Source organism: Anopheles moucheti, chromosome X (genome assembly GCF_943734755.1).
Source record: "Anopheles moucheti chromosome X, idAnoMoucSN_F20_07, whole genome shotgun sequence".
Classification (NCBI taxonomy): domain Eukaryota; kingdom Metazoa; phylum Arthropoda; class Insecta; order Diptera; family Culicidae; genus Anopheles; species Anopheles moucheti.
The window spans coordinates 12686289-12828914 of record NC_069142.1 but is presented as its reverse complement, the minus strand read 5'-3'; the positions used below and the strand labels follow the sequence as shown (position 1 = coordinate 12828914).

At 45.6% G+C, this 142626-nt stretch overlaps 11 protein-coding genes across 12 annotated transcripts; 4 read left to right on the top strand and 7 right to left on the bottom strand.

Moving 5' to 3' along the window:
• Positions 1-40056: 40056 nt before the first annotated feature.
• On the top strand, positions 40057-61283 carry LOC128307158 (carbonic anhydrase-related protein 10). The gene is given in 7 exon segments (XM_053044895.1): positions 40057-40291; positions 53622-53672; positions 59820-59956; positions 60020-60232; positions 60321-60638; positions 60707-60890; positions 61261-61283. Coding segments are annotated over 7 exon segments (1161 nt in total).
• Positions 61284-72309: 11026 nt separating this feature from the next.
• Positions 72310-74973, bottom strand: LOC128307285 (uncharacterized). Of its 2 annotated transcripts, none has more exons than XR_008287616.1 (2): positions 73082-74163; positions 72310-72549 (listed from the first exon to the last, which is right to left on the bottom strand). XR_008287616.1 is itself a non-coding variant. In XM_053045048.1 (2 exons), the coding sequence occupies exon 1, from the start codon at positions 74762-74764 to the stop codon at positions 74261-74263; it is 504 nt and encodes a 167-aa protein (XP_052901008.1). In that variant the 5' UTR covers positions 74765-74973; the 3' UTR covers positions 72310-72549; positions 74209-74260. The 2 variants fall into 2 exon arrangements, 1 of the variants encoding a protein (XP_052901008.1); XM_053045048.1 differs by lacking the exon at positions 73082-74163 and adding an exon at positions 74209-74973.
• A 690-nt stretch (positions 74974-75663) lies between these two features.
• LOC128307286 (uncharacterized) lies at positions 75664-76493 on the bottom strand. The gene is made up of 2 exons (XM_053045049.1): positions 76401-76493; positions 75664-76318 (listed from the first exon to the last, which is right to left on the bottom strand). Exon 2 carries the CDS (start codon positions 76106-76108, stop codon positions 75755-75757), a length of 354 nt encoding a protein of 117 aa, XP_052901009.1. The 5' UTR covers positions 76109-76318; positions 76401-76493; the 3' UTR covers positions 75664-75754.
• Positions 76494-76671: 178 nt separating this feature from the next.
• On the bottom strand, positions 76672-80267 carry LOC128307283 (uncharacterized). The gene is made up of 2 exons (XM_053045046.1): positions 80103-80267; positions 76672-80041 (listed from the first exon to the last, which is right to left on the bottom strand). The coding sequence occupies exon 2, from the start codon at positions 78601-78603 to the stop codon at positions 77824-77826; it is 780 nt and encodes a 259-aa protein (XP_052901006.1). The 5' UTR covers positions 78604-80041; positions 80103-80267; the 3' UTR covers positions 76672-77823.
• Positions 80268-82439: 2172 nt separating this feature from the next.
• LOC128307289 (cecropin-A-like) lies at positions 82440-82888 on the bottom strand. Its single transcript, XM_053045051.1, is given in 2 exon segments — positions 82440-82644; positions 82712-82888. Coding segments are annotated over 2 exon segments (255 nt in total). The 3' UTR covers positions 82440-82566.
• Positions 82889-83855: 967 nt separating this feature from the next.
• Positions 83856-84531, top strand: LOC128307288 (cecropin-B). Its single transcript, XM_053045050.1, has 2 exons — positions 83856-84076; positions 84154-84531. The coding sequence occupies exons 1-2, from the start codon at positions 83870-83872 to the stop codon at positions 84229-84231; spliced, it is 285 nt and encodes a 94-aa protein (XP_052901010.1). The 5' UTR covers positions 83856-83869; the 3' UTR covers positions 84232-84531.
• Positions 84532-85060: 529 nt separating this feature from the next.
• Positions 85061-86842, bottom strand: LOC128307284 (uncharacterized). Its single transcript, XM_053045047.1, has 4 exons — positions 86146-86842; positions 85896-86054; positions 85683-85829; positions 85061-85602 (listed from the first exon to the last, which is right to left on the bottom strand). Exons 1-4 carry the CDS (start codon positions 86275-86277, stop codon positions 85468-85470), a joined length of 573 nt encoding a protein of 190 aa, XP_052901007.1. The 5' UTR covers positions 86278-86842; the 3' UTR covers positions 85061-85467.
• A 12412-nt stretch (positions 86843-99254) lies between these two features.
• Positions 99255-101584, top strand: LOC128307327 (uncharacterized). Its single transcript, XM_053045107.1, has 3 exons — positions 99255-99392; positions 101042-101407; positions 101477-101584. Exons 1-3 carry the CDS (start codon positions 99255-99257, stop codon positions 101582-101584), a joined length of 612 nt encoding a protein of 203 aa, XP_052901067.1.
• A 231-nt stretch (positions 101585-101815) lies between these two features.
• On the bottom strand, positions 101816-102308 carry LOC128306638 (uncharacterized). The gene is made up of 2 exons (XM_053044204.1): positions 101973-102308; positions 101816-101911 (listed from the first exon to the last, which is right to left on the bottom strand). Exons 1-2 carry the CDS (start codon positions 102306-102308, stop codon positions 101816-101818), a joined length of 432 nt encoding a protein of 143 aa, XP_052900164.1.
• Positions 102309-104384: 2076 nt separating this feature from the next.
• LOC128307171 (uncharacterized) lies at positions 104385-114153 on the bottom strand. The gene is made up of 4 exons (XM_053044910.1): positions 113989-114153; positions 109598-109696; positions 104679-104867; positions 104385-104585 (listed from the first exon to the last, which is right to left on the bottom strand). Exons 1-4 carry the CDS (start codon positions 114151-114153, stop codon positions 104385-104387), a joined length of 654 nt encoding a protein of 217 aa, XP_052900870.1.
• A 12413-nt stretch (positions 114154-126566) lies between these two features.
• On the top strand, positions 126567-129945 carry LOC128306636 (uncharacterized). Its single transcript, XM_053044201.1, has 6 exons — positions 126567-126965; positions 127412-127948; positions 128021-128086; positions 128187-128261; positions 128345-128404; positions 129637-129945. The coding sequence occupies exons 1-6, from the start codon at positions 126567-126569 to the stop codon at positions 129943-129945; spliced, it is 1446 nt and encodes a 481-aa protein (XP_052900161.1).
• The last annotated feature ends 12681 nt before the right edge of the window (positions 129946-142626 follow it).

Sequence of the window (142626 nt, the reverse complement as noted above, 5' to 3'; positions counted from 1 at the left end):
GCCTACAAGTAGCAGTTGTTGCGCGTGTTTGTTTGTTTGCATAACGAGTATGATTTCCTGCTCTCCTCACCCCCATCCCCCTCCTCCAACACTCTCTCAACCACCGTGAAACACAAATGGAACTAATTGATATAGATGCTGATATAATAATTGTAGAAGTTTTTCCGTCGAATTAATTCACGCCACCCGGTGTGGTGCCATTCAACCCTTAGCCCAGTACATTGTTATGATGAGGATTTACCTGTGCCGCGCGGGGTGGTAGTTGGTCGGTAACGGTGCCCGCGGGGGGAAGGAGGGAGGGGGGGGATTGGAAAATGAACAAATAAGTTAAACAGTCAACCGTTCCCGGTCCGCACCCTTTCTGCCTGAAACCTGAAACAGCGGCGTGACACATTCGACGGATAATTTATGATTGTTCCATAAATTGCAAATTAATCTTCTCGAACATCAATAAGCCGCGCTCGCATCCGTATTTGCTCGGCGACCGCGCTCTAAATGCATTCACAGCTGGTTGTGTGTGTGTGTGTGTGTGTTTTTTTTATTTTGTTTGTGTTTACGCTCGATTTGTGGATGAGGAGAAGAAGATGATTGAGACCGGGACGCCTGTTTGCAGTGCATTCCCGAGGTTATTGTCGGGGTTTTCCACCCCCGCCCCCTCAATTCGATTCGGCTCACTGGGGGTCATTTTTCCGGTTGCTAATTCAACCGCGTATGATGCCTGTCGGTCGGTGAACGGTGTCCTGAGGTGACAGAGCAACGAAGTGTGGTTGTTTATTCATTGCTTTTTTGTAGTTTCCCGTCCCACCATTGTGTCCGATCGCATTCGCACTGTTTGAAACGTTCGGTTGCAATGGATATGCAATGATGTCTATGTGTGCTATACATGCTGCCACTGACAGCTCTGAACGCTAGCCGAACGATAAAGATATCACTTGTAAGCGTGTGTATTTTGGGGAGCAGTGGTAGCCGAATTATGCTGTGCGTGTTTTGGTAATTCACGAGGGAAAGAAATCACGTAGCGGAAGTCGTTCCTTTGTGAGACTTGGTGGCAGTGCCGCCTAAATAGAGACTAAATAAACTATAAATATAAAGTAATTAACTAAATTCACACATTACAATTAAAAAGCTTTTATCTTAAGGCGTCATCCGTCAAAAAACTCCTAATAAAATAAAATTTAAATCAGTTAAAGTAAAGTTGAGTAGAGTCTTGGGTGCGCAACGCCTGAAGGTATGCATGTCACGTTTATATATCTCTGTATAGAAAAATAGGAATTAGAAAAGTTTTTAAAGGATCGCAAACTCTGAAAACTTCGATCATTTGTATGCTGGATGTTAAATTAGCTGGTAAAATACTGATGACTTATATTCCATACATCTTGGCGTAAAAATAAAACATTGCCATTACATGAATGCCTGCAGTAATTGGTATACCTGTCATTGAATTTGCTTAAATATTGCAAAGCTACTTTTGATTGCTGTAATAATCTAAGTTACACAATGATTCTGTTAAATAATCGCCTTTTGTCTAAGTAAATGTTTTTAAAATGAGCTTTTTTTTGCTATTTTCAAAATTTAAAACACTTGTTAAAAAATAATATTTTACGTTTTTAAACACTCATTAACCACAAATTGCGTTCGAATTGTGCGAGTTTCACCTGCTTATACATGAAACTTTATATACCATTTTTCCATTATTTTTTACGCCACACCACTACACTAATGACAGAGAAAACTTGACTACAACACAGCAGGTATGTCACGAAAGCACAAGTTTTTCCAATGCGCAACAGTAGAATATAGTGTAGTTGTCAGCCCCGTCGTCCCGTGTACGGAAGAGCGGATAAAGCGAAATGCTTCCATTCGCTCCCCAACTCCTCACCCACTTGGCGAGGGTGGAAAGAAAATGGACGATTGGAGAGGTGTTGTGTATTATTTTAAACAAATTTGATACACATTATTGCACATCGCTCAACTTCGGAGCGATAAATTTGTTTTGCCAGCAAATATAAATACAAGCTGCGGGTTGCGGGTTTCGCTTCCAGCTGTCGAATGGTCGAATGTTGCTGGGTTTCGTTGGCGTTTTTTTTTCGTTTGGTTGTTGTTATTGCATACGATTTTTCGTTGACCACTTGCACCGTACGCTCATTGTACGGGTAGGTAGCGTAACCAAAACGGGGTAGTGTTTGTTGTTGTTTTGTGTTCGTTTTTTTTTTCGTTCTCTCTCGCTCAATACTCCCGCTCCAAAACTGACCCCTGCGTTGTGGCTGGCGGGCCAATCCGGATGTCGATATCCGGATGTGACAAGCGAATAACGAGCACCGGCGTAAAGATTGATAGCCTTTCCTCTCCCACGGGACCGACAAACATTCGGTCGGAAAAGAGGGGGTCGGAAAAAAAAACTGTATTGCCAGCCCTGAATAGGCCGGTGTACATGATGGGGGTAAGTTTTTTTGTTGTCATTTTTGAAGGGATTTTTTGTTGCGACTTGTTGTTTTCGTTACTGTTCGCTGTTGGAAGGGAGAGATGCTCGATGTTTGCCGTGCAGCACGGCTGGAGTTTAAACAATATAAAAGAAATAACCCTTTTCATCGAGCTTTCTTTGCTGTTTCGGGTTGCAGTTTTTTCGTTGTTCTGTTAGGACAGTGATGAACCCATGGATAACTGAATTTATTTAAACGATAGTGGTCACGGACCCGCTGCCAGATTGAATTAAAACTGGTCCTTACATAAGATCATTGCAATAAACTATAAAAAGCAACGCTAATTGCATACTTTTAGGCGTTTAACTATTTTTTTATTTGAAATGCCTGATTGAATGAGCAAATTGATTAAGGTAATACAGAAGATATGAGAGATGTTGTTGTTTGAAGTTTAAGGAGCTTCTGTGTAATGATAAATTCATATTAGATTTATTTGCATCAGTGAAACAATATTTTTGGCGCTAAAGAAATTCCTCACAACGGGTCAAAAATGCCTCAGCCTCAAAATGTTCGCACATAAAAACGCAAGCCGATCTGAACCGTAACCAGTAAATGTCTGTTGTATAACGTTATCTTTAAATAGATTTGCCTGTTTTTTTTTATTATTTTGTTCTACTCAATTAATTGCGTCCATCGGACTGATTGAGCCTTCTGCACAAATTCTTCTGTGTCCCAGCGCGGTTCGCTTCCCAACCGTCCATCCAGGCGCAGATTGATGGATGGATGACTAAATCTGTACTCTTTTAGTTATCCGCCCGACCCATCCCTCATCCAGGCAAGCAAACCGAAGCGGGGGGATATTTGATGTGAAACCCGGGCTACGCAGCCCATTCGATGTCGGCAGAAATACAGCATATTTTAAAAATGAACCTCGCTTACGTTTTGCGGAAATAAAAAGCCCGGATACAAAAAAAAAAAAAAAGACACAATACACCCAAAATAGTCACTTCCCACCGTTGGGATGGTGGAAACTACATGTTTATTGGATCACAACATCGTCCATCATGGTCAACATGGTGGAAGTTCCGAGCTTGGGGATGTTTTTTTTTATTTATTTGGTCGGTTTTGTTTCGGAATCATGGGGGATGTGTTTTTTTTTCGTCTCCGTGCTGATCCCACTTGGAATTGGGAATCGATTGGGCGATACTCAATTTTCTGACTGATGGTCCGGCGAACGACTTGTTTCGTAGTTTTTTCGTTCGTTTGGTTGGTTTTTCCCGGCTCTGGCGGTACTGACGCTTGCTCAATGAGTGGTCCTTTTACCAGTAGTGGAGGAATGGTCACCGGATCTTTTTTTGTTTGTTGCTTGTTGAAGGTAAGAGTCCGATCCGCATCATCAACGGACGGAAGAAGCGACTGAGCACACCGTGTAGATGAAGTCTTTATTGAAATCCTCAGCTTTTTTCAGCCTGGAGTTTGCGTGTGAGTGTATTCCACTTCGGTTCGAAATGAACATTTCAGTTTGAATCGTTCTTCATGACGGTATCCATCTAGACGGTGACGAATCGTTTGAAGAGTAGACGTCAAATTGTAACCTTTGTTTTTCCGAAATCGACTATTACGGTTGGGGGTGCTTCCAGCGAAGTGTGAACCCGCACGCGCGTGTACCTTATTCCAGTCGAGGTATTTTCACTGCAGACTCATTTACAACAGTTCAAAAACCAATTGCACACCACGGTAGCGGAACCCACATGGCTACTTTACGCTGCACCTGTATGCAGCGCGCCCTGGACAAACGGTCCGGCCATCGTTGTCCAGCTGAAGACGCATCTCGTTTCACCGGCTGCCAGTGTTTACCGCTTTATCGAGCGAACCATGATGACGGCGATGTCACACTGTCGTCAATCAAACATACACACACACACGCACGTACGTGTATTGCTTCGGTCAAAATAGTTGCAACTGCAAACCGTTGCTGGAGGGCCTACGGATATTCGAGTGGCGTACACCAACTGCACCAACGGCCAAACGAACCGGGCTGTCCGTGTTGTCGTTAGGTGCTTTTATCATTTGCATCCGGGTGTAATTTCTCCATACCCCTTTCAAGCCTCCCACACCCCACCTCAACATAACCGAAATGCCCGAAAATGTGGAACGATCTCGTAAAACAGAGATGTCCCCAAACATTGGAGGCAACAGAAAAGCAGGCAAAGAAAAATACACCCTTGGCAAGCAGCGTTAGCCGGCGGGTGCGTTCGGTGCGGTCGTACGGTTGGGCTAAATGGTGCAACATCATCGTAAATATAACGCACTGCTCTGTACGGGTCGGTGCCACCTCCTCCTCCCCCCCCCCCCTTCTCGGGAAAGGGAAGAGGGGTTAGCAGCGCGGTAAGCGTCGCTTTGAGAGCGATTCGACATTTCGGTTTCACTCGAAATGTCTTCATTTTCATGGACAGCTATCGGTGTTTAACGATGGTGCGTCTGTGGTGGATGTGGACTCCATGCCACCACCAAACAAACCCCCCCCCCACCCCCCTACACGGCACATGACAAAACGATACGAGGGCCAACAAAATAAAATATTGCATAAAAAGAAAACATGAGCTAATGAAAAAAAATTCCACCATGCAACCTGTCAAACTGACAGACCTTTAACTTTTCACATACACACACACACCGTCTGTGCTGTGATAGTGGAATCCCAGTGGACAAACCTGCTTAACTGGCACATGTAAATATTCCGCAAACAATACTATTTTGACGGGCAGATTGCATACCTTTAGGCGCTTATATTTTCTCATTTATCAGATTTTGGCACGAATTGAGAGGTCTGCTAATGGTATTGAAGTTTAAGTAGAAAAAAGACTTAAAAGTAATGTCTAGTTAGCCAATTTCGAGCATGTACATGGTGTGTCACTGTGTGTTGTTCCCTGGGGCTTGGAGATTCCAAGAGCCACATCGGTGACGACACGGCGCAGCGTTCACTATCGCGATCCTACCCATCTCCTGAGTTCCATTGTGGGGAAAGAGCATGTCGTGGCTGTAGTCCTATTGCAATGAACAACAAAAAAAGGGTAGCTGCTCTAGGTAGGTGCTCAGTCAGGGCAGCACCGTGAAGGGGGCTGCGGGTGGCTGATGATGTTTCCCCCGGCATACGTGTGCATGCCTAAGTATGTGGATAGGGATCATAATATAGTACGTGCTTGTACCTGGACAAAATTTTGGAATATGTGCGGCATCCCCCCCCCCCCCAACACCGCACCGGCTCGCTGTTCGCTGTGTTCGATGTGTTTCATTTGTAGCATTTCTTGCACTGCCGTGTGTTGCGAGTGTGTGACCATCGCACATCCCACTTGCACATCCATTCTCCATGCAAAGCAAACTCGAAGCACCCGCAATTCGCTCGAAGTGCAAATTGAAAGCGTAAAAACATGCATCCCGCCGCGAAACGATCCCGATGTCCGGTGTGTGCGCTTGGTGCTCGCACGCTCGATGCGAAGGTGCGCATTATTTGCATTCCAGACATAGCTCATGCAATATATAATCCCGAAAACCCCACGCCCACGTTTTGCCCCGTTCCCACCCTCCGTAACCGGGTCGGTGCAGCGAAAGGTGCGACTGATCGAAGGCCAGTTTTTCCGGGGCAGGGATAAAGCAGTTAAAAACTAGCATAACCCCGAACCTCACAGTTCAACGATCGAACTAAATTCATCGCATACGCACTTAATGCCGTATATATATATCTCGCCCGCGTATCCGACCGACCTTTCGCAACATGCAGCACATGCAAAAGTCATTCCAGCACACCGACACAAACTCATCTCCATTTCACCTTCCACACTCCCACCCACTCAAGTATCGCATTAGAACATTTGCTCCAATCGATTCTTGCCGATCGAATGCGAAGTACGCACAAGAAAATGATTGTTTGCGTTGAGTTCGGCTAGCCATCACCCGGTGTGGAGCGAACGGCGGATGGGGGGGGGGGGGGGGGGAGGTAGAGGAGAGAGGTCATGAAGAGTGTGGGTGTGCATGTGTAGTTCAAAACCATTGAATGGGCCCGGGTGCAGTAAGGGTGCAATCGAGTGGAGGGTGGTTGGGGGATGGGGAGTGCGGGGTGCTTCTGAGTAAGGGTGGGGAGGGGAGAAGGGGAGGGGTAGTGATGGAAAAAGTCAGGGTGGTGTTGGTGTTCCGGTAAAACAGCATCCGTTTCATTGACCATTTGTCAATTTCGCTCCTGATAAACTCTAATTTGCTACATTAAATGAAAATTGACGCGTCATTTTGATTAGTCCCTCGGGCGTTAATAATTTATTTACCGTTAGACGGGCTAGATGCTCGGTACGCCTTTTTTGAGTGGTTTGCTTCGGACTAGCGGAGGAGCAGGGCGAGAAAAAGAGAGGGCGAAAAGGGGATGGGTGCGAAAGGGAACAAATAGGAAATATACGCATCTACACCACTAGAAGCAGGACGAATGGAAGCCCACGTGGGGGTTGAAGGGTTTGTGTCCGTGTCCGATTGTTCGTTTCGCTATGTTTTGGAATATAATCTGTACTGACCGGGGGTGGTACACCGTGCACGAAAACGACCCTTTTTTTGACAGGTGTCTACGCTGTGGAGACGAAACAAGCTTAGAATATAATTATAAGAAGCGATGTTTTGTTGCTCAAATTAACTAACTTTAGGCGTTTTTTTAAAGAATCAGGCGGATATTGCATAGTTGTAGGCGAATTGTGGCTTATAGGCTTCTAAAAAGCTTGATAGTCTTTTACTGGGGTAGATCATACATTCCACTAGTTTTTCTATATGAGTTTTGACGTTTGGTGGCTCAACCGCTGTCGGTTTCCCTTACGAATTCGCAAGCCAAAATAGCCTTGGAAAATAGGGTTAGGAGGCTTTCATTATGAGAGTTTTTGGAAGTAGATCAACAAATGTGCAATGAGTTAGGATAATATTCCATTTTTTTTATCTTTTCCTTTATTTGTGCGAATGAGCAAGGACATTTCCCTTTAATGTGGTTTGTTTATTTTCCTTTAAATGCAATGTTTCACGTTTGCAGTATCTGGTTCGTTTGTCGGTTTGACGTTAGCCAAACCAACTAATTATCTAGCTGTATTTTTTATTAACATTATTTATATTTTGCATCTTCCTGATGACATAAGGTATGATTTATGTCATTTTGTACCTGAAAATGCATTATCTTTTACAAATCTTTTTAGAATGATACAACCCTGGCGGTTTGGTTTATTTGACAGTTGCCATCTAAAAGCTTAAGCGTTCCAACTTTAAAGTATGATCTACCCCTCTAACAGGTTTGCTAAAAGGGAGTTAGATCTGTTGCGATAAACATATTCCACCCTGTAAATTAGTATCGTTTTGACACTTGTGCACGCCTGTATCGTATTTGAGTAGTTTTGCCGCATTGCCTACATTTAGGCGCGATCGCAGGGTGATGTGAAATTTGGACTATTGTATTGTGTTATTTTTTTATCGGCAACAACTAAAAAAAGAAGCAAAAAAGAAAACATCCCCACCAACAAACAAGCGGGGTACATTATTTAGGGTGGGAGTTTGTGACGTGGAGGTGGATTAGAAATTAGGCTACAAATTAGCAGCAACTGCCAGTCGAGTTTTGCCTAATGGCGTGGGAGGAATTGGTTCCGAAAGGGGTGGAAAAGTAAGGTGGTGCATGTTTTCCCGTTTAGCAAAGTCACATCCTTTAGTCACACAAACATAGATTTCAAAAACAATCAATTGCGACGGGGGAGGGAAAGTAGAAGGATGGGTGAAAAAGGGGCAGGGTAGGAATGTTATTCGAGCTAGGGTTAAAATACGCCAGCGGGTTGATAGGACTGAAAGGGCGGTCACGCTAACTAATAGTATCTAGTGCGTTCAATCGGTACAACCGGCAGCTAGAGCCTGCTACGTGCTACCACGGTCTCTCAAAATCGACGTGCCGCCACCCCCGACCGCCACCAAAGTGGCCGCACGACATTTGCAGATAAGACTCGTTTGATGTCTGACGTGTGGTACGCACATTTTCCGATCATGTTCGGTGTTGTGTTTTGTGCCATTTTGCAGTTTTCCGAAAGGAGAGGGGTTGGGGGGCGCGGGGGGGTGGGGGGGGGGGTGGGAAGGCAAAAGCAGCTGGCTATCCATCTTATCCGGGCATAGTCTGCTAGTAGTTGGGTTGCGTGCTGTTTGACATATCTCCGTACGGAACCCACTAACGCTCACGTGTGGTGCGGGAGAGAGAGAGAGAGAGAGAGAGAAAGGGCCAAGTTTGTCCTTGCCCTTAAGCGGTACGCTCAACCTCTTTCGGTTCACCCACGAAAACTTCACGCGTCCGGGCGATTGGTTCACCCACACTCAATCAAGGCTAATTTGGGAAGGTGTTGGGCTCTAACCGAGGCACCACGTTACCGGTTGGCGCGTGCCTCGTGTGTGCTGCCGGCGTGGAGTGCAGATGTTGCCGGGTGAGAAGGGTTTGTAGAGTTTATAATTACATTATAAGCAATGTACAGCGATTAAATGCCATCATGTCGACAGAGCGAGATTGGAGATCCCGTACCCGGACACACGAGGTTGTACAAACAGGGCATGCGGTAAGCGAAATGGTGAAGAAGCATGGGCTGAAGAATGTCAAGAAAACCGGACCAGAAGGAAGGCTGGAACCCTGAAAGGACGCCAATTATTATCAGCATCCTGGGTGCCAGTGACAAAAGTCACTGATAGTATCAAATTAGAATTATGTACACGCTATGCCGGAGCGTGAGAGACAATGCGACACGGCTACAATGCCATCTGGATGGTGGATACTGTCGGTAGGCAATGAAACATGCTGTCTCCAGCTCACACACGTGCTGGAGCGGTGTTGGCGACGGGACCCAAAAACACAACTTGAACTCGGTAATGTTCGGTGGTTTTGTCACGTTAGTGCTAAAACCGGGTTTTCAAGGTAACGCTCAGACGTCAGACGTCGTTGTGCCTATTGAGGCTGAAGCGAAAGATAAGTGAGGCGTTGGGCCGGAGGGCAACCTAGCAGCCAAATGTACACAATGTTTTTTGCTAAGAGGGCTGCCCCTAGAAATGGGGCGAACCATTAGAAACAGGTGACGATATTTGCAAACATAACAGGCAGGAAAATTTACTAGTACCTTTTGCTAAGTGACTGCCTGGCAGGTACGAACGTCTTGAAGTTCCCTTGCGAAAGAGGGTTTCGATGGCGGTGGTGGTTAGCGGGAAGATGTTAGCAGCGAAACGTTTTGCCGGGCGTAAAGATAGACTGAAGACTGAAGCGGACCTTAATGAAGGTTAGCGTGGAATTACAGACTAATTAGCGACCCGGCTGCGTTACCACATAATCGGACGTTGGTTGTTTGCCGAGGCGGAAGAGACGACTTGGTAGCGTAACCCAGGCGACCGAAACTTGCTAAGAATGTAAAACAAGCTCTTAATAAGGTACTTTTGTTTGGCAATTGCATAACTTTAGGCGCAAACGTTCTTTATTATTATTCTGCTTACGTTGTAGGATTGTTCTCTTGGAAAGAAAATATGTTAAAGCTCCCTAAAAGAATGCAATCAGCACTACAAGTTAGGTTACATTGATGGTTTGTCCGTCTGTACTGCTGGGTCGCGACCATTGCATCCAACAAGTACAGTCATACCGACAGACCTACCTCCGCAGACGCTCACCACCGATTAACGTGACTGTTACACGGAGGTTCAATTGTGCCACACCTTGAAAAGCCGGAAGGCAACATAAACTTAAAGCGCTGGCGCTTAAAGCCTTTTGCGGGCAAATGGATTGCATTGGCCCAGCTCGGGGCAAACACGCTGAAGAATGAATTCCGTGTTCGCACGGCTTTTGCACTTGAAGGTCAGCAGATACTTCGCAATCGGTACGGTGCATCATCGCATTCCTGGATCAAGCTCGTTTGCAGAAAAAAAATACGGACCAGGGCCCCGGGAGTGGACTGCACACCGTGCTTGAAGTGGCCATTTTCTGGCCAGCTGAGTCCGGCAGATGGAGGACCATCGACCACCGGGGCAGTGGAGTTGCATTTTCTCGATTTTCCCCGTTTCTCGTTTGTTTTGGCTCGAAAATCATTGAAGGTACGAACGATCGGAAACCGAATCCGTGCCGGGATAGGCAGCCACTGGCCGCTATCGACAGCATGGAATCAGCCGGTTTAAGGAATGCTCTACTTGTCGGTATTTGTTTTTCAACAGGATGCACGCTTCACGAAATTCGTTGCATCGCCGGTTCGTTACACGTACACGGCGAGTGTGCTGGACGAGCTGGAATGTGGATTGGAAGTTTTGCTGCTGTTCACTCACATTGAAAGCGGTTTGGAAATGTTTCCGTAGTGAGTGAGTGTGAGGGGAAAGGAGGATAAAGGTGAACCCGAGGTGATGGTAGTGGAGGATAAAAATAGTAAGTTGGAGACTGATGAAACTATGGGTCTTACCACGTTTGTGTTCCTATTGTTTTTCTTCTTGCTATTTGGAGAGGGTTCGATAGGTGGCGCAAGATTCTATTTTGAGCGGATATTTTCCTCATAAAACCATGACATAGCAGGGTTTGACAGATAAACTTCACCGCGCCAAAAGGTATGCAATGTTGATTTTTTTGAAGAAAAATTCTATAAGTAAGCAGTAGATTATTTTAAATGGGTTTTCCATATTATCAGGATAAGCAGGGTTTGACATGCCCAGCTTAAAGTGTCTATAAAAACAACAAACAACAACAGGGTTTGACATAACATTTTCATTGCGCCGGAAGGTATGCAATGTTGATTTTTTTCAAGAAAAATCCTACCCATGAGCAGTAGACTACTTTTAAATAAATTTTCCATATTGTCATGAAAAGCTGGGTTAGACATGCCCAGCTCATGGCCTCTATAAAAACAGGGTTTGACATTACATTTTCACATTGCGCCGAAAGGTATGCAATGTGGATTTCATTTCAAAGTGAAATCTTGTCTAAAAGTCTGAAAGGACACTAAGAAACAGTCGTTATGTAATAAAGTTAACCATTTTTAAAAATCTATTTTCATCCCTCGACCAGCTGTCAGGTGGATATGCGCCTGCTCGATCTCCAATTTGTGGGACACTTTGTCGAGTGGTGTTACGAAAAGAGCATGCCTGGGTCACGGCCAAGTAAAGTAAGTAGCACAATTTACACAATTGTTGCGATGAATCAGGACACAGGAATAGCTATGGTGTTTCGAGCGGCGACGTCGTTGTTGTTTGCTGAGCTTCGCGTAAGAAAGTAGCTATCGCCTTTTATTTTCCCGTGCCATTTAAATTGTGAAACGTACAACCACTTTACGCTGCACAACAGGATTTACGGCAGGTGTTACGGTACGATTCGTGTGCCTTTTGTTTAACACGTGGGGGAAATAGCTAAACGAAAGCGCGAAAAAGAAAAGCCTTAGCCTGTACGCTTTAAATTTACCCAGTACGTTGATACACGCTCACGCTCCGCCTTGGTTGGGCACGACAGCACATCGCATTCAGCGCTGTAACGAAGCGATTTATTTTGAAAAACAGTATATGCCTCCCAGCGGAATAGAGGCGCGATCGGCGACAAAATACTGGTGCCGACTTTCTTCGCTACTATCTCCGTGCTGGAAACAGTCTGCCCGGCTCAGCGTTTAACTGAAGGCGTAGTCGCGGTAAGAAGATTTGTACGGAGATTCACAATTTTCGTTTCGTTGCTGTTGCGCCTAGACAGGTATGCAATACGGTTGCTGCATGCAGGCGCCTTCGGTGCGGAAAACGGAAAAGCGTGTTTTCATGTTACCGGCGGAGAGGCTTACGGCGAAACGATTCTGTTTCACGTTCCGTGTAGCCTATTTAATGGATGCTTTCCGTGGAGCATGGTACGATTGGGAGAAATCTACACGTGTGAGAAGTAGTATTTTAATGCTAAGCATATCTGCACGCGGACAGCTGTTGAAGGATTCGCTGCTGCTGGGAGATGATGCGCTTAATTATTGATGAGACGCTTTCCGCCACGCTGCCCTCGAAACGTCCGAGCCGGCGCAAGGTGTTAACTAAGTGAAAAGCAGCATAATCTTATTTTGACTTCTAATTACAACCATTCACTGGCGGAGTTAAAGATGCGATACACGATCGAAACCGAGTGCTGTAGCGTTTTGGTATGTGTGTGTGTGTGCTGATGCAAACAGCATCCAGCACAGCGGGTGTTTGGTGGAAATGAAGCATGAATCTTTCGGTGAGAGGATGTAATATTTCACGCAGCTCGTACGCATCAGTCTCGCTTCGCACACCCCGGGTTGGGCGGGAACCGGCGGGTGACCGGCGTACCGTCACATTGGTGCGGCAGGCGGCACCAAACCAAATAAGAGCTGAGCATCGAGGAAAACAAATTTCCAACCATAAAGATCACCCGGATTTTATTCAATTCGGGACAGCGGGCCTGAGAATGTTTCGGGAGCTCTTAATCTTCGTCTCCGCCTGGTCGGAACCGGGCGGAAACCAGACAGGGCAAACGTGATGCCACACCGGTTGGGGATTGTGTGCGGGGGAGGGGGGAGGGAGTGGGTGGGAAGCAAAAGTTTACCCAATCCCCACCCATGCTTTCTGCGGCCCCTAACGTACACAACCGAATGTCTTTCGGCCGGAGGGAGGTGGCAAAAGCAGCGCGGCGATGAAACCACTGGAAGATTTTTCTTCAAGATGGGCGCAATCGGTGTACGTGGTGTGACACACACACACACACAGGGGAAAGGGATCGCTTTGTTGCGGTTAAGCCGCAAAGGAATCAAACTATCATCCGGCATACGGTGGAAAAACCGGAATCAACGAGAACCCGGCCGGAAACGAGGGAGACGGAAAAGCAAAACAAATCATCGGAGAGCACCCACACAAGCGCAAGTGTGTTGTTTCGTGTTAGAAGATGAGTAAATAAATAAATAAAAATAACCCACGCAGGATAAGATACCACGTGCTTGGCGAAAGGGGGGGTTGAGGTGTGTGATGAGAACCTTGCTTAGCTCACACACAGCCGAACACAACCGATTCTAGCGCCTTTAAGCAAGCAAATCACAACCTCGATCTTGCACTTCAATTGGTTTGGGGATTGTGAAATTTTCTGAAATAACAATGAAACCCTACGATCATTTAGTTTCGGTGTGTCGGTGATATAATGTTTACGCAAGTCTTTTGTACAAGGCGCAGAAAGCAGGACGAAAATTGTCTTTCGGTTTTTATATAATAATGGGAATAAAAGACGCTTAAATGTGGGTATAGCTAATTAATTGCAATTTTTTGGTGATTTAACATGTTTTACGTGTATAATTTACAAAGATTAGCTTTGAAAAATTATTACTCGTTGGTTAATAAGATGATGTAGTAATATTGCATACTTTCAGGCGAATCTGTAATTCTTGAAAATTTTCGCCTGAAAGTATGCAATTTCGAAAAAAAATCGCTTGTTATCAATTTATATCTTAAATAAATCATTGTGACTCTTGAGATTCTTGAACACGAACTTAAAACAATCTTTTATTTTAGGTGATTGCATTCTTTGTGAAGGCTTTGTAATTTTTTAATAAATTTTTCAAGAAATTTAACATATTATTATTACTTTCTGCATTTTTTCGGTCAGCAAAATTCTACAACCTACTCTAGAAAAGGGGTTTCTTGATGCATGTGAGAGAAACCCCCTGCATCATTGGTGGATGTTAGTCTCTTACTATGTTACATAGCTAAAAAAAAACACATGTCGAAAGTCTGCTTGACGTAACATGAAACCAACTGTTGTATTCATATTCATTACGTACAGCTAGTAATCATCGTTTGATTGAAGAATGTCCCTGCAAAAACTCTCACACCCACAAACTGCTGGTTTTCCGCTTCCTGCCGTCCTTGCTGCCGAAGAATGTTGCCCGAACCTCGGCGCTCGGCTGTATCTCGACCATCTGTGCGCTGCGAAGAAGCAAACAAGTACAAAGAACAAAAAACAACAACGCGCTCCTGCCCGGGCGCCGAGCTCCACCGTGCTGCCGGTGCCGAATAAGCATTTAAATTTTATGTCACGTCTTGTTTGGAGTGTCGGATTTGAGCGAACGGTGCTACCGATTTTATTTTGATTCTTCCATCCCACGCAGCAGCAACGGGCGGGAAACAGCTTGCACGTCACTGTGGAGTTTTGGCTTTCTAGTTGGAATTTTAAAATCGGTACAAACAATCGGTTGCTGTTGTTGGTCGCTGCGTCAGCGCTTCCGTGCCGAAGCCTGTCCGGGAAGATTTTCCCACCCAGGGTGGTGAGGGGGATGGAGAGTGTTCGATTGTGACGGTGCGGTGTGCCGAATGCTCTCGATCGCCCTCAAGCCGGCACTCGGTGATTTGAGTAGCTCGCAATAGGACAATGAAGCAGAGACGGGAAACTCATCTCGAACGGTTCGGTAGCACTTGACGCGGATGGCGCTTTGATGGAGCCCGGAAACCGGAACCCCGGCTAAAGATAGCCAACTTGAAGATTGTATCGCTTGTGTGGGCGGGGACGTGGTTGGCGGTGACCGGAACCGGGACTCGAGTGGTCTAGCGGGCCTACACGTCACCTCAAGCGGGTACGTGACGCGCGTCGGAAAGTGTGTTTATAACCGAAAAGAAAAGGAGAGATAGCAAAAAAAAAAGAAAAAATAAACTGAATTGGGAAAATTTTTTTATCTCGCGACTAGGTCGTTGGACCTGCTGGAGTAGTTGCCGATCAGGGTGACACCATTTCGACGATCCGTGCCGTGCGGTATCTTTGACCTTCGGTACTGGATGTCTCATGCCGCTCCGGGCGATTCCGAGCTCCGACACTATCGGGCAATGGAGGGAAATTACGTCGTACATATAGATGATATCCTTCGCGATATTCCACTCCACCCGGTCGACGTTCGCCCTATGTGATAATCGCCCGCGGGGTATGATTGACTGATTCGTACATTGCTGGCGCAGCGCGTCGAAGGCTGAAAGGTGAATATTTTTATCAAGCAGGTCCTTGTCGCTATCTGTTTTTTTTTCTCCAATACCTACTAGAACCGTCGACTCGTGGTTTTTTGCTAAATGTAAAATGAAATTCCAATTCTGACGAAGACAAACACTGGTTTGCTGGCAGCAAAAACCATGAGTCAATGGGCGGCAGTGTGAGAGCAAAATTACCTTTTTATAAAGCAATGCAATTCTCGTCATTCGGGGGTGCAGCAAAATGGCGGCTGTGGTTTAACTGGTGCAGGGCAAGAAATATGCGAGACAAAACAGCAAAAAAAAAATCGAGAAAGCAAAAAAAAAAAAACAGAAACCATGAACAAACCGTTTGCTGAACGGTTCAAATTACCATATTGATGGAAAAAATATCAGCTTGGTGATGAGGTCTTTTTCTTTCGTTGCTTTTTCTATTGTTTTTTTTCCTTCTTCTTCTGTTTTTGTTTGTTTGTGTGCCAATTGCACGTACATCTTTGCTGGATGGGAGGGAGGGAGAGTGAGGGGGGAGTGGGAAGCATAGATGAGGTGGGTTTTGGTTGTTTGATTTCTTGCACCCCAAATGCACAGCCACCGATCGGTATCTGCGCACCGCAAGAAAATGGAGTTGTTCGGTTGTCGGAGAGCAACAGCAATCAAACCGAGACAATCACCGTGATGGAAGACGCTTTGTCGGAATGGCCGTAACTAATATGATCTGCACCGGCAGCAGGAATTGAATGATGACAATCAATCTAATTTTTTCTCTTCTCTCCTTTCCTGTTCTTAACAGCATCTCGCTCGAAACTTCTCGCGTGCTTCGGGAGGTGCTTGGGGACGCCACAGCAAAAGAGTCCATTATTAGGCTACGGTTTTTTTTCGAGGGTGTGTGTAATCATCCGAGCAAGCTTTCAAGTTTTCCCCACGTCCAATCAGCCTGGCGGTCCAACAATAGTCGACAAAGTCGATATAACTTTAGCGCTTACTTAAGCACACAGATGTGGTTTGTGTGACCCGGGGGTCCTGCCCAGGTAAATGGGGCAAACTATTATTTGTGCCGGGCTTGTAGTTCGCAGGCGTTACGGTACAGGTTAAAAGTTTTTGGTGTGTTTGGCCTTGTTTTGTCATTTGTCTTGTGGAAATTCTTCGTGGATTACACCCGTACGGCCGTACAATAATTGGAACCGTTTGTTTAGTCGGGGATTGTCCGCATTCCGGAGTTTTGGGGGATGATTTTTGTTTTTTTTTAGGAGGACAAAGAACATACTATTGACCTCTGCAGAAGTCACCACACACAGTCTGTACCGGACCGCAGGAGCTCCACTCTTTGTTTGTTGTTGGCTACAAAATGGATCGCGTTTGTCTCCCGGATGGAGTACTTCACGCCCTCATAGATGGCACCGTTTAACCTTATTGCTAGTCTTTTCTACCCCTAATCGAACACCCACCCCTTACTCTATCTCACTCTTACACATATAGGAAGATACAGAGAGAAAGAGAGAGAAAAATCGGCCAAAGGAAATGAAGATAACGAAGTTGACGAACAATTCCCTCCATCGCGGACCTTTATTTTATTTTTTTTTCTTGTTAGTTAGCTAAAATCGCGAGACGAGTGACACCCAAAAAAAAAAACCACCCCCTCCGATACATACGAATCGTACAAATACACAACGCAAAATAAAATAGTAAAAGTTTTTCCACCCCGTCTCTCACGCGCGCCCGGGGGGGGGACCGTATGGTTTGATGACCGACAATTATCCTGCTGCCCGGCCGGAACCGCTGTTCCAGCACGGCTACCCCCCCCCTCCTCCGTGAATGGGATCGTTTGCTGGCTGACCGAGTTGTGGCGTTGGGGAGCAAAACCGGCACCGGGGAGCGCGTAGATGCGATTTAATCTACGCGAAATGGTTTCACTTCGAAAATAGAGAAAGTTTTGTCTGGACGACTGGTGGCCACCAACCATTAGGACATACGGTGTGAATGTGTGTGTGGGTGTGTGGGAACGTGACTTTGTCGTACCGGGAATCATCACGCGGGGTCATCCGGCCGGTCATCATCATCCGGTGTGGCGGCCAATCCAATCAAAATTTTAGCGCGCTTGCCACGTAACGGAGCAAAGTGCTGAATTCCGCTTTGGCAGAATGCAACACCAAGCGCCCAAAACATGTTGACCGAGGTGTTCAGTTCAGTTTCAAGACTCGATTAGCTTGGTTGGGAAGAAAGGAACGGTTTTCTGTCAAAAAGAAGCGTTACTACCGTGCCAAACGTAAAGAGCTTTTTAAAAACGATGCAATGTGATAACGTTGCATACATTTAGGCGCATCCGCTTTTGCAGCACGATCACGATCACAAGCCGTTCGGCAGGCGTCGCATCTTCGCTCTACGTATGCAATGATCCTTTCTTCGTAACGCACCTCTCGGAAGCATTAGTTCCCTGTCAATATAATCAAAACCCTACCGGACGAATCTCCGTCGCTGCTGCCAGTAGCCGACCGGTAAATTCAACCGAAAGAACGCCTTCTTCGGTAGACGGTAGACGAAAAAATGGAGACTGATTTGGGACCTCAGGGAGCGAACCTTTTTGTGGCGCTTTTTTGGCCGTCCCATTACGGTCCGGAGATGCTGTCGGTGGCCAGCCGACGGACCGGGTGTTGTTGTTGTTGTTGTTGTTGCCTGTTGTCACTTTCGGGGCGGTATCTCGCGGGCGTGTGAGGGTGGCCGAACATCGTGCTGTAGTTGTTGCGAGTACGGCCGAACGCTCGTCCACATCCCCGCATGCCAATTCCCCCTGATGGGTGCATTAGGTCCGGGCATTAGGCTCGGGATTCGCTGCCCGAACAGCGCACCGTGCACGAAGTTCGTACGGCGCCGACTCGCCGAGTACGAAACAGCTGAATTTACCGAAAGGCCCGAACGGCAGCCGATGATGGGGCACGAACGACCATGCACGAAGCACTCGTGGTAGCGTTCGCTGCCGGTTGGTTCCGTACCGTACCGCACGATGGCGGCAAACACACGGTCCAACCTGGAGTCAGTTGTTGTTTGACTTCTGTTGTGGCCTCATGCAGCCCCGGTAAAGGAAAGCTGAAGTCACACCGTTTTGCTATCGGCCGTGGGAAAACGTTCATCGTGCATGTGCAATCAACGCCGTGCTGCTGGGTAGATCCCGCGTGTGATGTGGAGCGATTGATCGCGATCACTATCGTTAGGCGCGTGTATCGAACGATTTGCTGCGAGGAACTCGATCAAGACTGATCTTAACAGCGGAACGCACACTGCTGATCGTGACGCTTCGGGCGGTGTTTGTGCCGTATCGTTTGGGACGAAAAAAAATGGCTGTTATTGCATTCCCCCGAGCAGACAAGCTACTTCCATCGCAAGCTTGGAAGATATCAGCGTGATCTCCATACACCGAAGGTCAATTACGATTCATCATGGTATTCCCAAAGTTCCAACAAATGGTTCTCGCACGAAAAATTCGACTTGTGTACTATGTGTCGGTGTGAATACTGTCCAGTGCACTTATGAAACAGTCTGCCTCTAGACATATCCGAAAGCAGGACGTCTACATCAATCAAACAGTCTAGCCGCAGTTGATTGCAGAGACGATCTTTTGCACGAACCATGCATTTACGTCGAAGAAGGTAGGCAACAGAAGATGAGATCAAACATACTCGCTGTGCATATAAAGTGATTTTAAATAATGATCGGTGGTTATTATTAGTGAAACAAACAGTGATTCGTGGATTTTTTTTTCGTGTCAACCTTTAATCGTTTTTGTGCTTTCTGTTAATGTTAAGAGTTAATGGTATGAAGCGATGGTTTAATTATAAAATTTATTGTCTACAATATTTTAAAAACTTTAAACGAGCTTGATGCTGTCATGCATTGCACACTGAGTAATTGGTTCAATTTAAATAAACACACGGCAGGCGCTGACGCATGATAAATTTCTCTCTTTAACCTTACGAGTTGATCACCACACCAGGTGTTAGCAACCTGTCACTGCCTGGTTGACTGTGACTGATTTCTGTTACTGCTTACACTGTGTGTGAATAAATGTTTTGCATAAATTATATCAATTAAGATACTTTGCAGTGGAAACATTTTTATAAAAAATATTTTTTGCGATCCAAGTTGACTTACTGATCGAATTTGCATTGCATAACAAATTGTAAAAAAGATGCTATTTACTGATATTTACCTGATATTTACTTTTTAAGGGGTTAAAACGCGTGATAAATATGTATAAAATCCTTTTTATACAAAATTGAAGAATAAAAATTATTATAGTTTTGTTTGAAATATGTTGTTAAACAAAGTTATTGTGCAGTGATCATAAGCTCAATCCAAAAGTCTTGGAGTGCAAATTTGTGTCAATAATGTGTTTAATCATATCACTGTGTATAAGAACAAATTGCACTGAACAATGATTAAAAATTTGTTCTTTATAGTTTTTAATCATCTTTGTCCAAAGATGTGTGATATTATGTGACACATATTAAAAGTTGCTGAAAATTAATATAAATCATTGAGTTCTCCTGGCTTTGAAATAGATCTTATGTATACTACACTTACTTGTGAATGTAATACTCTAAACAACTAGATAGCTTCAATTCAATACCTTGTACTTATTAAAATAAGAATCTATTTTTGATAAGCAGTACAGGAACAAACTACATTTTTTATTGCTTTGTGAATATAATTCACACAGCTATATTTATTTATGGTTGATTGTTATTATACTCATGCCATATAATTTAACAATTTTGTTGTATTAACGCATACTGAAACGATGCAATTAACTTATAGAACAATTTATTTCCCAAATTCCTCAATTTCTTCTTTATATTTGTGGTGTGGTGTGTGGTGTGAATAGTCAGTGATGAGTAAACTACTGGGCGTCCCCATTTTCAAAAAAATATTTTTTTGTAATCAGTTAGTTATTTAGAGAGAGTTCTTGAAGAGTTAAATTAGCTTTCAAAATTGTGAAACATGATGCAATTTGGATTGATCTGTATTTTGCATCCAATAGATAACTTTCAGAGAATGGCTATAGATTCTATATTGATTTTGTTTTTGTAAATTAGACTCCATTTTTGTTTATGTAATCTATAGGAATTTACGAAATCATGATGATGATGTATGATGTTCAGTACCTATCATATGAAATCGCTATGATGTTTAAAAGGCATATTTTGATGCAATAAATAATTAAATAACTTTGATACCGCATGATTTTAATGTTCTGCTATATTCATGCATGTCCCAAAGTCCATAGAACATCTTGGTTTTAAAAGTATACATTTTTTATACTTGTGGTAATATATTCTTTGAAGTTAAAATACTTCCCTTTATGATACTCGGTGTTTACTCTTTTAATCGTGATAAGATAGTCCGGAAGGAGTAAAACACTGGGCGCCTCCATAACATTAACCCCATCAAAATATTAGCTCAACCGCAAACATAAAATGTGTGGTTTAGAAAAGAGAAGGCCTGAATGTGGAACGATAACATTCAAAAAGTATATTGCTGCCTTCTGGAATAAAATTTAAACAAACTTTTACTTCAAAGATAAATATTCTAAACATTAAAAAACATACCATCTGCCATCAAAGGGAATAATCAACTCAATCAAAGTATCTTAACATTTCATACTAATTAAAGTGATCCTTTTTAATTCGCCGCAAATAAATTCCCGGCCATACTAACTGCACCGGTCCGTGCCTTAAAATGGATCGCTTTACTTCCTTTAATCCCGCTAGCAAAAACTATTGCCAGTGCAATATTGCGAAAGGTAGCAAATGTTGGGAGAAAAACGATAGTTTTCCCCTAAAAAACCCGCAACACCACAGTTATGTAATTATGTGGTGTGAGTGTGCGGCTGTATGTCTTATTTCGCCTGAGATCGGATTGTGCTGCAGCGGGAAAAGGGAAAAAGCAAGAAACCTGTCCAAATCTCATCCTACGGAAAGAGACAGCGAGTGAGAGTAGTGAGAAGTACCAAAAAAAAAACTAACACCAACAACGCAAAAATACACAAAACCTTTTGCTCCACCGAAAACAGGCGAAAGAATGTGCATTCATTGGTAGCAGGTATATATATATGTATACATATATATGAAAGCATAAATTCCTCGTCCAGCACTCATGGCAAATGGTGCACGCGGGTGCATCATTTCGAGCGATTCTGTTCACTCGGGTGGTTTTTCCTTGGTACTCCTCAACCTCCCCTTTCACCATTTTACCGCTCCACGCTCTCTGCTCTGGTAGTAGATCGCGTTGATAAAGGGCAAGGGTGGCTATGTTTGCAAAGGAATCCCACATAATCGATCCCGATCCCCTTTAACCACTAACCCACTCTTGCCTCCCCTCTCATATCCCATCCCCTCCATCCCTCCCTAGCTCCCTCGTCAACCACATTTGTTGCTGCTTTTCCTACCTTGCGGGTAAGAAAATTTCGTACGTCTAAAATCGGTTACCCACCCCGGACGCTTTGCAACCGGTCAAGTGCACCCGGGGTTTAAAAGTGTTTTTCCGCAGACCATTGGTTTCCAATTCCCAAACTGGGCAGGTTTTTCCTATGCCATGCCCGCTTACCGAAACGAATTAAACCACACGAAACGGTGGAAGCAAGCGCGCGCACGGTGTGTGTGTGTTAAGGGTGAAGCTAGTGAAAAACATTCGGTGGTGCATCGGGCCACCACCCGGAAGTTGTGTTAAAGTTCGTGATTGTGCAAATATGAAAGAAGGGTTTTTTGTTCCCTCACTCCCATAACCTTCACCTATCCACCCACCACGCTGGATGGCGGCACCGGTGGTCCGGTGCCTTCCAGCGGTGTTTTGGCTATTCCGTAGTGACCGAAGACGGAAATTAAAGGATATGTTGGGGTGCAGTTGATTCTTTTTATGGTTAACGTTTATCCTGCAAAGCGCATTATGTTGATCAGGTTCGTACTTCCTTTTCTACAGAGCGTCTGTGTAATGGAATGGGTTTAGTTCGTTAGGTTTGATGTGTATTTTACGCATCAGCTCTGGAATTAGGAGATGCGTTCAATTAAACGATGCGCTGAATATATCTTAGTATTATATCATATGTTTTACGATAGCTGTGAGGAGATAATGCTTATATTTATGATAATAATTAACGAACCAATTAGGAAACTAGCAATTAGTATTAATACGGGATGACTTTAACACTAAAGAACCACGGGCGAATCATTTTGATTGTCATGCATAATTTAATTATCTTTAATTTTTGAGATAATTTTATTGGACTGTTATTAATTTCTATTGTTTATAATGTATTTCTAAAATAGGAAGTCGAAACAAAACAATAAATTAAAATAAAGAGCGTAGCTTTTCAAAAATGTTTATAACAACTACTGATACAAATTGAAACGCTAAATAGTTCTTATTTAAATTAAATTTAAATTTAATTTAATCATAATTAATGTTTAATTAATTGTATCGTACAATTAATTCAATACATTGGAAATTTAATTATACGTTTGCATCAATGTATAAGATATTTATTATTTATAATTAAGAACATCTTGTAGCTATATCGAAAAAATTATAATTATTTTTCTGTTGCTTTAATGATGTTCAGTCCCAACCAAGCAACAACCAGTTAGTATATAGTTTGAATAAGTTTAGGCATAATTAGGATAAAACATTTAAGTGCTAGGATTTGTAAAGGAAATTGATAACTTTTATACATTAACGCGTTTTTAAATATAAGAAATTCATATATAAATGACAATTTTATCAAGTGATGCATTTTTACTGAAAAGAGTTGATCTGATCGTTCTTTTAATACATGCCTAAGTTAGCTTCATATTTAGCTGATTTCCTGCTAAAAACCTCAATGTGTTAAGCAGAATTTTATCGTCCGTTCATTAGTGATAAGCGCAATTCTTTAACGATATTTATCGGTCAATTTTGAGTGACAATGATGGACGGAAAAGCGTTACAGTATGAGCGGATAAAAAAAGCATCCCCCCGGCTGTGATAGTCTGGTTAAACTTCTAATCAGCAGAGCATGCTCATCTTATGCGCGATGTCATTATGATTCTCGATATTTATTATTCTCGTACTCCCCCCTCCCCCATATTAGCGAACGCTTCACCGAGTCACCGTGTGACATATTTAGGTTACACATGAACGGAAGAGAGACAGATAGATATCCAGCCAAACTGTCACTTTCAAAAGACAAGTCTGTGACAGACCTGCAATTTAAATGAATTCCTTTACTGCTTTGGAAACGGCGAACCCATCAACCCCCGTAATCGATTTATGGAACAAATGTTTGCCCGGTTTAAAGAATATATCTTGGAACGAAGCGTCTCCGGTCGGCGGAAAAGAAGACTTCCATGCCATCAGTTTGACTGCAACACACTGCAGGCTGGAATGAAGCTGGGGGTTTCCTTTTTTTTATTTTTGTTAGTTCTTTCCACTGTGTGTTTTGTTTGCAATAATATTTTTGATGCCAGTGAACGGTTTCGAGCGGATCAACAAACATCACTCCACGGTGCACAGCACGGTTGTGTCGCGAACGGCGTGAGCGTATAACGACGAATAATCATAAATACATTCGTTATTTGCATTGCATTAGAGATTCACCATTTTCAGGCGATCTCGTCCCAGCGCTTTTTTTTTTGGGTTGTTGTTGCGCAATTTGCACCAAGCGCCTTGGCATTTTATCGCACTGCAGCAAGGGAGGAATTGTAGCTTGGTGGTTCGATTTTTCGATTAAACTATCGTTTGGTTCGGTTGCAGTGCCCGGGTGCGATTTGATGGATACTTTGACGGATCAATACGGAACTTCCCTCCACCCCCGGATTCGGATCGGATCGCGTTTACACAACATTTGCTAGCTTCGCTAAAGAAAAGCGAATGGATATGCAATACTGAGGCATCCTGCTGGGCCCTGGCAGGAGTCGAGTAAGAAAAAAACGTAAATCCTTTTGAGACATCCATTTTCCGTGCTAAAGCGGACAAACAGAAAACGAAACACAAACGAAAAACAGAAGCAGCTCTGGTTAAGTCGAAAGCTAATGAAGCAACAATGATAATTTAACTAACATGTTGAACTGTTTCATCTTCCACCGAGCAGCTCGCCGACCAAAAGCAGGGCACCGATTTTCCACGTGGAAACTCCGGGTTCCATTCTAGCGCTGGCACACAGCTCAGCGAACTGTAATTGAACGTGGTGGAAAAATACCGAAGCTACCGAAGACCGGGAGCAGGAACAGGTGTGCATCTGCTTGTCCCTATTTATGTTACTACATCCACCGGAACCCGTCCTCGGCCACCCGTCACGCCCGTGTCATCGTCTGCGTTTAAACGCGGATGATGAGAAAGATTTTTCTCATTTTCATATTATTATAGAACAAATAATAAATTTCATTCCATTTCTCTTTCGCCGGTCGGGTTCTTCGGTGCGGCAGGCCGAATGGTGTGAAGACGGCTGGAAGAGTTGTCTCCTTCATCCATTTTGTTTCCAACCCCCTGGTCCCTACCGGACCAGGTGTATCATCCCGAGCACAAGGAATGGAAAAGCGAACAACGAAAAAAACAAAAAAACCAAATTAAAACAAAAACAGTTTTTCCGCTGTGGCGTTGGTTAGATTTTCCCGGCTTTTTCACATTTCCTTCCACACGTTGCCATCCTCGTTTTACTGTTTGATGGGACAGCCAGCATCCAATAGGGAAAACTAACATACACTCACAAAACACAAGAACCGGAAGTTTAGCACAGAACGTCCGGTTCGTTTGTTTGTTTATGTTTGAGAGAACCCATTTCACACAAACAAATAATAAAAAAAAACCTCCACTGAAAGTCGCCTGTCTGTCTGGTTTGCTTCGTCTAGCCTATCCGGCAGATGTGATTGTATCGTCCATTGTGTGTTCGACTCGTTGTTCACGTTTGTATATTTAGTTTGTTGGTTTTCAGTCCCCGCTTTTGGTTTTGGGGCATACATTTACAGTAACCAAATATACGTGCGGTTCTCATTACTTGAAACGATGAGTTTTTGGGTCCGGAACTCATTTAAGTTGGTCATTTCGATTAGGTTGTGAATGGTGTAGCTCTTATGGCATAATTCAGCAGACAGGTTGATGGTTCAGGCTGATTAGCTTGAAGCGCCTGTTAGGCTGCAATACGCATATCATAATGGAAAATCTCAAGAAATATACGTTATGCTATTTAATCTTTGGTGTGTATCGCATCAAATTGCTTCTAAAACGATTTGCTATCATGTTAAACAGCTCTTCATGTAGTTCACAACATCATCTAAAAACTTGTAACGTAATAACATTTGTTGAGATTCTGTGTCGTGCTAAATTAACCTGAATGTGTTCAGCACAATATTGTGGTGGAATATTGTGTTTAGTTGTTCTGATTTTCCTATTTTTAATACCCTTGCTCTACGATCTTAGCATAAAAGCCATGTCTGCAGGATTTTTGTTCCAGTCTACTACGAAATGTCGAACATTGTCGTCCAACTTGAACCGAATCATATCGTAATCATTGGAACTCACCATCAAATGTATTGTAATGCCATTTCTACTTGTTGGTCCATTTGACGGTGAAAACGAAACAAAGATCATAAAAATAAATTTGTTCTTAGAATATTTTGCGCAAATCGGGCGAGAAATTTGGGCAAATCCAAGAAAAACGGTCAAAAACCTCAAGGATAACCATGGTTAGCGAATTTTTCTAACTTTATTATTGTGAGAAATCCGTTTCTTTGACGAGTAAATAACAGAAAGCGTTGTAGAAATGAGAAATACGTGCAAATGGAAGAAAATGTAAAGTGTAATGTATATTTTTGGAAATGCGCCTAAAGTTATGCAATATTGAATCAATTAAGCATCATTAAGCAATTATTTGTCGCTCGCGAAATCTGACATCAAAATCGACTCAAAGTCAATTAAATGTCAAACAATACAATGTGAACAAATTGATAGCTAATTATTTATTCCTTTCACCATTGATTTTTTTTCTTGGTGAGAAATTTACATTAACATCACTATTACCACATAACGCGCTGTAGAGAAGTATGTTCGTAACGAGAAAGGGCAACCATGCATAATAGAAAAAAAAACATTAACATTCTGTCAAACGTGGCACAAATGTACAATGTGATGAAACGCATAGCAGCGTACGATCAAACTGTTACAAAAAAAACAAGACACTCACGCTTCCATTGCGAACAGCAAAGTCCATCATTCTACGGTTGCTGTTTTTGCTCGTCTGGGGGGTTTTTGTACGTTCCGGTTCACCCATCTCCTACCCGGGAGCAGCTCTGATCGGTCGGTCTTAAGCAAACTGCTATCATTTACGTTCTCCTGCACACAGCTAGTTAGTCAACGCCGGTGCACCTTACCGATTTCCTTGGGTCGGGGTGGTTTTTTTTTCTCATCTCCTCCACCGGCACAAGCACACCGTGCAGCAGGATGCTGTTTTGAACATCGGCAACAACCCGCAAGGGATGTTTGCTCACCCGGAATAAACGGGTCATGCGAGGCGGCAACACACTCCAAAACACACACACACACAAAACCCACCTCCGAAACCCGATGAACGGTAGCATTTTGAGCCGAAGAAGAAGAAAAAAACAAACGAGCATCTGCTCGGTTTGCTGGCAGGTGGGAAAGAATGTGTGCGGGTGAGAAAATAAACTCGAGCGCAAAACTTTCAATTCATTAGCCGCGCTTGGTGTGTTTCCTGCCGTCGCAGTTAGGGCAGGGGAGGGGTGGAAGAAAATGCCTACCGAACGGGGCGGCAATCTGTTTCGGATGCGAGAAGAAAGCGCATCGCAGGCGTTGAGTGAACCACTGCACGGTTAAATATCCATTCAACAAATTATTTCCCTTTATGTTTTGGCACCGCACCCCCGAAACCGCACCCCCGGGGTCGGTGAAGTTTGTATTTGTGTTGGTGCGATCGCATGACAGATTTGTTTTTTGGGACAGGATGTTTGTGTGGGGCACTGTACGGGCCCATTCAATGTCACTATCAGGCGAGCGTTTTTTAGACGTTGGGCGACGAGTGCAAGCAAATAAAAGCCTCCCAGCGAGGGTGGCGCGCGTAAAACACCCTTAAGCCGGCAATGAATGTGACTACGCGACACTTATTTTCTGCCACATTTTCCCAACCCCCTTCCACCCTAAATGAACCCTATCATCAATATTGGTCGTATCCCCTCCCGCTGTGACCACTCCCGAACCAAGCGGAATAGGGAAAAATTCAAATTTTCCCAAAAGTGTCTCCACAAGGCACTGGACTGCATTCCCTGCGAGATGGTTCGAAAGTCAGCGCACCCAAGCAACCCCCCCCCCAAAAAGGTAGCACGGTGTTCTCAGCTAATCCGCTTAACTTTTACCACCCGGGCTACGTTTCGCATACGTATCAGCGCGCCGGGCAGGAAATCCGGTTGCGTTTAGAGTTTCGTCGCAATTTAAGTAAAACGAAAAGCATATAACAAAAAAAAAGCAACAGCAACTCGTAGCAATTTTAAAACTATCGTCAGCATCCACCATACCAGAACCACCCGAGAACGGTTGTGCCCGAAGCGAGCCCAACTGTGACACGGCTGGCGAAACGTTAATTTCCAAGTCGAAGTATCCTCGGTCCACGGTTGCAGGGCTAAAGTTTTGGGGGACCCGGCCCCGGGAACACACCGGCAACACTGTTGCCGTATTGTTTGTGTTTGCTGCTTGGTGCCACCTTTCAACCGAAAAAACAAAACAACAAAAACCCGGGAGGTTTTCGGTGGGGGTCATCCGGAAAAGCAATCACAGGCACGTGAAGTCGACAATCGTGAAGCGAAACCGGAAGCAACTATCGTTCGCGATACTCACACAAATGTCAATTTCTCACCGCACCTGCCCGTCATCCTGCAATATGGCCCAAGTAACAGTTTTCGTGGGGGTTTTTTTTTGTTAGCTGTTAGCCGACTGCCGATTAGGCGCGTGAGAAGGTGTACAGCGGAATAGAAATGTCCTGAGCAGCGAGAGATGTGCAAGAACTAGTTGAAGCAAAAGGGGAACGGAGAAGCAAAAACGGAAAGTTTGACGTTTGAAGTTTAATTCAATCATCGGTATGTTGTACGGCAGGAAGCTCATTTGACGCTACACGGTACGCCAGCAAGGCGCCACTACTAAATGTCACACCAACAGTACGTCGCAAACATCTGTCGTAAGTGGATGCCGATTTTCGAGTGTTTCGATTAGCTCCGGCAACATCGAAATATCGGTGCGATTCCAGTTGGTCTAGCGCCATCCATAGTTTTCGGCACGGGGTGTGACAGCTGCAGTCGACATGGCCGTAAAGGTGTTTTTAGTTCGGGAAGATGATGGAGCCATTTTGTTGGTGCCGATCTGAATATACCGTTCTTGGTTAATAAGAGTTCAAATATTGCGGAGCTGCCAGTACAAGAAGGCGTGTTGACGTGCATGTGGGAAGCGATATGAATAAGAATGTCCCTGGAGAAGTATTCCAGATGTGAAGTCTTGTGCTCGTGAAAAGAAACTGTTTGAAGTTGGATAAGATTTATATCAAACTTCCATGTTGAGACTCTTTGATACATCTGTCAACCGTAGAAGGTGTTGAAGTGAATATTGAGAAGTTCCTGATTAATTAGACGAACTTGGCAGAATGGCAATTAAAAGATATTCTAAGAATGTCCAGACCCAACTGAATGTTCTAATTTTACATGTCTAAACAGTTACTTCTAGCTACAACAAATCAAGACACTCGGTTGTAAAAAAACTGCCATCTTGAGACTCTTTGATAAATCTGTTAACCGTAGAAGGTGTTGAGGTTAATATTGAGAAGTTCTTGATTAATTAGACGATGTTGGCAGAATGGCAATTACAAGATATTCTTAGGATGTCCAGAGGCAACTGAATACTCCAATTTTATGTCTAGACAATTACCTCTAGCTAAAATAGATCCAGACACTCGTCTGTAAAATAAGACGGCAAAGAGATACATTCTACAATAAAACCTGTGATCTTAGACATCAACTTATGTTTTTTAATTATACATCTTTACTTATTCTTCTGCAATAAACTACTCCCAAAGTAGAATCAAAATGCTACCTGAAGGATGCCTGATCAGAGTTAAAGCTCGTCCATCCAAGTGCGCTATTCCAAACAACTCCACCAAAGAGATTGATTTATATATCTTTATTCATTCACCAATGTCCACTTAACCCGCACAGTACGACCTGCTCACGCTCATCTCCCGGACATGGGATAATGCGGATCGGTGTTGTCTTCGGCGTACCGATCCGAGCACTTCGATTTCCATTCGAAAGCCCCGAATTATTATTGCACTTGGACCTTTTCCTTTTCCGAAAATCGATTGCGAGGTCTTTGGCATTTTGGAATGGAGAAGGGTGAAATCCCGGGGGGGGGGGGGGGAGGGGGGGACATACGCGGGAACACGCATGCAGTTCGATGCAGTTTAGATGGTAAGCGGATTAGGTGAGCTAGAAATGCGTCTCATCGAAGCGGCACCGGGCAGTCGACGTGCGGGGAATGACATCAGCATCAAGGGTACTACCTGGACCGGAATAGGGATTTTAAGGGAAGGTTTTTTTCCCCCGCCATTTTCGCCACTATTCCCCTCCCTTCCGCATGCAGGTTAGCATGATGAAGAACTCCCTGCGTATTTCTAAAGACCAACCGAGGGCTAACGCTGGGGCTGATGTTATGGAAATTTTTTCCCTATCTGCTGTGCTCTTTCACTCTCATTCTCTCTCCGGGAATTTAAATCCGGTCTGCGTGGAACCATTTAGAGGGGAACGGGTGCATCAGCTTGTAGTAGTCAGCTTAGCAGCAGAGGAAGCCGTGAGCATCGTGCCGAGCGCACACGGGATGCGGAAGAGCAACACAGTGGGGACATGTAAAATTGATGCAGTTTCGACGTTCTCGGGGTTTGAGTTTTTTTTGGCCAACAAAACCCCTTCGCATTTCCCAAATCCGGTGAAGTGCCGCGCGTACGTTCGTGTATGTTGGATGTGGGTTGTTGCCAGCGGTAACCAGCAGCAGTTGCGTCAGAACGCACCGAAGTACGTTGAGCTGCAGTAGTACATCATTTTGGACAGCTCAGGAGAGACGGAGAGCTATGTGGAAAAAGTAGTGAAGTCGCTCAGAATCCAATTCCGGTACTTACTTTAGCGTTCTATCGCTGGGCAAAATGTACAATGTACTGCCACTAGGTATGTTTCCACTGGAGGAGACGGCGTCTAGTGTTTATGTGCGTAACAAATAAAATCGTTTTGGTTGAAATTCTTTGTTACGTTTAGCTAAAGACTTTAAATAGTCTTAAGAGCATATCTTACCCATCTGTACATTGCAGTAACGCATCTTAAACTACCTGCATCAGTATGCCACAAACTGTCAATCGAACGAAGGGTACGTAGGGCCGTAAGAAGTGAGCAGAGATAATTGGCTGGATCGAGTGGTGATTGGCTTACGGCGTATGATATCAATCATTGTGAATATTCCATCCCGCTGTTGTCGATGGTGATACGTAGGATCTCACCCTGAAATTCTCCGTACCCGCGTGACCCCAGTCGGTACAAACCGTTGGCATCATCATTGTCATCATTATACGGCCATAATGTCACGTCTACGGGCTACTCTTTGGGGTTGAAGTGGTTGGGTGTTGTGAAATACCGTACGGACGCGAGTTCTCAGAAAATTTCACCCACCGTAACGATAGTGCTCCACTATCCAATCCCGTATCGGGTGCACCGGGTGGTTTTACATAAAATGCACATAAACATCCTGGCGCGCGAGGGGCGCGCGGTACGATGACGCTGACGCCGTCACGCTGGCGGTCCCACATCCCCGGGTGTCCGAAATAAGACCGCGAAACGGTTTTTGTGTTCTGCATTTCCGGTTGCTGTGTTGCTGGCCGAGGTAAAATGTAAATCGTGTGCTTCTCGCCGTGCTCGGTTATTTCCCCGGAGCCGATGCACATGCCTAGATAGTGCGGACCACTATTAAAAGCACTAATAGCCGGTGTAGCGTTTGACGGCTGGCAGGACCGGTACGTGTGTTTTTTTCTTTCACTCGTACCTTCAGCCTCAAGTACCTGCGCACGCCAGGCACGTCAGATCAGGCACATCCACTTCACCGCGTGTCGGCGAAATGCGTGCTAAGGTGAAGTGTTTGATACATCGGCATCAATATCCGGCACACCGACGCTAAAGGCGCCACAACAAGTTAAGGAACGCCCGGACCGTGTTTGTTACCGTTCGGTACCCGAAAGAAAGCATATCGATAGCAAACTAATCAGCGATGGAAAACAACCCTTCGTCCACCACCGACACAGGCACAAAGCAATACTATTTCATTTGTAATTGAACTCGAGATAATCATATTAAATTATCTTTCCGAGAGTCACTCCCTTACGATTGCAACTGGTGCACTTTGTCGGTTCGGTCGGTCGGTGCAAAACTTCATCGTTCAACTTTTCCGGCTCTCCCACCCACACACACACACGCTTTTCGACTTCGATTCCTGCTGGCTCTTTTTGCCCCGGTGTGGGTGTGTGTATGTATGTTGGCTTTCGATTCCGGTAAGCAAACACACAGTCCGTCCGTCTGTTCGTTTGGAGGGTTTTTTTTTTGGGCTGGCCTGATATGTCCGGGCACGTTGCTAAGCTTGCTAAAATATTTAAGCAACCGTATCAGCACAAACCGGCAGCACGATGGTGTGTGTGTGTGTTTGTGTTGGTGAGAGGGAAACAGTGAGTGTTGCGCATCTCGCTCATCCTCGCGAGTGAACTAATTGTTGGATGCTGAACTTTAAAATGAGAGATTTAGAGAGAGAATAGGAGAGAATGAGAAGCAAGCAAGTGAATGTTATAATTGTCATTCACGCGGTACACAACTGTCAAATGAAGCTGACAGAAGTTTGTTAGTGGCTGGGAGTAGCTTTTTTTTTGCTGCATAATCAGTTAATAAAAGTGCTTGCCAGATATTAAGCATATCGTTCCAATAGGTAACTTTTTTTTGCCTGCTGCCGTACACCATTTTGATACTGCACTTTGTAAGCAATGCTAGCACAACCAGTGCACATTGAGCTTTTGCGTGGTTAAAATTCAACAGAAAACAAAAGTCTGTTGAAATTAGTGAAAGTGATTTTTTTATCGTTTCTTCAAATCAACTCTCTTTGGATAGAGGTGCGAAAAGTACTGGGCGTCCCCATTAGGAATATATTTTGAAAAAGCATTTTTCATAACTGTTGTACATGTATGATTTAACCAAACCAGGTGAATAATCTGAATAGAACAGATAGGATATGTTTATTATTAATATTTGTACTAAGGAAATTCTTCTTTCGATTTACTTAATAGACTTGATTTCTGGAGGAGGTCCTAATATTTGGGAGATCTAAAATTATAAAAATCCTGGTACATGTCTAACCCTGTTTTATTTTATTCTGTTAGGAGTATATTTTGGTACTGGACCTGATGAAACGAATGAGAGTAACAGAGAAGTAATCAAGACATCCCCATTCGACAACCAATTCCATTACATGCAGGTACAGGCAGTCCCCAAGATACGCTTTTAAAGCGGACCGCCTTAACCCGGGGAAATTCCGCCTAGTTCGAATTTCTATGTAAGTCCATTCCTTATGCATTTTTGTTTATGCTTCAAAGTCACAGAGTCGACATCCTTCTCTGAACTTAATTAATTCAGCGAATCAGATGATTTTTAGAAAGAATATATTAAAATAAGATAAAAACAAATATTTTATACGACACAGAACAGTATTTTCGACCATTTTTCACCTTTCTGCTTAGATTTTGTGCTATAAACTAACTCAGCTGTCAAATTTCGAAAAATTGCTCATCTCCGAATCCGCGTATAAGAGGAACCGCGAATCTCGGGTACTGTCTGTACATGGTAGAAGGTACGTTTTCTAATAAATAAGGTATCGATTCTTTACATAATTTTCAATACTTTTACCTTCACTAAATTAAATGTGGCAAAACATAAAAAATCGTGGTATTTGAGTCAGTTGTTTACAACTGGTTTTAATAAGAAATTGTTTTACAATTCGATTAATCAAGGATAAAACGGCAAAAACATTAAAACCTTCATAAATAAACCAGAACACCTTATATTACTAATACAAAAAGATTGAAATCGTCCTAAAGTGTCAGTTCATTGACTGCCCCCTGGTGGTGTAGGACTGAACTAAGCATAAAAGTATTTTTTAATCTCCATTCATGATTATTATTCATAAAAAGTGTAAATATTCCAAAAACTAATTATGTCCCGAAATTCCTTTCCAACTGCCCACCGTGCAGTTTGGAAAACATACAAGTAACATGTCACCGAAAACGATAGAATATCCGGTCCCGTTCCGATGCTGATTGACGACAAAGAAGAAAAAAAACCCTCCAATAAACAACTATCTCAGCTAGCAGCTGATGTCGCGGGATGGAACAAACTGGTGGAGAACACCATGCGCATGCAACGGTGTTTACGGTCGATGTCCTTGGGTTTGGTACCGCGTTTAGTGCCGCGCTTAAAAAAGCCTGCAACGATGAACCGACTGGTTGCCGGTGAGCAAAACACCCGCCTATGAAATCATACGGCAGCTGAAAACCATGCCGCGCAGGTACCAGCGTGCGCGCGATGTCCCGGCGGAGTTCTTGAACAGGAAATCAATTATCCACGATATTGATCCGGAACCGGATCCGGGTAGTCAGATCCGGTGCAATAATCCCGCAGACGTAATGATGGCTGTTGGCTACTCCGAAGGGGGGGGGGGGGGGGGGGGGGGGGGAGGAGGTGAGAATGAACCGAGGGCAAGGGCTAAGATTATTTGGTTAGTTTACTATGCTGGTAGTATGCAGAGGAAACAATCGCGCTCGAGGATATCTTATCGGAACGGTTCGAGATGGGGCGGGGAAAAACCGCATCAGCCAGACAGATAGATGGACGAAATGTTTGCAACTTACGCTGATGGTTTTTTTTCTCGCTCGCGCGCTCTCTCTTCCCGCTCCAGCCAGGTGGTCTTAAAAGTTGTGGCACACGGCGGTAAAATGGCTGTCAGTTAGTTTGACACTGTCAAAAACCGCCGGTGACAGCTAGCGGGAACTTTGGAGAAAGATGTCTATCGTCGATATCTTGCCGAGACGCTGTGTTACCGCGCCTCACTGGTGTTAGGTTGCGGTTCCCCGTTCCCGTTTCGGAAAACAATTAGGGACGCTGCTGCACTACCCACACCTTGATGGTTTACATCCTTCGCCAAATGTTCGCCAAATGTACGATCGTTTTGTGTATCGTCTGATTAACCTCAAACGTTATCGAGCGTTAGCGAGATGCGTCGACTCGTGTTTTTCCTTAACACAGCCACACACACACACACACAGCCATTACCTGTGCAGCGCAGAACGTGAAAACAAGTGTGTCCGTTAGCAAGAACCCGTTCCCCATGCCGGTCGTGCGATATGCAGACGCAGACGAGTTTTTCATTTCCTTTCGCCTCGATCGAAGATTGATTTGGGACATGGACAGCAGCAAGATTTATGCAAGGCGTTAACGGTCGTCCACTGGTGCCACCGGCCCCAATAACCAGGCCGGAGAGTTTCCGCCACTCGAAGGCATGCGAAAGGTTGCACCGGGCCACCCTGCAAGTACAATGAACTTCGAACTTGCACGACTTGCGTCAGTGTTGGGCTCTAGTTTTATTTCCGGACCACCCCGACAACTCCCACCTCCCTGGGTACAGCGTCGTACGTCAAAATGTCGACTGTTGGGTCTGGCCTGGTCGGCCTGTCAGCCTGTTTCTGTTGTCGTACGTCGAGCCGGGCTGCCGGCGATGAGATGCAGTGCCCGGACCCGGAACGTATGGATTTCATATTCTAATCGACACTTAATCTGATTTGGAGCAGTGCGAGCGTAACGAACCGGAAACGAGCTAGCTTCTCGCTGGGGGACTGACAGCGTACGAGACCCACACACACACACACAGAGAGAGAGAGAGAGACGAAACATGGGCGATACTCTGCTGCAGCGCTGGGGAGACATTGCCGGGGTGGGCACGGGTCAGTTTCAGCCCATCTTCCCAAAACCGGGCCGGAGCATCCTTACCTTAGACATACCACCCTTGGGGGTATTAAGCCCGTTTTGCACTGTGACCGTGGTAGCTGACTCAATTATATGCTCGATATGCTGGGCGGATTTTATTCATCAACGTTTCGTGCTGGCACAAAACTTAAGGAGGACCGTTGCTGTTTATGATCGTAACCTTACCGATCGCTTGGAATAAAAAAAGGGATTCAAACGTGAGATTCGACAGTTTGCAGACAGAAGATTGATTATCTGATGGGGGAAAAAACACTTCTTACTTCACTACCACTCTGTTGGGGTGGGAATGGTCAGCAAAGTGGTTGTTGGGCTATGGAAAAAAGTAAATCCAAACCCTTACAAAAAGCTCACAATTCCACTCCGAATGCCGTGTGAACTGCTGCTCCGGCACCGATGTGGTGGCCACACGTCGTCGGCCCACTGGTCGTTGATGCTGACGAGTGCAGTTTGTCCATTACGTCGTTACGATTTTGCTTCCTCCGCTTTTTGAACATCGTAAGGGCGCCACTGCGGCCTCTGTTTGCATGCCGCATGTTGATTCTTTTTCGGCACTAAATGGATTTACATTTGAATTGTTTACAATCCTCTCCTTCTTTGCGGAGTTATAATTGGATTGATTGAAGCACAAACTTTGACCGGTGGCAACATTGTCGGTCCTACCACGTCCGTGTGCTTCACTCAGTGCCGTTGATGAATGGTGGAAGAAAAAAAAAAGCAAAGGAAGAAATTCCCGAAAAAAAAATCCTAAAATAGTTTATTATGCATAGCGAAACTCAAGTCACATCCAGGGGGTGTTCATCTTGAGGAAAATAGCTGACTATATTTTCACTCGCCTATGGAGATGCAATATTTTAGCCGAATCTCTTCTGCTCCCAGTTTTTTTGCGGCCTGCAGGAAGGAAGCTGCACACCCCGCGCATCGTGTGGATGCACTCTTTACGCGTGCTCATCAATCATAAAGGTCACGGCTGACTGGAGTGTTGTAAGCTGATGCAGATGTGGGCGGGTTATGTGGGGAATCCTCGTTTTTTTTTTTTGTTAGCTCCACTGCTCAGCTGGCACATCCGGCCAGCGTGGTTGCACATTGAAGTTGACGAAATTTAGCCTTCAAGGTAGCGGCACGGCCGTTTGGCTTTCGTTCGTTAGAAGCGCTACAAACTGCCGGTGGTGCTTTCATCGCGACGATGCGGTACCATTTTTCATGTGGAAACGGTACGCTGAGCAGGTTGAGCTGTGCAACACTGTCTGGAGGATGCGATTGTTTTTTTTTGCTTGTGTGGCTGCTCCCCTTGTGTAGGTTAGAGTGATGGATTATATTTTGTTAAATTTACAGCACATTTTCACAATTTTACTGTCAAATTTTACGTTGACACACATATTGAGCGAGATTATACGTCCAGTTTTAGTCACATGCGCTGCGTAGTGAGGTCGTTTAACACTTATTCTAGTATTCTCTTTTTTATGTTTATAAAACGAAAACAATATCAACTTGCTTTTGATAATCTTTTGAATTTGCCTTAAAATGTTCATAAAAAAACGATATGCTCATGATTTTTCATGTGATTTACAAAGGATAGTTATAAAGAAAACCTCACAGGATCATAATAAATAACCAGATAAATATATTGTAATGAATTACATTAAGTGATGTTTGTAAACTTAAACTGATTTTCTTCAAATTATGGTTCCGCAAAAAAATGAAACCAAATGTATGACATAATGCTATGTCCTTTAAAAATCGCTTCGGAATGATACAACCTGACACCTGGGTTGACAGATACAGACAGAGGGCTCAAGCTTTCTAAAGTAAAATATTATTTACAGCAGTAACAATTATAAATTACATTTTTGAAAGCATAATTAGTTTAAACTATACTCCATTTAAGCTTAAAATTCTTAAATGTAATAAAAAAAAACACTGGTTTAAGCTTAATACACTTAAATAAAATTTTCGTTAAAAAACGCCTAACATTATGCAATGGTTATAACATGTAATGTTTTTGCGGGATTTTGCGAGTAATTTGCCCATTAAGCATCGGCTGAAACCTGAATGCACTGCTGGAATTGAATTAACAACAGAAAACGCCTGAAAGTATGCAATGGTGGCAACATTTTATTTCTTTTATGAGCGCTTTCGCATACGAATTAGGTGGACAATGATATAAAATATACTAACAGCAATGATTTATTACGTACCATAATGCAACAAGCCTTGCTGGTTCGTTTTTCCGTTTGTAATGTTCCTTCAGTCGTATGTCTGATGTAAGTGAACCGCACGGCCATTTTCATATTCTACCTATTTGTCCGTAATTTCTCAACCAAACTATGAGCTCAAATATCACTTCTGCTTCGTGACGAGTACCGGTATCACGCGCCCCCGGCGAAAGGGTAGAAATCTGTGCCGAATTATAGTGGCGTAAACGATCCTGTCTCGAGCGCCGTGTCGTGCTTTGGATTTTCCAAGCTTCCAACGGCAGCAAAACAAAATGAAAAAGTTTACAGTTTTCACCGGAGGTGCGCTATCCATGCCATCCGTAAATATGGGGGAAGGCATAGAAAAATACACCGGCAAAGGCGGAAAAGGGAGAAAAAAATGCTCGTTCTAAGCAGCGCCCGGGTTGCCAGGGTAGATAAAATACCGGTCCGGAGCGGTTTTCCCAAACCGGTAAACCAGCAAGATGCACCGAAATGCAGTTTGGGTGTGTGTGCAGTCCCCAGTCCCGAACGGAGCGTGCCCGGTGTGCAAGTGTGCAGGATAATTTATGTTTATTAAATTTTTCCAACTAATCTTTGAGCGCGGTGTGGCGCGCGCGCGCGCGCTCTCTCTCCGGCAACCGCAGCGAAGAAGTGGCAATCGTATTGCAATTTAATGCAGCATTCACATACACGTGCGTGGGAAAGCGGATGGTGGAAGGTGTGCACCGTCTTCGGTGCAGTAAGGAAGACAACCAACACAGCGACCCGAGTGGAGAAGAATGATTTGCTTTGAAATTTATCGACCGAACGCGAGTAGTTCGGTCGGGAGTTTTACTCTTTATTTTGGCAGAAAGGAAAAGCCATCGGCAAGGACGGCTTCCTGCATCGCAATTAGCCGCGAATAAATATGTATTAATTGATCAGCACCGTTGGGTAAAGTTGAGTTTCTGGCGGAAAAGGTTGGTTTTTCAGCCACTCAAACGATGCTTTTGTGCATGGGAGTGTAGCAGATGAGACATTCGATAGCGATCTTCCCAGTGAGGGGGAGGTTAGATAAATTTTTCCGCCCGTTTTGCAGCAAGCATTTCACTTTGCAAGCAGAAGCTGATCCGCTTCCTCCAGGTTTTTTGCACTAACGTTTTCCATCAATGCATTTTCACCTGCAATAAATAGCGCGCTCTTTAGGGAATACACCTCCAAAACAATACACCGCTGTTGATTCGCAAAACTTCGGGCCAAGGATGTACCGCTGTGTTGCCTTACAGTGAAGGTGTATCAAGCACACACGGCGGCACAAAGGGTGCATATATTTTCCCCGGTACGGTTCCTTCGGTACGGTTCCGGAGCCCAATCGAACGAACCGTTATTTATCGACACCGGGGTCCTGGCACGGGTCAGCATTCCGTGCCGGATAGTAATTATTTTCGCTCGCTTCGTCGTTGGCGCAAGGGCGCATAGAAATGATCGATTAGATAAGGTCGGCTTCCCGAACTAGCAGCACACATGTGGAATAATTCGTTCGAATATATTGAATTCCTGCCGTGGTATCTTGCCCTTAAGGTGCCGCAATCGGGAGTGCAATCGAAAGGAAGGATACGCAAAAGGGGTGGGGGGGGGGGGGGTGTATGAGGGAAGGAAAACTGGTAGTGGGTGTTGAAAGCTTCAATTTGCGTTCTTTTTTTTGCTGGTGGTTTTGTTCGTGCTAATTGATAATACACAAGCCCCAAAGCCACGCCCACAGGCTACACAAAATCTAGTACCGGACAAGCAGTTGCATAATAGGTTAGCAAACGTTAGTCAGTCAATTTTCTGACAGCTAAAGTGTTTTCATATTTATATATTTAAAAAAAAAACGCAACTAAATCAAATAAAAGTTTCAAAATATTGTAAAATATGCCATCAAGAGAATTATGCTTATAAATTGCATACTTTTAGGGGTATTAAAATACGCCTGCAGTTATGCAATTATAAATAAATGAGATAAGTAAATATAACAATATACACATATTTTACTGTTTTTTTACTATTAAGTACTACTATATATTAAGTAAAATTTTGTTTTACGCTTATGAATACTTTTTTTTTCAATTTTTTACTCAATTTTCTCTCCCGTTTTTTTTTACATTTCAAAAAGCGCCCGCATCGCATGCACCGGGAAGGGGGTCGTGTGAGGTTCTGGTTGTGCCGGTTGCATGCTTAGCAGCGAGAGGTGGTGCCGATCAATCAAACCCTGAACAACGATCAACACCATAGGCGTCAGCGTCGGAACGCGATCACCGACCAGTACCGGCAGTGGAGACCTTCAGAGGGTTTTTGGTGCAGTTTTGCATGCGCTCGTATGCCACTCGGACGCACGGTGTGTGCCAGTGTGTTGTGTGTGTTTGTGCGCTGAACGGTTCACGCGAACATTCGGACGTGCAGTTCGTTCCCCATTCGCCCGGCGCCGCTCTATCCGGCGGCTAAACCAGCCAGCATCCCGCAGCACCGGAGGAAAAGCCAGAAATTATGGGACTGCTGATTAACGTGAAAGCGCTCACCTTGCTGCTGCTGCTCCAGATACCCGGTAAGTGGTTTTGTTTCGCTTCGTGTATTTCTTTTTTGTTGGTCCTCACTCCATCCAGACACCTTGAAAAGGATATTCGCAGCTGGTGGAAGGTTACAATTTTCGCACGCTTCGCATCACTCCAAAACTGCCACCATGTTGAGTTCTACGCCGTCCCACACATTTACGAGTGCTTCTGACGGTTGGACAAAAGTGGCAAGAAGAGTGGGTCTGTGCGTGTGTGTGTGTGTGTGTGTATTTTTGGGAAGGCTTCAACATTTATGTGCAGGCTGTGTGCGTTAAAAATATGCTTACATCTTAACGTGCCGGAGCGCATCAAATACCCGGGGCCGTAAAAATGCGATAAAGGAACGTTCGCTTTTCCTTATTGCTTGATCGCTTCCCGCCTTCACATGGGCTGTGTAGGTCTTCATCATGCACACACATCATCGCGGGAACGGTCTTTCGCAACCATTTACTAATTTCGATTAAAATAAAGCAACAACGTTGCACCAGCATCAGCACGGTTAGTGCGGTGCTTTTTGTGGCATTTTGCTGGTACGATGTACGGGAGGAACCCTATTTGGTCGATATTTGCCTGCATACGGTGGGTAAGCTGTTTTAAAGAGTGTGGCAAGATAACTTTAATCAGTGTGATGCATTCTGGGGCCAGTTTTTATTGCACAACTATTAATCAGCCCCAGGATATGCAATCCGCGCAGCGAAGCGCCTAAATTCACGCAACCGGAACGGCAAAATGACCTTTCCAATTTCACGTTCGTTTCTTTTAACGAGTGAAGTCATTCAGGCAAGGATTGTTGTCTTGGATCTGATTCTTAGAACGTGCCCTCAGTCTACTGTGTTGGTATAGCTGTCGGACAAGCGATTGATGGACGCATAAAACGGGGAAGTAAGATATAAATTTAGAAGCAGCCCACCCGTGTCGAGCCGGAAGGGGGCAGTTACTTTTATTTGCCTTTCCTCACTATTATTTCACGACTGGACTGCTTAAAAACACATGCACAATTGAGCACTTACGAGCGACCGAATGGGTGACGGGTGCGATGAAAGATTGGCCCTAAGGGCCAGATGGAAGATGGCGGGAAGGAGGGTTAAATTAGTCTTTTCCTCCCATTAGCACGCCGTACCGGTACCGACCACTGGCCGGTGTTTGACGTTCGTTCGGTTCGTTCCTGCTTGCTCGTGCAGGGTGTGGGTCGGATGCCAGAATTGGTTAATTGCACGGCAGGCACCGTACGGATGCTGCTTACCACCGTCCAAAAAAGAAAAACCCCTCCACACACCGCATGGAATACGTGACACACTATCTTTCGCCTCCTCATTTTCCCGTCGCACCAACGCTGCATGTTTTTACAGCACGCCATCACATAAAAATAAACAACTCATCATCCTTGCCCGGGAGACGGAGCAGCGTACCAACACCTTTACAAAACGGGGTAGAACGCTTACGGGCTGGTAAACCTAATAAAGCGCCCAACGCTCATAGTTTATGTCACCAAAGGAAATCCTTTTACGGACTTTATTTCGTCCCTTCCGGTGCTTTCGTTCTTTCGGCTGCCACCGAACAGCAGCGTAATGTCCGTGGCCCCCCCATTTTTCCACTCTGAGTGGCTCAGTGAAAGATTTCATAAACACCTGAAGCACACATACAGCCGCACCAAGTCCGGCAGGTGTTTTACATGGCGCTTCACCGTACACAACAACTCATCATATGCACATAGCCATGCGAGAGGAGCAAAAACCAAAAAAAAACACCCACCCCCCTAAAAACGTACAACAAGAAACAAACAAAACTCGAGCGAACGTACACGGCGAAGCAATGGAAACTAAAAGAACAGAAAGCGTGTGATGATCCTACTCCACCTATGCGACACATGTAGATTTTTTTTTCCTTCCTTTTTGCAATCTTTTCCAACTCAACTCGAAAAGAGTGTCGTCGGTGAATGAAATATAAAAAAAAACTGTTGTCCTGTTTCCTTCCTTTCCTTTCCGATTTTCCACCACCACAAAGCAAAAAAAAATCCCTTACCTGGGAAAATCGTTTGGGATCCAGTCGCCTGTCTGGAAGGTGTACTTCGGGTGGAGTTGTACATCCCCTCCATGCACCGTCCCACACCGTCACGACATTGCAATTGCATCACACGATTATGCAAATCGGTCACTGATGTTGCTCAACCGAATGTTCTCTCACCGCCACCATTTTACGGTGAACTATGATAAACTTTGGCTAGTGAACGTATGCATGCCGGCGAGAGAGGGACGGTGAGTGTGGGTGGATCAGATGGGGGCGAGAAAAAAATCCTTCCTAGAAGTAGCTAGTACGGTAGGTTTCCGTTGTCTTCAATCAACACACTGTCGTTTTATCGCGTTACAATGTATTTTGTTTGTAGATCAGGACTTTAGTCTATGAACGAACATGTTGCGTTGATTTTCCACTTATGCTGTCATGGCGTTTGTTTATTTTCTGCCTGTGACATGGTCGATGGGGTTTATATATAATTCGTTTATTCTGCGTTGTAAATTTCACAATTAACATTTAGTTGCATGTGTATGAAAGAGACTTTCAAATTATTAGTGATTATTAATTATTAGTCAAATTATCACTTAAATTATCACTGAAGTTACCTGAAGCTCCAGACCTTCATTATTCACTGGTTGTTCATGAGTCTCCGTAATTTAAATTTTGAGACGCAAACAATACAAGATTGATAAGAAACATCATAAGCGCTTGTTGTCTTCGACTGAATAGACTAACTCAGATTGTCCATTGAACTCCATTGTGCTTCTCTAGTTTCAATGCAACGATCGTTTGGTATATTGCGCCTAAATTTATGCAATATCCTGTCATAAGTAAAAAATGCAACGATCGTTTAGTATATTGCGCCTAAATGTATGCAATATGCTGTCATTAGTAAAACAGATATTATACATTATTATACCCCACTAAAGAGGGGATAGTCGCATTATTAAAACTTTGAAAATAACGTAAATTGCTCTCAACCTTTTGCAATGCCACGCAACCATTCGTTAATCACCGACCAGCATAGAAACATTGCTGTCCTGCTGATGATTATTGAGCCTCTTACACTTAATTAAATTACAATAAAACAATTAGATCGCACTACATTAGCACACACAAACGTCACCGGTGCCGTCATGCCTTTATAATCGCTGTTAACACTAAGTACACCTCTAACCTTGGAGGTGGGTTGAGAGAAGAAGAAAAAATTATCCAAGCAGCAAACTCCATTTCAGGCAGGCTACCAAAACACAAACACCCACCACCCATCGTACCCGTGATCTTCCTTTACAGTGCAATTTTCTCGCTTACCCGTCGGAATACATTAAGGCCCCATAGCGTACTGTCTTCCGGTGCGCTTCTTTCTACTGCTGCCGCTTCTCGCCTGCCCTGTGAGGTCAAGTGGCAAGCGTTGTTTCGGAGTTTTACCCGGAAAATCCCGCTTGGCCGTCTAATTACAGTCATTTGATACAGGTTTGCTGCATGAACCGTTCGTTGCTGTTGCAGGATGGCGAGGGTAGATCTTCCTTATTCCCGGTGTTGCGTTCCAGTCCGGCTGGATAAGAGGGGGGGTTTTTTGTTGCTGTTGTTGTTTTGCCTTACCGGTGTATAATCGGGTAAGAAAATGTGCGGTTCTCTCGCTCAACCCGCTGGGAGTCGTTAGAGCACCGCCGGTGTGCCGGTGGCGCTTGTCAGCATGTCCGGGGTGGTTGTTTTTTTCTTGCCGTTGTTGGGGCAGTGGTTTGTTGTAATTCCCTCCAGCTGCTTGGCGCTGTTGGTGATATTAGTTGGTCTAGCGAGCGTTGGAAATGGATGCAATAAGCGCATTTGGAGAGTCGAAGAGTCCAAGGAACGGTCCAAGAGTTTTTGGACCTTTGGGGATGTCGTGTACGGTATACAGGGCGGGTTCATCTTATCCCAGGTGGATCGGTGGCGTTTGCGTTTGAGAAGCATCCTTAATGGTACACGGTACATCCTCACGTGGTTTACGGCAAACTTGTTTGCCCCGACACACTCCCATTTCCCTGGGTACGATGTGAACATGTGAAGAAATCAGCCCCCGCTTGCCTCATTACGCTTTGAGTAAATGTTATTTTAATTTTCCACTGATATACTTGTGGCGGTTTCTTTACCCAAAAGCAACAGACTCTCCTTTCGCTTTGTTGCTCCGTTTATGGCACCTTTTTTTGAACGTTTTGGATTGCTATGCCGTGAACAAGGCAGCAAGTTTACTGCATGGGCGGTGAATGATCGTATGTGGGTTGGAATTTTTACACAATCTACAAACATCCCTCGTTGGCCAAAACATACTCTCGGTAATGCGACATAATTCCCTTCAAAATGGATAACGCGCGCGGAGAAGAAAACAAACCGGCGACCGGCACTCCTTTGTTTTCCCAAGCGACTAGCCACGGTAACGAATCAACCACTAGGCACGATAAGATGGAAGCAAGGGCGAAGCAAGATGACCGTAAAATGAATGGTGTACCATCGAAATACCACGTGTAGAGAATTTTGTTGGCCCACCCCCATCCCGGTGGATGTTAAATTTTATTTCACCCACTCAAACTGCTTACCATCTATTGCAAATACTTTTTCTTTTTGCTTTCGCACCGCAACAACCGAAACCCAGCGGACGAGCCCCTGGTGCGATCGACCGAAAAATAAGGAACGCCACACCTCTAACGGGGAAGAATTTATGCTGACCGGAAGCGACGTCGTTCGCGAGCTGCACCCCTTTTTATCGATGGGTTTTGATGGGTTTGGATACGGTTTGGAACGTTTCGAACGCGCTTTGTCATGGGTGGGCATGCTAGCAGCGGGTAGTGTTCGACTACCGTTGCGCAAAAACACTAGTTGGGTAAGGGATGGTACACAGCTATGCGAAAAAATAATTTGGGGGTCTAGTGACATCAAGCACTCACATAGGAAAGGTGGTTAAGTTGGAAGATACTGATGATGTTTTCTAATTTGTTTTGACATCATAAATAGGATAGGATCAGGGGTTGTGCTGAATGAATCGATTGAGTCAAGCTCTTACAAGGATAATATAAATATAAATATATAAAATTATTGTAAAAAATATATAAAGTTTTGTAAAACTTAGTAGCAAAGTAAAGTGTTGTGTTCTTTTATTTAAAATTTTCACAGAAGTATTTACAACATCGCAATAATAATCAGTTCGCTTATTAAAACCGATATGCATAACCATTGCATACCTTCAGGCGCATTCGAATGAAGATAATTTCATTCGGGGGTTTTCCGACCTCATTCTCAGCGGTTGTTTCCCTCTGCAGTGTTGACGGTGGTTGAAACCGTCGTTGAGTTCGCGGTTCAGCTGATCGGGTCGGCACTATCGAGGCAGATAACTATGACTATCTCTACCCCAACCGCTTTCCCAGCGCGTTGCCATTAATTGCGTCGCGCTAATGGGAAAATCATTAAATCTTTCACACCCAGTTCGCAGTGTGCTTCACGCTGTGTTTCTCTGGTGCAGTGCTGAGGCTAATTGGCTTCCTGTTTCTTTCCACCGTTTGCCGCCCTGTGGCTGCTGCCGTCCTGTGCCTGGTGCTTCCGTTCCAGCCCAATGTGTCTTTTGGTTAATTTTTATAGCCACTAGCGGCCACAAGGAAGGCATAAGAAAATGGCACGAAAGCACGAGGCTGAGGTGGCATATGAGTAATTAGATAACTAGCCCGATAACATACCGATCGATCGGGTCGACGCTACCACTGCGTGTTGAGAGTAGAAAAATATAGCGAAAGTTTACGTTAGTTGGGCACCCATCGCATTATGGCATTTAAACGCTTCCAAATTTACTTTGAGTCGTTGCACAGTTTACATCGATTTAAAGGCTTCGAAGGGTAGTTGAAAAAGTGTGCAATATTTTACCCCAAACCAACCGATCCCGTTCAGCCCAGTTCGTCATCTTATCTTGTCGTTTTTTTGGGGGACAAAATCACCCCACACCAAGCGTTTCGAAGGTGTGCTAGCACCAGACGCTTGGCTGGCCGACTTGCTGGAAGTCGCTATCAGATGTTTGTTGGCCGCCTCGAGCCACTTTCCACAGTGGCGCTTCCCGTCTTTTTAGCTACTAGAAAAAAACAAGGAAAAAGAAATGGCTGCAACCGGACCCAGGGACCAGCAAACCGGAAGAGCGTACTTTGCATAAACGCCAGGTGTTGAACGAAAGTGTTATTTTTCGCTTCGTTCATCCTCGCGACCCCAAAATCCGGCTGCTCGACGCAAAGGAAAGTTCGTGCCCACCATTGTTTAGCTGCCGTTGGGATTATGGACACACTCGCCCTGTTTTCGCATTGGGTTTGGGGCAGCGTTCAGCAAACCACACTGCTGCGCCTTCAATTTACTCCGGCTCAAATAGCGCTGCTTCGAACGGAGACGAGTTTGTAGCGTCCCCTGGTGCGGAAGACGCCTAGACCAAACCCTAAGGTGGTTCTCCATCCACCAAACAGTAAGATCTTTGGAATTTCATAGCGCCGTCGACGGCAAAGGGTTAAGTTTAGCGTGGTTTGCTGCTGACTAACTGCACACGAACGGTAGATACGATCCTTGGTGGCAAAAATTTCACTTAACGTACCCTGGTTCCCGCGACTATATCTGCTGAAGTGACGAATTAGTGTGCTCAAAATGCTTTAAACTACTTTTCACAATTGAAGGTTATACCGAGAAACCGAGCTGGTGACGGTAAAAGTGTAACTAATAACACCGGTTCTTGCCTGGTCGTTTGGCGACGTCCAGAAGCATAACTGATCCCGAAAGCAGCACGGGCACGGAAACAGGAAGGAAACGGTAGCCGCAGGGCGAACCGGACACTAGTTCCTGTCGCTTCCTTGGCAAGGCGGGCTGGACCAGTGCGAAATGCACACGCGGACGAGGAGTACGGGGCAGCGCATCGAAGGCGGTGACCGTCTGGAGATTTATAGCGGAGCAGAGGGCCGTGTCAGCGTCTAGTACCTGAGACCGAACCGTTGGAATGAGCATGAAAATATGGGTTTAGATCGATACGGGTAAATGTAACGAGCATGGAGAGAACTTTTCTACATTTTAATACTAGAGTCATTTTTCACCATCCGTATAACTACATGTCTATTTTAATATCACGAAAGAGACTATGATTAATAGAAGTTCGTAATACCCTTATGCGATAAAGATTGAGTAGGATTTCATCTTCGCCACCATTTTGCATTGAAAGCACAACCCTTGAAACTGGCAACGGGGACATATCACCCGTGTTAAGCGATAAAGGTACATCGCATTGCATACCTTTAGGCGCTTACAATAAAACTCATTAAACGTGTTCTTGACTGGCTTTACTGGCAGAAATCAATGGGTCGTGTAAATTCTGTAACATTTTCACATGTAATTCAGCACAATCCTCAACCGCCTTACCGTAACAAAGCGAATGGACGAAAAAAAAAAACAAGTAAATTAAACCCGCCCTGATTACTCGTGAGATGTGTAATTTCTGACTGTCGTGCGTCCGAGTGTAACATTCCGGGGCATTGTTACAGTGACAGGCGTATGCTGTCACCGCCTCCTGTCACCGTACAGCAATCAATGTAAATAGACTTCTAGCTCTACTTATCGATTTTCGATCCCACCGACTATGACAGCCGAACAGTACATCAAAGCCACTGCGATGGACAGGTTGATACACAGACACCGAGCGCTGTGAAGTTTACGTTTGTTTATTGTTTGTCAAAGGGGAGTGGCTTAGGCCCATCCCATGCTACAAGGTTTTGAAATCGATTACAGTGTGTGTTTTTTCCCTTCGATTCTATGTGTTTTTTTTTTGGGTTTCTTGTTGTTTCGTTCTTTTCTTTCTAAATATTTTCTAAAGTCTCTTCCCACAAGGGAGCGTCTTTAGTGGATGTTTTACGACCAAACGCATCCTTCGTTTCAGCCCCCGTAACGCCTTAAACGGTTATCAGGGGTTACTTGAGCAGCGGTAGATGTTGACTTCCTCCATACTGATGCAGTATTCTGAGCACGACGCTTTCGAAGGGGATTTCTTTTCCCAACCACCACCCCACCATTCAGCGGCGTTCCACTGCTTGCCGCACTGGGATGGAAACAGTTTAAGTGATTTTGAAAACAGAAAGCAAAAGTACACACGTGTCTTGTTGTAGGGATTTTCGGGATTTTGTTGTTTTTTTTGTTTTTCTTTCGTATCGGACGCAGAAATGTTGAAATTGGAGCCTAAATGTAGGCTAAATCGATTGACTTCCAAATAAATGTTTTTATTTTATTCCTTTTCTGGGTAGAATGATAATTATGGGCACTCCAGCCATTGAAGTTGAGCTGCTGTTGGGGATCGCATGTGTTTTTTTAACGTTACCAGCACTAAAAACAAATCAAGCGTGAAATGTTACGCCCGAAAGTTATGCACTACGCATCACACCAGCTTTATCTCACACTAGCTGCTGTGGCCGAAAAGATACACAATCCTGAGCGCGTAAATGTGCCTCTTTTGGCAAAGAAACAATAGCCCGGCGTATAGCCGGGCGGGAAACATTTCAATGCATTTGTTCACGATCGGCAATCATTAAACACTAACGAACAAATCCGGTCGCAGTATTTTGGTAAGCATGTGCATATTTGTGCGTTCAATTTACGCCTCGATTCATTCCGCATACGTGATGGGATTAAATTGACGTTTCGTTCTTTTGTATCTTCTCCTTCCCGGTGGGGGAGGGTTCCGCTCTATGCAAATAAACCAGGAAAAAAACACGATTGATTCCACAGGGAAGTGGTGTGACCAAGTAAAAACCACCGCGTTAGAGGACAGTGGCCGTGCCGGTAGCTTCACCCGTCACAACATCGCTTCCTCCATAATTGTGCTCATTATCATAATTTTGAGCAACCCCCGAATATTGTGGGGTGTGGACGGTGAGTGGAAAAGCGTTAAAAATCACAGCTTTAATTTGCTTCTTTCAATCACGAATGCGCTCACGATCAGCAACGGTACGCAATCGGTACGTGCCGGCCGCGGGCAACAGGGGACAGTTTTAACGTTTATGAACTTCCTGTGCCTGACTGCGTGATTTTATATGTTTTATTCCCTTTCTTTTTTGTTTGCTCCTCCCCGTTCTCCACGGTTTTTTTTGGAATTGGACCGAAGAACCGAACGACATCCGCTTCGCGAACGGTTTACCGGCTTTCCATCGGGCGGAAAGAATGATTGTTCGCGGCTCGAGATGAATCGAACAAGGGAAAACATCACGTCACACGTTGTTTGACATGGAAATTGGTGCGATTTGGTCTCAGGGACTAGACGCGGTGGTGCGATCGGAGCCTAGCCAGCTGTCGAACCGACTTCTTCGGTGAGTCGGGGTGGTTTTTTTTTCTGTGTGCCGTGGAATCAGCCGGTGGAGCACTACGCGACGAACAAAAGGATGTTCAAATGAATCACTATCACGTGCGACTCACACTACTGGAAGCTTCTGTTTTTTTTTCGTTTGTGACTGATGATTTTTTGTGTGTCTCGCTCGGTAATGTTTGCAAAAGGATTTTTTTTCGGGTCAATCTGCGAACAAAAGGTAGTGACTGGATGAAAGGTTAATTGGCTTTACTAATCGTTTCAAATGTCACACAACCTCCGTTGCGGGATAATTGACACTCATCAATAAACCAAAAGAAAGAAAAAAAACAAACCCGAAAAATACCAATATCCTTCTACCCTTTGCAAACATTGCGTGAATAACGCGCCTAAAAGTATGCAATCCCGGGGGTTTTTGGTTTAAACGATAACCGAAAATGTTACACAAGGATAATGCGATGTGTTTCATTCCCTTACAAACAAACAAAAAAAATCCGGTGGAGTGTAAATGGTCAACACCTGTACAATCGCAGCTACTAGCTACTAGTAATGTTCGAAATTCCAGCACCAAACATTCTCCATTCCGGTGTTGCCAAAATATTCGCTAAAATACGAGCGCGCCTTCATCTATGCAATCCGGTGTACAGTAAGCCGGTTTCACCCTGGAAAAGGCATCCCAGTGCTGCTGCCCGTCGGCTCACCGAAATCCGAAACAAAATCCACCCATTCTCCAACCATCCCTCCCTCCCCCTCTCCTAATTCCTCTCTTGTACACAAAAATGTTCCCATCCCCTGATGTTCGGTGGGGGGGGGGGGGGGGGGAGGAGTGAAATGTGCAGCAGATGGTCAGTGGTGAACGAAATTATTCGGGCCATGCGAAAAATGCTCGTACGATAGGATTACAGCGAATGTGGGCCTGCGAAAGGTTTTTGGGCAAATATAATTGAAAAGCATCTTTCCGCATCCATTTCCCCGTAAGGACTCGGGTTGCCCCGGGGCGAACCCGTCGGTGGTTCATCGTTCAAGGGGTTTTATTGAGGGTGGTGGTTGAAGCGTACTGTTTCCAATCATTCCGAGCCGTTCGGAAGGGGCTAGTGGACGAGTGGTTTTGTAATTGAATCTAAGCCTTCTAGTCTATCGCTATCTTGCCGTGCCGGAAGAAATGGACGAAGTGGTGTATTTTTTTGGGGAGTTTTGTGGCTTGCGGCTGCCCGGCCCTTTCGCTTTGAGGGGGGTTGGTGAGATTTCCCGCCAAACATCCGGGTTTACGAAGCGTCACTTCAGCGCTTCTTCAAGAGCTGGCCCTCTTGATATCTTACCGATGTGAACGGTTCGTCTCGGTTTCGATTCGTTACGGGGGCAAGCAGTTCTTTGCCGAACACTGTGTTGTTCACCTTCAACACCCAGTACCGGGGGAAAACAAAAACATTACGAGGGAGTAGTGTATTGCTCATTGATTTTTTTGTTTATTTTATTCTGAAAGAAGAGGAACATTTCTTCCAACAAAACCACACGAAAGGGTAAACACACTCTCGGCGCTGTGAATCCTTTTGTTGGAAGTTAGAAGGAGGGAAGAGATGTAAAGTGCAACTGGGACAATTGGGTCATTCTTTGGATCAGGGATGTTTTTTTTTTGGGTGGGGGGGGGGGTTGTCTTTCGACGACAGAAGATTGGAGACTGAAATGAGAGTAGCATCTTTTTGAGGATGAAAAAAAATCCACCCCCCTAACAGTCCCCCCCACCCAACAGGGAATCATATAAGCCAAGTCTCCTGTGGGTTTCGGTCACGAGATGGTAAGTGTGAAGCTATTGCTTGCCCACCCTTTAAGGTCATCCTCGACGCACCTGCAGTAAGAGTCGCAAAAGGAGGGTGGCTGTTTCCGTAATAGGATTTTCCACCCTCTCCGGTTGGTGGTTGTAATCAGAGTACACAGCAACACGCAGCACCACTACCGGCACACCTCACCGGTTTTGCAAATGCAACCCACGCCAAATGTGGGTCGTGGGCTGCATTGTCTGGCTGTGCCGGGTGTACGTTCCAACGATACATACGCTGCTGAATTTTCCCCCGGCAGAATCGTTTTGCTCTAAGTGAAATTCCCTGTGATTATGTACTATTATCGTTTCGGGCTTTACGTCGAGCAGCCATCTTGCCTGGGCAAGACCTACGGGAATTAGTGGCGCAGAGAGGCAACGAAAGCTAAGAGTTTAGAATGGGTGCAGCAGGCCTTTTTGTCCGGTTGGGCCCGGACACAGTGCTGTGTCGGTATGTGTTTGCAAGGTATGGCCCAGCGAACGAAGCGTACGTAGCTGCAACGGAGCCACAGAGTTATTTCATCACTCACACCTCTACGACGGCGGTGTTTAGAGGCAGGCTAGAATCCATTCTGGATAGGCTACAGAATAGCTTCGTTCGGAGTTTAAAATGTGTAATCCGTTAACCGGTGCTGGAGCTGGCAGTTCAAGCTGCACATCAGGCGCTTGTTACGTTGAAACTGAAGACTCTTTAGACGAAACGGGAACGCATAAAGGTTAGGTTAAGGTAAAGAAATCAAACGAGATATCCAAACCGGTAGACATTATCGTCTAACTACGTGTCAGGTTAACCTTAGAAGCCTTGTTATCTGACCCCTGAAGGTTACCTGTGGTACGCCTCTTGGTCAGTAACTCGGTCAGTTAATTAATGGTAAAATTCAGCTCACCCGAACCCTCCCACGCTGGACACTCTGGAGACTTAAAGTGATTGGCCAGCGTGCATCTCAACACATCCATCATCGATTCTAGGCAGCTAGCAGAAAGTAGCTTGGTAAAACTTTCCCCCGAAATCGTAATTTCCTTCCACCAAAACCCCCGGTTTGTAGCTGAGATTAAGCACAATTATATCGTTCAAACGCGCCAGGTCAAATGGAGCTAACGCACCGGAACAGATTAAAGCCAAATTTCGTGCACCGGGTTGTATACACGTACCCAAATTGGCAATGGAACAAAATTGACCGGATTTATAATCAAACCGTGATTGGTGCCTGTGCTGAGCGCGGTGCGAAAGTTTTTGGCATTGGGCTGACTGACTGACTGACTGACTGACTAAGCACTCGAGCTTGGTGGAAAAAAACAGCAACACAAAAAAAAGTGCTACCAAAACCATCAAACATGTCGGTGAGTTTGCTTTCTTTTTTCGCTGCTGGTAGCGTTACTGTAACGCACCACCGTGCGCCGTTGCACTTTACATCATTTATCGTTTAATTTTGCTACTTTCCGGAAATTGTGTTCGCAAACTTGACGAGCTGCGGTACGAGAAAATGTGAACCGTTGGGTGTAGCTGTCGATGCGAAACTCGAGCACTGGAACGTTTCAGCAACGAAAATCATAACGTCACCCATCGAACGGTTATTGATACGGCGAAGGAGCTGGTTGAAATTGGCTAAAACCCGCTTCTCCAGCGGAATCTTGCAGAAGGTTTCGAGTTCGAGTGATTTAAACTGCAGCGCTGAACGAGTTAATTTTCTGTTGGTGGAATTTTGATGGGATTTTATTAAGAAAAACGCCTTAAAGTATGCAATGTTAGTTGGATGAATACCGTTTAAGAGTGAAAAAATATACAGGTTGCCTAACTTCAGGCGTTCCCATACTGTAATCCAATTGTTAATTGACAGGATGCGTCTTTGATGATTTAATTTCCATATAAACATCTTATATAATATTAACCAAGGCCAAAACCTTGTTTTCCACTGCTTCGTAATGTGGTAGATTTACCGACTGCTTGTCAGGAGCTCACAGCCCAAGCTCTTATCTTGACGAAAATAGGAAAAAGATTCGAACGGGTGAAGGACACTCGTGATAAATTACTACGTTGACCATTTCATTATACATTGAGACATTGTCAAATGATTGCGTTTGCCTTCATTTCAATCCTCATCCTCATGTTCATGCTCTTTCTCTTTTTCTTCTTTCCTTTCCCCCCTTTCAACAGCAATATCTGCGGTCAGTTGGGAGGAATGGTGGACGTACGATGGCATTTCGGGTAAGTGTATTTGTCTTGCTTATTATTCACCGGAAAACTTGCTACCGGGAACCCACAACCGGAATAAACCGTTCGCATTGGGGTACGTTCCCAGTGGCAAGCACACGCCCCCCCCACCCTGAGGCTGAAGACTTCGATCCCTCCCTACTCGGAGGGTCTGCCATCTGCCGAGATTGGCTAGCAAGAAAGAGAGAGAGAGGGAACAGAGTGCTGGTCCGATGTTAAGCATGTGATTGTTTTCTCACAATTAATTTCAATAATGAATAGGATAAGCTCATTGCTTAAGGATTTTGCTGGCTAGGGCGCAAGGTACGGTCACCTCCAGCCAATTATCGATTAAAGCTAGAGCGGAATTAGTTTAGCTTTGATGCTACGGGGTTTGGTGCGCGCTGAAAGCACCCGTTGGCTCTATCGAATCGAATGGCCGTTATTAGATCAACTGGCAGTCATTAAGTTATGTGAATTACTATGTTTTGCAGGTGCTCAACCAGGCATAAAGTTCGAAGAATTATAGTACAATGCCATTTTTTTTTTGGAATTGTCTCGACAGGACGTTATAAAACAGCATCCTAATAGTAATGCTTCGTAATGAAAGTTGCATACATTCAGGCGGAATAGATTAAATATCGCCAAAAAAAGAGCAACCATGATGGCGGATGGCAGAAAAGCGTAGAGAAAGTAATTAGTTTGTAATGAACTCGACGGCTACGCTTTCGCATCGTGAGCTACTTAAAACGAACATACCTTGAAGAACCCAGAAGTACTCAGAACATTGCTCATTGTTTGATATACTACGGGATCTCTGGATCAGCTTCAGCACGGGCTCACATCAAACGATTCCTGCACAGCCCGGGCTGCAATCCAACGCAATTATCCACCTGATCGCAATCGGAAAGAATGATTATTTTCTGCCTTCCCATCGCCCCCTGTCGCGCTATTTCCCTACCGGGTCGAACCAATGTACGGTCACCTTAGAGGTGCTCGTTTTAATGACAAAATTCTTTTCACTGCAATCGTGCCGCGCCGCCACGATTCGGGACGGTGCGGTGACCGCCCGGCTGACTTTCGGAAGCTACTCAACTTTTCCGGGAGAATCAATTTCATCAAGAAAGGAAACGATCGGGCAATAAATGACGTTTCCGCGCGTTACGCCATCCGCCCCCCCGGTCTGGGTATCCGGAAGGTTTGGCCCGTTTGGTTGCCGTTTAAGGCGACGGTTTTTACTCGTCTTAATCACCGGCGTGCCGGCGTATAAACGCCACGAAACCATCGCCACGCTGGTTAGGGGATGGTGCCGCCCCATGGCACATTATTTTTTATGAAAACGTTCGGCCGAGCGCGGTTTGGTTTGGCGACCGTTCTACCCGCCCTGGGTGGGAAGCTAATATCCGGGGCACCCACCCGAACGGCATTCACCTTTGAGGAAGGTGGATAATAAAACAGGTAGTTTTGATTCGCTGCTCCAGAACCGATGGCTGCAAGAGAGTGGCCGTGTTGCCGATAAAAGCCCCCAATCCGACGAAAACAATCCGACCTTTTTGTTTATTTTTTTTTGGTTCCTTCTAGTGGTGCCATTTTTTGTTTGCTTTTCCGGTTTGGTTCCTTCGGTTCTCGAACATGAGATGAACATTCCTCCTTTATGAGCTTCTGCTGCGGAGACCTTCATTTGCGCCCCTCCCCCCGGTACACCACGGCGGTTTGATAGGGGGCAGTAAAATTTGCATTTCAATCATTTCGAATCATCCGCACGTTTCCCACCCACTGTGGGATATCGGTTGGGGAGGCCGAGTTTTCATCAAAAGCTCTCGCGAATCGTCGCGTTCGGTGGAAATATTCGAAACATCGAAACTTGTACATCGGGAGGGGGGGGGATATTCTTTCACCTTTCCGGCGCTGCCAGTTGCTTGAGATACTCAAGGTGGGTCAATAGACCCACCGACCCAACCCGTGGGGGAGGCATTTTATAACTCCCGATGTTTGCGTGGCAAGTACATCAGGGGTAAAATAAAATGCAGATTCTAATCAAATTAATACTTCACCCCGTACCGCGCGAAACAGCGTGGTTACGGGCAACGGTTCAACCCCCTAGTTCCGAACCCCATTGTTCTTCGACGGCGGTACAGCAGGTGGGGCTGGGAATCGCTCAAGATGGTAGCCAATCCATCCATCCCCGGCTACGAAGAGGCAACGTTTCGTCCGGGTGAGAAACATTAACGCGAAACAAAACACTGCGCAGCATCTCAGACGGTTGGAAATTTTCGGAACCCGGTTAATGCAACCTTTCATCGAAAGGCGCTCCACGGTGATTTGGGTCCTTCGGGGCAGCACGATCGGCGCTAATGATGCGTTCCATTAGATTGCTCCCGAAATAGTGCTGACTAATTGCAATCAATAAAGAACGGTTTGCAACAATTCCACGGTGAGATTAATGGAACGCCAGGCGGGTCGCGATGGCGTTGCTGCTGCCGGGTTGTGTGGATAATGCCAAAAAAATAATCTAAATTAATGCGCATCTCTAGCACCGCCCCGGGGGTAAGCGTCATCGTGATGTAGCAGTACGGGCTGGACGAGTCAACGCCAATGAAGCAGAATCGTTCAATATTGCAATCGAAAAGAAAGGGTTGTTTTCATGTTTTTGCTTTGATAATCAGTACCAAGGAATCTTTAATTTCTTGGCCTGACCAGTTTTGTTGCTTCTAACGTGTATGATGAGATGTAGAGTTGTGATCAAATATATAGCAATGACACTTGATTTCTATAAAATTCAGCGTTATATCACCAATACGTGTATAATACAGTTTGTGTATTGCTTTTTTTTAGATGAAAGTGCCCTCCAGAATGACAAACTACGCCATTTCATTTCATTTTATTTCATATGTAATTTATTGTGTGCCTCAAGGGTTTAACAATTTATTAACTAACTTATAACTAAACGAACTTAAAATAAACTGATAACAATGAAGTAAGAAATCCCGTGAAAGGAAAAAATAAAACAGAGCAGGAAGGAAAGTAAAAAATGAAGAAACAAGGAGAGAAGAAAGAAGAGAAAGGAATGAAAGGAACAAAAAAAGAATATTAGTAAAAGAAGCAACAACAGAAGGAAAGACTATTTGTAGTAGTGCCATGCCATTTGAACATTATTTATTGTATCCAAAGTCGGCTTTTTCCAAGAGAAAATAAGAGCTATTCTGCTAATAAGAAAAAAAATCAAGAGATAAAGTATTAAAAAACGTACAAAAAAATGTCCAGAAATGCGAAGAAAACCCAGCAAAACCGATGCGTTATGCATTTAAACGATTGCGGTCGGGAAAATCACGTTCAAAAAAGCTGAAATTACTTGCGAAACGATCGTAATACTGTAAAACGGGCTCGAATTCTGCGAAGCACGATCTCAAAGAAGTTGAAGGATGATTTGATATTAAATGTTGGTGCTGTTACTATCAAACAGCTAGTAAAATCGAATCATTTAAATTATGCTGCTTGATACCCACAAAAATATGCCACTTAAATGATTATTTCTATTAAAATACTGACCCCAAACACACTAGTAAGCAGGCTAAAAGTTGAACAAAACTAAACAAATTCAATGGTATTTAAATTTAAATGCCCTATACTGAAAAATTAACGCCTGTTATTATGCAATCTAAAACACATTGTGACGTCCTTTATTCTTACTCTGTTGCATTGTTTGCTTACTCATTGCATAATGTAAGGCGTAATATTGCCAGTAAAAGTGAGAATAGAGGTTCCCTTTCGGGGAAAATTCAAAGAGTTTATCACCATGGGATTGTAATTGCAATATATGTGTGACAAATAAGGAACAAACTTGCCAACCTCTGACTTCGACGTTCAACAACCGCTCCTATACCGATACGTACCCTCTGATTGCAGGGTTCGCCGTTAATTCCGGTTTTGGTAGCAAAAGCAAATATTCTGTTACATCTGTTGTTTTCAGCTTGTTTGCTCTGTAAACTAGTCCAGCAAGAGTAGATAAACAACACCACTGGAGAAAAAAAACCACACAACAAATAACGAGTACATGTAACGAATGCGCTGTAAAGATGCCAGCACAATAATTTCGTTATCCCAATCAACCGTTGTTGAAGCACGGGAACATGGAGAGAATTTCGAGACCAAAAACACAAAAGGTACTACAAGTACACCGATACTCAGCTCGAAGAGGAAATCTAGCATCGGAGACAAGAAGGAAAAAAAAGTCGCTTGACCACACTGGCAGCGAAATTGATGGGCGGTGGTGCGACTGTGGACTGGGGAGCAGGTACTCTCCTTTGTAACTTTTCAACTTTTCCCATCCTCCCCGGGTGCGAAAAATACTAATAAAAAACACGTGAAGCATCAAACCAACATAAAGAATATATGTATATATCAGAAAACATGCTTTCATCCCGTACCGGGTGAAACTTTTAGGGAAGTCATCCTTTGCCCCGATAGCCTACGGCACTGTGTGGTTTGTGGGGTTCGAATGAATAGGTCCATCGACAGTGTAGCCCCTCGTACCGTTGTTGGGTTCTTCCGACACTGGGTTTATCATGACAAATGATCGTATCGTTGATGTCAGCGAAGCAACTGACCATTCTTCCCCCCCTGATCCTTCTGGTGCTCTGCAGGTGTGCACTATACCTCTCTGGCTAAATAAACGTCCCAAGCTATTCGGCTTTTGGGAAGCAAAACTCCTTGGAGATGTTTGTTTTCTTTGCATCTCCCGCTTCCGGATGCTAGTTTTATCTTCGTTACGTGAAAGGTTTTTAGTCTCTCTCTCTATCATTCCCACTCTTATTTCGTTGACGTTTTACCATTGTGCAGAGGAACAACGCCGGATCACTTACACTATTCTGTAGAATAAAAAAATGTTCTACCACGAATCTTTCCAATTGCGAAGCTGGGGATGACTCGCTCTATTGTCCGCAACAACGGTCCGGACACTGGACCATGACCACACCTGCAGTGGTCTATCTTTGTGGTATCTAATTTCTAAAATATCCTTCTGTATGGCAAGGTGACGATTCTTCCCGATACCGTAGCTACTACTAAAGGCTACCAGGAGGTCGTTTGTATTAAATCTTCCGTGGAAGGGAATTGAGTTGGTCATACACACATCGTACCGCTCGATCCAATTCCTGGTCGCATCGGAAGGATAAATGTATAAAAGTTTGACCCAAGGTATGGAGAGAGAGAGAGGTGGAGAATAAAAAAACCAACAAAAAAAAAACACATCCCATATATTTCATGCCTGCTCATTGTGGGCAATAACCTGGTCAAATTCGACAACCTATGGTCACGTAAGCGCACCGCACGTGAGTCAGCGCACTGTATCATTGCAGCATCAGTTTTCGTGGTTTTGCAAGAACGCGGCACCCGAAGAAGGTAAAAGCAATGAGCGATGCGGTCAGTACCTTCATAACACCGGAGGTGAAATGGTAGGGCATTCGGGGCATAGAAATCCATCGCCCTTCTTCCATTTGCACAGAGTGAAAGGTAAACATTGACCGTACCCATTATGCTGGTCAGCATTTTGTTTCTTCGCTTATCTTACGATCTCGGTAGTTTTTGATGGTTTATGAAAAGGGGGAGACCGGGGAGTCTGGTATGGATGGATGGAAACCCCTGCAATCTACCTACCACAGTGCCTACTAGTACAGTTCGTTAAGACAGCGTGAAGGTACCAACGGTAGGGGTAGCAAAACCCCTGTCTGCAGCGAAAAAGTGCACAGATAAACGATTTATCAAATATTCATGAACCATCCATTTGGATTCGAGCTCATTGAGGTTTTTCGGAGGGATGGGCCGCCGTTTGTGTGTTCTTCGAGAACAGTGTGAAGTGCTCGTTTAGCCGCACGATTACTTCATCACCCTTCAAATGTTACGCTTCCGGGTCTGTTTGTGGTGTAGCGTGTTGTTGTGTTGATGGAACCAACAGGCTACTAGGCTACTGCAGTTGTTCCATTGGGTGTTTGAGCTCGCGTAATCGCTTTAAAGTGAGCAGTTAGCGATGGAAGCGAATGTCTGCTGAGGCATTTTCCAATAAAATAAATACCTTATCCAATTAATTCCCACTAACTCAGCGCTTTCGTGCTTCGGTTCCTTACTAGTGTCATATTTAACACACCTTTAATCACATCCACACAGGTCCGGCCTTCTGGGGCTTAATCAACCCGGAGTGGTCATTATGCAACAAGGGTCGACGACAGTCTCCCGTCAACTTGGAACCTCAGCGACTGCTGTTCGATCCAAATCTACGCATCTTGCACATAGACAAACACCGGGTAGGTAGCTTTAGTGCGCTTACCCATACTACCGAACTCAGTCCTTATGTGTCCTTCATACAGATCAGCGGCACGATCACCAACACAGGCCACAGCGTTATCTTCACCGCGGACAACGAAACGTCCTCGGCGTACGGTACGCCACAAATACCAGTGAACCTTACCGGTGGTCCACTCTCCTATCGCTATCGATTTCACGAGATACACGTACACTACGGGCTGCACGATCAGTTCGGTTCGGAGCACAGCGTGGAAGGATACACGTTCCCAGCGGAGGTAAGCCATATTGCGCAGCATCTACACAATTCCCCACCACTCATACACGGTGCCTTGCGTTCCCGTTTTTTTTTGTTTGCATTGGTAGATTCAAATCTTCGGCTACAACTCCCAGCTGTACGCCAACTTTAGTGACGCGCTGTACCGTGCGCAAGGTATCGTGGGCGTCGCCATACTACTGCAGCTCGGCGATCTTTCCAACCCGGAGCTCCGCATGCTGACCGATCAGCTCGAAAGGATCCGGTACGGTGGGGATGAGGCACCGGTACGCAGAATATCCGTGCGCGATCTGCTGCCGGACACCGAACACTACATGACGTACGAGGGCTCGACGACGGCACCGGCGTGCTACGAAACCGTCACCTGGATCGTCATGAACAAACCCATCTACATCACAAAACAACAGGTATGGCTTGGCTCCATCGATCTCGCTGCCGAACCATCATTAATCGATTGCTTAACACACTCTTGCAGCTGCACGCGTTGCGAAGGTTAATGCAGGGCGGTCCAGACCACCCGAAGGCACCGCTAGGCAATAACTTCCGACCGCCGCAACCGCTGCTCCATCGTCCGGTACGGACGAACATTGACTTTCGAAACAAACAGGAAAAGGGGGGAAAAATATGTGCAACTATGTACAAGGACGTTCACTATAAAGGTAAGGTGGGTTGTGGGATGCTTAGTAACTGTTGATTCACGATTCACACCTTAAAGTATGCAATGCGCATGCAATAAAAGACATAATTTACACCTGCTTTAAATGCTTGCCATAAATTTAATGCACAGCGTCCCGCCTTCCTGTGCCGGCCATTAACGCCTGAAGGTATGCAATGCCGTGCAATTCTTTCTTCTGGGTCATTCAGTGCGGTTAATAGCGGGGGAGGGGGTGATGCAAAGGTAAGAAAGAAATATTACATACTTTCAGGCGTTCATGTCCATATATGTAGCTGACTTATCGGTTTCTGCGATCGTCTCTTTGATATAATTTCCTGCATTTGTAATTTTTTCCACCTCACCACTCACAACAGCTAATAGCTGGAAACACAACTGAACGGAGGAAGCGCAACCAGGAGCAGTCGGAACGCGAGTCGGACGAGCACGATGATAATAGCCTGATCGTGTTCGAACCGTGAAACTGACCGGATGGGGCAATGCGGTACATTTCCCAGGTGCTGTGATTGATTCCATGTTCCGTTTGCTGTTGGACAGGCACCTTGGATACGGCTGTCCCGCATGAGAGTGTGTGTGTGTGTATGTTTATATATGGATGTGTATACGGATGGCTGGCCAGTGCCCAGTGATGACTGGTGTGGAGCAGTAAACAAAATATCATTAGATATCACTAATTAAGAGGTTAAAGCTTATAGGTCCGTTGTATCGTGGGTGCAGGAGGTGAAGCTGCGGGAGTAGTGTACTGAAATCGTAAGTGCACTGCAAACTACATCTAGCGATTTGTTTTTCCGTTTGGTCGAATAGGTTTTTTTTTCGATACGAATAGCCCTGGGCTTACGGTAGACTGCAGTGTGTGGCTATATGTGCGACCCCTGGTCAAATATGAGCCTGGCACAGTCGATTAAGGATTCGGACGGTTGAATAACAGTGTAGCGCGCTTGTTGGCAATCACTGGAGCCCCCAGAAGTCACCATTAAAGCTGAGAACTCAAAGACACTCATTCCACACTCACACACACACCTGAACACGATCAGATTCGTCCCCGTCTGGTATCTCTGGATCTCTCCAGGAAGTCATCCAAACGATTGCTCATGTCCCTCATGGTGTGGATGCGATAGGTTGCGGGCACCTTTCAACACGCTGTGAGTGATGGCTTCGTTTTTCCCCGCCATTGCTTTATCACGCGCCTGAAATTAGTGTTTTATTGTCTAATGTCCGGAAGTTTCGCAACAACAACAAAAAAAGTAACCCCCGCAAACGTTAACTCGTGCTCTCTAATGGGCAATTCATCGTGAAAGTCATGCCAGCGTACAAGTTCATCATCAGCCGCATCGGTCTCACGGTAGACTAATGGTGTGCAGCCTGGGGTGCGTTACAGAAACCGCGCACACACAGTCATACACACACACGAGTGCATCATTACCAGTGCCAAAAGCTACCACCATCAACACCGGAATGTACATCACTCCCTCCTCGCTTCTTGATGCGTTTGCGGTGCGGTGTTGAATCACTCAAGCGGTAACTGCAATCGGTAGTCTTCGCCCGATTGGATGCAACTGGTTCGCTAGCAGCGTCCAGTTTTGTTAGGTTAGCTTTTGGTGTAACCACACGGCGGAGGTTTTATTGGTGTGCGTACCGGTGGCGTGATGGTGGTGGTAGGTCATCCCAAAACCGACCGTAACCACCTGCATCGGTTCGGCAAACCGGTGGCATGGGTTCCAGCATTCCGGACACGTTGTCAGAGAACGCCTTCAGAAATGTACCTAGATCAACGGGAGCTGATAACAGCTGGACGTTGCGTTGTGGTGTGCAGGTGGTTAGCAGCAGACACACTGCACCAAAGAGAGTAGAAAAATACCTCCTTTGCCCCCGAAACGGTACTGGTGCGACAGCCGTGCTGGGAAAAGATGCACACCATACACATGGACCGGTCTCGGCCAGGACAGCGGTGGCCGTCAACCCAGGTGCAGGTCATCCGCGTGACAAACACTCGGGCAGGAAGTGAGTCTGGCCCGCACACAGCGAACCGAACCGAAACCAAAGTGAACACAAACTACATTACCTCCCTCCGGTACCATCCTGCCCACCCCAAGCTTTTTCTTCAATCCCCCCAACCCCTTCGGACCGCTAGTAATGCAAGGGGCGCAACAGCACCCTCCCCGGAGGGGGGGGGCGTGAAAAGTGGACGTCCCATAGAACTGAAACTCTATTAAAAGTTTCGAATAATTTGTAAATAATATTAATGCAAGCTATACACACCCCGTTTGGTTGGCACCGGGGATGGAGAAACCCCAAGAAGCAAGAAACGCTACTGATAGCCACCTAGGCAATGGTGTTGGGGGTATGTGTTTGTGTGTGCGTTGTGTGTTTTTTTTTATTTTCTTCCCTGCTTTTCCATCTTTTATGCCATTCTGCTGTTGCTGCTGCTGCTGCTACCACTACCCGTACTATTCGCAGGCGTATAGGTGAGGCAACAGGCGACATGTACGGTACCGGTTGTACTAGCTACTAAATTTAAAGCTGCCAAGAGTTGACTATAAACATTAAAAATAAATTAAAATCGGAAGCGAAATAATGGCGCAACGAATGGTGAAGGAGCATGAGTGGAATGTGGGCGTCTGTGGGTGGTAAGAAAGAACAAGATGGTTTAATAAATTGTGTAAGCGGGGCTGGTTACAATAAAAAAAACAAAACAAGAAAAGAGAACTAGCAACAAATAGACGAACCGGGATGCATTCGGGAGACGTCGTGGTAGACGGTGTAAGGAGTGAGTGAAGGCAGCAAGGTTATACATTTACTATTTTGTTCTTTTCTGCAACCATTTTGTATTTTACGCGCACAAACACACACACACACAGCATCGTTAGTGGAAACTTTGGAGCAACACCTACCGGATGGAGTGGGGCGTTGTATGCGCGAGATGCATGTTTAAAGCACTGTTCTTTTTGGCCATTCCCTTGCAGTGAAAGCACGTCGAGATGCATGTACATGGTAGAAGAAGGGGGGTAGGGATGGGGGGGGGGGGGGGCGAGAATGCGAGGGACCGGAAAAAGGAAAGAAACTTGTTACACACGAAGTTCATCCATCTCGCGTTTGGGGCAGGAAGGTGTTGTTGTGCTGTTGCTGTTGATTTCATTCCCGCCATTCTCCCGTCTATTTCGATATTGGCTGGGCGATGACTCTTTTTAAGAGGAGTAAGAAAAAAAAAACTACATCAGTCAGGGTGGAATGGACTTTAAATCAAGGCGTACGATGAAGGATGGTGAATGTGATTATGATGCACGAAAACCGAGGCTAAACTGCCGCCGCAGGGTTTGTAGCCGCGAATGCTTTGGATGCCGTCGTCGTTGTTGTTTGCCTCTTCTTGGCTGTTTTTTTTTTCGTCTCTTCTTTGATTAATTGTACTAGCGACCTCGGAATGATGGCTCCCGTCATTATAAATAGACTAGCGTAGCAGGTGGAACGATGCGTACGATATTTTGCCTGGAAAGGATGCAGTTTTACTGCTTGTCAGTGCAATACTTCGTCTGCCTATGATGGGGATTTTCACGTTTTCCCTCCACTTCGTAATGCCCATCGTAACCTAACCTGTAACGACCCCAAACGAACTCACTGAGACGGGGTGATAATTGACTCACTCAAAATAACTTTCAGCGCGGCATATTTTTTTTCAACCCCTTTTTTTGCAATCGTTTCCAATTTGAAACCCCTGGAATATAGAGACTGTCTGCAAGGAAGCTTACCGGTCGAAGAATGAAGTCCGGTGGTAAACCAACGATCCATTCTTCCCGCCACGCGGTACCCATTAATCATGACCCCATGACACGTTTTGCCGTGCGCCTTCGGAGCGAAACGGGAAAGGCGAACGCGTGACGCTGGCGAGTAGGGCTGTGTAAACAGAGTTAATGAATTTCAATCAGACACACCATAGACCGGGTATTTCACCATTCACGAATTGTTTCACCAAAGGTGGAGGAGTGTGCTTCGAGGAGTCGGGTTCGCTTCGTCACTCAGCAGGTTTCTTTCGCTTTGTTTTTTTTTTGTTTGGTTCGTTTCCTTGTTGACATGGGTTTTTTTTATTATTCATCCCTGTCGCGGATACACGATTGAAAGGACGTACAGAATGGAAGAAAGGAAGTTAGTCAATGCATCAATCAAGCTGTTCCATCAGCTGTTCTCGTACGGTTACACAATCTACTGGTCAGCCACGTACGTAACAGCTGAGTATTCCGCCATGTGAAGATGTGTTGTGAAAAAACCGCACTGAAAAATCACAAACCTTCTGCGGTTAGTCGTTCTTGCCGAACAGGAGATATGTCAAAACCATAACTAATTACCATAGTGAAACTACAAATCTAAAACAAATCAAACGGAATAAGTTGTTCTTAGTGTCGCATCTTGTTGCACAGATTGCATACCTTCGGGCGCTTTCTAGAATAAATAAAATTTCTTTGTCGCGCCTAAAGGTATGCAATTCGAATTGTTTACATCGGGAGCACTACATTTTAAGTGTCTTTGCAGCAAGTGTCGAACGCCGGTATGATGGGTTGCTTAATAAACAACGCAGAATGAACCAAATCAAACGCCGGCCAAATATGGTGGCTTAAACAGGCTTGCTTTCCAGCACACACAAACATATGTACCCATACATTCTCATACATGCATAATCAGTAGAGTCAAGGATGAACGTAAATCTTATGAAAAGAATCCTGTAAGTGAGTGATGTAATATATGAAATGGCTACGCTATACGGTCCTGCTTTGGGAATATATTAAAAATATACATTAAAAAAAAAACCACTAAGCGAATCCGATCAAATCAATTTGAATGCTACGTATGTGTGCGATGGTTTGTGTGTATGTATGTGTGTGCGTGCAACTGTAAATATAGAATCGTCATATCTCTGTTGCGGAATGGCGGTGGCGGTGACCAAAATGTAAGGGGACTTAGACTAGAAGTACAATAAAGAAAGAAAGCAAAGTAAATTGGCCGACGACTTGGAAGCCGTGTGCCGAGACTAGTTTGTTAACAGTGCGACACATATTCATACCTGCCTGCTACTTCGCGGCAGTCTGTTGATGCGGACAGTATGCAAACATATTGGCTACACTCTTACGCTTAGCTGCTGGACAAACACATATACGCCCGCAAAACGTCTACTCACGCACACTGGCGGCCACCAGGCGCCTCCATCGTGTTTTCCGTTTCGCGTGTGCGAGGATAAGTGGTTTAGGTAATGCAAGGAAGAATAATAACGTAAAACGGTGACAGTAGGATAGTGGATATGCTTATATGCGCACCGTAAGCGTGTGATATAAACATAAACATATACATCAGACATATCTGCGTACACTAGGCTAGGGAAGGGAGAGACGATTGGGTGACGCTAGATATATAAATATCAACCGCATAAAACGCGCCACAATGTTAAACCACTGGCATAGCTAATTCGCATTAATCCTACGCAGCAAAAGCGATCGGGGCGAGGAAAAGGAGAAGGAAACAAAAAAAAAGTACATGAAAATCTGTGAGCTTTCTAAGCATCGAGCAATTATTTTCGGTACCCTATTGTTGGTTTGGGAACGGTCGGGTTTTGCGTGGGCCCCTGCCCGGATTGATGTGAATAAAACATATCCCGGACAATGCTGCTGTTCACTATTTGCTGTCAATTTTCCCCCATGCTGCGGGCCGGGATGTCAGTTTGGGAGGGATTTTTTTGTTAGATGGATGAATTATACCGCCTTGCCGTGTTTAGGATAACAAGAATTACTCGCAAGCAGCCCGAACTGCATCTAAGTATTGTGTTAATATCAGGCGAGCGGAAGCGTATGGAGAACAAAAGTTATTCACACGAATGCAAATGCAACAACAAAAAAACGCATTATCCGTAGTATTTGTTAGATGAGAGATGAATGTGTTGAAACGATGAGATGCAACATACTGGCAAATGGGGATTATTTGCAATGCACTAAAACTACTGAGCTAAAGATATTAGAAAAAATCTTATTCTACGGTAAAATTTATATTAGTGTGGATACAATTCATTATTAAGTGAAATTGTTAACTATTGTTAATTGTTATTTACTGCTGTTTTTCACAAAAAATGTTACTAAATTAAATCAAAACATTATTAATTATTTTATAATTTGAATAAATAATTGCTCTTAGGTTATAATTCGATCAATTTTTATAAAGACTACGCAAAATAAATTAACCTAATAACGGCCTTTTTGAATCAACGGCCATGACAGCGGATTGATCCAAGCATAATTTGTGCACCTGTAAAGCATGCAATCACTTGTTCGACCACGAGTTGCTTGCATTTAAAAATTTGGTCCTCAAATTGCATACTTTCAGGCGCATCAACGAATTGGTTTTCAAATTGCAATTAAAATTCTAACTCGGTTAGGTTTTACAGCCATACAACATTTGCTTCTGCAGCCATGTTTGAAGCGTTTCATCGAGACAAACATACGGATAATCTTAGCGACTAATGCAAAGACAAAAAAAACACAATCAAAACAAGAAAAAACAAAAGCGTACCCATCCCAAGGGTACCCAGGGATTGGCAAGTTTGTTACGGAAATCATAAGATACAAAAACAAACCAAACTAAAACAGATAATAATAATTATTCAAAAGCAGCTTACAAACAACAAAAAAGGGTATAAACGTCACATCAGGACAACATAGGTAAGAACTGACCAACCAGCCGTGTCGGGTGCCGTGTCGTTTCGGTCGTACGAAGCGGAAAATAAAAGCACACCCTCAACTATGAACACTACACTCAGATACAGAAGGGATGGAGGAAAACAAAAAAAAACGGATACATTAAATCAACAATTATGAAGTATCATAACGCATAACGGAGTTAGCTCAAGTGCAGAACGAAGCGATACACTACCGCAACACAAACAAAAAGACAAACTCTCTAACCTAACGTGTCAATGGGATATAAGCAGCGGATAAAGAAAGCAAACCATGATTACAAACTCCCAGTATCCAGTATTTATATGAAGCGAACAAAAGAAAAACTAAATAATAATAAAACAAGTTGTTATACACTTAATCGAAACATCGGAAGAAATGAAGCAAAATGGTGACTTCCCACAGTGCAGGGGGGGAGGAAGGAGTTTTTGGAGACGTGCGTCTGTGGTAGTGGAAGAAATCATTAGAGCAGTCGTATCTCGGTTCCATCTTGTTCGGAGTTTCCTCTATCCAGTCACAGCAGTCGCGACAAAAAAAAATAAACCAAAATAATTCGGTGTCCGCAGGGAACCATTGAAAGACAGGTGCAGGAATGAACAAAAAAAAGGGGGGAGGGAAGGGAGAAAACACCCCCCGCAAAAGAGCGCTTTCTTCCAGTGACCGTTCAAGTGAGTGCTTTGCCACATCAAGTTAAAAAAAAGTATGTAAAATCGAATTAAAAAAAAATCCAAAAAACCAAATACAAAGACAACCAACACGAAAAGAGAAGAAAAAAATACCCATCGTGGTACGCTGTTGTTAGTGTGTTACACCTTTTGGTTTGGGGACATTTCGCAACATTCGAAAATCTGGTCGTTACTGTGCTTTTGTTTTTTTTTTGGTGCTCGTTTAATTTGTGTTCCTTTGCACTTGTTAATGTCGAACGGATGAAAAGGGATGATGGTAAGCGATGGGTACCGTTTTTGGAATACACAAGTGAATATAGCACTGGTGGAGGAAGAGGGTGGGAGGGGGTGCGGGAGGGAGAGGTGGAGGAGGACCTGAGAGTGTCAGAATATATAGCTACGTTATGCCAAACGTTTGTGCAGAGTCTCCGAGCGACCGTAAATTACACCACCAATGCATATTTTGACAGTTGGCTAAAATAGTATACATACACAAAACAGCTAAAGCACTCGAAAATCTGGTTCGAGATCAAAGAGAGAAAGAAGGAGAGAGAGACAGAAAGAGAGAGATAAAGAGAGATTGAAATTGAAAAAGAGACAGAAAGACAGAGAGTGACAGAAATAGAGACAAAGGGATAGAGCAAGAGAGAGAGATCAATAGAGACAGAAAGAGAGAAAAAGAGAGAAAGATAAAGAGACAGAGAGAGGGAGTGATAAAGAGAAAATGGAACAAAACAAAACACTTTCAGTACTGCCCAATTGTCTTTGTTTTTAAACCCCCCCCCCCCCCCCCCCCCCTCTTGGCGGTGGCATATAATTTAGCCACCCTTAAAAATACACCCCCACCCCCCAGCAACAACAACAAACAAAAAAAAACATGCTGCGTGATGCGCTGGTATTGGTTTCGATTTAAGTGCATTCGGTCAATCATGTACGGGGCTTCGACGACCTGGGTACGCCAGCAGAAGCTGCAAGCAGAGGTGAGTGGTTAAATAAATCATGATTATCCTTTTCCTTTCACTTTTTTTTCTCGTCTTTACTTGGTTCAGTTTTCACTAAACAACCAAAACACTCGAATTTTTGTACTGTTGCTGTTTTTGTTTCGTCGCTTGGTGTTTTATTTTTGCTTGGTTCTTGGGTTGGGAAGAAATAAAAAAAAATTCCTCAACGGTATAGGTTAAGTGGGAAAAGTGAAGAGTGGAAAAGTTGGGAAATGGGAGTGGGGTGGGAGTGAGGAGGAAGGGAGAAGAGGATGAAAAACATACACACACACACACACGCACTCACCGGGAACCAAAAATCTGTAAATGGATTCACCTTCAAAAGGAAAGTTTATCCACTCTGCGTTCCTTTCCTTCTGGGCGTATTTATGTTTGTGTGTGTGTACGTGTGTACGTGTGTACTTACACTCGTGGGGAGTTTTTTTTTGGTTACATCCTCCCTTTTTTGAAAATGTACCTTTTTAAATGTATACAGTGTTTCATAATAAATAAAATTACTACGTGACACGTTTGCGGAACGAGTGTAAGAAAAAAAACGCGAGTGTGTTCCGAGGGAGTGTTTGGTCGAAGGATGTTTTGATCTTGGGATCGTTACCGTCTCCGTAACTGAATGTTATTTTTATGTCCTTCGCACCGCTGTGTGCTCGGTGCACCGTTCAGCACCGTTTCATCGGTGTGCGCCCGGCTTGATGAATGGAGAAAGGCTACCCACACCCAACCCCACCCATGCAGGAACACACCGGACACCGGGACACTCCAGCGTATCCAGCACAGTTTTGCTGTTCCTTCTATCTTCGGGCTGGAATTTTGATACCGCCCAAGGATCGATTGACAGCTTTTGCAATTTAAAGAGTTGAGCGGGAGTTCTGGAGCACCTGCCGGAGTGCGTCAAAAAAGTTGCATCACTCGCAAATCCGTCATGTACGTCCCGTACAGGTTTATGTACACGCGCTCGGCGAGTCTAGTCACGCAGCGGTACCAAGAAGGGCGTCGAAGCTAATCGAAATTTCACAGCGAAAAACTTTTTGCGGGTTAGTGTCGGCAAATCATCAAATCATAATTTAGCCGCCCGGTACACGCGGGAAGGTGGTTACAGAGCAGCCCGCACTGAAGGGGCAGATTGAGCATCCATTTTCATTTCCCAAAAGGCTCATCGTTCCAGCCGGCAAGGGCCGGTGTCTTTTCGTACGAAAGGATCAAACACATATGGGACACGCTTAGAAGTCCGTCGAAAGTCGAAGAGCACCCTATAAAACCGAGGCGGTAAATGCATCACCCACGCTTGCCCACTAACACCCCAAAAGCCCAAACAAACATTCATTCGAAGCGTCTGAAAGCTGTCACCTTAATTTAATTTATTGCCATTAAATGCTCAACCTCGTGGCTTTCAGCTGCCATTTTCTCTGATCTGCTCCGGTTCCGGTTTCGGACAACGACAGCGACGACAACGGTGGTCTCCACCCTTATTCCACATTGCCTTTATTTTCTTGTGCATTACCCCGGGGTTTACCATCGTCTTGGTTCGGTTCCGGTTCTAGACTGGCAAAGGTCCACCAGAGCAAGCCGAGGATTGGTTAGTTTTTACAAATTTATTTATTTATCACCACGCTCCAGCGTTGGGAAACTGCTGAGAAATGGTACGCCCGGCAGTGGGATCCCTAAACCTGAAGCCGTATGTAACACAGCCAGGACACCCGGGAAGTAAACAACCTTTCCAACAGCGGGCAAGTCACACATCCGGCGAAAGGCAAAGATCTCCCAGTCTATTCGTCTATGTTTTTTTTGCGGATGTAACCCACGCGGCTACCTCGCCTACATTCATTTCAATCGGGTAGAGTTAAGAATGAAGAACAGTCCTTTGCCCCTGTTGCAGGTGACAGCTGGTTGGTTTTTTCTATCTGGGGGACTACCCTCACCATTGCTTACTCGGGGTGTATTAATACACAAACAAACTACAAGCGTCCATACCGTTTAGTTAGATCCATGAAATCCACACTAGCTTTGCCGTTAATTGACATTTACGAACGCGACCGGTGAGGTCGCCTCTATTGACTATTCATACCTACTATTCCAGGAGTTCCACCAGAGGATGACAGGTGTTAAGCGAAAGCGAAAACAAAACCAAGATAAGCACACAGTTACGCACAATTACCTTACACTAGCTCAACTACTATCGCTTCATTAGTTGAGCGGAATTTTGCTACAACGATTTACTCCGGTGTACACGTTTTTAGATGTGTGTAAGCGGTGGATGTAAGCGTTTTACGGCAGAACATTAGCAAGGAGAAAGTTAATTGGGGATAAGTGTCATTCGTTGTGGTTAAAGGACTACCGCTGACAGTTAATGCGATTAGTTTGTCATGCAGATTGCATACTTTACAAATGCTTATGCTTTAATTTATAGATTGTTTATAACTTTTACCTATTAAAATGAGGAATGGGGAAACCCTTTTGTAATGAATTTTCTAGCCTAGCTCATTGACAACTCTTCATCATCGCTGTTCGTGCTTTAATTTTCTCACCACTATCTAATGGTAGTTGTGCCGTACGGGTGTCCGATGTCCATAAAGCATTCGAATAATATTTTGATTTATGCAATGTGACTGGTCAAAGTCAAACATCGGTATGTGCACTCAGATAGGCGAACACGCGGGGTTGTTACGGGTAAAGTTTTGAAGACCACATGGCGAAAGTGCGTCCCCGTTTATCAGGCAGGGTCCGAGGTTCATGCTGGAACTGTAATGCACTGGGTATAATTTATCTTATACCTGGTGCAGTACTTCCAGTGACTGCTCTGAACCGTTCTGGTATTGGTTCGAAATGTTAGTGAAGCATTAGTCACACGGTTTTGTTAGTGAATGTGCGACCTTAGATATGAAGCACGGTGAGTATCACCGGCATAAGAAAACGCACCAATGTCAATAAAGAATGATAAGTGGCCCGTGGCGCTGCATCGGTGTAGAGCAGCCTTATGTGTGTGGCGTGCTGAACACGCGTCGTGCTGAACCGAGAGACAAAACAGACGCACATGATGAAGTAGAACGGCTTGTGCAGCTTTTATTCAGAATAACAGTACTGGTAGTCGCTTATATATCATATTGTAGCATTGTCATTACGCTAACACTAGGTAGTGGTGGTTTACATAAGTAGAGGCTCCGCTTCACTGAGGATATAAGCCCTGATGGCATCATGGAGGTCTAAGCTTTAATTTTGTGTGTTCAACCAGTACCAGTTGCATGGATTTTGTACAGTAACGTAGGAGGTCCTGAGAGCTGTAAAGAGATCAACGGTAGTTGCAACCTGTTAAAATCTGCTTCCAGTTACATCTTTTGAGTAAGCTAACAACACAGACACACCAGCGCGCGTTCGCATCCACTATAGTTTGACCACCCGTCGACAATAGCCCCACAGGTCTATGTTGTGGGTTTTCGGACACTTGGAGTTCTTCGGCGAACTCAGCACTTTCGCGTAACGGTTATCACCTCCGGCACGGTAGTATATCACCCGTGCTGCCTCCGCCTTGGGTAGTTCCTCGACCAACAACACTAACGCGAGCAGGATCATACTGACCGCAAGCAAACGCTCGACTCTCATGGTGTTCGGTAACAGAATTTAAAGCTACCTCCAGGCCGGAGTCACTAAACACGACTAAGCAACAAAACTTATGGAGGTGCATTATCACGAGCTGCCTTTATCTGCTTTCTAGTATCTTTAGAGATATAGAAAAAGATACCTTGCGGGTGCTGGGTGCGTACTGAAACGTTAACTAATCAATCAAATGAGCATGGAATGTTGAAGCTTTACCTATCAGTTATCCGGTGTTTTATAAAAAATGAATAATCATTTGCATCGCTTCCGAGTCCGGCCAATATGATAATGTGCCCAATTTCTCGGGAACTAGCTATCGCGGGGCGATTTCTTAAAACGATATAGTATTGCGGCACATTCCGCGGAAGTCTATCGCCTGACCATTTCCACAGCTGCTGCCAGCGAGATTAGGCGACCGAAGTATGTTGCCCTTGTTCACGTCGGTATTGGTGGTGCTGGGCTCTGCTAGCGGACGCCAAAATATTATCCGTACACCGGTGGTAGCGGGCACTAGCAGACCCACGGTAAGCAGCAGCAGCAGCACTAGCGATAATCGGCCCAGCGATCCCATGTTTGTGAGTTTTGTCTTAATTTGTATGTGAGTTTTTGAGCGATTTCAACCCTATTCACCGAGAGCACTTTCGCAGCAGGAATTATGGCTGAGACTGCAGCACTAGACGGTACCACGGCGACAGATATGCGTCGCTGGATAGATATACACACGCACACTACCGCCTGGCAGCCAGTGGAAGATGGTGTAGGTAACTAGTGGCCCTAGCCCATCATTCGACGGCACCGAGAGTGCCGATCGAGCTGATAACCGATGGGGCAGAGCTTCGGTGGATCGAAAATGTTCGACTTGTTGACGGTTTGCGTCTCGTTATTGTCACGGTCCGGCCTGTAGAAGATAACCCGGCGCGTTGCACGTTGAACTAACGGTACCGTGTTGCCAGCTACGGTTGGTCGAAACGGCACGCCGCTTATCAGCACGATCAACACGAGAGGAAGAAGCAGTACCAGGCTGTGGCGCAACATCTCTGTTGGCAGAACCCAGCGTAAAACTGACGCACTAGTGCGATTACGGGTGATGACTAAAAACCGAACACTTTCACAACGGTCCCAAGCCCATCGGAAGACATCCACTTTCATGTTTTGTTTGCATACTCTATCGCACTGATAAGATAAGACGTTTGCAATAGCCAAGCATGCTAGCAAACAACGGCGCTGATCGGGAATACTGACGTTTGACGAGCGATCGAGTTGAAACAATTCTTCACACATTCGAAGCAGAATTGGGACGGAACGCATACTAACAAGCGCATCGGTTGCACTGCCACACTTACCTTTAACCTGTCATGTCGGCGTCTTTGGTGCTATTTTTCCGGACCCTGCACGTTACGCTGTCCCGTCCGAAGCTGTGTGCGTTATCATCGGGTCGGCCTCCTTGATAATGATGGTTCTTTCGTGCGGCTTGCCGCCATATTTGGTTGCAGTGATTGATGGACGAAATAGATACTTGTAAATCGGACTGACATTCTCGTACACCGGCGACGGATAGGTGGTGGGTACGATTGTCGTTTTCGGTGCAGTTGTCGATGTGACAACAGCCAACGTCGGAACCGTACTAGCCACACCGGTAGCAGCCGTGCTGGTAGAGTGCAACAATTGACTACCAAGGAAGTGATTCACCAGCGCATTATCGACACCGTAGAGTGAAGGTCGCTTTTCCGTACGAAACACCTCCAGCACCTCCTCTACGTGCAGTACGCCCGGTTGCGATGGTTTGCGTGTGCGTATATACTTCCTGTAGACGAGCTGGGACTGTGTGTCACTAAGCGAAACAATGCCTACCGATAGGAGCAGCAGTAGCACGACAGGTTGTGTGCGAATCCGTCTCATCGTGATGCTGATAGTGGACTAGAAAATTAACTGGCCGAATTGTTTCTTATACGTGAACGCAACGAATCACCGAAAGACTTGACCTCTGCATATACGACGCATACAGCTTCGATGACTTATCAACGGCTCATGGTTCTAGTGCAGTATCTTGAGCAAATCATCTAAGAAGATGAGTAAGTATGAGAGTGATGTGAGCTAGAATGCTTTCCCATCCCAGACTAAACGAAGTAGGTGCTCAAAAGTAGGCGCAAGAGCCATACCTCACATGTATTGACGCCTAACCATGCAGAATGCCTAACTACAACTAGCGAAGGAAAGTATTTTGGTACTATTGTGTCCAATATGGCAAATATGTAGCTACTTAGTGTAATCAGTAATAACCCTGCTCCGAAACGGTAACATCGGTAGGACCGAAGTATTGCGTTAAGATCAGGGACATTCACAAAACAGCGATAGAGAGCGATGGACGTGCGTGGGAGAGATCAGCGAATAAAGAACCGTTACAATAGGATATCGTCAATGGACGTAATTCTCGCAACTCTTAAACCCGTGAATTCTCTCAGTAGTTCTGATACCAAGAGATCATGTATGCCAAGAGAAACTAATATTCTCTATGAAGATACACGATGTCTTTGTCCAGGGATTCAGGGCATTCTTGGATCTTTTAGTTTCAGAAATGAAAATGCGAGCTTTGGAGCATTTGAGTTTCAAGAGATGTGGATTACTGTGGTAGAGGAGATGCTATAAAGTCCTGAGAATTTATATGCATTTATAATCAAAACAACATCATGCAAGTTTTTTCGGTAGTGTGATTGCCTTTTTTAAGTTTGAAAAGCATTTCGGAAACCTTATTGGTCATTGGCTACAGATTTTCAGAAGAAACATTACCCGACTTGATGTATCAAGCAAAACTTTATTCATCACCAGACTTGGGTGAGATGCTTTCGTGCGCTCAATGCCATTTCCGTGCGGAACGTATTATCAAAATCATCAGAATCCAGCAGTTGCTTTTGGTGTGGTGGTCGGTACTGGTACCTCCTTGGAGTCGCTGCTGAACTTATCGCGCAGATAATCGCGCACATTGGTGGCATACTCCTTCGCCTTGGTTGTGCCCTTCTTGACACCGTCCTTCACCTTCACCACACCTTCCTGTACGCCCTCCTTCACCTTGGTCGATAGGTCACCGAAGAAACCCTTTACACGGTCGATCGTACACGGTTGCTCCTCGCTCGAGTCCACCTCGGCTAGATCGAGATGGGAACGTTGCTCCGGAACCGATTTGGACGTTACCATTGCAGCAACGACCAACAGCACACCAATCGATAGAATCAACTTGGAGCCCATATTCACCTGGTAGACGTACGTTGGAAAGCAAAATCTAAACAAGACTACAATCTCCACCAACCACAAACGATCTGCAAGCTAGCGCGTCGAATAACGTTCAACACCGAAAGCACCTTGACGGTACAGTGACTCGGGTAGGCGATGGTTTTTCCAGCGACGACAAACAATACAATAACAATAATCACACCAACATCAAACACCAGAACCCACCTAAAAACAAACGAAAACAAGGTGTAACGCTCCGGGTGGCAAGACCTTAGCTTCGAGGCCGGTGCACGAACGCGCTAATTACCTCACACGAGAACAAACTAGCTAGTGTGGCGTCGGACCCACGATGAATACTGTGCGGCCGAGAGGAACACTCTGCCACGGGTAGACCCCCGTTCGAATTCATATAATCTTACGCTACCGCGAGGTGGGGGCGAACGTCTTAACTGCGTAACGGCTGGCGGCGTAGTTTTATTTATTAAATCAACATTGATTGGATGAATGACAGCACCGAAGGATGCTGCGCTAGAGGACGCCGTAACAGTCGGTTCATCCATTCCTACGGAGCATACGTCCGCAGGCCGGCCAATGACGTTTTATGGTCCAGAGCTACTGCGACTCAATAATCGAATGCACTGCTCACAATTCCGACCACGGCGACCAGGGTCATTACCAAGCGACAATACGTTGACCGCCATACAGTCGAATAGCCAGGCATCATTACGACCGAGGCGACATATAGCGGGAGTGGGACGCTCGAATCGTTAAAACCGTATTAAAAGTCGTCTAATTAGCTGAGTTCCGTGGCTGGTTGGTGAAGGGATGCCGAGAAGCGACAAAAGGCTTGTAAAGTTCCCAACAAATGGGAACTCGTTTTGGCAACAACTCAGACTATTATCCCTACACACGTTGCAGTTGCAGTTTGCCAGTTGTTTTTTTTTCAATAGAAACATGACATCATTCAACAGCAACCAGTTTCGAACGGCGAGATCAACTCTCAACGGTCCGAAGCAGTTGAGTAGATGATAAATGTCGCATTAATAGCTCCATTACAGCTATTGATTGGAGCTTGAAGTTGGTAACGGCCAGCTGTGGCCGAAGCATCCGGAAATGAGCTAGTTAGGTTTTATACCACTCACAGTACGGTTACTTCTATACTGATCTCGCCAATATTTTGCACATGCTCACTGCATATGTCATCTGGCTTTTCGGGTTTCTTCGTCTCCGTGTTCCTGTTTTGCCGCACGCTGCTCTCACACCATCTGTCATATCCAGCATCTGGCAGCATATTATCCACACCAATTGTTCCGTTTGCTAATCAAATCAAATTTATTTTCTACTCTCGCTTCCTTTGACTCACAAACAGCGCACGGGTGCGTTCGCCTGTATTACCATCGCACCATCGCGCACAGAGATTCTCGTAAGTGTCTGTTGCTATCTGTATGTGGGTGTGTTTGCGTGCATGAGCTCATTCACCGGCAGCAGTGAGTGTCGTGTGGCAAAACTCGGGCGACCATTATTAACGGTAATAGAATTAAATTAAAAAATCACACTTCCCTAACGAAATGGCGCTCGGGCGGGAGCCTGAAGCGGGGCCGAAACCACAATGGGGCTCCGCGGTAAACTTCACGGGCCGACGGGGTTGAGGATGCGTTGGGCTGAGGGAAACCGGATGGATGTGGGAAGAGATGTGAAATGTGAACGATGGAATTGGATACGCGGGATGCTCAGAATACATTTCGACACTTCCCGTTTACCACCTCCTGGCCGCTTTTGCACGCCAACGGGCCGGAAATGATGAATCGGTTGTCCACAGCGCCCGTCGTCGTGACCGGGGACTCCGTGACGTCCCGTTCGTCCTCGCTGCCATCGAGCGGTTTCAGCGCGGTGGGGTAGTCCTTATCGTTGAAGATGATCCGCTCGTCGTCATCATCGTCGTTCGGTACGATGCGTGCCGGTTCGTTAGACACACCGACCACGCCACCGTGCACCATCAGCCCGTCCTTGGTGTCGGTGGACGAGACGCCGCCTGTGACGCCGGCACTGATTGCAGGACGTTCGGTTGATGGTGTGCCCGAGGTGAGTGCTGCGGCGGTCGATGTCGCTCCAGAGCTGTCCACGTGCGTATCGTCCAACGAGGTGCCCGGTGTGGACGACTCCGGCCCGGTACCGGTCAGCTTGCTGCGTACGTAGTCGTACCCCTGCAGAACACCGTCCTTAACCGAGCTCGCTGCGTTTTCAAGACTCTCCTTCATCTTGGCCGTACCCTGCTTGAAGGCGGACGTGAAGTCGTCAAGGAAGCGGGACATCTTGCTCGTTTCGGTAGAACTCGTCACCTCACCGCCCTTGGTCGGAAGGATCGTGCCCAGGGTAGACGAGGCATCCGTTACCGTCGGTATCGGTAGTGGATTATGTGCCGTCACCGTATCGATCGGAGTTGTGTGGGCAAGATTCGCTAAACAGCACAACAGCGCCCCTACACAAAACCATACCAGCTGTGAAGCCATCGTAACCCGGCTGAGTTTGTAAGCACTGCGTCAGTATAATGTCTACAAGTTCGGCTTTGAAGGATTATGAATATTCACAGTCGTTTCGGGATCGGGCACCAAACACCAACTAAACTTTCTAATCCGGGTCTCAGAAAAACAACAACATCAACAAAAAGGAAGAAGAAACACACCACACACAACGGCTGTCAACCACCTTCTCGGACCACCGGTACACGAATGACTTCCAAACGCGACGAACGGTATCCCAAAGGCCAAAATGATGAAGATGGCTGGAAGTACAGCCGGGAACTGACAGCCTCATTACCGTCCGATCGTCGCTGCCACCACCATCCACCGGTAGCGTAGGTGATGCTCGGGCATGATCCACTCACACAGCTACCAGGCGAGCGCACGACCGCACATCGTGAGTAATCCACACCTGCAGTGATGCAAATCACATACACGCTGGGAAACCTGTTGCTTCCAAAGCAGCGATACACGGCAGCGGCTGTATCTCCGGCTATCTAAGAAGTGTTGGTGCCGGTTCACGTACCATTGTTTGACGCCTGATCTCGACGTCAAGATTATTGACGCGAGGCGTCTGTTTAGCGATGCCGATCCTCCCCCTCCGTGCCCCTACTCCGGAAGCTTCCTCGACCGAACATCGGACGCGGAAGAGGAAGAGGAAAGATTTCTGGCAAAACTGGTTTCGCGTAGGGTTGAACGAAATTCGAGGATTTGCAAAGGCAAGTGTAACGGTACGCAACACATTGGAACCGGTTTGTTTCAAATGGGCAGAACAATTTTAAAAACCCTTTCTGCATCTCAGTTTTGCTCAGTACCACCAAAATTCTGCATTATTCTATAGGAAGGATTGCAGCAACTGACGCCATTTTTTCTGACGCCATAAAAACTGAGTAATTCGAGTTCGAGGGTTTGTTTGTCACACACAATAGGAAAGCGAGTGAGAGCAAAAGTGTGAAAATTGCGAAAGAAACACTTTCGCTTCTTCAACAAACTCTTCACGCATCTCGTGACTTCTTCATTCCGCCAGGCTGTCACCCACCAAAACCCGTCGACCGCTAACCGAGTCAATCAAATTGATTGTCTCGATAGCGCACAATGCGAACTGAAAAGACTGTTGACCACCGGCTTTTGATCTGCTCACTTACGGATTAAGGAAGTGACCCAAGACGGGCGCGTTTTATTGGAACGATTTCGGGCGAACGGTGATGATTGCAGTGCAGTAAACGCAACTACACCAGTTCGTTGACGTGTGTCCAGACTGCGTAGCGATGCGATCGTGATCATATGTTGGATGCTGGCATATTGTTAGGATGGTGTTGCAATGTCCGGGCGTTTGGGGAGTACGCCATTAACCAAGGACACCCCTTACGCCCATCGCCAACGGTGCAACCTTCTGGGCTGCGTTGGCAACCCGCCGACCGGCACCACCCTGCGGAAGAGAACAACATTAGTCACCGGTTTCGGGCAGAACTCAGCACCGAACCACGTACCAGCTTCTTCACGAACTTCTTGAACCGGCGTCCCTCGCTCTGGCCGAGACAGACAGCCATCAGCACCAGCGCTACGAGAAAGATCAGCTTGAAGTTCATGGTGTGTGTTGTACTGCTGTATGGTCTACCAGTAAGGAAGCGACACTTGGTAATGATTTCTCCACAGTACATCCACCGTTATATAGTCCAACAGGAAGCATTGTGAAAAGGGGAATTTTTTCCCAGCAGAAAAACTCTATTTGCAGCGCACAAGCACACTAAATTGAAGGCAAATTCGTGAGGACGGTTCGACATGGTTCAGACGTTATTTAGTTATGATAAGTTATGGTAGTACCGGTTACAAGTGGCGCATGTTTGTCAATTTTGTTAATATTTTCTCTCATCGTTATCTGATTCCGTACAGTTTGTTTGCTCCACGAATTGTTTAAGGAAAATAATTGTTTTCTTTTTTAATGTAAATATTAACAATTTTCTGTACTATTGATTAAAGAAAAGTTGCAGACTTGTTTATCAATCTTTTAAGGGGTTAACAGTTGTACGTTTTGAAACACATATTGCTTATAACCCTTTATTGAACTCGTTACCTCTCTAGCCTTGTTTAGTTAAGCTTTATAACGAAAACATTTAATTTAAAGTGCAAAAACAAATTAATTATAAAACTAGTAATATTAACTACTAAATAATGGAAAGTCTTGAAAGTTGTCAAGCAACACAAACTAACTAGCAACAAATGACAATAAAATTACGTGTCCGAACTTTTATGGTAGTATGTGGATTACTCTTCTGCTGATGTTCGATAATGCCATATGTCAGGGGAAGGCAATTCTTTTCAATGAAACGCTGTGGAGAAAAAGAACCAACGGTGCGTTGATAACAATTAGCCACAGTATTGTTGAGACCCATCTTATATGAGTCCTAATTTATTTTATTTTTTGTAATTGATTATGAAACGGCCAGACCGTATTGCTTTTTTTGTGCCGTGACCAGGATACTAGGCAGTTCCAACTTATATTACTAATACATGACAAAGTTATCTTTCTTCCAAAAAATAATAGTTTAACTGGGGCGGCCTGGTGACATGATGGTAGCGAAGCCGGTAATCGATCGATCCACAAAACATCTTTCGTACAGGTTGTCCTGATTGACCATCATTGCGGGAGGATACATAAGGGCACAGTATCAAAACTCAGTGGTCATTGTTCGTGCTTTGGGCAAACCAGATCTGTTCATCACCGTGACTTGTAATCCGAGTTGTCGGAGATCGAGTTGGGGCAATCTTGATAACAGGAATATAGTCTAGTACGTTTTGAAATACAGAATGAGTGAGTTACTAAGTTGTGAATTTCGATTATTTTATTTATTTATTATTAAGTGGATTGTTTAAAATTGTGTATTTCAAGACTACTATGATTGGTTCTTCACTGAATACATCGTTTTATATCAATGCATACTTGATTTCTTCATTTAATCATGGAGACGGTAAATCGACAAACTGTTGAGGTAACAAATGAAACGGTAACAACTTCTGTAGCTAATTAATTTGAATAAAAGTTCGGACTCACAAATTAGTAGAAGTCTTATAAAAACAATCAAGAAATAATAAATAATAAACGCGCAGTTTCAACAATAATAATTATTTAAGTGATTTAACTTCAAGATTGGCTAGATTACCATCTATCATACTGTTCTGTAAGCCTTAATAAAAAAAAATGACATGCCAGCCCGATTTGTCGTTCGACCTGCTCTACACTGAGCGGTATCCAAACGTACGCTGAAATCAAATTTAAGAAAGGGAACGTTTTGGAGCGTTACTAGCCGAAACACAGCTGTAAATGTGGCCCAAAACGAGCCGGGCAAACATTCACCAGCCAGATCGAAAGTAGCTTGACTAGTACCTGACTAGTGGTGATCGGTGTTAGTGTGTTGCTTCCTCTCCCATGTGAAGGCTGTTGCAAAATTGAAAACAAGCCCGAACCGTTAGCTACCGTCTCCGGATTGACATATCCAGATGTTAATCTTGGTCGCGCTATTTTTTATCGGAACTGTTTTCGTTCTAGGTACTCTCAAATTGAGACAATTGCCATGCTCCGGAAAAGTTTGTCAGCGCCTGGCAGGCGAAAAACAAAATGGGGTCACACAAAGCAAGAAGCGTGTGTCGAAATCAATCTCAAATCCAAATCAAGCGGTGTGTGCAAGAAGAGAAGAGAAGAGAGAAGCAGTGGGAGTAGGACAGGAAGCAATACGATACGTTCGCAGTGGAGGAAGATTTAGTAGATTAAAGCATCAACTGTGACGTGCAGGCATGATAGTGAAAAGCCGAAGTAATAACAAAAGTGATTTGATTTGATTCACATTCTAATTTATTAAAACAGGTTCCTCGTTATCTTCGCAGATGCGTTCACAGGTGGTTACAATTATCAGAGACGTCGTCTTATGTACTATGTTGCTTTCCTCTGCAGTTCATCTAACCCAGTGCTTTGACACCTGCTGCCACCGGTAGAGCCTTCTCTGCGGCGTTGAACACCCGCTTGCCAGCTCCTTCCTGTGAGGCGTAATGGAACGGTAAGAGTAGCTAGCAGCCTTCCCACACACTACCCATGCATACTTACAACTTTCTTTCCCAGCTTCTTCAGCCAGCCTGCCTCCGTCTGGCCACAGAGCAGCAGCGCCGCCAGAACGACAAAGATGAAGATCTTGGTGAAGTTCATTGTTGGTTGGGTTGGTTGTTTGGTTGATTGGATGTTTGCTGGTAGAACACTTCGAGCTGACTGATGATACAGTTACATCGATCAGCACGATTTTATATACCCCTTGTTCAATGCACCTTACAACGAACGTCCAGAAGGCAACATCAAATGGGAATTCCCCTTTTCCGTTGGCTGCCAGAGAAAGAAAAAACACACAGACACACGGCTTGATGCCAAAAGTCCCCTTTTCCGGATGAACTCCGACTAGGGGTGGTTCCCCGGGAGAAAAAGGGTATTCCTCGCATCGTCCTAGGTAAACAACCGCGTAAGGAAGTTCACAAGGGACGGGAATGAAAGAAAGCAAAAACAAAAGCATACCTGTACGGTCCCTTTGTCGATGAGGACGATATCAAAGCTTTGATATCTGTGAAGAAGACTTGTTCTTATCGTTTATCTTATCGGTGCGAATTGGTTGTACAATTTGTACAGAACATGAGTGAAGAAAGTATCTATTGTTTATTGTTTTCTCTTTACTCGAGACGGTGCAGATGTAAACACAGTGTGATATTGTTTGGATATACTTCAAGAGTTGACTTCTAACGATTCTCTGAACCTCAAGGCTTCTTTGACAAAAAAAAAACATTATAAGTTTGTACAGACTTTAAAATATTGTCAGACCAAGAATTCTTCCGTTGAATCTGACTAAAAAAATCGATATTTAATCATTCCAATTATCGTTCACGAACGCTGTAATTATTCCAGTTGCCTCTGTTCTCATTCCTTCGCTAAGAGTTATGTCCGGCCCAAGAAGAACTAAGAACTGAGGGGATTCCCCGTTCCATAAAGCCACGGCGTTAGAAGTGTTGCTCTCCGCGCGATGTTAACATCCCTCACACAAGGCAAACATACGCGGTGCGGAGGCATCACCATACGCTACGAAACATCTTCCGAACATCGAGCAGAAAAATCTGTTCAACCGGTACGTTTCGTTACGCCGGGGAATTCCCGGCAGATGCACTCGACGGTGCACTTTCGCTGAAAGAACCGATCGCTTTAAATAGCTTTCGCTGAGGCTGCGGGATGCATCAGTTGCGACTGCGAACTCTCAACGTGTGGAGTGGAATCGGTTCTATTTCTGGCTCCTGCCCAAACACCAACCAAACAACAACAACCCGCGCAAAGATGAACTTCACGAAATTGTTCATTCTGGTGGCGATTGCGGTGCTGGTGATCGTTGGTGTACAGCCCGCGGACGGTGCGCCCCGTTGGAAGTTCGGCAAGCGGTTGGTAAGAATTACACTGCGATGTGCATTTGGAAGAAGCGTAATGACTCTGACCATTCCCACTATCTTTATGGTTTCCAGGAAAAGCTTGGACGTAATGTGTTCCGGGCGGCTAAGAAAGCGCTGCCAGTCATTGCCGGCTACAAAGCCCTTGGCTAGATGAGACTGACCTTCGACGCCTCTCCCCATCGCGAGCGATAATGAATTACACGACGCACACAGACGCATCCACTTTTAATGGCATCCATTATGAAATGTTTCACTGATCAACTAGCAAACGGTGAATTTATCACGTAAGACTGAGGGTCAACTATATTCGGTTAGATAGTAATAGGTGGCTTTAACGGCTGTACTTACGCATTGATTTGCTGTCACGGTCTACTGCTTTTACAGTATTGTTTATTTTTTGTATACCCGAGTTCCAATAAACTGAATAATGTCTACATAGATTTCACATCACGTCACTGTGAACTGGACTGCCCATTTCGTCCATTACCCTTGCGGTGTAATAGCTGCCAAATATGCGAAAAAGAAAATTGGCAAAAACCTTCAAGTTCATCGGCATAAATAAGCGGTTGCGGGTGCACACACATCCGGTGGCGAAACTGGTGCCCGCGCCAATGTCAACCTGAAGTGTGAAGTGTGAAGCAAAACGACCCGAACACTGTGCGGCAATAGGAACGCGAACGTGCGAGATAGTGAAGATGAGTCAATGTGTGGTTAGAAGATGCGTGCGAAGCGCAATGCCCACCTTGGACCGCGCGCTAACCTTGATGCGCGATGATGGTGACCGAACGGTCACCGATTTCGACATCCCACCGTTCGGCACCCGCGGAGAAATGCAAACACCGAAATGCGTGTTCGGCCTATGGTCGGACCAAGCTTTGTCAGACATTTTATTGCGATATAGGATCCATACGGGGTTGTGTTCAACGCGCTGGAACGGGTTTGCTCACAAAACCGCTGGTGCGCCCCACTTTGCCCCCCCCACTGTTATCTACACTCAGATTACGATCTATTACAACCTAATTACAACACCAGCTAGAATAGGAGCACGAAACTAGTTACAACGAAACCTTTCTTTTTCACCCCGGCGATGCTTACGTACACGTCACGTTACACGCTATATACACAACAAACAAACACACGTAAACATCCCTTCTACACTAAGCCCTGCGAGTCCCTCGGAATATGCATCATACTATCATACTCAGGTCAAGTTTTTGCTAAGCCTATCCTAATTTAATATGAAAATGGAAGTGTGGGTCGCGCGCTGGCTGCAGGTGAAGTGTTCTACCTTCCTCTCCAGGCATTCCGAAAAGGGACGAGCTTGCATATCAATATCACAGTGAAGAATGCGCCACGTATGGGAACGGGGGTTTCGGTACGCACATCTCAAGGCTTCTTCTTGAGGTCCGCATTAACTTCCACCGTTAGGTTGACATTGATCGGGCCAGCCGTTTTGTTGCGTGGTGGGAACGCTGAGTTCTTCAGTTCCCGCTTGTAGTCGTCGATGTTGTACTTTGTTTGCTGTGGAGTAAAAACAAAAACGAGGGCCCCGGGTATATTGGATGCTGATGAGAGCGAGATTGCGAATGGCAATAACTTACATTCCAAGCGTCATTCCATTCCAGCCGGAACAGTTTCTGAAGACCCCGGTAGTTGCGGTTGAGGATGCGCCCTAGCTCTGCTCGCGAGATGCGATATTTTGGTGTGGTGCTGGTGGACGGATCTGGTGTAGTGGAGGTTGTGTGAGGCTGAGAAAGAAGATGAGATGAGGTACGTTAGAAATTTGTACCAGTCCACCATCACGCGCTACTCACATCCGGTGTTGTCGTGGTAAAGGTATCCGTGAACTCATTGCTAAGCAGATCGTAGACATTCTTCAGCGTGTAGGTGGTGTCATTGTACTGTTGATAGAGTAGCGACCCGATGTGCGTTATCTTGTGAAAGAAGCCCAATCCACGCGGCTGCCGTGAGTGCTGAGATGGATTTGTTATGGGAGCAAAACAAAAAAAAAAAACGGGACACATTACAAGCGAACTCCAAGGCAGGAACCTCAAGCCAACTTACTGGTTTATGAGCGGGATCCACATCGGTACTGATGGCACTTGCCGCTAGCAGGAACACAACGAACGCAACCTTCCCGGGGCTCCAAAAGGTGGCAAACATTCTCGATGTTGATGGCGCTGGAAGGGAGATCATTAAGCGGCAATCAGCAATATTGGAGCAACCTGAATTTGATTGTGTGATGTTTGGGGCTGATAGATGACACAAAAACACCACGCGCAGGAGACTAGAATCCTGAACCGATGTGGAGTGGCACGCTGAAAACACTGGACCCGCGCACACTTCAGCGGACACTTGCAAGCACTGTGTCACCGTGTCCACTTCCTTCTCTCTGCGGATGACATTCGAATTCGACCTTGTTTCAGCCGTACCGTAGACACTGGGAGAGCTTCCTCGATCCAGTTTTGCTGGTCTTATTTGTGCTACAGTGTGTCACATCTCAGTGAAGGTCGGCCTAGTTGATGCAGCAGAATGGCAACCGGCAGGAGAAGGGGCAACAAAACAAAAAGGCTGGGATTGCATTAGGGTCTGCTTTACTTCACGTAAAACTACAGACGAAAAAATCCCAATAAACAGCCTGTTTTTACAACGCGTGCGGGCACCTGCGCATCGTGATGCAATATTTACGCGACGCGCGACCTTGCGAGAGATATTACAAGAAGTAAAAGTAAACACACTCTGCGCCCGGCAATCTGAGGTAATCTCGGGGCAGAGAACTCGCTGTAGCACGCACCACCACACACTTGGAGAAAAAAGGCTCTATTGCACGTTTCCGGAGTGATGTGACGTTCTAGGTCAGCTCTGGAAGGAGTGGTTCGGACCCACCTGGTGGGCTCTGCACTGTAAATGGATCCAGTACGCGTCACTAGCACAGGACAGCTGGCGGTAGCGGCCACCTCATTGGCCGTGGTGTATCGCTCGAACAGAACTGACTAACTAATGTCTAAGCGCCAGCGGTGAGATGTAACACCGAGATCACTGCTAGATGGCGTCCTACCGCAAACACATTCGTCGCACCATCACGCGCGAAAGAGAGAGAAGGGATAGAGGCCACCGTTGCGCTCGGGTCGATTCACCGACCGGGCAGGGCTGTCCATCCGTGGAGCTTACCAGTGGAGGTGACAGGGCGTTGGACGGCATCGTGCGCGTTTAGCCATTGTTTGTTGTGTGAAAACCGAACCGATCGCTGTCGGTGCGGGAGATGCAGCCGAAAGAAACCGAGCCGGATTACTACACATCTTAGTCGACCAGCAAGACCAGGCATTTCGGCAAGGGCCCGGGTACGATGTCGACATGCATTTCGGTACACGCGGTCGGTCGGAGCAAAGCGTCCAGTGCCCGGTCAGCTGACTAAAAAACTGCCGTGCCTTTCGAGTACTCGATTCGGTGCTCTGAACGGCGAGTTGGAAACAGGCGGAGATTAAGCGGTGCTTCAGCGTCCTCATTGACATCGATATTTTTCAACGGCGTTGGATCAATCCTCCTGCATTGGCCTACTCCTCCCAAGGCTCACTAGATCACGATCTACTCTCCCATGCGCACAGCAGCGCCGTTCGCACCATCCTTGTCTGGTTGGGTTTCGCCTGCCCACAACCAGTGGCGTAACTTCCCCAACAAACCAACGACCTTGACTCGTTTTGTCTTTCACTTAGCTCTTTCCAACCGCTCACCGATGCGTGCGCCGCATCATCTTGGGGTTTGTTTACCCACCGATGGCGGGGAGAGGGTTCGTTCACATTGGCCGCTCGCGATGCTTTTATTTCGAACCATCTTTCTGCGTAGCTGTTGTTGAATGATTTTATATCTTGAGGACCTTAAGTGCAGATCCGATTATTTCGCTAGAGGCCTCACAGATGACAGTTGGAGTGAGCGCAACTACATATTGTGTGTTCTAAGTAGATGGCGTGTACTAAATCACAATGTCAGCCGGGCTGAAAACAAGCAAACGTCACTTAAAAGTGGTAACGCCTTCGAGCAAAAAGCTCGTTTGCCTACTGGTTTCGGTGGCGGTGGTTGTGGTAGGGAACAAATAAAACAGGTTAACAGATACGATAAAGGTTACCAGGTTGGTTGCAGCATCCCTTCTCCTTTTTGGCCACTGCGTGGCCCGATGCAGGCATACAATATGACATTCACACCGCTCGAGCATATAATGGACCAGAGCACTGAAATACGCCATATTCTATTGATTTGATTTGGCCACAAGGCAAGTCACCCCTGCCTACAGCCTTCTTTCGATGGCAATTTTCTTATTGCCCCCACACACAGTTCCATCATTAAGCAGTGTGCCATTCATACGCTTTGTTTTTGCTTACCGATCTTAGTCGAGCGTGCAATAAATCATGCCATTACCATGGCACGGTGTCATGCCTAAGGTGACGCTGGTGATGGAGGTTGCTTTTTTTCTTGTCGATGCTTAAACTTGAAAACTGAACTTTCCTTGGCAAGAAGTTAATATGGGAGCATAAATGAGGTACTAAATCGACACTCGGAAATGCCCTTCGTCCGCTGGGGGGCATTGGGTGTTATGGTGGATTATTTCTTCTTTCGTTCCGTTTGCGCGAAGGTGAAGGTCGTCGAGTAATGTTGGATCGTTGGATCACTTGGTATGGCAACCGATCGGAAATAGAACAAATAGAGTTCGGCAGAGAGCTGGTTGCTGAACGTACGAGGAAATGTTTTATGTTGCTAGCTGTTCAACATCTTCCATCCAGCAGAGGAAGTTTGATTGCAGCTATTCATGAGGCTCGTTAGCATTGATAATGCATTCACGGATCGGTAGGAAGTAACTTGCGTGCTGGAATGCACGAGAACAACACGATCCAAGACAACCTCATAATCATTGCCCTTCGGTGCGTTCTAAGCGCTCAGAGACTTCCAAACCATTGTACGTCTCTACCCCGTGGAGCCCGGATGAGACGCTACGCCGCTAGCTGAGCGATGATGTGTATCTATAAACGGCCTGGCAATTTCCGCCATAATCAATGCACTTTTGATTGTTAACATCTAAACAAAAGGGTATCTGCATAAATGCGCACGCACGCACAGAGTGCGGTGGTCATAACGGTTTGCGGTGGCAGATGTAATCGTCCATGTCGATAGAATGCTGGAGGTTTGCAAAACATGGCGCGCGCGTTACCGAACCGTCTGTACCGCCAGACGTTGCTTCCAATGCGAAAACACACTGCGCAATGTGAAGGTTTCGCATGAGGTACAGCAGGTTGGCGGGCGAAACATGGACACCCTTCTCCCCCGAAACCAGGAAACAAGAAAAACTCGATAGAATGGTACTAGTAATAACATTTATTCGTCAAAATGTTTGTTTTTTTTTATCTTACAGTCTAAGGAGCGTAAACAACACAAACTTACTTAATCAAGTGCCAAGAATTATGGCTACCTAATGCTTGGGCATCTTGGCCATCGCCACACAGCGCCGTCCGTTGTACACCTTCCCCGAGGGGCAGTCGGGCATTTTGAGGTTATGCGGGTTGATCGATGCGACCGGTGCGATCGGTTCGCGTTCCTGCTTCTTCTCGTCGCGGCGCAACTTACGGTCCACGCGCTTCTGCTCCTGCTCCATCTTGATCTCCTTCGAACGGGCCCGCACCTTCTGCACCGCTTGATCGACACGCTGCCGGAGGGTGGTGGTGCTGCTGGTTGATTTCGTCGTGGTCACCGTCGTCTTCTTCGTGATGAAGGACCGTGCCATGTTGAGGGGTTTCTCGAGCAGGTGCGATTTCGGAGCAGCTTGATCGGACGCGGTCGCTTCAGTGTGGGTGGATTTGTGGACGCGCCTTAGCCTGGTACTACTCCATCCGGACACCGAGCTGGCCGTGGCGGTCTGCACGATAAGCAGCACCACCAGCACGGTCAGCATCGTCACCAACTTCCACAGAACGTTACGTTGCGTCGCCATACTGTTTGCAAGCAGCTTACTCTGAATGATGACCTTTGATTGATGTTCGGTAACACGATGCGCAAGTGACACTATCCAGGTGACTACGGCACACTAGCACGGGTAAGAATTCTTGCCAAAGCTACCACTGTGGCTACGGACCAAGACACACGAGGGAAAGTCTTTAAACCTGTCTCGCGGTTGGCTTGCAACTGAGGCAGAACCTGACACGGTCCGCTCGTTTTTGGACTGAAGGCAACGCTCGGACACTGGGCTGCATCCAGGACGAAAAGCTATCTGTCGCACGTTTCAAGCGTTGGTGCAATTTCCTTGCTTCTCGCACGCTTATCAAAAGCCGCGATGGGGTGGGAACAGCCAAGCAGTGCCCCATTAACTGCGCCCCGAATGCGACCGACCACAAGCATCTTAAACTGGTTAAGACCACTCCGGTGCGGGTCCGCGAATCTGGTGAAATGTCGCTTCCTTTTGTTTTTACGTTTCCTTTTTTGTTGTGTTTTGTTTCTTCTTTTGAAAGAATGCCCCTACCCGTATTCTTCGGCGTAGGACGTAAAGGCCGGCGTGCCATAAATAGACCTTGACGCACAGACCGACCCAGCAGAACCTGTTGGTGAGCGCTAAATATCACCTTGCTCCAGAAGCGCGTGATGGAAGTCACCCTGCCCCATTGCATAACAGATACCGCAACGGGGACAGGAATTGGGACTGCGCATGGATGGCCTTCGATTGCGCCGTATACGAAGCTGCGTAGCTGGTATGAGTGGGTTAGCGTACTGCCCTCGGGGTCAGCCGCCATTAAATGCACTGCTGCGCAAGGCCGCTGACCCTAAAGGAGAAGTGTCAAAGTGCAGTCAATGCACGATCATCTCACCTGTTTCACTTGTGTGCAATGCAAAACTCTAATCTTCTGCATGAGCATCTCTATGAGGGAAGCTGAATAACAGTCGTTTTGCTCTTGCCATTAGCAGCTGCTTGTGAACGGTGCCGAATGTGTGGGAGGCACCACATTGAATGTTAACTAACGTGTGACAGTGTGGATGCACAGCGACACTAATTAGTGTGGTTTGTGGTGAGAAGCTCTGAGGTAGTGTTAAATTTCTCACCCGTTGTGAATAATTAACTTTGGTTGTTGAGAACGCGTACATTGTGTACACCAAACAGCAACAATAACAAAAATCATCCGATGACAGTTCCCATTAGTACGGAGCACAGTGGGACGGTGCGCTTCAAATTTAGTACATAACAGCTAGTAACACATTCGGGCCAGGTTAAGCACTGCGTGTCCTCAATTAACCGGCTCGCTTGCTATTTATCTTCGGCGTAGCTTCGCAAGCAAAATGGCGACCTTTGACAGCTGCTGAAAGGGTACCATTAGCCATCCTGCCGGAGGCCCCCGAGATGGTCGAACTGATGCTTCAGCAAGAAAAAAACCTCTACCAGCCTACCGAAGCTACCCATCGCATCGATTACAAACGGTCAACCATTCGTTAACGTTTGAACGACAGCAAAAACCTGGAACCCAAGATAGGTTGCCCCAAACGCATTGCTCAACGCGCTCGTTAAGAGAGACGCGCCACTTTATTGGCTCCTTGCGGGTGCGCTTTGTGTTTCGCGATCGGTGTTTGTGGTTGCGCAAAAAAAACACACACGCATCGCGTTCGCTTGGGAGAAAATAATAAATAAAACGAAGACGCGCACAATAACGCTTCGATATTTGCAATCTTGTTCAGCCCGAACAGGGCCCGAACAGATTCGGTGACACGGAACGTCACAAGCCGGTCACAAAACTTCATCCAAAAATAGATTGCAATCGATTGATGAGGCTTTCGGGAATGGCAGTGGTCGGGAATTTGGCAGGGAATTATGTTCCTTTCGGAATGTTTGGACTTTTCCTTTCGATTTCTGCCCTGCTGGGAGCTATTATTTAATGCAGCAGTAGACATTTTACAATCATCTCCGTGCGAGCAGCAATTTCGGTGGCGCAGGGTCGTGGAGGTGACGGAACACTGCCACGCGAAAGGGAAATTGGAATTGAGTTCACGAAAACTAAATCAGCAAAGCAGAGGGAATGTGCAAAGCAAGACCACGAATTCAACCGACTGACCAAGTGACCGAGCTATGGCGGTTCGTTTGCCGAGCGTGAAAATGCATACAACACTTAACCCGAAAGCCAGCAAGACGCACCGCAACGGAATGTTAACGGCGCGTGAAAGTGAGAGTGAAGTTCGGGTTCGTGCAGAAGCGAGAAAGGAAACGTCCCACTCTCGCAAAGCAACACCGTGCGATGAAGCACACGTCAATGGGGCACGCTTCTTGTGTGATTGTTTACACGCAGCCTTTTTTGCTTTGCTTTTCTTACAAACATTTTATCGCATATGTGGGTCTTTAAGTGTTGCACGCTGTTTTTTTTCATATCTAGAGCGGTTTAGATGTAGGCGCGCGGCTTACTAAAAATAAAACAAGATTTATAGGGCAACAACAATTAAAAAAAAAGAATGTTGCACCAAGCACACAGCTTTGTGCTAATCCGTGCATTAATCTTGAAGGGGTTGGTGAAAATGATTTTTTTTCTTCTATGCGTGAGGCACGATCTAATTCCATCAGGATCGTTACGAATAATCGTGATGAGGCAAGCCCACTGTGCGCTAGTAGTTTAGTGAATTTTTAGTACAACGCTTAACCAATAACAATCAAACGTCACACGTGACGTAAAGGTAATTGTTTATAGTTTTTGTTTGCGGGAGGAAGTTTCTTCATCGTACCAATTTACATACTAATCGCTAGTAACAAGGGTAATCGTCTTCGTATCTCTTTCCTACCATTTGTCACATTTCATTGTGCGTTTCTCGTCCTCGCTTGGCGTGGAATAAAACCGAAAAACCCCCAACTCTCCTTACGGTGTCCTTCACGCGTGACGGTACGGCCGGTGAATAAATTGACATAATTGGACTAATAGAAGTGTGTTCAATGACCACCCCGCCACATTGCAAACGAAAATTTCTCACCGCACCGCAATTAAAACCACACATCACTGCACGTAACAGCCACTGACACTGACTACCGTATGCGTTTGATTAGCCTGACAGGCGTGTAGACCTGCGATTGGCATGATTGGCATGAGGTTGATTCGAGTCGTCTTCAACGAGGTCCCTCAGTCGTACCTTTCGGGGGTTGCTTTGTTCGTTTTTACATGCATAATTTCTTCGCGGTTGATTGGGCTCTCTTTTTCGGGGAATTGCATGAGGAATCGCACAGTGCCATCTGTCAAATCTGCACTGAACTTGATCTTGCGCCCATGCAACCATCTTGATTTCATAGTGGGGAGGTATGCCGTAGTGTTTGATTTCTTCAGGTTGATTGTATTGGGGCCGGTGTCGGATTGGAATGCCCATTGCTAGAACAACGCATCGTTGAAGTTAGAAATCGTGAGGAATTCCTAGTAGTCTATAGAGTAATCGCGTGATCGGCGATTGCACACCACAATGACCACCTTTATTGATGGATTTCTTTGGATTGCGCAATGCTTGCGGCTTTCAGACGGTTGGACGGTTAACTTGCCCAAAATATATCGAGAGATCTTCAATTCCGGCCACATCTCAACCCGATATCAGCTCAAGTAATTTACATACTCACGAGCGAGGTATTTTTGTGTTTACTGGCGAGTCTCCCAGACCGGCCCATGCATTATTCCACGCGTCTCCACAGTTTTTGTCACAAAAAAACCCCCCAGCGATCATCTGGAAGACCTTGCGGTTATGCATAATCTCAGCGACTACGAAACGGTCAAGGTGGACGAGAACTAAACCGGATCCATCGAGGCTCCCGAACGCCAAACACTAGCGGCACCTCTGGAATGTTGACGCCTTTGCATACCTGAGCGCTTGTACTTGGCTGCTTCGGATGTCAACCAGGACGCGAGTGGGGCCCAGTCAACGTACACCAGTGGGACACCGGGGCGTATCAGCAGCAGCACATTCTGAGACGAGAATAACTCCCCCAAATTACACACTCCGATCGCGTTTCATCCAAACCACACTGTGTCACTCGAAACGCGCGCGCACAAACTGTTCGACCGTCGGGGCTGTGCGTGAATCCCCTCACGAAAAAACAAAAAGGCGAAACTAACCCCAAAAAACAACGTCTCTCGCGTTGTTTTGGGTGGACGGCACGGCACGCGTACGTTCGCAAACACGGATTAAGCTTGATAGTGCAATTGCAAGGCAGACGGACAGTCGCAGCACCTTCACATGGGTAGCGCGCGCATAAAACGTATGCGCGGTTGCGTTGCCCGCGCACATTGCACACCGGCGTGTTGGCTCCGCGCGTATCGATGAATGGACCGCATTGTGTGTGTGTGTGCGCTTTTTTTTTATTTCTTGACTCCCTTCTTCTTTTTCGCTATGTTGCTCGCTCTATCGCCCTAGCTCCCGTTTGAAAGGTTGGCTGCAATCGCTATCCCTCTCTCGCTTTGTCCCTCGTGCCGCACTGCAATTCCTTCGACGCACACTGTACGCTCCTTCCTTGTTGCCTTATTTGTAGCCCACAAATCCCCCCCCCCCCAAAAAAAAACCTCCCCCCGTGGGGTAGTGGGGAGAGAATCACCCACTAAGAACATGTTCGCTGCTTGCTGTCCCCTCCAACGTTTTCATTGATGCAAGTGCATGACTGTTCAGGCTTGAGCTTTGATTAGATGTATCTCCACTTAATTATCTTTTTTTGCGTATGAAACATCAAAATAATAGTACAAAATTTCAAAAGGCTAAATCATTTCCGTATGCGAAAGAAGAAGCACTAAAATCATTTTTAATTGCTTAGAAATAATAAATAATCACTTTTTGCTGCCGTTTCTTGTTGTATCATGTTGCTGTCAATGAGCGAATCCAATTGCATACTTTTAGGCGGAAAATTGAACGACCTAAGCTTTTAAGCGACTGAAGCTGAGCTTGGAAGTTGGCTTGTTTTGTTCAACCCCTAATTCACAACTGGCTTTTCTTCAAAAAAAAATTCCAGTTAATAATTGTTCGTTGTAGATATTCTGGATAAATTTATAATAGGTTAGGTAAAGAACAAGTCACTAGTCTAGACCTCTTTATCTACTCGCAGCAGATTTGAAAATCTCTGAAGATTCTTACAGGTCTCTAAGGTATTAATTTTTTTGAAGGAGTCCTCTAGACTGCTCACCGTCATCTACCACTATACCATCACTTCATCTAAATTTGAGTCTACCACGCCGCCTCTGTCCATGTGGACGACTTAAAAGGACTTTACAGGCTGGGTTGTCCGGTGTTATTCTCATGGCGTAGCGTAAGTTCGCCGTACAGTTCGTAGAGCCAATCATTGTAGCGGTTTTTCTTCCTTTTTTCTGAGTTCGAGCCCAAGAGGGTTTCGTCAGTTTTGGACAAAGTTTAAGAGGCGTACGTGAGTAGTGGAGCTACAAAGGTTCAATGTAGTCCTAGTTTCGTTAGTTGTAGCAGGTGTTCTGAATAGATACGTTTCCTCAAAACCTCGAGACTGCCTCCAGAAAACAAGAACATAACATAACAAGAATATAAATGTTCTTGCGGGTGCTGACCTTGGACGATTTCGAAGGTGAGGTCTGTACCTATCTGTACATCACCCCTGCATAATTTGGTATCTGATCTTTCACGAATCCTTGGAAATTCATACATCAAGCGAATATAAATATAGAGATAAACGAATATAGAGATAAACGAATATTAAACGATAAACGAAAAGCTTAATGATATAACAGTGATGCGAAGCCATTCATTTAGATTTAAGATTGTTTTTCATTGATACTTGAAGCTGTAGCAGATTCACTCAAAAAAAGTATGGAAACCAATAAAGTTATGGCCCTAATTACAAAAAATGTTGCACAATAACTCAAAATCAATGTAAAACAAAAAAGATATTTGAAGAAATGCGTAAAAAAGTGTGCAAACAATTAATACTAACATAATGTCAATTTATGTGGACAACTCTAGATTGCACTTCCAAAATCATCTTAGTACATAAAAAAGACTAGAAAAAAATGCTAGACAAATACATAAAATAAATGCATTAATTAATGGTCTTGCTACTGCTGCCACCATTTATTCCCTCGCTAAAGCATAAATAATAACCACCTGCGGAGGTGATTTGTCTTGCGGCTTCACAACTATCTCAAGGAGAGTTCAGCGAAATGACAATTTAATGTATTGCATCGTGTCGCATCACTCATCAACCAGGCGCCATCTCGATACTGTTGCGTGTGAAGCTGCCATTTTGGGGTTGAGTTTTCATGAGAGACAGACAGAAGAAAAAAAAGCACTCACACACGCATTTTCGGGACACTCAGCTATTATTATTGGTTTCGGGTTCGAAATTTACGAGGTGAGGGCCCAGTGCGCAGCTTACGATCAGGCGTTGCAGTAATGGAAGAAAGAAATATATGTCGCCTTTACACACTACACCAGCCAACCCGACCTGTCAGATCGCCCATTATGGGCAGAGTAATTTATTTTTCAATTTCACTTCGATTAAACCGGTTTTCGCTTTTGTTTGGCTGTGGTGCAGTGCAGACGTGCGGAAAAGACGCGTCCAACACGCTGGAATCGAGATTGCGGTTTGATATTAAGCACGATTGACAATAGATTAGCCAATATTAAATTGAATAAAATCATTCCGGGTGGTGCTTCTGGTGGCACCGAACTCCTGTCACCTTATCGCGCGTGATGCGACCGACGAGATGAATGGATCGTCTCGGTAAGTGGATGGAGCCAAGGTTGCACCGGTAAGTGATCCGAAATCCGCCCGCATCATTGTGCGGCGCGCGAAGAGGAACGAAACAAATAAAAAAAGCAATAGAAATGGAATCAGTAACAACAATAAACGTATTCAAGTGGAGAAAAACAACTCGTACTGATGTTGCCCGGTGGTAGCAATAATCGAAATCGTGATCGATCAGAGGAAGTGTTACGCGACATGCTTCCTTTCGGTCGCGTTGATACCGTGACCCTAGCGCGCGCGTTGTTTAATGACAGATTCGTTCGCTTTGTATGACCCCAGGAGGGGGGCAGGATGCAACGCTGCTAATGGGCATCGGAGATGCTACATTCCAAGTGCGTTTTGGTGCGCGATGAGATGATGCGAGTGCGTGTTACCGTTTGGCTGTGTGCGTGTGTTTCGAACCGAACCGCGCGTTATGCTGTAATGGAAGCGCACATTGTGCAACACCCAAACCCACCCCCCAGCGTGGCCCACCGTTCGGCTGACAGATGTGGCGGTAGGAAGCGCGATTTGGATGAAGGGTTTCGCTTTGCGTGATTGCAATTTGCCCCGTTTTGAATGCAGTGACTGTGCGCGGCTAATTCATTCTTCGGCCCCTATTCAGCTGTGGAGCTGTGGGTACGTTAAAGCGCTCACTAGACACGCGTTCTCAGGCTTGTGCAACTTTCATTACCCGGGCGATGTGTTTCCGAAGACGCGAAAGCGTGGAAAAAGCCAACCAAGGCGGAAGAGATGCTAAAGAGGAATATTTATAAGTAAGGGGGTGGAAAAGAGGGGTGGGGATGAGGGGGATATGGGTAAGGGTAGTTTAAAAAAAACGCTTCTTTTTGCAAGGTTGTTTGCCCGCACCATTCCTCCAGTGGGGTTTCGTACTCCTATTTGCATAGCGAGTGTCGAGTCTGTTAGTGTTTGCCTACATTCAGGCGCAAGGGTGTCAAGCAAACTTCTCCGAGCAGCCAAAAATGGGAACGTTAAGATTTCGGTTCACTTTACATGTCCAAAAAACAAAACAAAAAACACCAAGTTCACCTACAGCGAAGGATTCGCTTCGGAAAGCACCTTTTCGTGTACGTCTGGCGTCGGCGTGGAGGTCGGCAAACATGGAACCCGTCGGCTACGCCACACGATTACACGATCCGGACGGTACTCCCTGCACCACCGGTCCTGTCCACCTACAAAAACAGCCAAACCTCGCGGAGTTTGCGTGTGTTGCTGCTTTCTTCGATTACGCGCCGAAGGCGGTACGAACATCGGCGCGAAACGGGTGAGATAACCACCGAAATTGCACGTGTGCCCACCGCACCACCGCTGAAGTCACTTTCTCCTTATTGGACCACGTAGGTTCAACAGTTGAACCCTTATCAGTGTACGCGCGGGCAGAACCGAATGCAAGTGGAGCATGTCGGACATAACCACCGCAGTCGCCCATGGAGGCTTCGGGGTATTGGGAAGGATTTTGTTTTTATTCCACAGACTTCCCAACCTTTTGCCGAGCGTGTCAAGGAGGATCAGGTCATTTTGCGAAAGGGCAAAGGACGCTGCGGCAGCAGTGCTGCTAGCAACCTGCTCGACCGGCTTAATGCCACGGTGACAACTCATCAACAGGCACTTGAACCAACGCCCATAATATAATCTTCGGTCCGGGGGTCTTGAAGATCTTGCTTTCCTGGGTGGATGTAACGCTATGGTGGACCATTAAATGCCAAGCGAAGAAGCATCAGAAGTTGCTGGGAAAGATAGCTCCCGGTTCGGCTTGTTCTCACCTTGTTCTGGAATGCAGTTCCAGTGTGTGGAGTTTTTCGGAGATTTGGTTGTCTAATGGGGTAGATGGAACGAACCTCGTCTAATTTGAAGGCTGAAGAATGCCTCACGCATCTGTGCGGAGCGACTCCTCCAAAAATCAATAAAAATTGACTTGTCTTCATTCTCTTATCCCACTGACGGAACACACAGTTTACAATGCCGTTGTGACTCAGTGCTTTCCTCCCCGGCAGCGCTGTAAACCCTTTAACAGGCAACACGCAACGCCAACCGTACCAACCAGAGCAAGAGAGAAAGTGACGAAATTCGTACGAACGAAGGAAAGACAACAAACAGCGGTTTGGTTGCGGTGGCGTGAGAGAATGAGGGACAAAGCAGAAGGCAGAAGCCAACGGGCGAGATTTGGCTCGCGAGCATGGCGGGGACGTCACCGAGTGTGTGCGCGCGCACGCGGCCGGCACATTTGTGGGCGAATTGCCGTACGGAACGCATGTGCGCACCATCGTGCATCGTGCGGCCCATTGCTCAATGAGCCGGAAGGACTTGCGGCAACCAGGCTGTTCCAGGTAAACCCTGCTGTTGCGCTAGCTGGTGTCGGTGTAGTATGAGAACGGAGGCCCTCGCGACGGGTACGTTCCTAGTGTTGGGAAGTTTATGAGCTGGCGCTGGTATGGCAGCATGGAGTACGACGGTGTGGTGTGTTGCGCTGTGGTGTTGTGGGCTGGTCCTGGTGTGTCCGGTCCGGGCGGCACCGATTGCACCTGCGACGGAGGAGTTGAACAGCGCGCTAGATCCGGTACAGTGGAAGGTGAGTTGACAGAGTTAAAAACCGGACGTGTCGGAAAGTGTCGTAGAGTGTCGGAGGGTGTCGGATAGTGTCGGATAGTGTCGGAAAGTGTGTGTTTTTCAATGGGAAACTGAGATACACTGAGTTACCTTCCTCAAGTGAGCATGGGCGACGTCTTCCACCATCCAATCAATCAAAACCTCACATCCAATCCTGTTCCACATCCTGCTGTCAATCGATGAAACATTTAATGTGAAATTTGAAGAAAAAAAAATCCAATCAACCATCGGCGTGAAGCGTCCTTACGGAGAAGGTTATTATAAATAAAAAAATGTAATTTCAAAACGGAAAATGGCAATCTCATGATCAGCTCGTGCACGTGTTCCCCCTGCAACACACCACGGCACACAACAATGCGAAACCCTTAATGTGCATCAGTAGGCGCGCTGATGTGATGTCAGTGAAAGTACTAATTGCAGCTGCAGCAGTTTACCAATATACCCTTCCCAGGGTGTGTTTGTTGATATGCGCGGCCCGATTATGCATCAACAATGGTTTTATTGCTACAGTTCGCAGAAGGGTTACGGTTTTTGCACTTGCCCGTGGATGGTGTTTGAAGTCTTCTTTCTGTGCAAGAATTCCCCATGCGACTGCAGGTGGCGCTATTCTGGTGCGCTCGTGACTGGTGGGTGTTATCAAGTGAAACGATTTACAAATCATTCCTTTCACCGCTCCACCGGGTGACCGGGTGGTGGAACATAAGGACTGGCTTTTATGTGTCGGTCAGCCAGCCGATAATAGACATCCGCGTTACGTATCACATCGCAATACTAGCAACAACATATATTAAAAAAAAAAAAAAAAAAACGGTGGCTAATTGAGCAAGCGGAAAAAAGGTTTGAAAATCGAATTAATTTTGTTCGAAAACATCTTGCGCGACGGGGTGTACCACCACAAAGAAGATTGACGAAAGGAGGCAACAACGAAAAAACAGGCAGTAAGAAAGAAAGAAACACACCGGACGCCCTCACGACAAAACCCCATTCACTTGTCAAACGGCCAAATCCCGCGCTGTTTGGTAACGCACAACGTTAACGGACAAAACTTCAGCTGTCCGGGAATGTGGCCTTCCACGGATCTCGCTATCAATCAAAACTATCCGCTCCATACATCGTGCGCTCGTGCGGATTCATGCGCGCAAACAAGGATGAAAACACTGGGCCAGGCCAAGGCACACATTTTAGGAGGTCAAACACAGTACAGTGTGAAAAAAACAAAACCAAAAAAAAAAAAGATTCCAATGATGATGAATGTGTCGTTTTGTTTGTGTCGCCATGCGAGAGTAGTGAATCAGTGATCAGGCAGCAGTATGCGCAACACGTTCAGCATCTTGCGCGTGTGTTATCGGAGAATCCCCCCGAATCTACATCTCGTGACAATGTACAAATTTGTTTACATCCCGGGACGCAAAATGACCACTTTTGGTCGACCCTTTTTGCGAACAATGCAAAGTGCATAATTGTGTGCATTGTGCTGGTGGAAGTTCGTGAGGACTTTCTTCTGGCGGGAATCGGGGGGACTCATCTCTGCCTGTTGATTGTTCATTGCGGGTGTTAACACTGTTGAAGCGAGTTTTTTTATTGCTTATTGTTTGCTTGTTTGCACTTCAGGAAGCCATCGGTGAGGACGTGCACCGGACCAAGCGCAAGTTCCGACCGGAGGAGTGGGCTGCTGCTAACGCCATCTTGGATTTGTTGGAGCAGCTGAAGAATATTCGGAACTCCCCAGTGCGGCGAATACCACCGACAACAACAACGACAACAACATCAACAACAACGACAACAACTCCACCACCTAGCATAAGTCCAGTGCCACAGATCAAACCACGTGTGGACAGAAGCTCGCGTCAGGATGAGGATGATGTGCCGCAGTTTAACCCGGACGGTACGATCATGTTGCAGCTGCCGGGGAAGCTGTTCGGTAATGCGACCAACTTTGTGCTGGCGGCGGCCAAGATGTTCGGGGACTTTATCACGGTAAGCCAAGGTTGTTGCGCTCACCTCCTCAGTAAACTAACCCACCAACTCAATCTCTCATCCATCCAGAACACGGCAATACGCACGGCCAGGTTTATGAAGCTATTCCAACCGATTGCTGGTCGCCATTTGTTCATTCAAATACCGACACCGAGCCCGCCCGGTGCGGACAACTGACAGTGCCCCCCAAACAACCAGGACGGGGGTTTTCGGAGACCGGAGATGTCCGATGCCGCTCGCCCGTAACGGGGAACGCCTTTACCGGATGCAGCTCTATCGCGAAAACACGGAAGTGCACAGCAGTTGACGGATAAATTATTTAATTCTAGTACTAATAACAACAAAACCGAACACCATTCGCGTAAATAAATTATTACTGCCTCACATTGACCAGTTTACTTCACCGCCTCATGCGTCCAGCTCCTTCGGGATGTCAATCATCAGATGGTAGCCGAACAGGGGCTGAAAGAAACGGACCACCTGCGCAATTCGCACCGATGTACGCTGGTACGAATTTGGAGGATGTTAGTTGGTGAAGAATTTTTGGGTTTGGGGAATGCCTTACCGTGATAAAGTCACCGATAAAGTTGCGCAAACGCAGCGTCAGGTTGGCGGTGGTTGAGAACAGATCGCCCGGTAGGTCCAGCGATACCTGATTGCGGTTGAAGATGGGGATCTCCTCATCGGACGTGTCCACTTCGTTGAGGGCGGGATTGATTGTTGTGGTGGTTTTAGCCGACGTATCCTTCACAGTGGCGACATCTTCCGGAGGTTCTGTTGTTCCACCAAGATCCTCTTGTGATATTTCCGGTGTGGTATCTACCGCTTTCCCTTTCAAAGTCGGCAACAGAATGGTGAGCACCAGAAGGATTAAAGTGCGACTGCCACAGAACAACTTCATCGTGGTGCTTTATCACAGAACGCTGCCAACCCAACCGAACCGAGGGACGCAAACAGACTGGTTAGAAGTGGATCGGCAAACACCACAATACTGTCCACTGGGTAAGATGCAAGGTGCAGGTGCATTAAGAACGAGAACGTGTGCATAATTCTGTTGCGTGCTAGGAGAACGGGTGTGTAATACGGTGGCCCGCGCAGTGTCGAGGTCGCCTACTTCCGATCCAATGCAATCGTTACGCGAATTCCAGTCGGCAGGGGTTAGGTGACTCATGACGGATGAGATACAGGCGAGATGTCAATTGCAATTCCAATTCATTGGAGATATTCTTCACGATCAAATTTCTCTAAAGTAACTTATTCGTGGGAACGAAACATGTGGCGACCCTCGTCTAATTACCCAACAACAACAGCGAAAAAAAGCCACTTTCAATTTCGTTTAATTTCACGAAGGATGCAACCGATTGGTCACAGACGGTAAAGATGGAGCAGGATGCGTGTGTGCGTTAGTGCCGTGGCAAATCACGATTCGCGACGCTATTGGATACGCATTTTCCGAACGCACTTTTGAACCCTCGCGCGTTAGGGTTAGCGCTTTGCGATACATTAAACCGCAGGCATGTCAAACATCATGCTCAAGGTGTTCCCCAGCTACATAGATTAACTAGAGACATACAAGAAAACAGACTTAAAAAAATCCACAGGTCTCATCTTATTAGACAGTTTAGTTAAGTTTACAACCAAGTCAACATGACTTAATTAAGTTAGGTAGGTAAATGAATAGATAATACTTTACATATAAACTGAGTTATGAAAAGGTAAACCTTTTTCTTCTCGAACTTCGTGGGGGTTTGTCTGTAAAGTCTGTAAAGCAATATTCGTTATACATCGCAATGTGAGTGAAGTTATTTAATTTTCGAGAAAGGACGTAAAAGTCGAACCCATTCCATGTAAATTACTATTGTAAAAACAAAATATTCATCATCTAAATGTATATCACTACTACTACTATTACTACTACTCAGGGTGTTCCATATCCAAAGAGATCTCTTTTTGAGTTGAGGATTACGAATTGAAACTGATATTGTTTTAGAGCATCTAACAGAGCCTCATAAGCAAGAAGATCTTGTAGAGTTACTATTGCTAAAATTGGATGGAACGTTAAAAGAATAGATTAAACTCTTTGACGAGATAGAGTAAACTCATGAGGATTGAGGCGTTTTGGGAACTTACATCTGTTAATTAAATTATGTGGCTTTAGTCAAACATTCTGCACTAAAATAATGTTATCACTTATGGCTTCTGGAATGCAAAAAACAATTAAAGAAATTCCAAAAGAGTTGCGACCAAAATGAGTTTGACAACACTGCCTTAGCCATGAGTTGCTTATAGGAAGGGATACTAACTAAGTGCCCTTTCCTTAATATTTAGAAAAAAAAACAATCGAAGGTTTCGAATTTGTGCGTGAATGTAAGCTGCGTGCAGAGAGCAGAAGAAACAATTCTCCCGCAAAAGGATGCAAACTTCATTAGCTCGATGAACACAGATCACTCACGCACTAATGTAGCGTTTCCTTCTAATTGAATATATTTTTCGCCTAATTATAACAACCAAAAAAAACAACAACGCTTGACTAATAGGTCAAGGCAGTTTCATCGCTTTTACGCATCTCGTTAGCACATTGCAAACGTAAATCAGCGCTGCGCTGCTGGAGAAGTCCACGTGTAAAGCTTTGCGCGTTTCGCATGTGTTGCGCATTGCATACCTTTAGGCGGATTGTTTTAAAATTTCTCTTTTGAAGCAAGCAACTGTTCCACGGACACGGTTGTAAACGATATGCTGGTATGGATGCCTTTATTACCGCTTAATGCTACACTTTCCTAGTGCGTATAACCATATCCTCTTCGCAAACGTGCTTCTACGGGGAAGAAGTACGTCGGAAGCAATAATTTGAGCCTACCGTACGATTCGTATGCAAATATTTATAACAAAGCATATAAAAAAACAGCACAAACCCAGCGCGTGCGGGTTGTGTAGGAAATAAATAAATGAGTGAGGGGTAGGAGACCGTTAACACCGTTCAGATGTCGTTGGTGTCTGTCGCACCGGAAAGCAGATCCAGCACCAGCGCGGCATCGGTCGTCGTACGGGCGGCACGGGTCGTGGTGGTTGTGCGCTGCGTCGTCGTCGTCGTCGTCGTGGTCGGTATCTCGATCGTCAGGTGTTTGCCGAACAGTGGTTGAAACACCCAGAAAAATTCCCCGGCCCGGCGTGCCGTGTTCTGGTGGTGAGGGGGAAAAAACAGGGAAAACGAAACTTTTCATTAAACCCCCCGGATCCACGGTCACGTACGCTCTCTGGTGGTTCGATTTACCATGATCAAATCACCGACGCGGCCGGAAATGTTCGTGACCAGCGTGAACGAGCTGCCGAAGAGTTCGTCCGGCACCTGGAGCGATACCTTCTGCCGGTCGAGATCGGGCGTATCGTCTGTCGTCACCGGGATGGGAGCCTTCGTCGGATGGATGGCGTCCTTGACCGCTTGTGCTGACTGTTTGCTAGCCTGCCAGAGACACCAGAGCAGAAAACAAAACAAAACACTGATTAAATTACTACATCAACAATGCAACGGCTATCCTTCCATTTCATACTCCTATTACAAATAAGTAGATGGCATGCTTCGAACGTGTTAGTGTACTATTACGTGTAAATATTTATGTACAAATTGACAAATTAAGAACAATCCCAACGAACATCATTCGCATATCCCAAATAAACAAACCAACCTATTGATTCCCGCTTTTGATTTTTTTTTACGGATGATCGTGAAGCAACACAGCAGCAACAGCAGCAAAACAACAAACACACCAAGTGAACAAAAAACGTGTAGATACATTTGTGAATAAGATTTGCATTTATTAATCCATTATTTACACATTGAGAAAATGGGAAGAGTAATATACGCAGTAACGGCTACGGCAAATGTGGGCGCGTGTTTGTAAAGGTTGTTCCCTGTACTGAACCGGTAATCTTCTTGCTGTGGTGAAGACTTCCTTGTCTGTTGTTGCTGTTGTTGTTTTTTTTCTCTTCTTCTCCTTATAACCATCCTGTTACTTCATCCTGAAGCCAGTGTAAATTTTGCTGTCGTGTACCTGTTTTTTTTTTGTTTATTTTTTCTGTTGCTAAAAAAATCCTACCACAACCAATCGTTTAAAAAACAAAAGAAACAACAAATGCTAACTATTATTGGACATAAGCGACGAACCCTTGGTGGGGTCACTCGGTGTGCAAGCATCTAACATCTGTTTGTCCGTAAAACTTATTTGCTCTTTCTCTTTCTCTGCTCTCTCTCTCTCTCTCTCTCTCTTTTAACTTTTTTTTTCTCATCCTTAGCTCATCGAGGGGCAGTTGAAGGCAAGGAACTGTTGAAAGGAACCGGTTCAATTAAAACGAAAACGTATCTATCTATCTATTCGCAAATCCCGCTATTGTTCGCGTTGGCACTGTGTTTTGTCGCGCTCGTAAAGAAACGCCAACCAACACACATATACAATAAAAGGATGGTAAATGATATTGCTGCCAAAGAAGTGTGTGATTTGATGATGAGCTTACGTGTAACACTGTAACTATGTGAAGGGGGTGAAGAAAATTGTATGGAAGCAGTAGTAGTTCCTAACCTCAAACCTACATCTAAGGTTCGCCCTTTTTTTTGTTTACCTTGCTCGGTCTCTTCCTCACTTTCCTCTTTATGCAAAACGGTTTAGCTAGTCAGTTGGCATTTTGCATAACTTTGTCTAACAACCAGGCTATAAAAAACCCTTCCATTTAACGAATAATTAAATCAACAAGAAGATAGCGCGAAGGGGAAAGTATTAGTAGACAGAAAGAAAAAAAGGTGTAGGATAAAGACAGTATATCAAGTAAGGGCACTTCCCTTGGTGTAGGGTGTTGGGTGCGTTTGTTTTGTGAATGCGATAGATTTTGGAAATAGTAAAACAAAAAAAAAAAACATAACGAGGAGTAGATAAAATTGTCCCTTACTAATCCCTCATATTATTCTCGACTTTTTTTTCCCTTTGCTTCTCTCCTAGCTCCTTTTGCTATGCTTCAGTGCAAAACGTGTACGTGCTTCCTCCACGGCACTTGGGCGATCAAATTAAATAAAAGCATCAATTCCGATATCCTAACGTACGCGTACGTATATGTTGTATGTTGCATGCATGTGTGGATGATCAGTGAATGAGTGTGTTTGTGTGTGTAGGTGTGTGAGTGTCCAGCAGGTGAGCGTAACCGTGAGGTTGTGAGCGCTTAGTTTGGGATGAATTTTTGAGGAGCAAACTGCGACTTTTCCACCGACTTTTTCGGGTGGATTCCTCACGCGCCGTGCTGGTGCTCGGTTCCGTTTTTTGTTTTGTTTTGCGTTCCCTTCTCTTCACTCATCGTCGTCGTGATCGCCGAGCGAAACCGTGTTCGAGCCGCCGTGCTGCGAACCGGACGAACCGGACAGGATCGGTCCGGAAAGCTTCAGCAGCGAGGACACAATGTTACCGAGCTGGGGCGCACCGCCACCACCCCCGTTGCCGTGATGGTCGTCATCGCCGCCGTGGCCGCCGGACGATCCGCCGAGGAAGCTACCGCTCAGCGAACCGATCTTCGACGTGATGAACTGCACCTTCGGCGTGATGACGGACGAGATGAGCGACTGGAAATCGGGCACCGGCTTTGGCGGTTCGATGTGGTGCTGCTTGTTCTTCTCAATGTTCGCGTGGTCCAGCTTGTCGATGAAGCGCGTCTTTGCGTCAATGAACGAGTTGATTTTCTGCGCCGGCGGTGTATTTAGATAATTGTTTTTTGTTTTTTGTTTTTTTTTCCGGCACGTGTGTTTGACGGTTTGATTGACGCGAAGATGCCAACAGGGCGGGTACGATTTTTTGGGGGTGGAAGAGGGGGTGGGAGATATGCTATTAGTTTTAAGTGAAACGTAAGCGGACGCTACTGGCAATGGGTGCCTGGTCAAAGCTATGCCACCATTTAAGAATGTACAAACAGGACCTGAGACAGACACGTGTATCGTGTGGTTGTTGGTAGAATCAGAGAGAATGGGAAAAAGCGAGAGAGAGAGAGGAATAAAGGAAGAGGACAGGAAGAGGGAGAGAGAGAGAGAAAGAGAGAGAGAGAGATCTCATCCATCAAGACGAGCTGTCAAAGTCTCTCTGCATCTGTCAGGACACAAATCATAGCAACTCTTGGCAGCGATCCTCATCTACTAACATACTAAAGATACAGTGTCTTCCCTGCCTGGTATCTCGTTTAGTGAAGGTGTAAACCAAGCCAAGCGAAAAAAAGAGGTGATATATACATGTTTAAAAGTGCAAATGGACAAAAAGTAAGTTAAGGAATAGAATTAAAGTGTGATGTCCTAACACCAAAGGCAATGTTGATGGCATTGGAGGGAATGTTTTGGAATTGGGGGCAGTTTTGTTTTTTTTTTTCATTTCCAAACGACACATAAATATCTCGCCTGAATGTGTTTTTTTCCTGCTTTTTTGTTGCAGATCTACTTCCCACGTGTGATTTTATGTTTTTTCCCCCGTTTCAGATGCAGATGAACTTGAAATTTGAAAGCGTCGCGCATGGAACCAAACAAACATTCGATAAAGTTGAACTTCTACGGAGCGATGAAAAATGGCTGTTAAATGCGGTTTCTAAGCTAGGGTCAACTGCTTTCGTCCTGGCCCAGTTCGGCATAGAGACTAGTGGGCTGCGATATAACAGCAGCAACGACATCAAAATCACACCTAACGACCTTAACCGAAAAATCTCAGGAGCTTACTGACCGACTGAAACAGTTTCCATCGAGCCAGGGAGGGAAGGGTAAGGGGGGGGGGGGGGGGGGGGGGTAGCTGCTGCTCGTGTGTCACCAGCCGGCTCAAGGCGGTTTCGGAACCAAATTGGAGATGAAAGCATTGCTTTCCGTCCAGCGAGACCAAATAAACAGCTAAACCCATTAGCTTGCGCTCGTTTACAAGAAATCCGACACTTCAATGACTAATTTTTCGGGGTTGCGATAGCCAACAGGGGGCAACAAAAAAAAAGCCTACCAAACTGCACTAAAAAAATATGACAGAGTGTCTTTTAAAGATTGTTTTCGCTTTTGGACAAGGATTAAGGTTTCTTGCATTGATTGTTTTTTGCTTTTTGGTTCTTTTGCTCTTATTTATGCTTTGACGATGGGGGTTCGTCGCTTGCAGTCTTTCGATTTACTGCCGAAAAAACGGAGGTTCGTCGCTTGCAGTCTTTCGATTTGCTGGCGAAAAAATAAACACTTTTGCTCTTATTTATGCTTCGACGATGGGGGTTCGTCGCTTGCAGTCTTTCGATTTGCTGGCGAAAAAATAAACACTTTTGCTCTTATTGATGCCTTGACGACGGGGGTTCGTCGCTTGCAGTCTTTCGATTTGCTGGCGTAAAAAAAAACTCCGGTGAGTGTGCAGCGAAACGGCAGTTGCCAACGTCACTGAAGGTCGCAACACGCAACCCGCACGGTGCGTATGGACGTATGGTGAAATAGAAAGCAAACCTCACACACAGCACCGTACACAGCACGCGTGCAAAGAGCAATGCAATAAAGAAATAGAGCGTTCTAGCGGTTGCATTAGAAACAAACAAAACCTGTTAAACCACCCGCCGGTTATGGGGAGGAGTTGAAAGGTGGGCAAATCAGGGGCGTGGGGTGGTAAAGGAAGGGTCAACTTGAGCCGCAGGATCTCGTCAAACTGGAACCTTTCCTGGGCCGGTATGTGCCGAAGTGACTCGCACCTTTCCGACACGTCTACTGACCGGTTGAAGGCCAGCACGGGGAAACAAAATGGCTGCTCGAAAGGGAGTCATGATACTACTGCTTTTACTGAAGCCCTTCTTAACTGGTTGATGATTGTGACGTAGGTATCGTTAGTGGCACGATTACAGGAAGCGTGCCGTACTGGATGTACGGGTAGGTCGCACCGGTCCCGACAGTCGGTACGTGGAGTACGTGGAATTTAAGTGTTACCCGTAGTGCGTGTCGCAATTAAAAAGTGTAACACACCTGCTAGATAGTTAAAATTAAGTACAAAATCCACCACCCCCTTGCAACTGTATGCGAGAATTAGTATGCACCGGGAAGTTGACTTTAATTTGTAACGTATTTGTAACCTTTTTGGGGGCAAGGAAACCGTGTTAGCGGAGGGGAAGAAAGTGGGAAGGAATAATGGAAGGTGGAGGTGGAGGATGAAGGTGTGTGGATCTACTCACTCCAAACACGAATCCTAGGATGGCATTCTTGGTTTCGTACTTCGGGTCGGGAACTTTGCGTTTGTCACGGTCAAGGTCGTCACCGATGGCTACCGCATCCTGTCGGGAAGAAACGAACATAGAAAAAAGGGAAGGAAAGAACGAAAAACCGATGCAAGGAAAAGAGGGTGAAAATAGAGTAATGAAGAGAAACGGAAACAAAACTATATAAACGGGCACGAGAAAAGCAACAAATATGTTTTACACAAGTCACCAAGTGTAATGGGGGGTTTTTTGTTTACTATGCAGCGATAGCATGAACTGTTTCGAACGTCATTGTCGCTAACAAATAAAGCACGCAACAAAACGTAACGGCTAACGTCACGCCAAAAGGAAGCAACAGAAGAGGGAAAACATAAACACTACACTACAAACAAGCAACTTGTGTACCGAGAAGTTGCAAAGTCACTCGGAAATAGCGCGTAAAGTGCGGTGGTCGAACATTCGACGGTGTAATAGAAATATCCCGCATGCCACTAAAGCTACTAAATACGTAACGTTCGTAACGCGCAGTGAAAGTGAGATAGCGAGAGAGAGAGGGCGAAAATGAGAGCGGTTCGGCTAGTGCTGCATCAGTGCAACTCACCTCCCTCGTAGAGAGTGAGAGCTAAAGCGCGTTACCAATTAGGTCAGCTGGACAGCTCGGAACAGACAAGGCGAACCGAACCGAACCGAACCGAAGAAGAAAGCGGTGCGAAAGTGCGAAAGAAGGACAAGCGAAAGCGAGAGCGAGCGTGATAAGAGCGCGAAAGAGCTGGTTGGATGAGCACGTGGAAGCGGCCAGCTGTTTTTTTCGGGAAAGTAGGCGAAGAAGATCCACACGCACATTACGGCATCGATGGGGGGTAGTTGGGGGATGGGGAGAGGGAGGAGGGTGGGATCTAGGGCACCCGTTACTCGGTCGGGTGTTACGTCAGTGCCGGCCGCACGGTTTTTTTTTCGCCGTGCGTATGTTAATTCGGTTTGGATTTTATTCGCTCGGCCAAAAACCTGTTTCACCTCGGCGGTGGGTGCCAATGTCCGCCGATGAGATAATTCGGGATATGCGATGGAGATGGGTGAGCGCGCCGAGCGTTAGGGTCGGATGAATATTTTGGGGTAACTCAATGCTACTGGATCATTCCGTTTAGTCAGCAAGTCGTTACGGAAGTTACACTGTTTTGCAGTGACTTAATCAGGGTGTTACTACTTCACGCTCACTCTCTCGCTCCCTCACACCGTTAGTGTTGTTGCGCATGTTAAATGTTCATCTCGTCATCGCAGTCGTTGTCGCTCAGCTTCGGAAGAGTTTCGGCCACTTGTGGGATGTGAAGTGGGAGTTGTTTGTTCGTGGTTCGCTGAATGCAGCGTTACACACAGCCCCGGAGTGAGCGTGCGGTCAGCCGCTTACGCCGAGTCCTTTTACATCACTACTTTAGTGTACGGGTATTGCACGGGGTGATGAAAAGTTACGCAGGGCCGGGCCAGGAAGTAATGCAGGGGTAAGGGGCGGGAGGGTTTTTTTTCGATGACGTTAAGTACATGAAGTTGTGCGTAGCCAATGAACAACCGCTTGCTCCATTAAACGGAAGGTACGCTCCAGTCTGTGTGCGGATATCTTGAGCTTGTCTTCAGGAATCGAGTGTATATTAAGCAATCCGGTCTCGCTCTTGTGTAAGTGGGCAAAGTGTTTGCCACACTCCACATCAACAAAAAAAGACCGAAAAGTGAGGGTAAGAGATTAGCGTCCTCCATTCAAATGGATGGGATTGGAAGATGAGCGAACCTCCACCAGCCGAAGCTGACACGGAAGATGTAACCCAGACGGTGGCACTATTTTGATTGAAATTACGCAAAACCTCGTCTCGCTATGGGTGACAACGTGCGCCCTCGGAGTTCATTGGCCGACCTGAATTAGCGTCTGTGTGACCTTCAACTTACGGGAGCTCCCAATTTCTTGAAAATCCTGGGCTCCTTTACCCGCATCGCATTAACGATTTTGTGGTGAGCGATTTTCATCATCTGTCAACGGCACTCGTAACTCGTGCAGGCGAAATCACTTTGCTTTAAAACGACCCAAAAAAAACGCACACACTGGCACGACCACCAAACCCCTAACATTATGCAATTGGGCAGCGTTGCACGCGTGAACGCTTTCGTTACGGGCGGGGAGTGTTTTTTTTTCTTTTTTGCTTCTTCCTTTTGCCAAACTTCCAATTCACTTTCCTTCACTCTTTTCAGGGTTAAATTGATCAGGTGCTATTAATGAAGTTGCAGCGTGTGTACACACAACAACAGCAAACAGAGAGGACCAAACAATACAAAAAAAAATGGGAAGCTGTGAGCAAATTTTGCTGCTGGGGTTTTTTTTTTCAAGTCAATCCGATCCGTGCGCTCGAGATGGAGTTGGCAAGTTGTGTTGGCTTTGGTGGTCATTAAGCAAACGCGTCCCGTCACTTCACAGCATTCACGCCAAGGCGAATGGGGCTTTTCCTTTCTGTCGTTTTCCTTTGTGTCTCTTTTTCTTGGGGGTTTTCCTTTCTCTCGCTCTCCCTCTCTCTCACTCTTTTCTTTTTTCCAACCATTCGAGTGGAGTTTGGAGTTATGCACGAGTCCACTCGATGCATAAGCACGCGGTGGAAGCGGTGCAAATCGAGCTTTTGTATCGGATCGAACCATGGGGATGCAACAGTTTGCAAATTGACTGGACAATTTGTTTGTGTGTGTGTGTGTGTGTGTGTGGTTGAGGGGAAAGACCCTCTTAAGAGAGAAAAAAGCATTACTTGAACAATATTCTGATTAATGGCCCCCTTTTTTTTTGGTTGTAGCTTTGCTATTTGAAGCCGCTGGTCACTGGTGAAGTGACCTCACGAGGTGTATGTGTGGACGAAATAATCACCTCCCTCCCCACCTCCCTTTCCCTCCTTCCTACTCCTATATTTACAGCTAGCACACACTTGTTGCACTGAATGTGTGCAAGACTTGGGTGGGTTTTTTTTGTTGTTGCAGTTCGGCCTCACCACCGAGGAGTTGGTACACGCCCAAGAACACCTCCCTCCCTGCATGTGCGGAGTGGTGGTTAGTAACCGAGAAAGAAATCGAGATCGAAACTGCAAGCGAAAGGCGCGTGTTTGGACGTTGGCGAAAAGCGAAACTGAAGAAGTAAAAAAAAAAATGGTACAACCCGACGGCCAAAGTGTTTTTCGTTTTTTTCTTCTTCTCCGAAAGGTAACTCACACGGCGTTCTAGTTTGTGCACACGCGTGTTTGCACATACACCCCGTGTGTTGGCGCGTTGGGAAGGAAACGCCATATGCAAAAAAAAAGGGCGGCAAGCAAATGAACGGCTTGAAATATACACCCCGTTGGTGGGTCGATTGCTACACCTTCACAAAACCGGGTGCCAGGCAGAAGGACTCGCCTGCATCGGTCGCGGTAAAGGGTGCGAGCGCTTTCAACATGGTGCCCCCGTGATGGAGACGGAAGCGCCACCGCCACAATAGCTACGCGCGCAATTCGAATCCATCGTGGACAAAACACGACCGCTCACGACTCATCCACCGACTAAGAGTTGGCCGGAGTTCCATTTACAAATTACAAAAGCCACAAATTCGCCCTACAAAAACCATGCCAGCTGGTGGCGGTGTAAATAAATAGAAAACCGGTTTCTATCCAGGCCCCCCGAAATGTGGACCCCGAAGCAACGGCGACTTGGCGCTGCAAGAAACACTCAGGCAAACGGGCAATATATCTTGCAAGCTCGAAGCTCTCGCACACTACGACACCGAGATTAGGCAACCGACCTCTTGGTGTATTGATCTGCAATAAAAATCGGTGCCACCACTAACGAGGGGGGGCGTTATTGGGGTAGGTTAGGGATCTGCTCGGGTTCGAGAATTCTTTCGAGGCCCGGAGCATTCAACCGAATAATGGTTGAAAAAGGTCTTCCGACGCCCCACATTGACATTGAGCATGGGAAGACCGTGTGGTGGCGGCGTGTGAGAACCTCCAGCCGTGTGGATGATCTTGGATGCGGTCGGCATAAACAATGAGGCAATTAGCGTTCGGTGCCTGCACGCGTGATCTTCACCCTGACAGCTGTCCGTTGGGTTTCGCCGATACCGCGGCCCGAAGATGCGTGAACACACTGGGAACGCAATTTCACCTTCGCGCATGTCGGGGGGAAGGCAAAAAAAAAACCTCCAAACGTCAATCTGCTCGGTAGACACACAAAAAAACAACACGCACACTTCGCTTTTCAGAACAAAAAACATAAAACTGCACTGGTGCCGTATAATGAGCTGGACACGCTGGATCCGGAGTTGAGGTGGCTGTGTTTTGGGCGTAAATAGTAACTGGCGCTTTTCCACCTACCTGGGACGTGAGCGGGTTGACGGCGGATTCGGCATCCGCGATGACCACGGCTTCGGGTTCGTCGCCACGCTTCACGCGCACGTTCGGTGCAGCGAGCGCAACACCGGCGCATAAGGCGAGTGTGGCGATCGTCACCACACTGCTCCAACTGTGGAACGGCTTCATCTTCCGCTGGGATACCGGGGACACTTCCGTTCGGTGTGGTGATTGATTGCAGATTCTGGCCACCGTTTGGTTGGTTGGTTTTTCGGGGAGGGTTGCAACCGCACATGGAAGAGATAGGGGATGGGGAAGATTGAACGACACAGTGTTAGTTGCTGCTGTACTCTCACACAGGCGCCCGGCCCCTTATTAAGGGCCTTATTAAGGAAAGGTTAAAACCAAAACAAAACCCAAAAATTTAACAAATCACATTTGTTTGGGTGCAGATTAACAAGATTAGCCGATCCGTGTTTTTTTTTTTGTTTTCGTTACCCTTGTTTTGGGGGTGATGGTTTGTTTGTTTGTTTGTTGATGCGGTGGTTTCTGGGTGCCTTGGGGCTATGGCCGTGTCTGCGACGCTACGCTGCGCAGATGCAAGTGACTCTAACAGCTCCAAACACACAAATGATCACCGTTCGATCGGGTGGCTGGTGTTTTGCTCGCACCGTTCGGGTGCGCGCCCCCCAAAGAAGCCCACGCCAGACCCACGTGATGTGCGGAATCGGCGCCAAACACGTACACCGTACTCCTTCTCTCTCGCTCACACGCGTTTGCAACACACGCTCTTTCCCGCTCGCCCGCCGTGTTGTGCGGGGCCCGAAGTCTACCACCGAAAGACCTTCACCATCATCACAATCGCGGCCCAAGCCCAAAGCGCCTAGCGCAACCAGGCCACACAACACAAGCCGGCGGTGGTGGGAGTAGAGCCGACACCGAAGCCACCAATTTTAATTCTGGTGTGTGGCCGCTGAAAGGCAAAAGAAGAAGAAGAAAGAAGGAAAAAAAACCCGAACCAAAGTGACGGGGTAGGGCTCGATCGTTTTCCCCTCTTCGCCAAGGGGGTTATATCGCCTTTTTCTTCGCACGGGTTGTGGTGAGATTGTGGTGTATCGCTTTTCCGACACCCACCCCGACAAACATCACGATCGGCCACGGGAAAAACTAGCTCCACGGTTGGGCTCCCCCTTCCCTGTGGGCTGATGCCCGATGCAGTGTCTATCGCTACACCCGATCGGCGATCGATAGATCGGGCGAGTTTGTGTATTTCACCACGAAATTCACCACTCTCTCTGATTCCTGCCGCTTTATCTGTTGTTACTGGTGGGGATGAAGGAAGGGAGGAAGGAGGAGCGAGAGGGGTGAGGGGATGTTGAGATAGCGAAAAGAGGTTGAATCCTGGCCGCTATCTCGCTATATCGCTTGCTTAACCTAACTCCCCCACACACACACACACACACACACACGCGTCCGCAATCTTAGACAAAAACTTACCCCCTTTTTCAAGCGCAAAAACGATTTTATGCTTTCAGGAAGCGAAATTCTTCCAGGACACACGCACCGTCTTCTTATAACGCCAGGCAACAGAACAAAGCAAGCGAATCGGGGTTTTCCTTAAAGCTCAAAAAAGTGAAACAAATAGTACAGGGGCTGATCGGGCTGTGTTGGACGCTAGCGCCGTACGGTGGTTAAATGATTGCCGTACTAAAGTGGACGCCCGTATTTCTACTCTTTCGATGCCGGCTTTGCCGTTGCTTAGTTGCTCGCTGTAGTAGCACCACCACCCTGTAGCCTGCAGAACCACCCCCCCCTGGGTGAATCCCCCGTTTTTAGCTGACGGACTGGGGACCCATCTCGTTGCAGATTGCATCTCGTTTCGCGCACGCTTGCAAAGGGCCACCAAGAAGGGGAAGGTGTCGGAACAGGAGGAATTGGGTGGTGGTGGTGGTGGTTAGCCAAAAAATAACTCAACCTAACAACAAATTTACCGACGCGATCAAATTGATCGGGTGAAACCCGATTTGGCTGTTAATGCGCGAATGCCACTGCTGATGGCTGAGGTGGAACAGAGGATGGTGAAGCTCATGCTAGCTCTGTAAGGGATGAGCAGTAATTTAATATTGAAAAAAGGAAGATCGACAAATTTCTGATTTCTAGAATTAATTTACAGCTCTTTCGTAAGTAGGACATCACAACGGGCAAACAACACGTTTTTTATTGATTTGGAAGATACAGGGTATCCCACAATTTTTTTGACAGTTTCCCAAGGTATTTTTTAGGTATTTTTGAATCCGTCCCGGGGTTTTTTGACTGCGTCCCATCAATTTTTGAATCCATTCCACAATTTTTTGAATTCGTTTCGAGGTTTTTTGACGGTTTCCCAAATAGTTTTGAATGACTTTTGTTTGACTTTAAATTTAGTTTTGTTTAACCTTAAATAAATTGTCTTTCGCTTAACCATACTACCTTGCAATTGTATTGAACCACAGAGATTTTACCGTCAAGCTCATCAGCAATGCGAGTCTGTCCTGTGTACAGAATAATGATCTGGATGGGATATTGGACTGATCCTGTCGTGTGAAGATCGGCGCCGATACCTATACATCACCTATTTGGGCGGTCCCCAATAAAAAAAACCTCGGAACAAATTCAAAAATAAATGGGAAACCGTCAAAAAACCTCGGGACAAACCCAAAAATTGATGGGACGCAGTCAAAAAATCTCGGCAAGAATTCAAAAATGTATGGAAATTGTGAATTGTGGGATACCCTGTATCTCCCGAAGCTTATTGGAATTGGCCCAATCGAACTACTGCAGTTACTATGTGACCCACCAGTGCAGGAACACCTCTGGTGGTGGTGTTTCTATCCGCCTCATTGTCGGTAGATTGATTTTGTCGAGGACGAGCTCAACGTTTTTCGTGACACATAACCCGGCGCTGGCCGCGTTGCGTGATCATCGTGGTGACATCAGAGGTTCAGGCCTATGGCCGTATCGAAAAATTGACCGACAAACCGCAAAACGAAACAAACCTTCTTCTCCCCCTTCCGTCCCGGCGAGGAAGCGGAACTAGTGCGGGAGACCCAAAGTATTCCACCCGAAAGTTCAACACCCTGACGTAACTGCCTAAACATCCACCCCCCCCCCGGGGATTGTGAGTTTGAGCGGCAACCGACGACATTGTCATCCCGATGGTAGCGCGGTTTGTGCCTATGCCTTTGATGACAAAACCACAAAAGCGCAACCAAGCTGCGCCACAAATCGTCTCGCGACACTGTACCGCGTACGCCTGTGGTGGATATTCATGGATTTGTAATGCGTTGCAACACCGCATACACCGCCGGGGCCGAAACAGATACCGACGGTATTCAGATATTTTGCTCTTAAAATTTTCCCTTCTTTGTCCTCTTCTTTCTCGGCGCTTTGTGATTGTTTGTTTTTTTCTTTCTTTCCTTTTTGCGCCTCCAGTGGCAAGAATATTACCTTGAAGGTTTTGGGGTAGATTTTCCCAAGTACGGTGCGACAACCTTCCACACGAAACGGGTCACAAAGTGAAAGGAACGCTGTTGCCAACGCCGTAGCAACTGGTGTGGAAAATAAAACACAATCGAGTGAAATTGGCTCAGGGAGACAGTGAGAACGAGAGCGAAAAACGAAAGACTTCAACGAAAAAAAAAACAAGGATCACAAGCGACGAACCCCCAATTAAGGTGTTGTATTTTTGTTGTTGTTGATTGTTAAGGAACGGTGGGCCCAGCATCCACGCGAGTGAGCGTGGAGTTTGAAAATTTGTATCACAGCGGTAATGGGAAGACCTTGAACAATGGGAAGGGTGTGCTTCATTGCATGTGTTCTTCCCCTTTTTTTCCCGAGCGCGCGTATCTCAAGGAGCCACCGTTTTAAGGTTGAAGATCCTTACAAAAGCCATCGCATAACGTGACCGTTGTGGCAGGAAGCAACATGCTTGGATAAAGGCGACCGTTTACCCTCGTACTGCCCTACTGTTTTACCATATTCCACTCACTCCTACCTTACCCTGCCACCCAACAACACTTCCGCTCAACAACATTGCTTTGCAAATGCATCAGCAGCGTGTTAGAAATTCGGTGTTATGGTCGAGAGTTAGAGAGTTAAGGAAGGATCCATTTTATAAACTACCTCCCCCCCTCCCCCCATTCCACCTTGTTCACGCCACGGTTTTCTTTTTTACATTTGTCTGTGTTATATTTTTAATGTTGTTGCAGGTACATGCTCCCGTTTGCAAAAAAAAAAAAACAAGCTAAGCGAAGTGTTTTAGTGCAGTTAGTTTTAGCTGCGAATGGAATGTTTTTCGGCCCGGTTAAATTAGCTACCAAATCACTTACCTGTTTTGATCGAGCGATTGTAAGGGGATGAGGGGTTGATGGTTGTTGCTGTTGTTGTTGAGGGGGGGGGGGGGGATTGTTTTACTTTACTTGCTTCCGCGTGTTCACGTCTCGCCGGAAGCGTATCGTCACTACGAAATTGTTTCGCTTCACAAATTTACACACACACACGCACACACACACACAAACAAAGCTATTAATTGGAAGGAGTGTTTTTTTAGCTCACACGCAAGCGGGTAGGTTGGTTATCGTATATCGATTAAAATTTCGTCAACGGACGCGTTTTTATGATGCGCAGCAAGCGTGTAGACGGGCGGGCGGGACGGGAGGGGTTGTACACTAATCGAAAAAAAGGCGTCTGCGTGAAAAATCGTTCGAAAAGTTGAAAACCGTATTCCCGCTTAGATACAGCCCGTTAGGTGGAAAGGTGTGAAGGGAGGGAATGAGGGGATTGTTTTGAGTTTTCTTTGCTTCTGCGCTTTGTCAAAATAAACCTTTTCTACTCCAGGTAATCAACATGAAATGGACACGAAATAGCACTATGTATGGTGCGGTAGCGCTCACCGCAGTTGTTTCTTTCTTGTTTCCTTCTTAGCTGCTTTGTTGCTCGATGTTTGATGGTCGTGGTTCCGCGGAACGTAATCTATTTCGCGAGAAGATTACCGCAAGGTTTGTCCAAAATAGGAGAAAAAAAACACGATTGATTACGTCAACTATCCCGCAGGCTTTTCCCGGTTAAACAGCCCGTTTGGCGACGGTCAGCGATGGGTCACTGCGGTGAGAGGATACTTTCAGCCGTTTGTTACGCGTTTGACTAGCAGAACCGTGTGGGCTGGCGGGCGCAACAAATTTGGCAACGGCACGGAACCAAAAACGAAATCACACAAAAGCGCATCCCCTGCACGGTACCGTTGCACTAAGCACAATGGTGACACTTTGGACACGATCGGAAATGGAAAGTGAAACGAAACGCACGAGCAGTTGATAGTGGCAAACTCCAAAACAAAAAACCAAAAAAAAAAAACACCGATCACGTCACAGTCCCGGTGGACACTGAAGGTCCGGTCTGGCTACGTCCGGTGAGCTGGCTGGACCATTCCATTCCGGAACGCTGGCGCTACCCGCCACAACCAACCCAGCGATACCGCCGGATGTCCATAATTGTCGGTCTCGTTCACACACCCGGCCACCGAAGGGGCCGAGCACGAGCAGGAGGGCGACACACAAGACACACACGGTGCGGCGGTAAAAGTAGCACGTCTGTGACAACGCTGGGTATCTGCGGGGGTTGGGGTCTGTGTGGGAGGGAAGGGGGGAGGGGGGGGGGGGTGATATGATGCACGTAAAGGTGCGAAGAAAGGCAAACAGGCTGATCATCTTTGGGTGCGAAGGGAGAGAAAGCAGTCACTTTAACAACAACAACAACAACAAAAGGGATGTTCAAGAGGGAGTCCGACCGATTGGAAAAAGAGAAAGAAAGGTCGGGAGAAAACGGGACGCAGTAAAGTCGATATTCAAAAACAGGAGGTACACAGCAATAAAATAGTATCGAGCATTAGTTGGCCATGAAAAGAAGGGAGAAAATGAGAGAAGTTTTTTATAAAAAAAATGCAGGGTAGCACCGTCCAATGGATTATAATTAAATTTAAAGTGATGTTTTCTACTGGCCGCTCTGTCTCGTTTCTTCCCCATCAGCTTTGCTTACTCGGTCATTTTTTGCTCGCTGAGAAAGGAAGAAAAAAAAAACCCGATCGTCAATTGATAAAAGCAATCACGAAACGCGCACCACACCGTTTGCTCCACCCGCCCCACGACGGTACAAGGCCGGTCACATATGGAGCGAAAAGAGAAAGTAAGCGACGAACCCGCTGAATCACCCCTCACGCAGCAAGCAAGCATTACATTTTCTTCCATTCTACCAAACTCAAATGAACCAAAAGAGAGAAGAAATTAAAAACTATTCAAAGTCGTTCAAGCAGTTGAAAATGTAAATTAAATTAAGCAACGGACACCCCCCTCCCCCCTTGTTGTGTGGGTCACTCACATTTGATTAGCTAATTGGTTGGTGTAGAATGATTTGGTAGAAGAAAAAAAAAACGGTCTGCAACGAATCGGAAATTGATCGGACCCTCTGCAGCCAAGGTCCGCGTTCGTTACGAACCTTCCATCACACGAAACAATCACGGTTGCGCGATTTATACAAAAAAAAATACGCTCACGGTGGATGGTGTTGTTCCACGGGTGTGTGCGCGTCTGTTGCTGTAAGCTTTGAACAATTGTAACCAGAACAGTTTTCGTTGTAGATAAAATACGCTACACACCAATAAAAACAACCATTTCCCTTCCGATTGATTCATTTCTCAACATAAAAACCCCCGTGCGACGTGTGTTTTTATGTATCTGATAGTAAAATATTTGGCCTGCTTTTAATCGGGCAATACTAACCCAACCGCAGTATGATTTACATGATCGATCGCATTCTAAAGCTGCCCGAGCGTGTCCGCGTGTGACACACACGGAAAGTGAAAGTCCGCCGTCACCGTAAACGCACCGATGAAGGGCGTCCCGATAAGCAAGGCAGGGTTTGTGACGTTTTTCACCTTCCCGTGCATTAGCGTCCCGACATGGTTTCGTTTTTATTTTTAACTGCACCAGAGCCTTGTCCTTCGCTGCAAAGGATTCGACTGGTGACTTTTCTTGCTCGCTTTATCGAGAAGTGATTAATAATGTACTGACGTGAAAGTTCTTTTGATGCATTAAATCGTATGGCAAGCTGCCGTTTGTGTCCACAATCGATGTGGAGTTGTAGCGCATTGCATTGGCATTGTAGAGTTGACTGTGCTAAAGTTGTTAAAATCTACATAAAAAGCTGCGAAACTTGTGATTAATTACAGGGATCTGCAAATATTATGAGATTATTCCAACAATAACGCTTAAAAAATCAAAGATAACTCTGCTAGAGTTCTGAAAGAATGCTGACACTGAGAAAGCAGGTCAATGTTTATCATACAGTTAGTATATATATATAAGGAGAGCTTAATATAAGCATGTGATGTTGACCATGTTTAAAGAAAATTGCTGACAACTTCAAGAAAGTCTCTAGAAATCCTTGACATTTGGACATCATTGTACAATTAGTACCAGGAATGGAATTCCTCGTTTATTTCAGACTTAAAAACAGAGTTGAATCCGAAGTTGCATGAGGAGATGAACATTGTGATGTCTGAGTGAATGCAATCCTGAGTTGCTGGAGTGGATTCTTAAAGTCACTACTGCCGAAGATCACACCAAGTTTAGCATGATGAGGTACTTCGCAATCGTCAGATGTAGCCATTCTGGCATCTACAATATATTTTCCTACCTGAAGACCCATCTAAAATAGCAAATAGAATTGATGTGTTGTTCTTCCAACAGCAGATCTTACCGTCGATTTCGATTTCAGATCTTAGATTTCGATTCTTCTGCAGGAGTATTGAAGAAATTGGCAAAACAAGTCATTCCTGACTAGGAGTACCTGTAGATTCATGAATCTGAATGAACCGTTGAGCTGAATGAGTGAATCTGAATCTCAATTACAAAAGATTCGTGAATCCTTGAAGATTTAGACACCAGATTTAGGAGCTCCAAGGAGTTTTCCCGTAACTTCCTTTTCTCGATACCTGCTTTAAATGACTCCTCTCTGAAGACTCCCATTAATGACTCTTTGCAAAACCTTCATTAAGCAGAACACACTAATCAAATCTCATAACTTCAAGGGCAAATCGAAATGGCAGTTAAACGTCAAGGTCATGAAAAGACCAAACCAAAAGCTACAACTTATTCATTTTGTTCAGCTTGATGCTACACTTTTTTCATTCAATTTTCTTGATTATCTTCAGTCCATTAAAAAAAAAAGGATTTGTTATTAGCACACATCTTCAAGGGAAATAAATAATATTAATAGAGTGAAAGCTTCCCTCGCCGAAGAATTGGTTGGTTCCACTTCCACAAAGCGATCCGACACAGAATAAAGTGTTGATCGGCAAAGTTCAATAACCCGGCGGCCGAAAATTGCATTCAAAGGTCGGCAATGAAGCGCATCGCCCAAGCAATGTTGGGGGCCAATCGAAGAGTGCACCGAATGGCTCACGCTTTGCAATTTGCCAGACATCCGCAGTGAACGTGCGCGAATGTGTCACAAGTGGCCGGCCACGGTGGGTGATATTGTTTCGCCATCCTGTTTTGTGGGCGAGTGTTGATTTGGTTGCTGCTGTTGTTGTGTCTTGCCGCTTCTGTTTGCTTGTTCAACTTCACGACCAGACACTTTGCATTTGCATTGCTTTACAATTTAGTTGGAATTTGCACGATTTCCTTTAAGCACAGGTGGGGCCTTTCTCTCTCCCACTGCCGCTCACTCTAGCTCGTTCGAGACCCTCGATGTGATATAGACCCTACACGATGGATTCAGGTTCTTTGGCACAACCGGTTCTAAGCGGTGAGCGGGCTCAAGAACAAGTTATTACATTTGCCACGACCCGGCGTGGACAGTGGTATGGGCTCTTGGCAACGGAAGAACTGGCCATGTCTTACGCAACTCCCGCCTTGTCGCATGGTAACGATGACCCGGCCTGGAGATGGTTTGTCTCTCTTTTTTTGGGGATAAATACATGCCTTCTGCTACTGGAGGTTGCCGTATTCTTAACCTCTGTCGACAACGACTGACGCCCCGATGCCGGGATGACCCAATTGACGAGTGCCCTATCCAGATGACACCGTGTTATCCTGGGTGTGCGTGGGTTATCATGATCATAACGCAACCTAAACTTTATCAGCCCGTCGGTAAAACCACCCTACGGCGTCCAGGTCAGGGCTGGTGAGGTTAATCAGCTGTATGCGCGAGACGCCAACTGGTTTGGGTGGTGTGGTGAGCGGCTGTGACCCAGCCCAGTCGCGGGGAGTCGCGGTGCATGTGAAACTTTTTTGATATTTTATACATCTGCAATCGACCACGGCAACGGGTAGAAGTGGTAGCCCCGACGTTGACGATCGCTGATCATGCGAATGAAAATCGCGGCGCTGCGAGTAGTGTGCTGTGGCCGGTGTGTGCCCAAGAAAAAAGACACGAAGGGTAAAGCATATTTGCCTTAGTAATGGATCATTGTATGTGCAATGTTTGTGCATTTGATTAAATAAATGTAATTCAACAAAGAACTGCATTCGAAGCTATCCCCAATGATAAAGGTCGTGTGATGTAGCACACTGAAGTCTTTGAACACATTGTAATGGTATCGTTCAATCAATCAGAAAACGAGCGTAAGATAGAGCTGCTACAAAGTAAATGGTTCAAGAGCTCCAAACTTCATTAGGTGCAGGGCCACAAATAAAATTGACAAAATAAATTGACAAGACTATCCACATGATCGAAGCAGCTTTCGACAGTTGTTACTAAAAAAAAAAGATTTGATATGTTTATTTTTGTGTGAGTATTAAGATCAAATCGAATAAAATAATAAAATAAAATAATATAGTAATAAAATGGAATAAAATAATATAGGAAGGAGGAATAAAATAATAAAAAATATGTTATTTTTCATTAAACAATCAAGTTTATGTACTTTAAATGTAAAATAAAATATAATTTTCCGATAAAAAACAATATCAACCTAATGCCTTAATTAGTCAAGCGGTGCACAATTTTGTCATCATTTTGTCAGCATTTTGTCAACTTTTTGTCGTGGATTTTCTACAAATGTGAAGTTTGACAAAAGCGCACAAAAAAGGGAAAAAATCTCAATTTTGACAAATTTGTCAGCATTTTGTCAGCTCTCGTAGCCCTGCTGCCTATTGATGTTGCTTTGGATGCTTTTTTAAATATTATCCTCAGAGCAAACAAGTAATGGAGTGGATAGTAAACCGCACCACAATACAACATGATTGAATTCGACTCAGCGGCGGATCATACGGTAGGCGGAGTAGGCGGTCGCCTAGGGCCTCGCCGTATTGGGGGCCCCAACAAATTTGTGCCGATGGTGCGATTTTTGAAAATATTACAGCAGAGTTAATTTATAACAAAAAAAATTGATTTAAATGGTAAAAAATTGATCAAAAGTATCTTCCTTGGTTATATAAAACATTTGTTTCTATGTGATAAATTAAATGCAAAGAAGAATATCGACTTTGTGACTTAAAAATATAAACGAAATTGCACCGGGACACTAATTTTCCCGTTGGTCGAGAAAAATTTCTTCGAAAACTACCAGTTTCCGAATGTATAGTACCAGGAGAGCATCCACGGAAGAGGTAGTTCCTGGTAATTTTGCCCGCCTAAAGGTATGCAATGTTTAAACACTAACTTTCCCGTTGGTCGAGAAAAATTTCTTTAAAAACTACCATTTTTTGAATGTATAGTACCAGGAGAGCATGCACAGAAGAGGTAGCACCTGGTACTGCGCCGTAAGGTATGCAATGTTAATACACTAACTTTGCAACCAACTTGCAATGCAATGCGCCGTAAGGTATGCAATGTTAATACACTAACTTTGCAACCAACTTGCAATGCAAGTTGTACCGGCCGAGCAAGATGGCGCGCAAGATGGCGCCCAACGTCGAACTTGCATGCAACGAACTTGCATGCAAACTTGCATGCAAATTCTTGTATGCAAACTTGCATGCAAGTTTGCATACAAGTTTGCATGCAAGTTCTTGCATGCAAACTTGCATACAAACTTGCATACAAACTTGCATGCAAGTTTGTTGCATGCAAGTTCGAAGTTGGGCGCCATCTTGCGCGCCATCTTGTCCGCCATCTTGGCCGCCAAGGGGGGGGAGGGGGAAGGAAGATGTTACCTCTTGAAAAACATGCTCTCCTGGTATCGGAAATCTGAAAACAGCTGGTTTGTATGAAAAGTTAGTGTATTAACATTGCATACCTTACGGCGCATTGCATTGCAAGTTGATTGTATACCTTCTGGCGCAGTATCAGGAGCTACCTGCTCCGTGCATGCTCTCCTGGTATTATACATTCAAAAACTGGTAGTTTTTGAAGAAATTTTTTACGAAAAACGGAAAAGTTAGTGTTTAAGCATTGCATACCTTTCGGCGGTTTTCGAGCAAAATTGCTGTACAAGGTGCTACCTCTTCCGTGGATGCTTTCCTGGTATCGGGAATCTGAAAACAGCTGGTTTTGTATGGAATTTCGTACCAACCGACGGGAAGTTTGAGCGAGATAAAGGATGCTTTCCGTTTCATCCATCTTCCTTACACTAGCGATCGCTCTCACGGGTTTGATAGTATGCAATGCAATAGTGATGGGCAAATTTATTCCACACTGCAGGTGTCAACTCTTGAAAAACATGCTTTCCTGGTATCGGAAATCTGAAAACAATTGTGTCGTTCATGGTCTTAAACATCAACATGAGCGAAACAGGTTTCTAAGAAATTTCTCTGATTGTTACCGTAAAGTAAACCGATTGAAAACTGTACCTTGGGCGAAAAATCGTAGAAGACGTTGGACTAATCAGGAATCGTAAATGTACGTAAATCGTAGAAAATGTGATCCAAGTAGTGGCTTACTAGGCCCGTTTACAGGGCTACGCAAAAGAACTCTGAGGTGTACGCAAGGGAGCATTCTTTCCGAGACTTTGCTGGTGTTGTTAAATCATGTTTGAAGTACACCTCCCTAACACCGATAGGCCCCCCTTTAAAAAATCCGCCCTGGGCCTCCAAGGGTATTGATCCTCCACTGATTCGACTCTCAATAGTACTGAGAATCTTTCTCATCTCGTAATAGAAGTAGCTTATAATTTAGATAAGTTGTTGGAATTATTATGATGAACTCTCGAAGGATGTTTATATGACAAGCAATGCATTTTTATTTAAATAATGTCAATCCAGATACAGTTTATAAAAACAAAGAGATGTATCAATCGAAGCCCAACCCATCTCTTTCTTTGCAAGCTCTGCCAGCAACAAAAATTTGCGTGGCTGACGATGCGTATCGCGCAGATGGACGCGAGACTGTTGCAACAAACAGTACCGATCGATCGATGTCACCGATGTTGGTAGCAAACCCATCAATTATCCCTGTACGCCAGGTTGCTCCCAGACGTTGCCGGTGGCTAGAAATTGTACTCGAGAATTGCAACAACCTCGCATCAACCACAAACAAGGTGGGAGCAACCATACAAAACCCGCGGACGAGCCAAGAACGTGCCGTAGTTCTTCGGGCGCGTCTGTGATCGATCGTTATCGATGGAGATGTCATTCGGTGCTGTTATTCTGTCGCTGTTGTTATTGTTGCTGCCGGAGGCAAGCGATGCAGCAGCTCGTCCATCAACCGATCTGGGTAGATCGCGCCTCAATCAACCAGTGACCAATTCGCAACCGATGCGTACGCTCGGCACGCTGGGCATACTGTTCGGTGCGATCGAAGCGGAAGCCGCCATCGAGCGTCGGCTTGAACGGTTGCTGCACGATCTGGATGACTCGCCCGCCAATAAACAGCAACAACAGCGGGTACGGCGTGCCGTGGCCGGAACGCTGCAGCGAGCTCAAGTAGCGATGGAGATTCTGGGGACGGGGCTCGAGCTGGCTGCTTCCCGCCAACCGGACGCATCATCCGGTGACTTCAGACGGGTGCTGCTCACCCGCACACAGGTAAAATGAATGGCTAAAGACTGAAAATAATAAGCCAGTTATGTGCGGGATTTGTGGTAGCTTAGGTCGTTTCCAATTTCGCTTTTCAATCAGAAGCGTTTTGCAACCGTCGGTTCAGTGTGGAATAAAGCCCAGATTGAAGTTACTGTAATCCTCAAATCAATAGGTTCATCGATAAAGCAGGGTTAGTTGAAAGCGCCTGCTCCGAACAAAACAAACCGCATGGTGGGGGGTTCGTCGCTTAAAATTTTGCTGTTGAAGTCTTTTGATTTCTTTTGATGCAACAACGCCACAATATGCTTTTAAACGATGCGAAGTGCGTACGTTTAGGTTGATGAGGTATTGCACAGTCCTCTCCTCACCTTCATACCCCTTCCTCGTCTCTAATACATTCACACACACACATGCACACACTACAAAACCAGCGTTTTTTGGATACCCATCAGGAAATGCTCTCCGGTAAACGTTCCACGGCACGGATCGGGATGAAACCGTCGAGTAGTGAATCATCCGAAGGGTTGGCCGACGTGAGGCGGCAGGTTGATCAACAGCTCGGTGAAATGCGCCGGCAACTCGCATCCCACCTGAAGCGCACCGTACGTACCCTCGATGATGCCAACGGTTTGCAGGCGACGAACCTGGCCACATCGCTTGGAAGCGAGTTAATTCAACGGTTGCTGCTACAGACGCTCCCGAAACCCGTACGCTTCCAGGAGCTTATCGAAGGTGGGCTAAAGCTGCACCTGGAGCGCATATTCCGCAGCCGGCGGCAGGATGAAACGGAGCCGGCAACGAACGAAATCGCCGTCTCGGTGGACACATCGCCCGGTGGTTCCGAGTCGAAGGAGTCCGAATCGTCCGAAGAGGACGAAGGTCCCGGCGGTTTGGTGGGGTTGATTGCGAGCCTGAGCGGTGGCGATGAAGGATCCGATGTCGGTGCGCTGATCGGTTCCCTATCGGCGGTGGTAACCAACCTGTTTGGGGTACGCATAAAGCTGCAATTGTCGCTCGTTTTTGGCGCTTGGTAATCGTTTCCATTTCCCACCCCAATCTAGCCGGGAGGATTGGACGTGCCGGGGTTGCTCGGAACGGGCACCTCCCTGATTGCCGGACTGCTCGGTGTAAGTGTTGATAATGACTGTTTGCAACACTTATCAGCACGCTGAACGATTTTGACCTATCGTTTTTTTTTTTTTTGCAAATTCACGTTCCATTTTGCAGGGTGATGACAATTTTGGCAAAGTGCTGGGCAGTTACGTCGGTATCGCGATCGAGGGTCTCTCCGGTGGTGGTGCGGTATGTAAGTGCCCTCATCCACGTTGCGCACCACTTTAATACTGCACACTCTTTTTCCCATTTTTTTTCCAACATGCGAGCAGGACATGAACGGTGCGTTCTTTGGCAACTTCCTCGGTGCACTTATCGCTGCACTCAGCTCGGTAAGTATCATCTTCCCGTTCCACCTTCTACCACCGGTTCGGCCAGTCAAACGCGCGCAACATCACGTGGCTAGGTTCTACATCGCAACACCAAATGGCATCCGATAGGTCGCCGATATTGAGCAAGTGTCCCCGTCAGGTCCTCAAAATGGTCAACCTGACATTTTAGCTGGCGCACAACACATTGTTGCGATCGAATCGCCCCGCACGGCACCCCGGAGACGCGTTCAAACGGAGCTTCTTGAACGCTGCAAAGGTCGTCCCGAGCGGGCCACACACATATACACTCCGGTAATGAGGCTCCCGCAACCCGCAACTTCTGAGCCCCTACGCCGTCATCGGTTTTCCTGGATACCCGTATCGTTGCATACGGTGTTGCATCGCATGCAAACGCAATGCGAGCGGGCCACGCTGGAATGACACGCTCCATCACCGATGCGTCGTTAGATCGTACATCAGCCGCGTATGGGGCACTTGTTTTACCAACAAGAAAAAGAAGCGGGGTGGAGGAGGGAAGGGGAAGGGAGGAAGCGGGTCGCAAAACTTTACAACCAACTTGCTACTCCTCACCAACACACACACACACACACACACACACACACACACACACACACACACACACACACACACACACACACACACACACACACACACACACACACACACTTCAGCCCCCATTTCGCATCACACGGAAGACAAATGCATATTATTTACGATTAAATTATGAAACTGCAGCAATCGGCCTGTTTGCTTGTTTGACGGCGACGAAGAGGCCTGGTAACGGGTGCCAGGTGTGTGGTTGTTTGGTGTGGTCATAGGCCAGTAATGATGAACAATGAGTGCGTTGTTGTTGTTGTTGACGATGATGGCGCGGTGCGGGTTGCTAATGGTCGCTTTGCGCTGGTTTAACATGATCGCCGTACATGATCGCCTCCAATTGACCATTTTTGTCTGCTGACGAGTGCGAGCTTAATTACAACTAGAAGCGGTAGAAACGGGGTGGCTGTGGCCAGTGGCAAAGGCGGAACGTTGTGTCAGATTCATCTAGCAGCACGACACGCTACTGCCCCTTCACCGCCATTTTGTGCGCGAGAGTTTATGACACGTTCACCTAAATCCCGATCGCAATTGTTAACGACTGCCGAGATGGAGCTTTATGCAACTAGCTGTCAAATGACTTCTTCTTCTCCTATTGTTCTTTTCCCTTTGCTCTCCCCCCCCCCAATCAACAGGATCCAGAGGATGATAATCTTCCCCTCAAGCCGAAGCTGTTCGTGCAAAACTTCTTCACCGGGCTGGAGGAAGCGAAGCGGAAGGCAGATCCGAACAGTGATGCGGAGCAGTGTTGCCAGAACAAGGGCGGTTCGGATCTGTTTGCGTTCATCGGCAATATTGTGTCGTCGGTTGTTGGTGGTATCACCAGCCTGGTGCTGAACGCATCCCTCGGTTCATCCGGCGGTTCCTCCCAGGGGTCGGCGGATGCGTCCGGTGCTTCGTCGGCCGGCAGCAGTGGAGGATCAGGAGACCATCCGGCCATGTAATATCCTCAACAACCATATCTAACACCAAAGATATCCATCTGTGAAGGAGCGTGAAGTCAAAAGTCACGCGGTTCGTCGTCACATGCAAGTGAAAGTCAAGGCTCTCCGGTATAGGTCTCATTCACCGAAGAGGTGGATAAGAGCTAGTTCGCGACAACTGGCACTCTACTATTACTATTCGCTCAGATCGAAAGAGGCTTTTAAGCGGACTTACAGCTTCCAACAATGTTTTAGTGTTTATGATGTAGTCATAGTGGCTGTTTTCTTAACCCTTAGTAAATTCTAGCTCTTCTAGACACTTTTAACAAATAGCGCAACAACATGAAAACCACGGAAAGAAAGTGACAGGTTGAGAGGTTGTAAAGGGTTTGCTCATGCAAGACGGACACCGTAATGGGCGTCGTACCGTGTTGCCAGCATGTGGCAGGGCACGTTATCACACCTTACACACCTGTTTTGGGTGGGCGCATCTGTAACACCGATCTATTCCGAAGCATTATACTAAGGTGTTCGCTCCCTCTCTTTCTTTTTCTCTCCCTTTCTCGCTCGCTTTCTCTCTATCTCTTTCTTTCTTTCTTACGGACGCAATCGAGTGCGCTTCTCCGGTGCTTCTCTTCACTGCGATGGACACCGTTTGCCGTTGATTTAATCGAATTACGTAAGATTGATGGGTTATTTGGGCTATCTTTTTACCGTCTCCGTTTGCTCCTGCTGTTTGCTTCTCCCGTTTTGTTTTTTTTTTATTTTCTATGTTTTGTTTTACCACTGCTCCGGATTGCGCATTTTTTGGTAAGGTTTTTGTTTTGCTTCTTTTTCACTATTTGCTGCTGTTTTTTTCCATTATGAGTGTGTGTGTGTTTTTTTATATTGTTTTTTGGTTTTCCATTTTTGTTACCATTCCGCTGGTGCATCTTTTCATCAGCTTTCACACCACACCAAACAAAAAACAAAGCAAAAAACAGAGGAATCTTATTTGTCTGCGTGTTGATATGTTAGCAAACGGTTGGATGGTGAGTTGAAAATGGGCCGAAATTGTTGTTTCGTCGGGCACCGCGCCATCACAAAGCAGCCGCGCTGATGAAATTGTCTGTAAACACCGAAACCGTACAGTATAAATGTCAGCCGGTTCGTTTCGTATCAGCACGTCCTCACCTGTGCATTGTGCGTTTTGTCTCTCCGTTTTTTTTCTCCTCCACATCCAACTACTAATCTTTCCGCACACTCGTTTTGGAGGGTGAAATTCGAACAGTTGCGCGCGCTGCTGATGATTTGCAATTATAGCCAAACTGCAAACTGTGTGTCCCCGGAGGTGGAGTCCGATGGGGACAAAGGAATAATGCGCCTGCCCGTCGAAAGTCCTTGCGCTAACGCCCACCCCGGGCCGGGACCAATTTCAAGGCATTAGCGCGAAGTGGTTTGAATGTGGCCCGCCAGCGAGACATTTCTCCCAAATTGGCCATTTTCGCAGCCATTTTCGTGCGCGACTACATTTGGTGGGTGTTTTGCCTACGGGTTTTAACGCTGACTAATGCAGTCGACTAATGAGCTTTGGAGCTTTCAGCGTTGTGTGCCGCCTTTCTATTGGAAATTCTTCACAAAACCACCGTCACCACAGCATCATAGATGTGTATCGCTTGGCCTACAGCCCCCTGCCCTTTGTACGGTGTTGCACCTGCCGATGCAGTAGAAGGAAGCGATCGGCGGATCGGCGGATCGGCGCGATCTAAACATGCGCGGAAAACAAGCTCATAAACGGTGTGTGCACAATCGTGCGCACAATTAACCTCAATCCGTGTGAGCGCGAGATACAAACAAAAAAAAATATAGATATAGTGATGATTCTTCTCGTGCAAGTGTCGGTGGAGCGTTTTTTTGTTGCCTTCTTCTATTCGCACCCTTTCTCCCTCGCACTTGTTCTTGGTAGTAGGAGAAAAAAAAAACACACACACCACCTGTTCTCCTCGCCCGCTGGCCCCTTCGATTCAGCTGACCTTAGTCACCTGACCCTGAGGTGAGGCTGCGCTGGCGCGCAACTGCTGCAGATGTCCATCACCTTCACGGTGGCCTTTCGGTTATGCGCTTGTAAGGTTTTTGCGCTGGTTGCCTTCTGTTCTAGCAACGAATGCGTTTGACGGTGAGGTTTACTGGTTTTTGCTAAGAACAGCTCCGTAGGAATCTGGCTGCTGCGAGGGAGGAAGTCGATCGGAGCACTTGGCGAAGGGTTGGCAGAGATAACTAATTTATTATGTAAAACCCTACGGCTGGTTTCTCTTGGTGGCAATAAACGTCTCATGCGATGCGGTAGTTGCAGTAATAGTTGGAGATGAAGCTAATAAACAAAGTAGCTTAGCCCTCGTTTATAATTAGCTGCGAGACGAGGCGAACGTGAAGCGTAGCGTATGATCTACAATTGCTACCTTATGAGCGCAGCCCAGTGGACGATCGAGAAGAAACTGTATTAGATACCTGCATCAGTGGCGGACCAAACGGTAGGCGGAGTAGGCGGTCGCCTAGGGCCTCGCCGTGTTGGGGGCCCCAAACAACTTGTGCCGATTGTGCGATTTTTGGAAATTTAGCAGCAGAGTTAATCTATAGCATAAAATCTAATTAAAAACCGACACAATCTGTCAGTGTACTACGAAATAGCTAGCATTGTCATAGAATATGAATAACATCATATTGCAATCATTAGAACTTTCTTTTCCATTCGATATTTGATACTTCATGGTTCTTGGAATACCATTTCTGTCTTTCTTGATTATTACTTATTCGAAGCTGGATTGTAGGTCCAGCTTATGTCCACCCATCCCAAACTGTCCAAACACTTCATCATATCCCCGTGTAGAATACTGTTCAAACTACATTGTTGTAATCTCGGTAACATTCGCATCGTTGTTAGACTGAAATTGTTTTAAAATTTCCAATTCTAAATCCATACGGTTGGAGATCATCACCGCGAAATCGTTGATCTAAATTAAAAAAAGAACATGAAAAAAGATACTTGAAGAAATCAAGTATGCATTGATATAAAAACGATGTATTCAGTGAAGAACCTATCATAATAGTCTTGCTAAAACATTGTCGTGCGTGCTGAAAGCGGTCTCGTTTTTTTTTGCATTGGAAACTCAGTTTGTTTGAGAAAAATTAGTGAGTGCTTTGTGGTGTTGTATCCCTATAATTGGCTACTGACTATCAAATTGAGCCTGAGGAGCACATAGTGTGTTTCATACTGATGTAAATGTGACGAAATGATCGCAAGTGTCTTCACAATGAGCGAAGAGATCAGTCCAGAAATTCTTGTATTTGTTGACGCACGGACAACCGACCTAAAATTGGAGCATCAAACTTCATACGCGAAGATCAAGCGAACGATCGAAATTCACATTAATATGTGCCACTAGAGTTGACAAAATGCTGACAAATTTATTTAACTTAATTTTACGTAAATAACTGTACACTTTTTCATAAATGTATCTAACACGCTCAATAAAAAGCAATAAAGGTAGAAGATTTAAAAATAACCTCTTCTATAAATTCATAAGCATCTATTCGTATTGTCCAGTTATCTGTGTCGAGTCCCAAAAAGCACGGATAATTGGAACGAAATTGCAGTAAGACGTCAATTATCCGGGCAGACTGCAGACGGGCCAGATTTCCAGACCCTTCAGATTTATAAGTGCAATATTTGAAGATGAAGTTGACAGGTCAACGCGAAAAACATTTATATAATTATGTTATTTATTATATCATTTTTATTACCCAACTGAAAACTAACCTCACTTTATTCAGCTAGTGGTGGGACCTCATCATCATCACCTAACTTTGTAATCGATTTGGAGTGATAAATCGTTAGAGGATACTAGTTGTCATTTTTGAGGTCACGAATAATCCCTCCTGATGGCATATTAAGCCCCGGATACAATGGAAGGGTGGTTATCCGGGAGTTCCTAACACGAGTGTCACATTATCCGTGCAGTTTGGACATTTTGCGAATGTCTATTGTGTAATGAGGTCTCGTAAAAAAATCTTGATTGATTTTGATTATTTAATAATTTTTGATTGATAAAATAAAACTGCAACAGCAGTTCCCGGCATACAGCTTATTTATGTGGATTCACAGATGAGCCTCAAATTAATTTGTAATCGATTATGAAGACCTCGTAATTCTTTATTATTTAATCCCAAATTTATGAACCTTTGATGATTCACTATTCACACATAGTTCATGAAACCTGTTGAGAGTGGATTCTTGATTTATATTTAAGATTGGCAATGAATAAAATAAACACCAGAAGAACGGAGAATTGCCTTATAAAAATCACTAAAGAAATATTTGCACCTAATCGTTTCAAATTTTTGTCTCCTGAGATGCGAGATGGGTCATTTTGCCTCCCTGCTCCCCTCGCAGTAGTAGAACAACCGTGCAAGACGCATTCGTACCTAAATTACACCAACAACTTGTATTCTAACGGGTACACTTATTCATCCATTGCTATCAGAACTAGATCTAAGCGTACGTTTTTCCTCCTTTACCATCGCGTCCGGGTGCAGCCCAACCGGCCAGAGCGAAACCGACTCGAACAGCAATTAACCGTCAGATAGCGCTCCTAATTGGGGCCCCGGACACACGGTGAGGGCGAGACCAGGGGCAACTGCCACCCGGACGATTGGGGTAGCTATTATTAAGCGGTACGAGAATGCGAGCTGCGAGAGTTTTCCACGGAAATTGATCGGAAATCGTACCGCTCGCGACGGGGGTGTTTTAAAGGGGGTAGTGGCAGCAAGCGCAATAGCTTTGTAGTATGCTGTATCTGTCAAAAGCGATCATTTTACGCTCAACACGTGCCACACAGCCTTTTCGGGTGACGTCAGCATGAGTGCGTGTTATTTTTTGTTTGTTGTATCAAAGATTTTTCAATTACTCATTAAGATTGTTTGTTAGCAAAACCAAAACGATTTAAAAAAAAACAGATTAAAACATTCAGATCAATCTCTGGAATTATAAAGTCATTCTTTTTTGTTGCGAGCAAGATATAGAATTGAAACTCTTCAACTGCATGATGAAATGCTTGCATAATGAAACAATCGATGGTTGTTTTTTTGTCGATGTTCTAGTGACGTAACTTTATTGTTTTTTTTTTTATAGAAGATTTTCTAAAATTGTTCCACATAATAAAACAATCCTTCATTTTTATTTACCATCAACTGATATTTCAATAATATATCAATTTATAGTAAAGTATAATAAATTTATCTATTGTGTCATTATCAAAAGGGTTTATTTCATTCTCTGCTAAAATTTGCATTTCTTATAAATTATCGAAAATTATTATTAATCAAAAATAAAACTTGGTGACTTTTAACACTAAACCGTAATAAAACCCCATAGGTAAGCACTGCACATATGATGCATAATAGCCGAAACGAATCACTGCCACTTGGTCCATCCTCTTTGCTGCATTCGACACACACGGCGAGCGTGTGTTTGCCAAATTAATGCACACCAAGTGACGGTTTGTTTGATCCGTTTAAGACCTCGGAGCCGATCCGATGCCCCGGTACCCCGTTCAACTGTAATGTGCGTCCGGATGGTGCAACACGTTTTGCGTTCGATAAATTACCGATCGTTTGGTAAAGCGACCGCAGCGGCTACTGGGTACGGTAAAGACGATAAATCATTCACACCTCCCGGTTTCGGTACGGTTCATTATTGCTTGCTTAAAGTTAATTTTCGGATCACCCGATCGAAGGATGTCGTGCGGCAAGAATGAACCGACGACGTCCCTGGGCTGGCGCTGCGCGTTCGGTTGATCTGACATAATTATGTTTTCTTGCTGCCTGCTTTTCGTTATTATAGAGCCATCTCCGTTGGCACACCGCGTTTTGCGGGATGTCCCTGAGGCGAGTGCAACGAACCGGGGCGGATCTTTGACCAAGAGCGAAAGTTCATTCTGCGGCGTGTGTGTGTTTGGTTGCCCCAACCCCACTCACACTCACTGATTTAAAATCAATCAACTCCAGGGGCGGTCCAAGCGACGAACCCCGTACGGATGATTTCCTTCGTCTGGTTTGCAAAACACTCCATTTTGCAACTCCCTTGCCACGGCAATTGTGGCACGGCTCCTGTTCGGCGGTCCCGGCCAGCACATTAGGCAATGCGGTCGGCCTTTCTTCAGCCTAATTCAATTGCTTTCCTTCGGCGTACCAGCATCCAGCGGTCCTCCACAATCGTACACGCTTGCAAATCACAGCACAAATTAGGAGCAGCAGATTGAACAACGCTGCCAAGCTACCGATTCGTTCCGGTTGTGCTGATGAGCTTCTGCTGCCAACACCGCCGCCGTACGTAAAGCGAACGGCGTTGCGGCAACGCGTCGCAGAACAAGACGCGACCGGGCGCCGAAAATTTTCATCATTAGCGTGACGCGATCTCCGATGACGAGCGAACCAACCAACGAAAACAAAAAGAAAAATAAAACACGGTAAAAAGACATGTATACACACGCTAAACAGCGAGACAAAATCACCAAACACACAGAAAAAGAAAAGAAACGAAACGCAGATTGAGGAACAGCGCACCGTCTTACGCGATCGCGTTTTGTGCTGCCACGAATTTCGTCAGCCCTGGGACCGAAAGTGAGACGTTTTGCAATGGAATCCGCAACCGGCAGCGCTTAATCGCGGTGTCGATGCACACGCCCAATAAAGCCGCCCGTTCCCGGTGCGTCCCGTTTCGATTGCGATTTAGTATTAGGCCGGTGCATTCGTCACGCCAACGCCCCGCCGAGAAATGTGCGACTTGCTTTTACGGAGGAGGACACTGTGCTGCGGTGCTCATTTCCCGACCGGACAATCGCCCTGTAAACGATGCCAATTGTGCGCCACACGAAACGGAATTGATTCGCGGTACTTACGGCACCGTGTCCAAGCGCCACTTTGTCGGATGAATTTAATTTTCGGTCCCGTTTCGAATTTCATACGGGACAATGTGGTGGGCTCTTCCAGTATTTTGAGCTACCTGCACTTGCAAATGAAGCATTCAAGCTGCGGCTGTGATTATGTAACGTCATTTAGGTTTTGTATGCCATAAACAGGGGGTTTTGTTTTTAAAGAGTTTCTGCAGTATCTGACTCAGATGTGTAAACAAATACTGTTGGGGTAATGAGACTTCTGAATATTCAAGGATTTTTCTTCGGATATTCAAGAATCTTCAAGAATTTTGTTCTTCAAGAAATCCATGAACCTTCAGGAGTTTCTTCTTCAAAAATATACGAAACTTCAAGGATTTTTCTTCAGAGCATCAAGAATTTTTGAGCTAATTTTTCTTCAAGGATTTAACAATCTTGAGGAAGTTAGAAGTTCCTGAATCTTCCCGGCTTTATATTCCGATATTAGTTTATTTTACACATGATTCGAGCGACTTTTTACCAAAAAAGGAATATCAGAATGACTCTTCTCAATAACTGAAGAATTAGTGAAGCACAACATAAGATAAATCTTATAAGGTTCCATCAAAGACGATCTCATTTTCTTGAGTTTGTTATTAAAATTCCTTCTCTTCCCTTTCTGTTTGGCAACATTAAATATTTTACTCGTTTTCCATTAAAAATAGTGCTTCTCGGATTCATCTATCTCTAGAATACACTGCAAGCATCATCTCACTCGTTCCGTCAACCGATCGCACCCAGATAAGGTGAAGTAACATCACACTCCTTCTCGCCAACCCAGCGTACGGAAAAATGGCTATCCCACTAATGGAAGCGAAAGATCCCCAACCAAATCCTCACGTACGGCTCGTTCTAATAGCTATCCGCGTACAATGTTTTTTTTTACGATGCCATTCGTACAGCGGCAACAGCTCGTACACACTTCAATTCGCAACCGTACGTACAAAATGTCTGTTCGTCCAGCGGCCAACCCGAACAAACAGAAGGCGGAGGGCCGGAGAAACAACCGTACACACATCTGTCACACGCCGCCAAACCGTGCCAGACAGGCCGACATGCGAAAGTGAATGACATCATGCCCGAAATTCGACTCGATTACGATCATGCGGCCCTGCGTAACTGGTAATTTCTTATATTTTCGTTACCGGCCCACGGTACACGAACGAACAAGTGATGTTGGAGATGTCCGCATCTCCCGGATTGGGTCTGTCTATTTGAGCGGCTTTTTTTTTGTTTCACATTACCATTAAATGGAGTGTTTTTTGCACTACAAATTCCTTCCTTCGCACGTCCAGCGACAGTAACCGGGGTGGCCATTATGCGGCGAGATAGAGAAAATAGTAATTAAATTAAAACAGAAATAAAACCAAAACAAAAAAAAAATCCACCAAATCACTAATGTGTTTTGTCCGCGCGGAAAAAAATGGTAATTTGTAGGTAAAAAGGAATGTGAAAAACAAACGACAGGTGATGTAAGCTAGGGCAGAGATTGTGCTACACCGTCAACTGGAACGTTTTTTTTTGTTTTCTTCTTTCGGCTGTTTGCTGTTTGTGCCGAACGATTCTGTGCGATGAAGCATGATGAACAAGGATGCTGACAGCTGTCAAATGAGGTGTTTTAAGATGCTAAGTAAATCACGCATCTGAGTAGTTTAGAAGCTAAATATAAGGCTGTCAAGGGTGTATGGACGGTTTTTGATAAGATGTTTAAAAAAAAGATAGAAAGTCATTTTGCCATTCTTGGATGTCTAACTCAGTGAAATTCTTTAAGTTGCGTGTTTGAAGCAGGTGTAAAGAGGAAGATGTTTTGCAATACCCTCCAAGAAGATCATCCGGAACAGCTAAGAGATCTTTCAGAAAACATCACAACTATTTCTGAGAGCCTGGCTAACATTGGCATTACAAGTTCCTGATCACGAAGAGCAGTTCCTTAGCAAGTCCTTAGTTTATAAGCTAAATATAAGGCTGTCAAGGGTGTATGGACGGTTTTTGCCATTCTTGGATGTCTAACTCAGTGAAATTCTTTAAGATGCTTGCTTGATAAATATTTTAGATAAATAAAAAATATGACATGGAATTCCCTCCAAGAAGATCATCCGGAACTGCTAAGAGATCTTTTAAAAAACACCGTATTTGTTCCTGAGAGCCTGGCTATCATTGGCATTATAAGTTCCTGAACACAAAGAGCAATTCCTTGGTTTAGTCATTAAAAGTTCCATGAATGTCTAACTAAATGATGCTCATTAACTATCCTTTTTGCTAAGACTTTAAGCAAGCGAATAAACGAAAGATACCATAGAATACTCCTCAAAGACATCTCAACTGGTGAGAGTTATCTTCTAAAGACATCTCAACTATTTCTGAGAGCATGGATGTTTGAAAAGTTACTGATGAGGAATAGGACAATTCTGTAGCTTAGACATAAGAAGTTCCATGGACGTCCAAATAAGAGAACTTGAACTCTGAAAGATTTATAAAAGCATCGATCAAAAAAATGAAAATATTCCGGAGTCTTACAACAATATCAGAGCAAGACATCTAGAAACATTGGACCAAATCCTTGGCATATCCACAGTTAAGTCGCTCGCACGGACCTCAACAAGTTTTTTCCTAGTTGCTTTAAAAATAGCCTCATTATTTCACCAAGTATTTTTGCAGATTGTAATTGATTGAAGCAAAAATCACCTCCATCGAAGCGACTCGAACGGCCAAGCCAAAAATCGAACCCGGGCAGGGTTGCAATTATCCAGCAAAACAAGCACCATAATCCGCACCAACCAACGTACAACTTACGCGATCGCTCATTAGCACGGTGCGCTTGTGTTTTGATACGCGAACTGACCCGTCCACGTCTAACGCACAATGCAAACGATTACACAGCCTTGCGTAAGCGGGCATGATAAGCGATCGGCAACACCCGCAAACACCCGTCCACCGCCAAGCGCGCGAGCGAGAATCAAAACAACCCACCGTTGGATTCACCTGGACGCAACCTGATTCGGCCGCCAGTCGCTGGTATTTCGCGCCAGGGGTGGCCGACGGTCAAAAACAACTTCCTGTGGTGGTCCTGCGTTTTTGAATCCCTTCTTTGCCGCGTAACAAAGAAGCGTTTGAGCGTGATTCGTATACGCGGCAACCCAGCACCCAGCGCCGCGCAGTGGGCCGACACGCTCGACCACGGCCCGTCGACGACCCGTAGCGCTCGTTATCCTTGAGCGGGCGTTAAAGTGTTTGGCCGCCTGTACGGCGGTTTTGAGCCGAAGCTTTTTTTCCGGTCCGCAACTATCAGAACCGTTTGCTACCGTGATCGATAAGGGAGGAGGGGTGGGAGGGTGTCCGGGGTGGGAGGCAAAAAATTCCAGCGCCGTCAATTATTCCACACACGTAACGTGCCTGTTAACGGCGTCGTTTCGGCATTGCCTTTAGAATGATTACCTTATGGGACCTCATAAAAACGACCTCCGGTCGGTTTTTTTTGTGCGCTCGAGCTAAGATGGACCGGTGGGAGAGCAATGAAAGGAGGAGGAGGAGGCGGCGTTCTACGATTGGAATGTTTGATGTGGTGCATCGAAAATGAAGGCACAATTCTAATGGATTCGCCAGTAGTAAATGGGCTGGAAAAATCAAGCAATTCACACTAGAGCTATTGGAGTTTGCTTTTGCCAAAAAAAAGCCAATGATTTATTGATTTTAGAGCTCAACTATATTTTTTTTCGGAATGTATACTGTAGAACAGATATTTTACAATCATGCATTGAACTGTTTGAACTCAAACAATAATGTCGATCAGGTAGTTCTGCTTAAACTTTTCGGAAGCTAATGTTCTTTTTCTACATATCTTTTTGTTGGAGAAATTAAAAATTAAGCACAAAAAAATTAACGACGCATCAAAACGACCCTGACCTGATATATGCCATGTAAATGTCCTTCCAATATCCGAAACTGTCAACAACAAAACACAAAAAAATGTGATGTCCTCATTAGGCATTGTCAAAATTTCAATGTCCCCTTGACCTGCTGCCATGCTCATTATATACGCTCAATAAAAGGAAGAAGATGACCCCTTAATAGCATGAAGGATCTCAAACAAAAGCAAAACTAAACCACACAAACAAAACCCCCATTTGCTCGGCAATCACTAAAAAGTTCCTTAAAAGCGTTACACAACCTCGCTCCTAATTGTAACGCGTACATTATCATCCCATTTGCATGGCTTGTTACTCTTGTGTGTGTGTGTGTGTGTGTGTGCGGGGGGTGGGTTTTTTTTTACTCCCTTACCTGTTCGTGTGCGGGTTTGCTCCAGTTTCGTTCAGTTAATCCGTAACACAGCCTTCCAATTTGCTACGGATTTGGCACACAACCATTCAACTGGTTGGCTTGGGGTTTGATTTTTGTTGCTGTTGTTGCTTTTCTTCTTGCTCAAGTTCAACCCCATCTAATCACCCACCGTGCCGCGCACACGCGCCAAAACCTCGAAAACGCAAAAAGAACCCTCAAAACCCCAATTCAGCACCTCGTTAAACCCGGGGCCGGACACCAGGGAGATGCACGATACATCATTTACGGCCCTTCTCCCGTGCGGTAATCAGCGACTCAGGAAGAACGAACGATAGCAAGCAAAAGAAGGGCAATTGCATTGGAGAGCAAATTGGAGTCGAGTTCTAGTGAGGCCCCGCGTTCGGTTCTGGTTGGGGTTCGTCGCCTGCTTCTACCGGGGGAGCGGGAGTGGGTGTAATTAAAAAGCAGCAAACAAATCATCTACGTCATGTTCTACCTCGTGCTAACCTTATCAAAAAATCATCCACCGTTAATACATTCCTATCCTAACGATCGGTTGCCAACCTTCAAACCGCACATACAAATTGGATGCTTTACTTTGAATATTTATGTTGTTGTTTTTTTTTTACTGACCATTTGCTCATCACACCACCCCTGCCGACGTGCAAAATCGGGTGCTCTGTTTGAAATTAGCAAAAACCAAAAAAAAAAAGGTTTTTCATTCACCACCCTTTCTTTATTTGCGGGTTGATTAGTTTTTCATATTTCTCACCCGCACTCATCGTTTCTAGTGGGTGAAGTGTGAAGTTTTCCCAACAACAAAAAAATCCCAATTCTTGCCCAATGCAACACGTGATTACTATTGCTGATGTTTTATGTTCCCCTTCCCCCCCCCCTCCCCCTCCCCTCCCACCCTCTTTCTAGTTCACCCTTCAGTCGCTTTAATTTTCACACTAATCAACCAGCAGCGTTACGTTGTGTGGTGAAAACAAAGAAATGGTAATATGAAACCAACAAAACAAAACACACATTTGCCTATTAGTGGTCCATTAGCGGTCCGCTAGGCGGTGGCATTTCTCCGATTTTAGCTTACGCTTGTACGGTTACGAACGATTTATTAATAGCTCATTAAAGAAAAGGCCCTGTGACTCCACCACCCCCCTGGTGGGGATGATGAGTGTTTGCGTATTCACGACAAAACCGCACGAAACCAAAATGGTAACATTTCATTAAAGAAAAATCATCCCACTTTCGAACGTTATTGCTTCACTATCTTGTCGCTGCCGATATGCTGCCAATTTCCTCAGCAAAAACCAGCAAGGGCAAGCGGAGGGATAACGCATTTTGCCCACCCGTGAAAAGCGGATCGGATGCGGGGGGGGGGGGTGGCGGGGGGGGTTGGAGGGTGGTTTTTCCAGGGTTTAATTTTAATTTTTAATTTCGGAAGGATCGCCAC

What these genes read in the sequence shown, in the direction of transcription:
- LOC128307285 (XM_053045048.1), bottom strand. Translation starts at nt 74,764, where the DNA reads ATGAGACGGATTCGCACACAACCTGTCGTGCTACTGCTGCTCCTATCG.
- LOC128307286 (XM_053045049.1), bottom strand. Translation starts at nt 76,108, where the DNA reads ATGGGCTCCAAGTTGATTCTATCGATTGGTGTGCTGTTGGTCGTTGCT.
- LOC128307283 (XM_053045046.1), bottom strand. Translation starts at nt 78,603, where the DNA reads ATGGCTTCACAGCTGGTATGGTTTTGTGTAGGGGCGCTGTTGTGCTGT.
- LOC128307288 (XM_053045050.1), top strand. Translation starts at nt 83,870, where the DNA reads ATGCATCAGTTGCGACTGCGAACTCTCAACGTGTGGAGTGGAATCGGT. An exon ending in GGAAGTTCGGCAAGCGGTTG is followed by an intron (nt 84,077 to 84,153) that starts GTAAGAATTACA and finishes TATGGTTTCCAG; the next exon opens with GAAAAGCTTGGACGTAATGT.
- LOC128307284 (XM_053045047.1), bottom strand. Translation starts at nt 86,277, where the DNA reads ATGATCTCCCTTCCAGCGCCATCAACATCGAGAATGTTTGCCACCTTT. An exon ending in TGGATCCCGCTCATAAACCA is followed by an intron (nt 86,055 to 86,145) that starts GTAAGTTGGCTT and finishes AATCCATCTCAG; the next exon opens with CACTCACGGCAGCCGCGTGG. An exon ending in AATGGAATGACGCTTGGAAT is followed by an intron (nt 85,603 to 85,682) that starts GTAAGTTATTGC and finishes TTTACTCCACAG; the next exon opens with CAAACAAAGTACAACATCGA.
- LOC128307327 (XM_053045107.1), top strand. Translation starts at nt 99,255, where the DNA reads ATGGCAGCATGGAGTACGACGGTGTGGTGTGTTGCGCTGTGGTGTTGT. An exon ending in TAGATCCGGTACAGTGGAAG is followed by an intron (nt 99,393 to 101,041) that starts GTGAGTTGACAG and finishes TTTGCACTTCAG; the next exon opens with GAAGCCATCGGTGAGGACGT. An exon ending in TGTTCGGGGACTTTATCACG is followed by an intron (nt 101,408 to 101,476) that starts GTAAGCCAAGGT and finishes TCATCCATCCAG; the next exon opens with AACACGGCAATACGCACGGC.
- LOC128306638 (XM_053044204.1), bottom strand. Translation starts at nt 102,308, where the DNA reads ATGAAGTTGTTCTGTGGCAGTCGCACTTTAATCCTTCTGGTGCTCACC. An exon ending in TTATCGGTGACTTTATCACG is followed by an intron (nt 101,912 to 101,972) that starts GTAAGGCATTCC and finishes AATTCGTACCAG; the next exon opens with CGTACATCGGTGCGAATTGC.
- LOC128307171 (XM_053044910.1), bottom strand. Translation starts at nt 114,153, where the DNA reads ATGAAGCCGTTCCACAGTTGGAGCAGTGTGGTGACGATCGCCACACTC. An exon ending in TCCTAGGATTCGTGTTTGGA is followed by an intron (nt 104,868 to 109,597) that starts GTGAGTAGATCC and finishes TGTCTCTGGCAG; the next exon opens with GCTAGCAAACAGTCAGCACA. An exon ending in GCGTCGGTGATTTGATCATG is followed by an intron (nt 104,586 to 104,678) that starts GTAAATCGAACC and finishes CCTCACCACCAG; the next exon opens with AACACGGCACGCCGGGCCGG.
- LOC128306636 (XM_053044201.1), top strand. Translation starts at nt 126,567, where the DNA reads ATGTCATTCGGTGCTGTTATTCTGTCGCTGTTGTTATTGTTGCTGCCG. An exon ending in GTCTCTCCGGTGGTGGTGCG is followed by an intron (nt 128,262 to 128,344) that starts GTATGTAAGTGC and finishes ACATGCGAGCAG; the next exon opens with GACATGAACGGTGCGTTCTT. An exon ending in TTATCGCTGCACTCAGCTCG is followed by an intron (nt 128,405 to 129,636) that starts GTAAGTATCATC and finishes CCCAATCAACAG; the next exon opens with GATCCAGAGGATGATAATCT.